Below are 144,179 nucleotides of genomic sequence, written 5' to 3' on the forward strand. Positions count from 1 at the left end.
CGGCTTACAATATATTGTTGGAGATTGTACACATTTTTTTTTTTTAGTTCAAATATATATTAAACTATCCCCAAAACTTCATTTGGCTAATTGTTTTTTTTCTCATCCTACAACGCTTCGCGAAAACTACTGAATTTAGGACATCTAATTGGCCCGCCGGCCTTAAGTGATGTCGTTTTTTTCCAGGTCCACTTCGTGAGATTGCTTTATATATTGCCATTTTTTGAGCTTTTGATAGCAATTGAGACTTGAATAATTTTAAGTGCGCAAAGAATGTTTTATTTGCCGCGCTTACTCGGTCATTTATTGCCACGGAAGTCCCAGAATTACTGCTGATGAAGAGACCTAAGTATCTAAATTTATCAATCTGAATGCATTCACCATGTGTGACAGATCACTCGGTTTATTTGCGAAGTGGATATTATTTCATTTTCTCCCTATTTACACATAGATCCGCTTCTAAAGCTGAACTTTTCAATCGCTTATATATTTTCTTAAGCTCTTGTTCATTTTGCACAATCACGGCGATGACATCGGCACAAGCCAAGACTTGCGAGCTGCACTGAAGAATTGAATTGCCACATTTTAGTTTGCATAAATTGATCATATATGAAAAATTGTCGTTGATACTGAGCCGCCTTGTTTTACGCCCAATGAAATGCTGAATTCGTTGGTAGCATCTTCATTTATCATAACCCTCGCATTGGTGTTTGATGGCGTCATCTGGCGGTATACCTTGTTTAACCATTATATCGTTCAAACGATTAGTATTCATGCTGTCGAAAGGGTTTAGGGGTAGTCAGAGGCCCGAAATAATTATGATTTTCAATAATTTTTTTCTTGCTAGTCAATTGGTTTATTTTACAAAAATAAAAACATTGCATTAATACATCATGTTTCGACTTGACTTTAGTAAAATTTCAAAGAACAAAAATTAATAATTGCAAAAGTTATCGCTGTTTGTGTGGAGCCCGTTTCTCCAGAAGTCCCTTGCGGTGATTATTACAAGTCCTTGGAGATTCATCTAAAATCAATCGGACAAGAGAAATTAGTTTTATTAATATATAATCTTGTGCCTGATCGAAGCTTTTTTTCAAAATTATCAACATGACGGCCACAGGAAATATTTTTTCAGATTTTCAAGAAAAAAGGGACAATTAATTGTTTAAAAAATAAGGATTAAAAAAAGAAATCCTTCGATCAGGCACGAGTTTTTTATGTTTTTCAAAAGCAGAATAAATTTTATTGAAATCTACCAAACGGTTTTTAAGTTACAGTGATCACTAGTTCAAAAAACATAGTTTCAGAAAAACGCATTTAAAGTTTTACTATCGATTTATGTAGAGCTATACGAATTATTTAATTACTTGAAATTTGAAAAGGTCGAGCCAAGGAGCACCAGGAGATTTGGTGGCTCCTAAAACACTCAACTACGCGGCCGCCGTAGCCGAATGGGTTGGTGCGTGACTACCATTCGAAATTCACAGAGAGAACGTAGGTTCGAGTCTCGGTGAAACACCAAAATTAAGAAAAACATTTTTCTAATAGCGATCGCCCCTCGGCAGGCAATGGCGAACCTCCAAGTGTATTTCTGCCATGAAAAAGCTCCTCATAAAAATATCTGCCGTTCGGAGTCGGCTTAAAACTGTAGGTCCCTCCATTTGTGGAACAACATCAAGACGCACGCCACAAATAGAAGGAGGAGCTCGGCCAAACACCTAAAAAGGGTGTACGCACCAATTATATATATATATATATATATAATACTCAGGCTAAAAAGCCCATTGCATTTAAAGCTCTGGAAAGAGGGTAGATAGTCAAGGAGGAAAGGAGAAAAATATCAGAGAAAGAGATAGGAAAGAATAGAGACAGAGATAGAGATAGTTGGTCCTGTGAGAATTTTTCAGATTCTTTGGGAAGTATCTTCCAGTTTTAGAGAACGAATATTACTCATTCTCACGACATCGGAACCCAAAACTCGTAGCCGTGCTCTAGCAAAGGTAGGGCACTTACAGAGAAAGTGCTCAGTGCTATCCGCCTCCTCCAAACACGACAGGCACATTGGGTCCTCAATGATTCCAATGGTGGTCGTCATATGCTGACCCCATGGGTTGTGTCCTGTAATGATACCGACCATCAACCGAACGTCTTTCCTTCCAAGTTTGAAAGTTTTGCTCTTTATGTAGATTGCCTACATAATCGCTGATCCAATTCATGATTCCTGCGGAACTGATTCCGATTATTGGCTCTGGCCCTTGTGGGGGAACCGCTGATCCACGGTTGGCCAATTTATCGGCAATTTCGTTTCCTTGAACACCGGAGTGTCCTGGAACCCATATTACTTACACTGTGTCATCTATTCCTGGGCCATATAATAGTTCTTTAGCCGTCATAGCAGCTTCCACAATATCGATTTGCTGTTGCCTATGTACCATTCTACCTTCTCGAGTGTCATCGAGCGCTTATCTGCTTGCTTGCAACTGCTGCTAGTCACTTGCTCTCGTACGCTCCGGACATTATACTTTCAAATGCAACAAAAAATCTAATTTTTTGAAAACTCTGACTACCCCTAGCCCCTTAAAATCAATGAACAGACAACGCAAATTCAGTTCGAACTTTCTGTGTTTCTCTAGTATTTGCATTAATGTGAAACATTGGTCTGTTGTGTATCTGCCCTGTCGAAAACCGCCAAAATTCCTCTGCATATCCGCTCAACCTTTTGTTAAGCATGTAACAAAGACAACACAAATTATTGTTTTACATTAAATATCCAGTTGTTTATTAATTTATATCTTTTTTGCTTAGAAATAATGCAGTAGGTTTTACAACTTCTTTGACATGCGTGCCCACATACAAATATACGCATGTATTTTCTAAACTACCCCTCATCATAGTAACCATATCATTTCATCCTCATTGCAACATGGTAAGGAAAACGATTTTTTCTTTCTTTTTTTATAAATTATAAACTATCTCTACCATCATAAAATCTACTAAATTTAATAATTATCTGCAATAAGTATGTATGCATGTGTATACGTATTTTGTGTGTGTTTTTTGTAGAAATGTGCATATAAAATTATTATGAAAACAATATCTATTTACGTGAATTTTTACGACATCTATTTGCATAGAATTACTACTTACAAATCCTGCAAACTGCTGATAACGAAACGAAATATGCTTTCTATTTGTATTAAGTGCTATACGTATGTAATATTCTGTGTGTAGCTAACATACTAGCTATGCAAATCGTCAATTATGGGTTATGGATACATCCACTACGAAGGGCTTCCCCCATTGCTAACGCATACTATTATATATTTATCGACGTATGTTGGTGTGTCCACAATTGTACAAGTTACAGCATGGAATTTTATTGCAATCAACAGTTTGCAGTGCATCTTTGTTATGGTTTAATATCTACTATAATGAAAATAACTATTGGCATGTACATTTTGCATAATATTATATAAAATATAATTATTAACTAACATTCAATTCATTGGGTTTTACTTCAATTAATTCTAATTCTATTTTTAGTATCTACATATGTATGATGGTCATAATAAACTAGACAATAGTTACATATGTATGTATATGCATAGGGGCATTAAAAAACAAAACACTATGCAAGGCATACAGATTCTTCACTTGCAACTAAAATACTATATTGTTTATTAAATACTTTTTCAACATGGTTGACCTGCTTTAACATAACTTGGTTAGTTGGGAAAATTTACCAAAAAAGTCTTATTTTTTAATTTGTCATATTTTAAATACTTGGTATGAGGAGTTACATATATACGATATACTAGAAAAAGTCTACGCTATGCTTTCTTTAATGCTTTATTATATACTATATATATAGTATATGATATATATATATATATATATATATATATATATATATATATATATATATGTAATTCGTACGTTTACATGACCGTAGTTAATTAATCCAATCATTAACTATTTATAGTTATAACGTGAGCACTTATACTTAAGCCTTCCAAGCTAAAGAAGAAGAAACGAATGCATTATTGCAAACCAGCAATTATAAAATGTATTTATGCTCTAAAGACTTTGATTTATTGGCCTTTTTTAAATTCACAAAAATTCCTTCAAAATTTCGCTGGTCTAATTTATATTATCACAAAGTTAGATTTGAATGCAAAGCTGCCAAGAGTGGGCGAGTAATTTTGGCCTCAGATATACGAGTGTACATATACGAGTATTAGTTCGAGGAAGAAGAAATCCATTATTTTTTCTGTACGTGAGCTCGTTGTCAAGGTGACATTTCACACTAAAAAAAATCTTTTGCAATTTTGTTTGTTCAGTCATTTGTGAGCCACAGGGTGTTAGCAATGGAAGTCAACAAAGAGAAAATACAATTCGGTACATTTCATTGTTTTTCTTTAATAAAGGCGAAAATGCAAGCCATTCCGCTGAAATTGTGAATGGTGTTGATGGTGCACTGTAACAGTTAATTGCGTGCAATTTTAGTGTCTTCTATTCCGTTCAGGCAGTTTTGATGTTAAAGAAAATGTCGATAAAATCGCATACGACCGAAGTTAACCGGCATGTTAGTAGTCGTAGCATCGTCCAGGCGCTAAGGATCGACCATATAACAGTTTTACACCATTGGCGCAAACATTTTTCCTTTCTTTTCCCCAGACTAAAAATTTAATACAAAAAATTATTGTGCAACAATGGCTGAAAATAGCTTTTAACTGAAAAAGATCTATTATTGTTGTTGTAGTAGCGTAAACATTCTGCATACATGTAAGGGGAATGTTGCTGGAGTGAAAGTCATCGGCCGGATATAAATCCTCCGGGTCGTTCGGTAAAGTAGAACCGACTGCCGTGGGAACTTGGGAAAACGGCAATTTTTTAGTCTGCTTGCCAGGTATATTATGTTAGTGATGCTAGTTAACTATGCAGCGCACAATCTTTGACCCTTTTGCATCATTCGACGGAATAGTCCGCGCGAACAAAAACGCTCTCTTATCCCCAAGAGCGGAATTGTGCGCGCAAACAAAAACTCTCTTTTATCAACAACGGAACGGAATAATTCGCAATAATTTTTCTTTTTGTTAAAGGAAAATAAATATGAGGAACATTTTTGAAAAAATTGAGGAAAATAAATAATTTTGGTAATCCTTTAGCATTCTTTTTCGTTAGAACAGAGAGTAAAAGTATTTTGGTATTTTGAGTACATCGCGCATTTCGAGCGGTGATGCAAAAGAGTTAAATAATTAGGCTCGGTTTGAAATTTTACTTGAAAGTGTGCTTCGGCATATATTTTATAAATATTGGGAAATTGCCATATTGCTGAACGTAATGTACGATGCTTGAGTTTGAGTATCGATTTTTTTTTTAGAAAATTGAGATTTTATTAGCAGCTTACTTTTATGCTTTGAAACTTATACACTTAGGTAGGGAATTTGCGTATCTTTCACAGCTGGCCAAAATTACAAATGCAATTGCCTAAAAAATCGCAAAACCGAACTTCGCTCATCAAAAGAAACACAAAATTTTTCGATTTATAAATTCGCCATATAAAGAATAATTTGGTAATGTGGTGTGTGTCTCAGCGTTAAAGAGTTGTCTTTTATAAAATTATCGCTTCATATAATCAAATATAATAACACAACAAATTTCAGTTATTTCTTCTTTGCTTGCTTCATTTTCGCATGTATTTTAGTAGTGGGAGTGATATTTTTTTTTTTTGTTTTCTTGATAGTTGTTTTATCCCAAGCGAAATATGTGCTTGTCCATATATTGGTTGGTATATTTTATACTTTTGATTTGTAAATCATTATTAATGATATAATGCATTATATTATTTACAAATGAGAATTTTTCTTTTCTATACAGTGAAAATACGTTTTCTTTTTTTATTTTGTTCTTTGCGCTCTTAAGATTATTTTGGTGCAGCTTTAGTTTAATTTTAGTGAGTGCAATTATTTTAATTTAATTTTTTTTTTATGTTTAATGATTACATGCTACTACTGTATTTTTATTTTGTAAGTTCAAAATGAGTCATCTCATTTTTCTTGCCTTTTAATACTCTAAATAAAGAACTTTACAACATATAGTTAATTTCGAAACGATGTCTTTCAAATAATGTCTATATTCTTATATTCATAGGAGTGTTCATTCATTTTCTAATCTTTACTCTTTGTTGTCATAGTGTGGGAAGCTTCTCAAAGTTACTTTAATTGAGTTTTTGAAGACAGTATAGCAAATCGCAGTAGTGCGCCCAACCCGTGCGGTGTAATTTCTTTTGTAAATTCGATGCCAATAAAATCTTTTAAATCAGTATTTTAAATGTTGTTGCGAGTAGATTCACCATTGAACACATTAAACTTTTCGTTAAAGAGTTTCAAAAAAAATATATGCATACATATAGTATATCTAAAACTCTGTAACTAGCACGTGCGCACGATTTGCAAATGTTTAAAATTTTTGTTATAAACAAAATTTATTAACTCTTTTGCGTCATTTTGCATTAAATTGTTTACCCATTGGTTGGGTATTAGAAAAGTAGGCTCGGCGGCTGAGTCTGTGGGGGACAGCATAGACTGAGCAAAGCGAGTGCTTCTTCGCTCTCATTGCCATTGTTGATTGTTGCTAGCATGGTGTTAAGTAGCTGATTAAATTTGTCCTATTCGGTTAGTTTACGTGATCTTTTCGGCGGATTGCATGAGTCATCGTCACCACTTAATGCTGCGCTGCAACTCTTCCTGCCATTCTCCATCGACGCAATGCTACCCGGCGAGCCTAGAGCACCAGTTGCTAGATTCATGAGACCTGGGGATGCTGCTGTCGACGTGGAAGCACTATTATTGCTGGTATTTGTAAGATTGTTGATATTAGTATTTGCAATACTGTTGGACTTGTTGGCGAAGTTTGGCAGCCATTTGGTCAATTGTTCTTCGAAAAAGTTCTCCAAATACTTAGCATTTGTGAATGTTTTTGAATCCTCCTTTAAATTGAAGAAAATAAATAAATATTGTAATAAATTAAGGTTGCGTAAAAAGAATGAAAATGAAAAGAAAAAATATGTTAAGTATGCACTGATTTTCTAACAATTGCCCAATACTTTATGCGCTACAAACTTATTTACCCTATTTCAAATGACAATTGGCTATGAGCCTGTGTGTGTCCCACTGTGGACAACCGCTTCAACCTAACCTAACCTAAGCCAAATCAAAGCAATCATGAAAATACTCCAAGCGAGTACACTAATTTCTTAACCCAATTTTTAAGAGCTTTTGAGAAAATGTCCTACCAATTTCAGTAAGAATAAGCTTTTAAACAGTTTGCACCGTGAGGATATTCGGCTAATAGCCGTCGGATTTACGGCCAGACCAAACGCTATCACCTCATTAGAATTCTTTAAAAACTGAAGAGGGCTTGTAGAATAGCAGAACAAGAGATGATTAAACCTGAATCAGAATTTGCTCCAAATTAATTGTGCAAAACTTATTTAGATATACTGCAGTGATCGGCAAAACTTACTCGTACAAGAAGTAAGCTCACCACAAGCTTTTCCAATCCCATTCGCCGTTCAAACAGCACTACGATGCAAAATAGGTAGTGGCAAGGTGAAAAACAAAATTGTGCGAGCAACTTCGGCTGCTACGTCATCGAGTACTCGGCCAAGTGAGCGATTAAAGGCAAGTGAATCTCACCAATTTATGCTCGTTCACTCAATAGTCGAAAGTGTTTATAATGTGAACCTTTAGCAATATTTAAAATAAATCAGAATAAAGTCTATGTGGATATAAGAATTCCTCTTAACGAACTATACCCTGCAATTTACTCGAGTGTAATCGCGGAAACCAATAAAAGATGATCTCTGACTACTAACTGCGGGGCTTCGAAAACACTCTGGCCAAAAGTGAATTTTAAAAGGACAAAATATCTGCTTGGATACAACAGATCAGCAGCGTCTTCAAAAGTGCTATAACGGGCACCCTAGCTAGTACAATGGGTGTACCTCACAATGACTTATGCAGGAACTGTGAAAATGAAGAAGAAATTGGGTCGATGCAACATCTCCTCTGTGAATCTTCCGCACTTCAAAGAAGCCGTGCCAAATATCTTGGCGATATTTCTTTGAAGGTCTAGGAAATTTGTAAAATCCCTCACTGGAGGACTGGTTACCTTCTTAAAAAGATTTAAGTGGTTTAAGTAACTTAGAGGATGGAAATCAAATGCAAGCAACCTGGCTAACTTAACCGAAGTCTATGTATAGTGTATGAATCACTTGGAAATCCAATAGCCTCTTCCTTAAATCCAATAATAAACTATCTAAATTCAATTTACTCTTTCTAAAATCCAACAGACTATTCTAAAATCCAATTGACGCTTAAAAGTTAATCCAGTAGGATTCTGAAAAACTTCGAGTCACTTACTTGATAGAAGAGATAAGTATTTTTAAATATTAGACGCACGTCCGATACAAAGCCAGCGATATCCTTGTAATGATTTGGGCTGGAAGGATCCAATCTTGTACGTATAACATCCAAAGACATGGGGCTGCAAAGAAGTGAAAAAGGAAAACATCAACATTTTTGTTTACTCAATTCATTTAATACGGCGCTGTAAAATCTTACTTGCAAATAATCTCATAATACGCAGTATTTGTAGGTGGTTCTGGTTCGCGGAAATGTAGACTCTGCTCATACTGGCAGTACAGCTCGAGACAAATCCTTTGCATGACCTGCAATTCTAGCCGGCTCAGCTCGCCGGGCACCTTCTGTATGTTATCCGCATTGTTAGCCAGCTCTTTGAGATTCACGCATAATAGGCACTGCCAACTTTCGCTCTCGTCTGGCAATGAACTGATGGCAGGTATATGACAATTCTGATGAAACACCTTCGGACACTTGTCGCAGCACATGAGCTCTCCACCGTCAAGGCAAACGGCACACCAATCTTCGTTCGGGTCGTCTTTTTGATCATTTTTATTATTAACTAATTAGTTTTCAGTTTATTCGAGTATTTGTATTCAAGGGTGTTTGTATTAAATATTTGGTATTTGTATGTGTAAAGATGTATTGGCATTAATGATTAGTATGCATTATTTAAAGAGACGAAAGTTTAATTCGATTACGATACAATACGATTTGATTCGATACGTTCGAAAAAGAAACAAACAAAGCAAAGTTACAAGTAATTGTAGATTAATTAGAGCAACTTACGAATGAAATATTCAAATATTGTAGTTTCTGTGCTAGTAATAGTGATATGAGAGACACTTAATAAACTGGAAAACTTTTTGAGAATTTTGAATTTTCTTTTTTTCCAAAACTTCAAATTAAAGCGCATTTATGCTAATAAAAAGCAAGTTTTCCAGCAGCGATTAATATTTTACAAATTAATGAAACGGCATGATGAGAAAGCAAAATAACACATGAGCCTATAATCGAACAAATGATAGGCAAATAGTCGATGCAACAAATATTTTGTTCCATTAAAATTGAGCCAGTCCTATGTTCGATGACAAACCGAATATAAACCTATACAACTGTACTAGAATGGAAATAGATTTTGTCATAACTCATGGCTTACCTTCTTGAGTATTGGATAGGTCGGTTGAGCTGTGAACTTGTGGCGACGTTGTCTTGGTGCGGCCCTCTGGCAACACTTGCACCCCATTGGAGTCCAATTTGGCAATGGTGGCCATCAGATCGTTTATAGAATCGTCACGAACCTTGTCAATCGGTTCGGTAAAATCTTTTGCGTTCTAAATATGTAAAAAGGAATAGATTTTTAATACGGCTCTTAGTAAAGCATTGGCGCAACTAAGTTGCGAGAATGCGTAAAAATACAAATGATCCTACTGCCCACCTCGTTAGTGCTCGGGCTCGGTGTCTTTGGATTCGTTGATGTAACATTGGGTAGTATGGAGACAGCTGGTCCGAGCCCAAGCGAAGCAGCATGCAAGCTAGCAGCACTATTGCCTTGCATACTGTGCGCCGACGAGCTGCCATTTGGAGGTGTAGTATTCTTCAGTGTATTAGGAGACTTTAGGGAAATCTTAAAGTTTTCCGTTTGACGGCCATTCGCAAATTGCATAAGCGGACCTTGTTGGGGACAAGCTAAGAGACAATGCAGAATAAATATTTTGAATTACAAACAACAACAAAAAACACGTCATACCATTTGTCTGCTGCGCCGACTGAGGTATGTGCCACTTGGCCATGCTATGCATGCTGCTTAAGCTGCTATTCATTTGTGGCGAAGTCTGTGGGGGACCGGGACTGAAGCCAGGCTGGCTCCCATGAAACCCCAGGTTCTAAAAAAAAACTCCAATTTAGCAAAGTTTCACAGTAAAATAAGTTTAAAATTTTTCTCTTACATTCTGCATAGGATTGGGTATAATTTGCGGGCGCTGCATGGCGTTTGGCGATGGTATTTGACTGCCGCACGGGCCACCAGGTCCGCCCCCGCTTGACATTGCTGCTACTGCGGCCTGCTGTTGCGCGTGACTCGACATGCGTTGATAATTCTGGAAACGAGCAGTATTGTTTATAAAGTTCGGGTTATTCGGTCCACCAGGCGCATTCTGCGGGTAATTCTGATGTTGTTGGCCTGGAGGACCGCCCATAAAATGCGGCCTCATTTGGGTGCCCATTTGTTGGTGTGGAGAAGCGGCGCCTTGCGGACCTCCCGGATAATTGGGTGGCCCATTGAAGGATATATGTGCTTGATTAGGACTCTGCGCTGCTTGATTATTCAATAGGCCACGTAAGCTCATATCTGAAAATCAATAAAGACACACACACATGTTTAAGTATGTTGGTAAGTGCGGAAGGTGCACATATACAATCAAACATACCCATATTCTGAGGGTGTGTTGAGGAACTAACATGTGGCTGACCTTGGCGTTGCATTCCCACCGGTGGCATGGCACCAAAACGAACTGCAAATCAAAAAAGAAACAAAGAAAGCACGCTAAATTAATATTTATTTAAATGTCGTGCGAACTGTGCGTCTAGCCGTGTAAATGTGATGGGTGTAATAACAAATTGTGAACGACATGCTGGCGTACCCTTACCTGCGCCCTCGGCAGCATAGTTGCGGTTCATTTGCATGTTGTTAAATTGTTGCTGTGCCGAAGAGCTGTTGTTGTAGATCGGTGGCCCATTCTGAGGTCCATATCCGCTTGGTGGACCAGTAGGAGACATGCCGGCGGGCATGCCAGGTGGTAGACCTGGCCGCAGCGGTGGTGCCATGTTGGGACTTGGTTGTTGGCGTGGCGGGCCATTTGGAGATGGCGTTGGGGGATAAGGTTTACCATCCACAATAACAGTGCCGAGCTGAGAAATAACTGTAATGGAAAGGAAATGAAAGTAAAATAAATCCAAACTTCGAATTGTATTTAGAAAACTTAGAAAGCGTAGGGTATTTATGTTCTTGAGCTTATCGCTCTAATTTGGTTTGAAACAAAACTGATCTAAAAATATTCTAAATTTAAGATAAACCTTAGAGTTAATCTAAGATCATATGATTCACTGAAAACAAAGCTAGCAACAGGTGTCTCGTTTTCAATTAATCGCTATTTGTATAAAACAGATGTGACCAACCTTTTTGACAACAACAAACAAGAAAAAACAGAAAAACACATTCACAAGAAATTTCGAATTTTAGAGAAATTTAGCATTGGTTTTTTGATGCACGCTGATCAACATCAACCAGAATTGATGAGGTAGTTACACGTACGCAGCTTTCTAATCGTGCATCACCCAGTCTTAATAGGTGGTCATTGTTGATTCATTTCATGGTTGAATAAAATTGTTCGCAAATAGAGACTTCATTTGCTTTGCATTTTTCGTCAAAAGCGAAAATTTCTCAGGTCTCACATAAGATTTATAAAAATGTTCGATGTTTACTTATGTTTTAAAATAAATTTTTTTAATCCGTATTATTATACAAACTTTTTCATGGAAACCGGTGTATTCTCAGCTTTGCTCATTTGAAATCGTAATTGAAAATTCGTAGTTTAAAATCTCTACATTTTTTTTAAATCCTTCTTCACTCCGCTCGGGAGCATAGAGCTTCGACAAGACTCTCCCATCGTACGCGGTTCTGGGCTACTGTTTTTGCGCCGTGCCATGTGATGTCAGCATCTGCTGGTTCGCGCAACATCGACCTTCGCCAAGTGATCTTTGGCCGACAGCAACCTCTGCTCCTTTTCGAGTTCCAGTCCAGTGCCATTCTCGTGATGCTATCTAGTGGCGACGTTTTTAAGCGTGTAATCTATCCATCGTCACTTTCTGCGTTTGATTTGCCAAAGAATGGGTTCCGCATTCGTTGATCTCCACAGCGCGTTGTTGCTGGTGGTGTTCGGCCAGTTGCAGCCTGCAGTTGACATCTTCACCTGCTCCGGCGTCTGTTGTGAGAGTTTTTAAGAAGTAACGCAATTTAAATTTGCGTTCAAAGGCCTGCACTTTATCATACAAATTGTGAATAAACTGTCCTTTGTTTTGAAGTTCCATATTAAGATCATTGAGATACTGAGTCATACCGAAAAGAAACACAAAATTGCACATCCATTCTTTATCACCAAAATGAGGAAGGGCATATCCCTTCATATCCAAGAACAATTGCAACATATTTCGATTACATATGCGGGGAATGGCGCCGAAGTAACGGTCCTTGGCCGGATATAAATCCGGGTCGTTCCGGTTACGTAGAACCGACTGTCGTGGGAACGATTTAAAAAAAAAACGCCTCCATATTCAGATGCTGAATGTTTCAAGAATTATTTAAATTCACGGTGATAGGTTTAATTATTGGTACTGTGGCATTTGGCAAACTTAATATTTTCGCACACAAATTTTCTCGCGGAATTATACAGTGGTTAGCGAATATTTCTTCCCGGGGCTTTCTTAATGTCTTGAAATAGCCTTCCCGTTACTCCTACCTTCATGCTTGACATTTCGTGCTCCATCTGTCGGTATCCCAATAATTTTTTCTAATAAAATTGAAAACATTTTCAACACAGACTTTAGTTCATCGCACAGCTCTTTGCCTGTTGCCTTTGCATTGGACTTAGTAAACAAATTCTTCAGTAATATTAAATTTGGTGTCAATACCATGTAAATAAATACCGAGTTGCACTGTATCGTAAATATCGCTACTTTCATCAAGTGCCGAAGCACAGTATTCGAATTGTACAGTGCGTTCACGAAGCTTTGGTGCCATTTCCTCGGACAAGAGAGAGAGAGAGAGGCTGCGGCTTCGCCTTTAATAGGACCCGAGCCTTTCCTTGCTATAGGACAACACACCATCAAGGAGAAGCCTAGGAGTGAAGAGCTAGGGCTAAAGAAGATTTGCTGGCACCAAACTATGGGGCTACACCAGGTGGAAACCCTACTGGGATGGTACAATCTAAGAGGTTTAAAAAACTCAATACCCTCCCCAAGGATAAACTGAGAATGCTCACGGGCACAAGGTGAGCTTTCGTAAATTCCATTCTGGCCCTTCTATTTTTTGTTGAAATGAATGCCTTCTTAGCTGGCCGCCTACTGAACAACCCTGCTCTTCAACTGCTCGGCTTCTAATTGTTCATTCACTAACTAACACAACATACACGTTTTTAATTCGGTTGGAAGTAACTGCTGGATCCTTTTGAATGTGACCTTTTATTAAGGAGTCATTCTGGCGAGAGTTTTTCGCGGTATTTCTCCACTATGCTCGGGTTTTAATGCCTAAAAGATGCGCAGCACTCATCCAAAATAAGGGATTTTCTGCAGAATATTAACATAGGGGGGTGGTGCTTTAGTTTTATCCATTGAATTTTTTAATAGTATCAACAATTTTATGTTAAACTTTTTACAATAAATAAATAAAAAGATTGGTTACAACTATGCTGTTTTATTAGAAGTGAAAATATTAATAATCAAAAATCTAATACAAAAAATTTGTAATTCTGATCCTATTGTTTTGAGAAAATCAGCAATCGCAAACAATATAAGAGGGAGGTGCTATAGTTTTGGCAAATACTGTATATATATATACATATATATATATTCTAGTCTATACAATTTTAGCACTTTTTTCTATTCTATTTTTCATAATTCTACTCTATTATTTCCCATTACATTCACTTCAATTCAATCCAATTCAATGTAAATCAATTCAATTCGATTCTATTATTTTCAATTCCATTCTATTTATTTAATCAATTCAATAAAAGAAATGGGCAATTCCACCTACCTTTCTGCAGTTCGGATACTTGATTCAACTGTACTTGAATCCGCACTGGAATTTCTGGATTCGGTATGTCTGCACGTTGACATTTCAGCTTCTGCAAATGTCGTACCAATGATTTCTTGCTAGACAGAATTGCATAGTCGCTGCCCTTCTCCATGGCATTCTCCATAAATTCAATGCAATGGTCAGTGTTGTCGGAGAGCAACTGCAATGCGTCCTTTTTTTCGATTAACACTTTCATTTTGGTATCGCACACCTCATTTAGACGCATCGCCAATTGTTTGCCACGCATATTTACTGTGTTTGTGATTTTTACTACCATTGCTGTGATCTCTTTAATGAGATCCTTTTTACGATCGGCAATTTGTTTTTGTCGGTCATCAATCACTTTTGTGGCGGACGAGAGTAGGAAGCGCTTATAGTTGATTTCTGAGACGAGCGTTTTTAACGCTTGCCGCGTTTCAGTGGCAATTTCGTGCGCAAACTTATATTTGTGATCACGATGATCGCTGAGTTGACAATCACGGCATGTCAACTTATCGCAAGTCTCACAAAATAGCGACAATTTCTCTTGCGGATGCAGATGACACATATGCAATTTATCGACACCAGCAGCTCCTGGTAATTGTTCATTATTGGCTTCTTCTTTTGGCTTAATTGTGTGATCCTTGGTGATTTTGAGACGTTGATGCGCCTGCACGCAACTGTCACAAATATATTCGGAACAATCTACACACCATGACGTCGCTATGGCATTATCAGAGCAACTACTGCAAGTTATATTAGCCGTAACGGTCGTTTTGGATGCATCTGTGGAGCCACCCTCAGTCAAACTGTTATCACCGGCGGCTGTGCATTGCTCGATCAGAAATTGATTATCGATGATAAACTCATTCTGTGAGGCCATATTACAAACAGGGCAATGTATGAGAGGCGGCATAGTACGATCTAATTCAGAAAACTTCGTATTTACACATTGTGAGCAGGAGACATGTAGACATTCCAATAGCTTGGGACGATCATTGATACCCAGCAGTTGGTTGCACCACACGCATTTAAGAAGAGCGAATTTAGTGGAAGCTGATGATGTGGATTCCGACTGAAAAGAGAAATAACAAAGGTTGTAATCAAATTAATAGATATTAAAATATATTTTATTTATAATGAAAAGAAATAAAAAACGATTTTTTTTTTGCGACCAAAACGTAACTGTAATCGCAAATTCAGGTATGAATTTCAAGACGAAAACTCGATTGCAAGGCTTCCAAACTGCTGCAGCTGGTCAAATAAATATAACTTTTAAAGGACTTTCACTTATTTTTATATATACAGGGTGCATGCGGTTTTTGATATAACTTCCGAAAATATATATATATAAATAATAAATCATTTTTTTTGTTCTTTTCCAGACATAAAGGACTACAACTTAACACAATAAATGAAGAGGCACGCAGCTATCGTCATTATATGTGCAAATCACACGGATTTAGAAATACCTAATTTTTTGCGAATTTGAGTTTTGCCATGAATTGGAAGCATCTAGCGGCAATCCAGACTTTGTTGAAAAATGCAAATAAAAACACAAGGAACGTTCTGACACTGTCCGATCGGCAAAATTTATTCAACGAGTGCAAGAGAACATTGACGAGGACCCTTCGAAAGTAATGTGGAGCCCTGCGAAAGAACTTATTGTTTCTGAGGGACTTATCTGTCGAGTTGTCCAAAAAGGTTTCCGGTATAAGACCTACGTTATGCGCAGACGACAGTTTATGTCGGAACAAACACGAGTTATCCGATCGGAACGCCTCCTAAACAAAATGAAACAACCTTAAGCGTCTGAAATGTTATGGTTTTTTTCTAACGAAACAAATTTTGCCCACGATCAAAATACCAGGATAACAGATGCGGCGATAGCGCGACAGAAAGTGGGTTAAAATCGCACACCACGGCCTGGGCCAAAGGTTTTTAGTGCTTCTCCTCCTCTACAAAAAAAAAAAAAAAAACCAAAAGAATAACAGATGACGACAGAACCCAACGACTACTGGCTGTAAGTAGACCTACAAAAAATGCTCGCCGGTAAGACATTTCGTACAAATGAAGAGCTTATCGCTGAAACTGAAGCCTACTTTGAGGCGAAAGATAAATAGTTCTACGAAAGTGGATGTGATGGAAATTACGTTGATGAATAAAGCTAATTTTGAACAAACAAAAAAAAGAAACACGTGTTTTCTTTGTTAGGCCCAGGACTTTTCAGCCCATGTATTATATGTGATCGGATTGTGATACCTTGCTTACCTTTATCTTATCGCAAGGACAATCAAGCAAACCAAGTGAGCGCAAACAATTTCTGATAACACCGCAATTTATCAATGCCAAAACCATCCCATAATATAAATGCGCCAAAGAAAGATTCCTTATCTTATCGAATCTCAATAAAACTTGAATACTATAATTATTGAATTGTGGCCCTAATGTAGTTTGAAAACAGCACTGTTTGCGTGACAAAATTACCGACCCAGTGTCACCATTGCCTGGTGAAACAATCTGCCGTGGGAGTCACACACCCCGTCACACACAGATGTTCTTAAATAATTTTTTGCATTTAGTTTTAATCAATTTTCAAAAAATAAATGGCTCATTCTTCAACAAAAACCGTACGAAATAAAGTTCCAAACATTGTAGGAGATTCACAGAAATTCATCAAATTTTCTTCGAAATTTTTACAAAACTGTTCACCCGGCTTATGAAAATAGCTGTTTTCGATTCACCCCTAACCACCTAGCGAATAGTGAAGAAAATATAAAATTTTTCTTGAATCCAATGTAGCATGCAATATGGCAACACTGCATTATTTTTGCTTTGACAGCACGCAAAGCAAACAAATTTTTGAAGCAATTTGTTGTGATCAAAGAAAAGTAAACGGGTCAAAAACAAAAAACAACTAAAAATATACAAAAGAATAATGAACGATTAAATTTAGTAAGAAAATAGGATAATCCGTAAAATATCACTACGTATGCTTGCAAGCACTGGCCTAAGCATGTCGCTTGTGAGCTAAGACCTTGAAAACAAAGTTGCTGAACATCTCTAAACTCTTGTTGCTTTCACATAAAAATTGTGGGAGGAAGAAACAGCTCAGAAGAAGGAATTTTCATGGGTTAATCACCTGGTCTATCAAAACTCAAACCAGCAATGATGAGAGCCTTCAATGAATTACAACTGCAAACAACGCGTATAAGTGAAATAAATGTATTCAAAAAGTTTAATTGATTCAATCGACTTAATAGCGTCATTTTAAATTATTTGTTTATTTGTATTGAATGTGAAAATGCCTTAAATGCATGAAAATTTTCACAGCTATTTAGTTTTAAAACGAAAAAGGTTTTACATTATTTAAATAAATTAAAGCACTTAATTGTGCTTGTTTTTACAATTTTTGCACAGTCTTCAGCAGAACAAAAACAAAAAGCATGCTGCTGCAGTGACAGTCTTTGGCCGAATATAAATCCGGGTCGTTCCAGTTATGTAGAACCGACTGTCGTTGGGACGGGTACGAAGGGCGTCGTAGCTATCAACTCCTTTTCGTTTCTTTTTCCTCACACGAGGCGTGCGTTTACAAATTCTAACTTTATTCCTGAGTCACTGTCCGCTTTATAATTCTCATTAGGTATATTAAATGATTAGGAAATGCTTAAAAGCATTCTTCCATGCCAGTATTTTATTTACTATTTGCCTATTAAGAAGTCTATTAATAATTGTTATTTATTCTACAATGTTTAAGTTTTTAAAATCTATTACTACAGGACTCTGCAATTGAACTTCCAGACGACGTAAACTTGGTGACGAAGAGCTTCAGTTGCCTCGTGAGACCTGCGTTATCTTGCCACAATTGTGTTCAGAATATTGCAGCAGATTAAAATTGATCACAACATACTCTACATATGTCCCGCATGTGAAAGTACGCCGCACAATACTACCCACCGACTGTCACTGCCCCCTTAAACCCACTCACCCAGCACCCTTCTCCCTTTGGACCCCACCGATGGAAACAGCATATTTCGTGGGTCTACCGTTGGATGAGTTAGCCGATGACGACACCCGTAATGTCAGGGCTTGATGAACTGCCACAACAACAACAACAAGCAAACTTTACTCCCACTACAGTTGAGTCTACATTACTGAATTGTTTATTTACCAACAATATTATGCAAAACTGTGTAGGCTGTATATAAGGTACAAAAGCAATACCAATAGGAAAACATTAATCAATTTCGGATTCAGAGGGTTTGGAACAACCATAACCAATGACAACAACAACAACATATTTGACATACCTACACATTTATTTAGTTTTTTGTACATATGCATTTGAATATGGTAATCCAAAAACATGTTTCTTGTTGACTTATTTTTTGCACCAAATTTTGGTAAATTCTCTCAGAGAAAAATCCTCAAAATATGGTATAAGCGCACTTAAAATGTATTTATCCTTGCGACTCCTGGGATGGAGGCAGCTATATTTGGAAGTCAGGGGAGCCAGCTAAGCGCCTGACCAAAGTCGTATTCATATTCGTATTTTTCATAACAACGACGTGATACGCGTGAAAGAAAAATGTGAACCAACTTTTATGCGAGTACATATTGAGATGTATACTTTTGAGTTCGATATTTTTAATTAGTGAACAAAAAAAATGATGTTCAATAAAATTCAAACTTTTCTTTATTGAATCTATCTTAAGACTGCCTTAAAATTACGGTTACGGTGTTATTTATTGTTTAAATTCTGTCTATGTTGCATATTAGCAGGGTGAATAATTCTTTGGAATTGTTGACCGTTTATTTGACAAGTGCCGGTAATGCAAATTCGGTAAAAAGGTGAATAAATGCATTATTGCACTTTTAATAAAGCAATTCTTTGGAATTGCGTAATTCTAGACGACACACGGCGGAAATTATGTATATAAGTAATGTATGTTAAGTGTGTATTATAGAAATGGAAGTTTGGTTTTATATTATATTAAGGGGCTTAACTGTAACAATGCATCTACATACTCTGTATATATGCACCAAGAAACGTAAGCGTAATACGAAATTATTGAAATATCACATTTTACTTCATGGATGTGAGTTTCAACTTTTGTAGTGTCTTTTATATGTATGAATGGAACTCGTTTCTCCCCGACGCAATATGGCCTAGGGAAATGCCTGTTACTAAATACTTTGGAATTTTGCCTTTACTATGCAAATTAAAATAACAGTTTAGGTGAACTCCTATGAGACCCGAATGTTAATTAAAATATTCAGAAATTAACATAGTCCGAATTTCAAATTGAATTACTCAATCAGTGAAATTTCAATTTTCAGCTTTGACTTCCACAATTGCCAATGAATGCGAATTATTTACAATAAAATTTGCATAGAAAAAAATTTAATGTGAAATTGTGAGACTCAAATGGAATAAAGTAAATTAGCACGAATATATTGTAAATAAAAAGGAAGGGAGTCGCTTGAAGATCTACGCGACATAACTTTTGACAAACGTTTGCTAAATGATTAATAGACCTCCCTTATTATTGATATAATTCAAATGAAACTTTGTAAATTTCGGCATCTGCAGTGTCATTACACTAATGGCTTGAGCCAAAGAAATAAAAATCATTAACGAATACATACGCACAGTATTGCGCACAATAAATGCAATTACATTGTAAAGAATTTTCCAATAAGAGGTGTTATTTTGATATTATTAATATATGTGAATGATCGGAGGTTTATTTCATTATAAAGAAGAAGGTATGCCGTTAATAGTGAAAAATAACATCAGGCAAATGACCACCACGACCACGCTTACAGGACAATATCCTTTTCATGAAAATTTCCATAACCGATTTGCAAAGTAGCTGCCCTATGTCCTCGATAGCCTCATGAATTCCATCTTTGAGGTCTTGAATCAACCCTGTGTTGTTGGCGTAGACCTTATCTTTCACGTGGCATCGAAGAAAAAGTTAGAAGGTGTTAAATCACAAGATCTCGGTGGCCAATTGTGATCACCTCTTCGAGAGATAACACGGGGCGGAAACTTTTCGCGTAAAAGATCAATGGTTTCGTTGCTTGTGCGGCACGTAGCGCCGTCTTCTTAAAAATAACGTTGTCCAGATCAGTACCATCCAATTCCGGCCATAAAAAATCGTTAATCATCTCTCGATAGTGCAATCCCGTTCAAAAAACACCTGTTATTGGAAAATTCTTTATAATAGTAATGAGTGACTGAATGAATGAAAATGAGGTTTGCACTTCGCCCTCATGGGGCCTCTACTCATCACAGTACCTCATCCAAACGCAGTTCCTTTAGTAGTCTAAGAGCTGGGGTGGGTTGAGCGCATGTGGATTTCTTCCGTCAGAATTGGCAGGAGCCAGTGGACCATAACCTAATCCTGTGAAGATGGGTACGCAATCTACAATGACATAAGAGAATGCCCGTAAGCATTGAGCAAGGTTGAGTTGCCTGAACCTCCTTTGATTATGCCCACAAATTTCGGGAGACTCAAAAAAAAAACATAAATCTAGTGGTAGTGGTTATTGATAAGAAGTGAAGTTTTAATTGCCTATACTATAGTATACCACATCTATAAGTTTCCACTCAGCAAAATTATGTTCCAGGGCAGTAACTTTTTTTTATAAATGGAGTTAGTCATATTTATCTTAATTTCAAGTGAACGCTTCAGGTTAGTGCCTGTCTAGCATTTGGAAGTGCACAGGTTCGACCAAGAAATATCAATTGCTAGAAAAAGTTTCTTCCAACGGCCGTCGCTTCTCGGCAAACAATCAGCCGTTCGGATGGGGCGTAAAACTGTAGGTCCTTCCATTTGTGGAAAACATCAAGACGCAAATAGTAGGCGAAGTTCGGCCAAACACTACAGACTTTTTGCAGAATAGCAACTGCTCTAAAAATTGGATTTGAGTTGAAAAAGCAAAATGTCGTCATCGCTTGAAGCATAGTACTAAGTTCGTGTTTCACGTAAAATGCGGTCAAAATCGATACAAATTGCATTGCCGTGATGTACGCGTGAAATTTCATCTGTATCTCACGGCAAAGTATTACTCAGTTCGCGCATTGGGAACACCGCGCATCATGCCTTTTTCACATCTCTTTAAAATGCACATGTCATTTAAAATTGAGCGAAAACTGAGAGTCCATTTGAGAGTGAAGTGCCTGGGTCCGAGTACTTCAAATACATGTGTAAGTAAATGTTTTTTGGGAAAATATATTTGTGTATTAATTTGAACATTATATAATTTGAACAGAATATTTTCAAGCATGGACAGTCTTGGAGGAGTTACCAGCTTCGAGGAAAGCTTTGATCACCCCGGCTATAATTTTTTAATATTTAGTACAAGCTTCGACATTTTTTAACATAAACAACTTTTTTTTCTTAGTCTATTCCGAACGTCGACATTTAGCAAAGCGCGCCAATAACTCTAATGCTGCTCTGCAAACTTCAGCAGAGAAAATTGGGGATCAAAATAGTATTTTGAAGTTAAGAAAATCAGAGCACTCAGTCCTTGAGGGTGACTTTTGGAGCAGTTGCCGCAAAGCACGCGAATATGTTGAGGGCGAAATTCACACACATGACTTACGAGAGGTTGAAAAGCTAAGGGTTGATCCCCATACATTTGCTTGTTTACATTTGTTCAATTTTCTTTTTCTGAGGTTTCTTTTAATTTGAAAATCACTGTGAAGTTAGTCTTAGCCTTTAAAGTATAGCCGTGGTTGAAATGCGCTCTGGGCTTTTTATTTTGAACATTGACGCGGTTTTCTATACCAAAAATAATGAAACTGCCGATCAATTTAAATACAAAGACATTGTGGAAACTACGGTGTTGGCGTATGAATGGATGGAATAAACAAAATCAGCAAACGAATTTTTTAGAGTGAAATATCACCTTGACAACGAGCATAAATTTTAAATTGGTTGATCGATACTTTACGAGATATCGATCACTACAGCCATCTGCCGAGAAAATAATGGATTTCCGACCGTCGTGGCAATGCTATCTTGTTACTATCCTCGCTGAAAAACTCCACAGGAAAGAGCACTTCAAGATTAAAATAAATAACATAAAATCAAGTAATATGAGGTCTTATCAAAAGCTTATTGGTATATCAGCAATGCTGGCAATCATCGTGACCTCAAGGTTGATATAATAGCCGAAAGCAGACACAGCAGACTTAGTAGATTTGCCAACTTAGAAACTAAAAAAATTTAAGTGATGTATTAATCGTTCTGTTCGCTGGCAATTAAAAAAAAATAAGACATTTATTTTTTGATTCTTACGGCTGTTGTTAATAACTTTTAACTCTTGGAAACTAATTGTAGCGGTAATAATCATTGTAAACTTTTATTGTTTGTAGTAAAAAATAAAAACAAAGCAGTTGTTAAAAGAAAAAAAAGTTAGAGGACACAAACACCCGACCCATTAGAGAATTTGTTTTTAAACCACATCTACACCTTCCATCATTCGCGTCGCAACATCTGTCATTTGCGAGTCTTAACTTTGTTCGATGTTATCATGTAGACACTTGCTGTCTAATATTTCTTTTGCAAAATGGCACCGAGCGTATCAGTTCGTTGAGTTTGTATGCAGAAATCGTTAAAGTGTTTTGTCACACTACGAAATGAAAGTTAAGTGTAGGCATCTATGTTACGATTCTCAATAAGACAGAAATGGCTTAACAGCGGACGTTTGCAGCAACTGATGTAACAGAGCTTTTTAACAGAATGCATGGAAGATGTTGATGTGGAGTAAGCAGCGCACAGGAGAACAAAGATTTGCTTCATCTGCAACTTTTTCGGCTTTAGTTTAGAAAGTTGCAATCCATATTCAGAATTTCCACTTTAAATTCATATTAAGAAAGTTGCAATTCTAATTCAGAATTTCCATTTCAAATTCAGAATTTTCCTTTCAAACGCAGAAATTTCCAAAAGTTTACATAATTTCATATTCTCTATACGATTTGGAGACTTTATGTTGCAGAAATGGTAGGGTTGGGCATACTAACTAATTAATGCAATAAGCGGATAGTTAAAACACTGAAAAACTGAAGTCTTAGTGAAAGTGCAACCCTTAAAAAATTAGCGATAGTGCAATTTAGTGGTAGTTCAAAATGTCCAACGTTGATAAATAGAAGCAATCAAGTCACAATTGTTGTATTGTTACTCTTTTCATAATATGAAAATAAATAATTGTATATAAATACATATAAAACTGACGACTAAGTGTTCAACTTGGATCAACTACAAATTTAATATACGAGAGTTGCCTTTGCAATACTTCTTATGATCAGCTGTAATTCGATATTTTAATCGAAAAGTTTGGTATTTAGCATAAACTTACATATAACAGTTTCACTTATAACCTTTTTTAACACACTTTTATTAGCTTGGGTTGTATGTATGTAACGGAATTTTTGAGCTTAATTTTCACTGGCTTCTAAAAATCTGATCGACTTGGAATTTTGCACACCTACCAAGGACCGATGACAATGCAATAATTTGATAAAAGTTTTCCATTATCCTTATTAGGATTGCCAGGATTAATATTTTCTTTTTTTACCGTGGGCAAAAAGTAAGGTGAATTTGGTTGTAAACTGAAAAATCTTTATTTATTCTTGTAATTCAATTTCATCCCCTTCAAAATAATCCCCTCTCGATGAAATACACTTATGCCAACGATTTTTCCAATCCCCGAAACATGCCAAATAGTCCATTTCCGGTATAGCCATCAGCACCTTCTTCGAGTCAGCTTCTATCTCCTCAATCGACTCGAAACGCGTTCCCCGGAGTGGTCTCTTAAGTTTTGGGAATAGCCAGAAGTCACACGGAGCCAAATCATGCGAATACGGTGGTTGCGGAACGATATGCGTGGAATTGTTGGCCAAGAGTTGTTGTCCCATAATTCTGGTCTTTTTAGACGTGCTTCACGTAAACGAAGCATAACGCTCAAATAATATTCCTTATTAACAGTTTGGCCAGGTGGAAGGAATTCATAGTGCACCACACCACGAAAATCGAAAAAAACTGTCATCATGACCTTTATTTTTGAACGACTTTGACGTGCTCTTTTCGGTCTGGCCTCGCCTTTAGCACGATATTCGCTTGATTGGTCGGTTGTTTCAGGGTCGTAAGCATAAATCCAAGTCTCATCTCCCGTAATGATGCATTTGAGCTTGTCCTGATAGTCTGAAAGCATTGTTTCACACACATCAACGCGACGACTTTTTTCCAAGAAATTGAGAGTTTTCGGTACCAAAGGAGATTTGACTTTTCGTAGGCCCAAATGCTCTTTCAAAATGGTTTTCACAGATCCTTCTGATATTCCGATCATATCAGTAAGGTCTTTAACAGTCAACCGACGATTTTTGAACACTAACTCCTTCACTTTATTGACGTGTTGGTCATCTGTTGACGTCGATGGTCGTCCGGAGCGCTCCAAGTCATCAACACGTTCTCGACCCTCTTTGAAGTCTTTGTATCACTTATAAACATTTTTCTGCGACATGGTCGAATCACCAAATACCTTCTGCAACATGCTAAACGTTTCCGCAGCCGAAATTTCATTCCGCTAACAAAATTTGATGGCACTTCTCTGCTCAATCAAATCAGACATTGTAGAAATCGAAAAATGCACTCTTGGTCGTTTGGTAAACACAAGCGTAAATATATTACTGATTATGACATTCACATGAAAGTTGGCCCAGATGTTATTAACAGTGCTGCCAACTCATGAAAAAAATAACTAGAGCGAAATTTTAATCCCGCGAACTTTGACAAATAAATTCACCTTACTTTTTGCCCACAGTAGTAGATCTTCTGTAGAAGAGTAAGGAAGGCAGAGTTAACGCGCGGTCTGCGCATGCCTGCACTCTCCGAGTTACTCTTACTGATTTCGGGAGTCTACGACTTACTCTTTCGAATTCGAGCTTGCTCGGGCACGCGGCACTGCAGTACGAATAGAAGGCTAAAACGTTTTCAGGGTAGTTGCATTCTCACTTTGTATAGTCTTTACACATGCGTAGATACTACAAGTCTCATACACGCAAATTTACTCTATTCAATGTTCATATACGATGAAATAACTTTCATATAAGATGTAATTTTGTTAATTACAATAAAATAATCAAAACATAAATTTTGAAATTATTTTACGGAACAAAATTTTGGCAAATAAAGAAGGAAATTATCATTACCTTAATTTCATTTATAAAATTTTATCGATTAAAGTAGAATTCACAACAAAAATGAACTAAAAAAACCAAACTGGAACTTTACATCTCGTTTTGATTGTGTCAATATAATCCACGGTCTCCTTTTTCTGTGCTGAGAGTATCTGTTCTGTGTCAAGGCCAATGCTGGCCTTTCTTTGGACATATAGTCGGTAAAGAAGAAATTAAATATAACACAATTAAATCGGACTATAAATCACTGACTAAATGAAAACAATAATTTTCATTCAGAAAAACAAGGCTCGACCTTCAATCAATGATCTATATGGGAAAAAGTATGTAAAATATTGATTATGTCAGTATATTTTGTTGGTACCTCTCCGTTTCAGGAGTGGGGTAGCCGTTTCTCAGGCTCCCTCCACGAAATAAGTTCTTCATCCCGATTACTTCTTTATCACGGCCGATAACTGCATAGCTTTAGACTCACAGCCGATAAGAAAGGAATTAAATATAACACGAATATATCGAATCAATAATTCACTGACTGCATTTTGCTTCACTTTCATAACCGTCTGTACATAGGTAGTTGCCAATAGAATAATTGTAATATTTACTATATCAAGCATCCCACGCTTTTAACTCTAATTTGAATTATTCTATTTGTATCTTAATTTTTGTTATAATTCTGTTCTGAGGTAGTTGACTATGACTGATCGTTCGATTTGCTATTACTTCATTATAGGTCTCTTCGTCATTAAAATTTATTTTCTACTTTTTAGTTCGATTAGCAATAAAAGCGTGTTTTTTAGTTTTTTTTAACTATTTTTTATTTCTCTTTGTTCAGAGAGTTGAAAAATTCATCTCGCCAAAAAGGTGGAATTCACTCGTGAAAATTTTCGTGTGATGATTTGTTACGATCTTCGACGTGAATTATCGAGACAGGAGTGCATTCATCAATTTACTTCGACTTTTGACGTTGTAGTAACACACTTAGCTACTGAGAAACGCCGATACTTAGAGCTCCAGGCTCAATGTGGCCGTTGATCCATGAAGGATGAATTTCGCCAAGATCATCCAAGAACGGTTGTTGTGCCAGAAACAACCGATGCTGTGCGTCACGAGTAACGTAAGATAGTCCTGAGATATAGAGACATCCTTGGGCATTAAAGGGGCCAGCTCATATTCAATAGTGCAGGAACATTTGGTCGTGAAGAATATTTGTGGATTTTGATTAATTTTGGATACCGCATTATTTGACAATTGCTCAAAAAAGAATTCGGAGTTGTGTCGATTAGTTGAAGAAATTCAGCGGCAGTAGGCCAGAGCACATTTATGACATCGTAACCTAGCAGGTGACGAATCTTGGATCTATATATGCATATGAGGTGGAAACAAAACATCAATCAAGTGTGTCAAAGCAGTCACTTGTTTTTTCGGAATATCTGGTCATGTCGTAGTTGTGCCACTAGAGAAACTTAAAACCGTCAATTCTGAGTAGTACACAACCATTTGTTTGGCAGAAGTTTTCGGGGAATTAAGGAAAACCAATCGCCAAAGACGAATTAGCTTTAACCAAGACAATGCGAGCTCTCACGTTTCGGCTCACACAAAAGAGTTTTTGAGCACTAAAAAGATGGAATTAATGCGCCATCCGCCTTACAGCACTGACTTGGCAGCTAATGATCTATTCTTGTTTGATTTGATTTTGATTTTCTTCGATTTCAAAAATTAAACGCGAGGTCAAGGTTTTTCAACGCCTGAAGAGCTATTGAAGGCAATAAAAAGCTCGTTTTGTAGGTATCCAGGTAAGACGCGAATGCAGAATATTTTGAATATCAATTAAGCCATTTTTATTATTATTTTACTGTGTTCGCATTATTGGGCGCAAACTACAAAAGGCAACCTTTGTATGTATATCCATTGAATGCAAAATATTAAGTTTTATGACGTAAATTAGAAATTTCTAAATGTAATTTGCAACTTTCTCAAATTAAAATAGAAATTCTGAATATGAAACGGAACCTGCAATTTGCTGCACTAGAACTGAAAAAGGTGTAAATAACTTTTTAATTAATCAAAATGATAATGGGAAAGTATACCTATAAAAATGTTTTACCGAAAATCTAATAAAGTTCTATGTCTATGCCTTACGCTTATTGGCAGACGGCCGCATTAATCCGGATTACCGAGGCGCTTAATCTGATTAAAATTGTAGTGTGACGATAGACGGTTGTTACGCGGATTAGTGAAAAGTTGATTTGTTTACTGAATATTTTTGTCAGTAAAAGGTGAACCGCAGACAACAAATACGGATTTAACTGCTCTGATTAATTATAATTAATATTTAATTTAAATTAATAATTTAATCTAAAAAATTATTTATTTATTTAAAAAAAAAAAGAAATTCTAAATTGTTATTTTTCAAACTGTCACAATAGCTATTAGGGGGCGTCCATAAATTACGTGAGATGTTTAAGGGGGGGAGGGGGTCGAGTCAAATCTCATCTAATCTTACGTTGGAGAGAGGGGGGGTCTCGGCAAATATCACGCAATTTTTTTTCTGATTGAAACAAAAAAATTGTACATGCTTAAGATTTAATCTCAAGCGTAATCGTAGTATGATTAAGATCATTCACTAGTTCGTTCGAAAGAAAATAATTTCATTCATACTTCGACGTTATACATTACTGCTGTCAAACCACCATATTTGTTTTATACCAAATAGCTCAATTTAATCTGAATTTGCGGTACAGTGTGGCCCGTCGGTTGTTTTCGCGCCACTATGAGCCGAACGCCCTATCACTCAGGTTGACGTTTGACAATTCCGGACTTTAAAGAACATGACGGAAAATCATTTGCTCCATTTCTAATACGCGTACCGATTCAACCGCTGAATGCCTTCATCAGCACGCCTATTGATCTCTATTGCCCAAGTATACGTGATGATTTAGAGAAAATATGCTGCAGTACATGCGGTATTTACTTCGCATCTATCACAAGAGCTGCAGAGCACAGGAGAGCAGCTCACATTGCACCAGCTAAGTAAGCGCGTATGTTCCGCAAAGCGCGACCCTCACGGATTATCACAAGACGAGCTAATGAGTTACTGTGCGCAAGCGTCAACGGCTTAGAGTGGCTAGATTAGAACGAAGTTGAAGGAGCACATGATTTTACTGAAAATCATATGAACATGTTGGTCCCAATAGTCTCTCTTGAAACCGCCCATGATTCTCCATGGACTGAATGAGAGTAGATATTCTTTTTTTAATCGCAGTAGTTACGATTTAAGTCTTCTATTGTTAAATTTTTATTACACTTATAACTCTTAGCAATATTGATTACTAGTCTTAACTAGTCGTAAATAAAAGCACGAAGCAAATTTTTTTTCTTTTTACAATAACAATCCAACGCGTTTACATAAGAAACCCACATTTTGAAAAATCTCACGTGAGATTGGGGGATGGGGGAGGGGGTTGAATAAAATCTCACGACATCTCACCAGGGGGGGAGGGAGGGTCAGAAAATTGAAAAAAACACCTCACGTAATTTATGGACGCCCCCTTAACTTAAAATTTCCCTAATCCGCTTGAATTATGGGAATTAAGTATAGTAGGTTATCCGGATTAGTTGCATTTAATCCCATAATTCGAAATTAGGTCGTTAATTCCGATTAACACCACCATCTGTCTAGGCTGAAAGAGATTAAATAATAATCGGAAAGGGTGTTTATGACAAAAACACTAAAAACCCAATTTCTGAGGAAAAGTTGCCTTTAACTGCTTACGTTTGCATGCATTAAGAGAAGTATTTCTTCAATATGAAATTAATTTTTGCATTACTTCCACATTTTGGCATCTTTTCATGTTGATGTGGATTTCATGTGCAAAAATTAAATAAAAAAAAATTCTTTCCAATTGCCAAAGCTTTGCACAATGCTATATGTGCAAAAATCCGTTATGTGCAACACAAATAAAATACGTTTTTGTGGCTTCTACAAAATGCAATGACGAAAACTTCAGCGACTGCTAGGATTACACAGCATTAATTCTAAAAATCTTCGAAAAAGCATTGGAGTTATTTTCCAGAATTAATAGCAACTATTCGATACGCAAATATATTTTCGCCAAATAAACAAATTAGGCAAAAAGAAAATTGTGCAACGTGAAATACAGCATTTTGCAGTAGTACGAATATCTCTTGAAATGTCCAATAACATTTTGAAAATTTTCATCATTCAACGTTTTCCTTGCCGTCACATGAAGATTGATTAGTTTTATCTCAAGTTGGAACGCATAAATCTTATTGATTGATTATGTTGTGAGAGTACATATGTACATACATATGTATGTATGCTGATGTTGGAGAATGTGTTCCTGTAAAAAGATATACTTATTTGTAGTATGTTGCACAAAACAAAGCATGAGAACACGCTCGCACAAAACATGGCGCTACAGTCGAGTGTACGCTCGAATGGTTAGCTGGTTGGCTAGCAGGTTCATTTGTTGGCTGACTGGCTGCTTGCTTGCTTGGATGGTTTGTGCATGACGACATTGATGAATACTCTCATCAGTTCCTGCAATTTAATTAAAGTCAAGTGCTTGTTATCAACATTACAAATCGAAAACGGATGTATAGGGTGCCATAGAAGAGAGATTGAATTAGATACGGCCAAAATATATTCGCAAACATTTTAATAACATTCCTTCGGCCTTTGTCATCGATAACATCAAACTTACAGCATTCTGTAAGGCTCTCAACAGGTTCGCTGTCCCCAAATAATAATGCCAGCGAAGAGCTCTACTCACAAGACTTTCAAGATTGTCTTTACAATTTCCTTATGATCCGTCAAAATATTTATATCAAACCGATTAAAATCGAGTCAGAGCCAATTGGATTTTTGCGTAGTGAATTCCCTCGGTTTCATTTTTCTCTGTCTTCTCTATTTACTAATTAATTATCCGTCTGGTAGCAGAGCAGTCCCTTTCGAGCCAAATAAGTCAATACGAAAAGCAGAGCCTGTTGTCCAACTTGTTTCAAATAATTTCCCCCTTTATTGACTCATATCCAAGCAAGTATTTGAAAAATTCTATTTTTTTCGTTCCACGTCCCATACAAATAACGGAAATACCTCACCAAGTTCAAGAAATTTTCATTAGGTAAAATATGTTGAGCGGCCGCCGTAGCCGAATGGGTTGGTGCGTGATTACCATTCGGAATTCATAGAGAGATCGTTGGTTCGAATCTCGGTGTAAGCAAAATTAATAAAAACATTTTTCTAATAGCGGTCGCCCCTCGGCAGGCAATGGCAAACCTCCGAGAGTATTTCTGCCATGAAAAAGCTCCTCATAAAAATATCTGTCGTTCGGAGTCGGCTTGAAACTGTAGGTCCCTCCATTTGTGGAGCAACATCAACACGCACACCACAAATAGGAACAGGAGCTCGGCCAAGCACCTAACAGAAGTGTACGCGCCAATTATTTATTTATTTTTAAAAATGTTCAGAAGTGCTCACATATTGTAAAATATTGTAAAATATGAGCTCATCAGACATGGTACAAAATTCGTGATATTATTCATATATGATTCATCAAACAGGTGGTGGCCAATACACTAGTCCGAGACGAGAGATAAATTGCTCACCGAAACGACGGCAAATGTATTGTTTCGCGGGCTGTATGGCAAGTACCGCCATCTTATTGCAACCAAATGTTGTAGGGTTGGGCTGCAATTTCCGATATTCGGTATCAAACAGTCGTTTATCTTGGCGCGAAAGCGTTCGTCATTCACTGTAACATTGGCGCCAGTCTCGTCTTTGAAGAAATATGGCCCCATGATTCCTCATCGCTGAACAACATAAATTGAAAATTTCGGTTGAATGTTATTAACATAAACTCCATTTTTGACATGGCCCCACGGTAAATAGTCCGAAGACATTAAATCGGGCAATCTTGGTGGCGAAATTGTTTTAGAATATCGTGGAATTATTCTCCTTGGGAACATCGTTTGTAATAAATTTATGGTTTCGCCGTTGGCTGTCTGGCACGCTGCATCGGTTTTTTTGTGAAAGCACACATCCTCATCAATATTCAATTCATCATACAAAAAAAATATTTCGATATCTATTCAATAAGCACATTCACATGTTTTCTCTACAGCAACAGCAGCGATATTTTCAAATAAATGGCCGGAGCGAGGAAGTAATTGTGTTTTCATGTGGTGTATCAACTAAGTTTTTTAATAATTTTTTTATTCCAGACTCTTTTGATGGTTAATAACGACCGTTTAAAAATATTATTTTGTGAAATATAGTTTCAAAGACCCACCTCTTTCGTAATGAATTTTAATTTAAATAATTTTTCGACGTTTCTCGATTTTCTAACTTAGATTTGTCTAACTCATTTTAGTATTTTGTTGATTTTTTACTTGACATTTGTCAAGAGAGACCTCTTAAAAATTTACAAGCTTTCATAACCGTCAAAACAAAACACCGCTAAACAAGAAACTCTTTTGAGTCTTTTTGTTCTTTCCTGTAGACAAAGCACTAAAGTTAGGCAACTATAATCAGGAAGTTGTAATGTGCAGTCATGGTAAGGGCGCAATCAAATGCATTATTAACATTAGATAAAAGACTCGGATGTATGGATGAATCAGTAGATGGATAGTCTGCCTTTTAGCTGTCATTAATGCAATTTAATTATTCTGTTTCACAGCATTACTTCGTATTTGTTTTCAAAAATCTTCGCAAATCAGCATAGAATGTTATAGCATAGACAGATGGTAGTGTTAATCGGGATTAACGACCTAATTCAGAATTCTCTCCGGAGACTTAATTAATCCTTAATTCCGGATTAAGGAAATTTTAGATGGGAACACTGCCAAATATCTATTGAAAGAAAGATAATCAAACATTTAAAAAGAACCAGAAAGACTGGATGCAATGCTAGTTTGCGCTTACGCGTTTGATATTACATTAATTGCAATTAAAATTGAAATAATTATTTATTTCCTGGTATCAGGGCGGCTAATAGCCATATTTATTGCCTGCGGTCCATCTTTTACTGACAAAACTATCCACTAAAGAAATCAGTTGTTCACTAATCCGTGTAAAAACCCATTGCCACACTACAATTTTAATCAGATTAACCGGATTAACGCCGCCGTCTGTCAATGCTATTACACAGGATGGCAAGCGATCTGCACAGGCTCGGAATATGGTTTAACGACTCTTTTCGGTGCTGCGACTCATGTTCAGAGACATTATCACACTTGCTGCTATAATGCGATGCCAGAAGTAACTATCTCGGACTGTTATGGTTGGAAGAGAAGCATATGCGTTCAGCACAGCCCAGTACAATCTTAGATTTCATAAGAGAACAGGTCTGGATGATGTGTTGCGAGAAGTAGAGGGCACAACGACCCTTCAAGTGCATACCTCTCTTTCTTATGTGCTTCTTAACAAAATAAGCCTCTCGAATTCATTCTCCGAATTGACGCGAATAATCTCACAGATGCCCTCTAAAACAGTTGATAAACAATTTAAGAATTTTCCACTACGATAAACGCTGTTTTCACGGAAAATTTTCAACCAGGCGCCGTACAGCACAGCCCAGTACAATCTTAGATTTTCATAAGAGAACAGGTCTGGATGATGTGTTGCGAGAAGTAGAGGGCACAACGACCCTTCAAGTGCATACCTCTCTTTCTTATGTGCTTCTTAACAAAATAAGCCTCTCCAATTCATTCTCCGAATTGACGCGAATAATCTCACAGATGCCCTCTAAAACAGTTGATGAACAATTTAAGAATTTTCCACTACGATAAACGCTGTTTTCACGGAAAATTTTCAACCAGGCGCCGTACTCGCTTAATATAACCACCATTGACATTTTTTTAGTTGCCGATTGAGCCCACAAAAAAAAATGCTAGCTGATGAAGATGAGAAAGGAATATACAAATTAAAAGATGTTTATCAAACTTTCATGGCAACCGGTGCCTATTAATGAAACGGTGTTGCAACTAAAATACCACCAAATACAAGGTAGCGCAAAATTAATCAACCTATCGAAAAGTTTGTAATTTTTGCAAATGCCGTCGTATATCAATCACATTTGGCACTTGTGAACTAGACAGCTGCAGTAAATTAGCACTAAAACATAGTAAAAAAGTTATTCAAAAACAAAATGGAGAAATAATTTTGCGTCACCTTGTACAATGGAAGAGAATACGCTGCATGTGTTTGTATACATACATATTTTAACGGTGTTTTGTTTGCAAATACAATGAGTAGTAATGTTTAGAATTTGTAAAATATCTCTACATGAGTAACAACTCGAAGATACACCCAAATAAGCTAATACATATTTATTTGCTTATGTATGTGTGGATGCAAGCGAGCAAATTAGTAGACTTTCAAACGTTTTTATAAATTACTGTTGCGGAAAGTAATGCCAGGATGTTATGCGCCCTATTCAAATATATTTTAAAATAATTGTATAAAATAAAGATGTAATTAATTAATATAGTTTAATTTCATTTCATTGCCAATAATTGAAGAAGGCAGCGTTTCACGGCACTTAATGAGCAAAGTTTTTAAGCTTTCGTTTCCTTTCCTTATAATGTAATTACATTAATTATTCATTAAAACGCAAAAGTGATAGCAAAAATACAGCTGTCCACAAAAAAATAGGAGTGCCGATATGAAAAATATAAGTGAGTGCACAATTTTTTTTATCGCGAACGCAAGTGACGCCGATTCATAATGGTACACCTAACGGGTCACTAGTATTGAAATGTGAATCGAAATTTATTATTGATTTCCCTATTTTAAAACTGTAATACATTTTGTTGTAAAAGGCTGTTATTGCGCTACACAAAATAATAGGAGTTCGAACTTTGTTTCTTAAAATATCGATAAACTAGCAAACATATTTTCAAAAATCGAAAAGTAAGAGGGTTACTAGTAATTTCGAAGAATTATTGTTAATATTTGGGTTGATTTATTTTGTCTTAGTGGGTAGAGGAAAGCATTGTACGGAAGAGAAGCGAGCTTTAATCAAAAGTCTCAAGAACAGCGGAAAAACGTACAAGGAAATTCAAAATATACTTGGATGTTCTGCACAAATGATAGCAAATGCCTTGTATTATAAAACAAAAGCTGAAAAACGCGGGCGAAAACAAAAACTTTTCTCTAAGGACGATCGCAACATCATACGCTCCTGGAAAGGTAACCCATTTGTTTCCGCAAGGAAAATACGCGACGATCTTTATTTACCAGTTAGTGCTGAAACTGTACGCAGACATTTGGTCAATCATAATTTATACGCAAGAAGTCCGCGGAAAGTGCCCCTTCTAAAAAAGAAGCATGTGCAAGCCCGTATAGAGTTTGCACAGGAGCATAAATCTTGGTCGGCTAGTAAATGGCGAAATATTTTGTGGTCAGATGAAAGTAAAATCGAGTTGTTTGGCAGTTCAGGCTCCAGAATGTATGTTCGACGCCCACCCAATATGGAATATAATCCTCGATTCACAACAAAAACAGTGAAGCATGGTGGCGCTAAGGTCATGGTATGGGGTAGCTTTTCGTATGGCGTCGTAGGCCCAATATATTTAATCGAAGGCATTATGGATCAAAAGGTTTATGTGAGGATATTAGAAGAAGTTATGCTACCATATGCCACTAAAATGGATATTTCAACAGGATAATGATCCTAAGCACACGAGTAAGTCAGCGAAAGAATGGTTCAGAGTCAATGGAATTGAGCTTATGCGCTGGCCTGCTCAGTCTCCCGACCTCAACCCAATAGAAAATCTATGGACCGATATTAAAAAATGTGTTGATCAACAAAAACCCACCAATTCGAAAGATTTATGGAAGGAGATAAAAGAGGCATGGGAAGGAATCCCAATTAAGCGTTGTCAGGATCTCATCGACTCAATGCCACGAAGGTGCGAAGCAGTGTTAAGAAATCGAGGATATACCACGAAGTATTAATGTCTTTAAATAGTTTTGAAGAGCTTTAAGACCATTTAGTGTTAAAAGTTTAGAGAAACTAAGTATTATACAAATCACTCCTATTTTTATGTGGAAGCAATTTTTTATATATCTTTACCTGAATTAAATTTTAAGTTTATGTATACGTTTAATTGAAATATTTTAACTACGAATAGATGTATATAGCTCATGTGATTAATGTTACGCTAAAAGTTTTGAATAAAAACCATTTTATTCTAAAAAAAATGAACTTTGAACATTTTTCATGTCGGCACTCCTATTATTTTGTGGACAGCTGTACTTTCAGTGGCGTGTACTGAAAGTCAGGCAGCAGCGAATGCCTTTTTTCTTACTGATTTTTCTCCACTTAAATTAATTTTTTTTTTATTTAAAATATTCTTTTTTTTTTGATGATTGCCTTAATAATGTCTAAATATTAATGCGCCAATATAAAATATAATTATTGAGGAGAAGAAATATAAAGAAATTTCTTTATATTATAGCCACATTGAGAGTCCGGTAAAGTAATTTTTTTACAGTATATCGGTTCGAAAGCGTTATTTTTCTTCTTATGATTTATTTTTCAGAAGTCACATAAAATTAAAAGATCGACTTTTGAAATGCGATAACTGCGATGAGCAAAGCTAAGCAAAAGAAAGGAAAATAAGTGAAAAAGCGGTCGGGGAGCTCAAGATATGAAAAATGTATAAAGCGTGAAATTAAAAATTAGTCCTTCCTGCGCCAAAACTAACACAGCTCTTCAAAAAAATATTTCAAGTTGATATTCAAGCCAAAATGATTCGAATAAACGAGTGGCTCGGATAACGCCTTTATTTGAAATCACATTTCGCATGCGCTCGTAAATACAAATGTTTCGTGCACATGCCTCAATCGAAGCTGGTCGATTCACAAAGCATCTAGACTTTACATACCCCCACAAATAAGTCCAAAGGTGGGTGTGATATCACTCAATCTTGGTGGTTAATACACTGGACCGAGACAAGAGATAAATTGATCACCGAAACGACGACGCAGTAAATCCATTGTTTCACGGGTTGTATGGCAAGTAGCGCCGCCTTGCTAATAATTTCTCCATACCCGAATATAATGGAAAATGAGCGGAGTGTCATTCGTCCTTATTTTCACTTACGGTACGTACTGTGGATGTTGTTGTTTGTTGTCTTCTCTTGAGCTTGGAACGCAACGGCTTATAGGACTTGGCTGCGGTCTCAGATTTCCAACATTAGGGAACAGCTTTGACAACTATTTTTTTTTTTTTTCATTTTAATTTAATTTTAACAATTCTTTTTATAAAATATAGCTAATTTTACAAAAAAATTATCAAATGCTTGAAAATGAAATGAAAAAAAAAAAATTGATATATTTAGCCGCTTAAAATTTGGAATTTATTATACTAGAATTGATTGGGGTATAAAAGTCTAAAAAGCCAACCAATTTTTTAAAATTCTAAAAAAAAAAATTCACAATTAATGAAATTTTTGGTTTCTTTATTTAAATTTTGTGGAAAATTTTAACTTTTGATCTGCATGATTTTAGTTGTAGAATGCATTGTATTTTCATAAAAAATTAGTTAAAATTAAGTAATAAAAAAGTTTATTGTCAAACTTCCCAATATATCACACTCCTATTATTTTGAGTACACATACATACATATACAGCACACATTTGCGTACCAGGGCAGTGATGGATCTTTTTTCAATTACTTTGTTATTTGCACTCACTTTTTGCCTCGACAAAGCACAAAATGGAAAATGATTTGTAATTAAAATTCGATTTGACTGCTTTAGTTATTACTTAGTTCAAGTTTTTTATATCTACATACACATTTATGTGTAATTATCGATATATGTGCATACATATGTAAGTTTACAATATGAACGCCTTGGTATATGTATATTGATGATGAACACACGGCAGAAATACTTAAAAGCCCCATTTAAGTCTGAAAAGTTTTCGACAACCAAATTGATGAACAAGTAATGCGCACTACTACTAATTGGACTCGCCTAATGGGCAAGTAGGTATGTACATAAATATGTGTTTTTGTATGTATGTAGTTAATATACTTAATGTTTCGGAAGGTGCAATCATACAATTAACTTTAATTAATGCTAATAACTTTTTATGAGCCAATTAATTAATCGACACAATTTTCCCACACACAATCACTTACACACATTCATACAGATGTGCATACATATATAACACGCACAAAATATGTACATATATAAATCCATTTTTATTTCAGTGCCAGAATCGAGTTTGAAAGTGCCACAGAGTATTGCCCTTGAAGCGCTAATTGCAACTATGAATCGCTGATGGTCCTTCCTAGTCGCCTATTCACCTTGGGAATGTTGGAATAGCAAAATTTTGCAAGTTGCTCCTAAGTAACTGTATGTATAAATGTAATAAATAAAAACATAAAAAACTCTAAAATCATATTTCATTTGTGCTTATATGCATACTAGCAAACCCGGCCCCCTTCGCTGGGCACACTAAAATAGAATAGATATGGTTTAGAACAGAAAATATATGATTTTCATATTATTTATTTCTTTATTCTTTATTCAAGCGCTTTGGCATAAACAATATTTTTTGTTTTTCTATTTGTTTTTGAGTAAATATAAAATATAAATTGAAAATCAGGAAAAAAGAAGATTGTTTTTAAATTTCAAATCAACGCATATGAATAAACAATCGTCTTTTTTCCTGATCATCCATGAATTTTTCGTTTCAATTTATACGTTTTATTAAGCATTGGAGCTTTTTTAACCATTATCCATTTATATTTTTCAAAAAAAAAAACGAAAAAAATTTTTTTTTCCACGAACACATAATTTCATTCGGATTTCACATCAAATTCTCAAATTTCGTAAGAAATTATTCACTGTTCCAAAATCCACTCCAAAAAAATTCACAAACAATTTTTACATGTTGCACTTACGTTTTTTCCTTATGGCATCCAAATCAGAAAGAAATATTGATACATTGTAACTCACACTGTCAATTTGACAGTTCAGTTCCGCCCCAAGCGTTAAGGGGTTATACGCAGTTATGACTTTCAAAAAAATCGATTTTTTTTATTGCATTTTTGTAATGTACATATATTCAAAAGTATACGCACGAAATTTGAAGTAGATCTAAGCAATACTTTCGGAGTTATACCTAAATATGTAAAGATGCCTCGGCACGTTTTAAGGTAGGTATTGAAACTTTAAACGTGTTTTTTTCAAAACGGCATTTTTCAAGTCGGTGTACACGATATCTCGAAAACGGCTTGTTTGATCGGTCAACCGTTTTAACTCAATCTTTAAAGATACATTTTCTAGTAATTAATCGTTCCTTTTGTAAATCTGATACTTATTTTCCATTTTATAATCAATTTACGGCCAAATTTTAACGTAAAAATCGAAATCATTTCTTTTAAAAGCTGCCATTTTGTGAAAATTCACTATTTTGATTAGCCGAACGATTAATTACTAGATAATCTAATATATTAACAAAATTTGTTTGGTTTTTTGATTTCAGATAATCCAATCCTGAGTTACGATGTACACCGTAAATCGTCTTTTTTTAAAGGAGGTTCCAGAAATCGCCTGCAGCGCGCTCTATAATCAACATTTTCATAAATACAAAATTTTGATATGTTCTTGAAGGATGCTTTTATAACCGCCAAAAATTTTCAAATTAAAATATTCTGAAGTTTCTTCAGGATAAATCCTTGACAACCCGTCTTTTATTTGCTTCATAACTGCGTATAACCCCTTAAAAAAGTAAGCGACATTATGGCTGGTTCAAAAGAACGCTGTACCCGTTGCCAGTGCTCCGAATTACAACCAAACTTTACGAAACCCACTTTCAATACTTACTTAACAATGTGCGTAAGTTCGGGTTAATTCGGTGCAAAGACACGGCGGGTCCACGTTTTGGCATATATTTCGAGACCCTAGTCATCAATAGGTATGAAAATTACCCCGTATTGAAGCACTTATCAACAGCTTTCATTTGATACCCATATTGTACATACACAACCAAAGGTTACCCGGGTCCACGTTTTGACCTATATCTCGAGCCCTATTTCCAAAATAAAATATAATCCATGTTACTCGTGGATGATGTAGCTTTCGAATGGTGAAAGATTTTTTAAAATCGGTCAAGTAGTTTATGAGCCTATTCATTACAAACAAACAAAGTTTTCCTCTTTATAATACAGTGCACTCGCGGTAACTCGAATAGCCGCTAAGTCGAACGACGTGCTAACTCGAACACATTTTTTCCCCTATTGACTTCTTTGTAACTCGAACAATAAAAAAGCGCTATAACTCGAACAAAAAAACAAATTTATTTGTACACACATTCTTTTCAAACATGTATATTTTGTACATAGATACATATGTAATAGTATATGTATATAAATTATATGTATACTAGTGTATTGTCCATATGAATATTTCGGCGTTAATATCCCGTTAGTTTTCTGGAAACAACATATTGCATTGACCAAATTGCTTTAAATTTGTCATTTGTAGTGTATCAGTGCACGTGAGTAATGGATCGTAAAAGGTTGAAGTGTTTAACATTAAAAGAGAGGGCTGAAGTCCTTAACAAAATTAAACGTGGACGTAGTGTTACTTCTCTAGCGAAGGAATATGGGGTAGCCAAGTCCACCATAAGTCTTATAAAAAAGAAAGATAAGGCAATTTATGGCTTGCACTAACGCTACCGGCAACCATAAGCTTAAACTTCTCGTTATTGACAAAGCAAGAAATCATCGTGTTTTCAAAAATTTTAACTGTCCGGTGGAGTACAAAAATTTCAAATCAGCCTGGATGACTTCGGCGATTTTCAAAGACTGGTTTCATAATTCGTTCGTGCCGCAGGTAAAATCCAGATTCATTAAAACAATTTTTTTAACCAAATTAAATGACTTTAATATTTAGGTAAGAAAATATTTGAAAGATGGGGGACTACCTGAGAAGGCTCTTCTTCTAATTGATAATGCCCCATCACATCCCAACGAAATCGAATTAAAGTCCGAGGATGGTTTAATTTTAACTATGTTTATGCCGCCGAATGTGACACCATTGATCCAGCCAATGGACCAAAATGTAATTCGTATAACGAAACTATACTACAGAAATTTTCTACTGGCTTTCATTTTCAACAATCGATCGAAAAATCGATATCGATGACTGTTTTTTTAACATAGCACACTCAATTGATAAGTCGAACAAATTCGATAAATCGAACAGCGCCTGTTTTAATTAGTTCGAGTTATCGCGAGTGCACTGTATTAGTATAGAGATGTACTCGTATGTATGTATGTATGTAGGTATGGCACATAAAACACATTTAGTAAGGAATATATAAATTATCGTTTGGCAATGCAGGCGGTGTACGGCTTACATACTTAGATATGTGTGTATGTATAAGATATATACACATTTATAAACATACTTTTATACTCGTACGTAGGTATGTGTGTGTATATCTGTTTGTTATGTACGCCCGCAGACATCGTTCAACACGCTGAGCTAAATATATTTGCGCAGAGAAAGTTTCCAAAACATTTGCACTGCACATAAATCATTTTGCAACATCCATTTCGAGCATGAATCTAGTCGATATACACGATGACGTTGCCTCATACGGTGTTCACGGTTTGATAAAACCGTTCACAATATATGTATATATGTACATATGTATGTATTGTGCGTTCGCCTCCTGCGTTCGCTCTTTTGATAAGTCGAGAACATCGACTTTACTCAGCGCTCACTTCTTCCTAGTCTTTTCCTTTCGAGGTTTTGGTTTTATAAGTCCCAATTTACACACAGAAATCTGGAAATTCTTTTTTGATGTTTCATTCGTGTCACACGGGTACAATTGTTTTCGGCAACACTCGTGTCTTTTGTCGTTTACTTCTTTGAATTGTTTCCCCTTCCAAATGTTTCTCCGTTGTAAATCAGGACAAACACCAACCGATCTCACTGCCCCGTCCGTCCTTCTCCCACGATAAAATGTTAAATGTTTCCCTTTGTGAATCGGGACTAATGAGTATCATTTTTAAAGAAAATTTATTATCAAAATAAATTTTCTCTTTTCTCTATTCGCCGTTTTGTTTTCATGATGTTTCGTTTTTTCATTATTCTTCACATTGAACAGTCTTCATCATCCGAGGGTTGCATAGAAAATCTGGCACAAATTTAGTAATAATTGGTAATTAGTCATTTTAATTTTTTTATCGTAAATCGGGCTACGATTAACTCTCCGTTGGACCCCTTTCTCAAACTTTCGGTTGGGCACCCGGGTCTGGCCTTTTTTGTCCTGTTCGAGGATCCTGCTTAAAAGGTTATATCCATAAATCTGTACAAAATTTAAATTTAGGAAATTGCCTGGAAGCTCAAGTCGTTAGCTATAAAACAAATATGTTAAATTCACATCTGAAGTCGAAGAAGCCTGGTCACGCCCTGGTGCCCAACGTAAGGTTAGTTGCTGACATAGGTATTACATTCTTAATTGCCAATAAGGTGTCTGGTCTTAATTGCGTAATTGGGGTGCATGTCAAAATAACTTAATTTCCATTTGTGTTCTTATTAGCGCCGCCTTCGATTTGCCGAATAAATGAAGCAACTGGCATAAATAAACATATGTCGGCAGGCAGCAGTGGAGGAGTCGGTTCTACATTGCCGGAACGACCCAAATTTATATCCGGCCAAGGACTGTCACTTCAGCAGCATTCCCCGTATATGAATAGTGAGCGTTTATGCTGTTACAACAACAACAATAACAAGCTGCCAAAATATACACTTGTTTAGAAGCACTTAATGAGTATTAGTAAGACAGCGTTCATAGAGAGAAATTTTTCTTGCTTCAATTTTGTGAATTCGCTTTTGGTGTTGCCCGTCGTGTCCACAGTTGTTTGCAATTATTTTAGCTTTTAGTCTACAGCCAACAACAACATTGAGAGGAACGAGAACACGAAACGCCTTGGCCGAGCATGAGTAACACAATACCCCTCTTCTTTCCTCGTGCCCCTCTCTTCCACAAATTTTGACCTGTATGAATTCGGTCTAATGAAACTTGCCTAATATCAGAAAGGATAGTTGGCAGCATTGAATACACTCGCTTGTAGCGAATCTTGCTCAATAACTTTGTTGTTGCTTTCGCATGCAAATTCTTCGTCAAGCGAGCAGAGCCCCAAGTATAGCGAGTGACGAATCGAAGACGCCTACAATTACAACTACAGGTACGTATGTCCAGTGGCACAGTAAAGTCTACATACCCCATTGAAAAGCGAGGTTTGGAGATTTCTGTGAACATTGTAGCATTAGAATATATTCCAAACAAATCCAATCTAGCAACAAACAATAAATTTTAACAAAAAAATTTTAATCCAAAAATATTTATTAACAAAAACGAACAAAATTCATTTTCCAAACACAGAAAAGTCTGCATACGGCTTTGTAGTGGAGTACACAAAATGCAGTTCTATACTCAAACAGTGCTACCAATCACTTCAGGCGTCTTTACTAGATACCGTTAGTTAGAAAGAAGTTTAGTTCTTCGATATTAATATTGTAGCTGTGTTAATTTAACCAAAATGGGTAAAGAAATCTGTGTTAAAGTACGTGAGCTAATTGTGAAATATTATAAGGAAAAAAATCTTTAAGAGAGATTGGAGAACTGGTCGGACATCCAAAATCAAGCATTCAAACAATTATTCGGAAATATAATCACACTAATAGTGTAGAAAACAAACCAAGAACTGGTCGCCCACCTAAGCTGACTCCTCGTGTTAAGCGAAAAATATTGTTAGACGTGCAAGAAAATCCAAGAATAACAGCAATAGAAATTGCTAAAACCCTGAAAAATCAGGATATTGCTTCACTGCATCCAGAAACGGTGAGACATTTATTGAGAAGCAATGGATTCCACAACCGTGTGCCTCGAAAGAAGCCATTCATCAGCAAAATAAATATGGAGAAACGAGTCGAATTTGCTAAGAAATATATTGATGCATTCGAAGATTTTTGGGCTAATGTTTTATTTAGTGACGAAAGCAAGTTCAACTTGTTTGGCTATGATGGCAAACAAAAAGTATGGCCTCGAAATAATGAAGCATTGTTGCCCAAAAACTTGCTTCCTACGTTGAAGCACGGTGGTGGCTCCATAATGGTTTGGGGCTGCATGCCAGCGGCTGGGGTGGGTAAATTAACATTTATTGATATTAATATGGATCGCATGGTATATTTGGACATTCTCAAAGATAATTTGAAGCAATCCGCGAGTAAACTGGGTCTTACGGCGGGTTGGTACTTTCAGCAAGATAACGACAAAAACATACCGCTGGTGTTGTCAAAGAATGGCTACTATATAATGTGCCCCATCAACTTCATTCCCCACCCCAGTCACCGGATTTGAACCCCATAGAGAATTTATGGGATGAATTGGATCGTCGCATTAGGAAAAGGACAATTAAAAATAAACAGGACCTCAAAAATGCTTTACTTGAAGAGTGGAATTTAATTTCGAATAATTACACAAAAGTATTGGTAAATTCCATGCAAAATAGATTAAATGCTGTTCTAGAAAGTCGTGGCGGACCCACCAATTATTAATTCCGTTGTCTTTTTATTTCCTTTTAAGTGAAACACATTCTTTTTACAAAGTATGCAGACTTTTCTGTGTTTGGAAAATGAATTTTGTTTGTTTTTGTTAATAAATATTTTTGGATTAAAATTTTTTTGTTAAAATTTATTGTTTGTTGTTAGATTGGATTTGTTTGGAAAACATTCTAATGCTACAATGTTCACAGAAATCTCCAAACCTTGCTTTTCAATGGGGTATGTAGACTTTACTGTGCCACTGTATATGATAGTTCCAGTATCCGTAATTAAATTCGTAGAGTTTTTACACGAAGCAAATATAGAAAAAAAAAACACTTATAACTGGAATGCATTAACGACACTTTTTGAGCCGTAAGAGAATCACATTAAAGTTTTAAATTATGTAAGATAAAAATAATAGGGGACGCAAAATTAATCATCCAAGTTTGTTTTTAAATAGTTTTTTTTACTAAATTAAAACACAAGAAAGAAATGATTTTGTGTGAGGGTAATCTTTATTTTGAGCTTTACGCGATCCATTGCTTGTCTGCTAGTTTACTGCAGCTGTCTAGTTCACAAGTGTCAAATATGACTGACGTACGTCCTTATTTGCAAAAATCATAAATCTTCCGATAGGATAACTAATTTTACGCCGCATTGTATTTTCTATATTAATATACCTTGTGGATTTATCACGAAATATCGACTTAAAATACTGAAAGGTTATAGAGAGTCACCTAATAAACAAAAAGAAAACAAATTACTAACCCTTCAAAATACATGCGGCCGGCCATCCGAAATTGAGTCTCCGCCTTATAATAATTACGAGTATGTAACCCCCGAAAATCAGGTGGGCTTTTTTCCCATCTAAAGTAAACATCATATGTGACACTTTTATATATTAAAAGTTATGATGATTAGAAAAGTGAATATTTTTATTCATATGTAATATGTAAGAAGTTATGCATATAACATTTTTAAAATTTTTTTCAGTTAAATCAGTCATTTTTTTTTTTTAATTACTTCATTATAAACTACATTCAACGTCAAGTTTTCGTTATTGCCCATTTGAACTCGTATATTTTCCCAGGATCTAACCTGGCTTAACGCAACATAAAGTTGGCCGTGAGCAAAGCAATCCTCCTTTAAATGAAGCCCCACCCTTGATAATGTTTGCCCCTGGGCCTTATTTATTACTATGGCGAAGGCTATTTTAATGGGAAATTGGCGGCGCTTCAAAAGGAAGTGTGGTTTCGCTCGGCTGCAAATTTATACGAGGCAATAGAAATCGCCTTCCCTGAGCCTCTCCGCATAACACTTCCGCGTGCAAAAAATTCGGATGCATTTGTTTTATGATAAGTCGTGTGCCATTCACCAATCCTTCTGCTGGGCTTAAATTGCGAATCAACATTATCACTGTTCCAATTTTCAATTCAAGCTTATGGGGCGGAGTTTGACAAAAATTGAGGGAGTGTAAAAATTCCACAGGGAATCTTACCTGATCTTGTGAATCTAGTGAAACAATCGTATCAGCGCTGAGATATGTGCGCTCTTGACCAGGTAGCATATTGACTATACTCGAGTTTATGATGGCACATTGATCATTTTTTGGACATAATATGGCTCGGTCTTTTAAATTAATGATTTCTATTATTCCATTATTTGGTTGGAAAATCCAGTCAATGAGGTTTCCGTTTTTTTAAAGAATTTGATCAGGAATTTTTACTCTTGATGCATTGTCTTGCCCTTCGCCGTGTCCTATGCGCAAAAGAAAATTACAATAGTCGGGTTCTTGACTATGCATATTGATTGTGAGCTTAAATTATTTAAAAAATTTCCACAAAGAGCAACGCTTTAAGCAATTACCAACTATGCCAGTTCGCGTACTTCTCGGTACCACAGGCAAAACTTGCCTAAAGTCTCCACCCAGAATAATGATTTTCCCACCAAAAGGCGTCTCATTTGGTGAATATCGCGCAAAAGATTAAAGAGTTCTTTGCCCATACAATGCTGAAAGAGAGCTAAACAAAGCAAACGTACTCATATAGGTATATACGTAGGGGAGGGGGCCCAGTTGTGACGCGGGTTTTGAAAAAAATTAAATTTTTTTCCTCAGTTACGCAAATTGAAAAATGAAGAAGTTTAACATTTAACTATTAACCAAACGCAACTTTTCTCCAAAGAAAGTATGTTTATTTGAGTTACTCAAAAAATTTTGGAACAAATTTTTTCAGGATAACTTTTTTTAGGACAAAAAAAAAGTGGCCCAGTTGTGACGCACCTCAAGAAATTTACTGGAAATGAGAAAATATGAAAGGAATGTCACACCAATTGTTGTGATTTAATGATTTATTTATTTTGAAGGCTTTCAATGGCAAAAATAATGAAAAATACAAAATAAATGTCCTTCAATGGCCATAAATGACAACGATTTTTATTCATCATCGTCATCTAAATATTCCTAGTAGTCGTCCACGTCACTTTCGCAGTGTTTGCAAGTGAAATAACTTGCCTGCATGTTGGCGCACTTCAAATGAACTGGACGCTTGCATACGTTGCAATTGATCGAGTTGGCAGTTGGTTTTTTTTAAACAACAAAAATGTAGGAATTCGGCAGTTCTATATGATCGTAGTGCAAAAAAAAGGTGCGTCATAACTGGGCCACCCGCTGAGTCACAACCGGGTCACGATGCTATTTTGTGTATGACAAGCAAGTTTTTTATAGACACCACATAATCACATAAATCCATATAGAATCACAAAATATACGGCAAATACAATATTTTGATGCATTACACTCGCCTTTTCACTGTTAATTTCACAAAATTTTGGTACTTTGAAAAAAATAAAAATAACTTTTTCGCACGATTTTCAACACGATGTTTGGTGCGTGTATACACAATGCGACTACTAACGTTGGTGTCTGCATAAAAACTGCTGAACGTCAAACGAACATGATTGGCAGGGCTCAAACTGTCATTTTCATACCGCATGTCAAAAATATTTAGCTGCGTCACAACTGGGCCTGCGTCACAACTGGGCCCCCTCCCCTATATTTGTGTGTCATCCCGCTTTGCATAGACATCGCTGTTATCAATATGAAAATTTTGATAACTTTACACGCAAATATTTCATGAACAAATTAACCAATTTTCATTTTTATAATTTTCCGGAAATATGCTCATCAAAACCTTTCTTTTGATATATATTTCATATCTGTACATATTGTAGTTTAGTCAGAATAAGCGCCATGTTTTAAAATAATACTATAGATTTAAGAAGATTTATTATAATTTATGCCTTATAATTTAATACAATATAACGCTTTTATCTACAAATTGTATGATATTTAATACTTTTTAACCCATAGTGGCCGCCATCATTAGCACTCCCACCATTAAAGTTCCCGCCCCCACAGCTTCTGCCGATGCCACAATCATAGTTGCTTCGTTACAAAAGTGTGCAGTTGAAATAGCCGCTCTGAAACATCGTTGCAAACGTCATCCTACATGAAAAATCATTCATCATAATATTCAGCCGCAAACTGCACACCCACAAAAACATATACCTACATATGTATGTATGTAAGTCACGACGAGTATTCTGACAAGTTGAATGGCTTATTTGAAAACGGCCGAAGACCGAGCGAGCAGTGCCCAAAAATAGTAGAAGGTTCAATGGTGAGAATCGGGGCTTCATTTCCACCACACTCACCGGTGCATAGGAGCAACGAAATGGTGGTCTAGGTAAGTAACTATGTATTCAAGAGATTACATACAAACATTCACTTGTTTATATAAGTCGATATTGGTATGCACGTATAAATATTACAACTCCTCGCAGATGCTGTTGGACGGACGGTTAGGCGTATGCAGTTGTATGGCTATTGGCGAACAAATTGTAAAACGTGGTAAGAATTTCGCAAGTAATTCAAATTAATATCAATACGCAGTAGCACATAACATATAGGTACATACACATGTAAATGAATGTTTGTAATCATACATTCCCCGTAGGCCCGTAGGGAAAAGAGTGAATTAGTGTGAAAATAGTTCGTTTTCAAACTGGTGCCATTTTTGCAAAATCAAATGCAGCCGAAAGAAGATGAATCTTGTTCTGCTAAATCTTTATATAAATGACATATTTTGAAAATTAGCTTAGACAAATTATGCGGAAATTTTAAACAGCAAAGCCTAAGTTAAACAACAAATAAAAATAAACAACTAAATGCTCTCAAATATTCTTTGTTTGAAAATACGAAAATTAAAAGTTAAGAAAATGCAAACTCCATAGATTTTTTTTAATTTTCTCTAACTTTAATATTACTGTTCTCAATATTTCTACAAACATATATGGGTTCTTTGTTTTTTTAATAGTGCCTGGAAGAAGTATTAGCAGAAAGAAATTTGCAAAAGAATAAATTATTGTTAAAAAAAAATACTACTGACATTAAAACCCCAAATAATGCAAATTTTTTAAATACTTGTTGTATCGGGTGTCATTTGAAGACCTTGAGAACTGGAAATGATAATACAAAACAGAAATATTGTTGGAATGAATTTTTTATTACAATTTCATTACATTTATTATTGAATATGACAACCGGCATTTGTCCGTCGCATCTACGAGTTACATGGTCTAGTCGATCAACCCAATTTTTGACAACTTTTTTTAATTAATCTGCCGTATGGCGTCAATGGTGGCGTGAATATTGCAATAAATCGATTGTTAAGCGCGCTGTATGGCAAGTTCCGCCGTCTTTTTGGAACCAAATGTCGTCAATGTTTAGCTGATTCATTTTAGAAAACAAAAATTCAGTCAACATGGCGCGATGGCGCTCGCTATTCACCGTAATGGCAGCTCCTTCCTCATTTCGAAAGACGATGAAGCCGCCAGTGCTTTATGCTCTATGAACTTTGCGAGCAGATTTTTTTTTTTCAAAGTAAAACTTAACCTTAACTTAACTCAAACCTTACTGAATAGAAATGTACACCCTGTTTGCCATTCTCAGACCATAGTTATCGATATCGATAGTTCTCATACAAATGAAAAAAACACCCAATACAAAGACTTGAAATACACTTAAACAGATAAGATATGATAGACTAAGATTCTGTGCACCAAAAAATGGTCAATACTACGAATAATTTCAGTAATACAAGTAAGGTCTTGGACCTTCTCTTAAATATAAAAATCAAATGAAATCTTCTCTCACCTCTAATAATTTTAAAAACTCTAAAAAAAAATTCTCAAAACTAAAGGTTTTGTTCGTTCTTTCTTTTTAATCAGTTTTAATGACGATATACTAATACCTACCAGTAAATTGAAATAATTGAATCCAGCTTCAACTTCGAATCAAGAACTGGTCTTGAGACACCGGCAACTTCCTACAACATCTCAGAACAGAAATCGATTGCAAACTCACTAGTACAGCTCAATTTCAAAACCAATGGCAGTCCTGCAGGGTATTTACTGGCATACTCATACACTCAAAAGCTTGAAAAACTTCATTATCCCATATCCATTTTAAGTCCTGTATGGAAAAGCAACTGTAAAACATTTCAATGGTTTCATTATGGTTGTTTTGTACTTACATGTTTTCCATTCGAATTTTCAATTTTAATTAAATTAAATTATTCCCTTCAAAATCCAGCTCAATTGCAAGTGTATTGTTCTTTGAAGAATAATGCAAGGAATATTGATTTTTCTAAAGAAATTCTCATTAAGGCAAGTAAACAAGTTCAGCTAATTACCATTACCTTGGCCCCACCAACATTACATTTTAAAGCTGTTCATACTTTTAAAGCAGAATGGCGCTATGGAAGAGAGGAGCAATCAAAGCTTTACCTTCTGCACAAAGGAATGATTTACTCTAGTCAAAAAAATAAAGGTTCATTTAATATGTGATATTGAACTCAATACACACATACACACATATCGTGAACAAAGGCTCTAACCAACATTTTTGATATTTTACAGCAGCAATAAACCACATAAAATTTGGGAAAAACGCAATTTTGTGTTTATTTCCCATTTTATTTTGTTTTGTGGTAGTCGCAAAATTAATCAGCCTATCGGAAGATTTATAATTTGGCGTCGTAGGTAAATCATTTTTGACACTTGGGAAATAGAGACAGCTGCAGTACGCGAACAGACAAGCTATGGAGCGCGTAAAGGTCAAAGTAAACATTTCCATCACTCAAAATTATGATTTTTGTTTTAGTAAAAAAGATATTCGAAAACCAATTTGGATGACTAATTTGATATATTTTAGAATAGACAAATAATTTCGAAAAAGAATGCTGGCTCATCTTAAGATCAGATGGATGTTTTTTTGTTTTTGTTTTAGCATACATATTTTCAATACCCGTATGAGGCATGCTACTGGGGTAACAGTTCTTGACGAGATATAAATTCTTGTTGTTTCGGAAGCAAAAAACTAACTGTCGCAGGAACGAAGCGATGCATATCATTTTTGTCTCAGATAATTTACTTCTTTAGCGAAGGAAGCATCTCGCTCTCAGATTCTCGAAACACCAATACATTTTGAAAATCAATGCTAGGCCAAAGATGGAACCTACGATACCGTCAACGGTAAGCGATTTTTGGTTTTTACACGCCAATGTGACCCAAATGATAAATGGTTTCAGCAAGACGGTGCAGTAAGAGCGTATTGCGTGTAAAGTCAGTACTTTATTGAAACGGAATTTTGATTACTGAATCATTTGATGAAATTAGTTACTTAATTGGTCGCCTCGGACAAGTGACTTCACTTTTTGTTTAGCCATTTTTGTAGGAGCACCATAAATCAGTGGTCTCTGGATTTCGAAGTGAGTTAAATGTGGTTATGCGGTAAAGAAATGCGACCAACGGAGGAGGATGGCACAGTTGAAGTAGCCAAGAATGATAGATAACAAGATTTTCCCATGGTGAAAAAAATTCAGAAGGTGTGGCTAATATCATACAGTTAACCGGCTCTCGCCGTATTTGAAGGTAAAGCTGAAGAAAAAAGGATAAAAGCAAAGATGAAAATAAAAATAAATATATATAAACATAAAAACAAAGATGCAGGTCAATTGAAATACTTAATATAAGGGCAAAGAAAAGATGAATATGTAAATAAGGAAATGGATAAAGATTAGGTAAATAATATTGCCGGTGATAAAGATGAAAATAAAGCAAAAAGGATACAAGATAAAGAACAGCATAGAAATTGAAAAAGAGTGAAGGGTAGGAATAAAGCTAAGGTGACAACGATAAAGATTAAACTGGTTGAATTTCAACCACTTCGCGAATCCCAGTTCCACTAAATTTACAAAGTAATAAAACCAAACTATTAATTAATATTAATTTTTGGCAGCTCTGAGTTTTTGACTGTTTCTTGAGAAAAAGTCACCATACCTATAAAATAAACTCCACAGCATAAATTGAATGATTTATAGCTTTTATCAGGAGCCTACCATTTATTTCAATAGTTGGTATAAATAAATAAAATAAGAATAAAGGAACAATCTACTGAATGCACCTTATTGCAAAGACTTATTTATTTTTTTATTTCTTATTTTATTTTTTCAAATTCAAAATGCCACGTAGAAGGTTGCATAAATTTTGCAGATGTTAGGCCCAAATTACGATCTCCCACAGGCAACGCTGTTGTATTTTTGACTCGATCTAGCCACCTGCTGTGTAGCATCCCGCAGCGCACAGCAATTACAACAAAGTGGTATTTTTGTTCGTAATTGTTTCCTTTATGGAAACACATATACACATATACATACATATGACATAAGTACATACCCACAAAATTGAACTGCATCATACATATGTGGCTATACCCTGCAGGGAGAACCTGCACTAATGAAAAAAAATAAATTCTGATTCAGCAAACTACTTGGCGGATGCAATTAGTTGCTGTATTCAATAAAATAAAGCCTACGAAATATGAAACAAGAAAAATGTAAAAGTTAAAAATTTATTTAACTTTCAGAAGCATCGTATATGGTATATTCCGAATGGTACGTCAATACGATAACTTATCGTTAGTTGCGACAGCCGTAGCTCGGTTACAGTTTTGTTACTCGTAAATATAATCTATTGAATTGATCGATAGTTCCATTCCGTTCCGAGTTGGCATTGGCACGCCATATAAATCAGTTGCCTATATGGAAAAGCTGAGAATTTCAAACTAGTCCTGGAGGTCTACTGTGTAATGCGGTTCGAAAATCAACGGCTATCGAAAGTTGAATGTGATTCTTATATAACGTATTCGAGTTAGCTTCGAAATATTTGCTAAAAAGAAGCAACACAGTTTTCAGCTCTGAATAAAACTGAATGCACAGCAATAGACGAGCAAGGCGAACTGAGTACTGAAGGTGGCGCCATTAAAAAATAGACTTTACTCTGATGTCAGTTCCCTTCGCAATACAAAACCAACAAAACTAGGCGAAATTACATGTTTAAACTAATGCAAACGAAAAGTCGCGTGTTAAATTGTTAAAAACACAAATGAATATAAAGCCTTCAAATGCAGTTTCTTGCGTTTTTATGCGGAAGACGCCGTGGCTAGAAAGTATGTGCGTGCGCATATAATTTCTTGTGTTTGGTTGTTTCCATTGCTTTCGCTTACTCTTATTTTTCACAAACAAATAATTCCTCTTCCTGCTGTTTGTTTATAGATGGACTCTTACGACACGCTGAATTCGGAAGTCGCAATCTCTTTTTAACACACTTTTATTAGGTCGGGTTGTATGTATGTATGTAACGGAATCTTTGAGCTTAATTTTCACTGGCTTCTAAACATCTGATCGACTTGAAATTTTGCACACCTATCAAGGACCGATGACAATGCAATAATTTGATAAAAGTTTTCCATTATCCTTATTGGGATTGCCAGGATTAATATTTTCTTTTTTTACCTGTGGGCAAAAAGTAAGGTGAATTTGGTTGTAAAATGAGAAATCTTTATTTATTCTTGTAAATCAATTTCATCCCCTTCAAAATGCATTTTGCTTCACTTTCATAACCTTCTGTAGGTAGTTGCCAATAGAATGATTGTAATATTTACTATATCAAGCATCCCACGCTTTTAACTCTAATTTGAATTACTCTATTTGTATCTTAATTTTTGTTATAATTCTGTTCTGAGGTAGTTGACTATGACTGATCCTTCGATTTGCTATTACTTCATTATAGGTCCCTTTGTCATTAAAATTTATTTTCTACTTTTTAGTTCGATTAGCAATAAAAGCGTGTTTTTTAGTTTTTTTAAACTATTTTTTATTCTATCATTCTTGATAGACGAGTACCAGGCCTTAGCGACAAAAGGCGAATAAACTGTTTGTGTAAATCATAGCTTCTGCCGAGTTCTGCACGATGCACATGTATTCACACACTCGACCACTCAGTCGTTGTTCAGACGGCAACGAAATGTCCTTGGTTTATTTTTGTGTCGATATCATCAACTTTTTTTGTAAACACATCCCAAGTGGGATCAGCTGACGGGCTGGATCCTGTCAAATTCTTTCAGAGCCGAATAACGGTATGCTAAAGAGCAGTAATATTTTCACCGTGGGTACTCGGCAGCCGAATGCTGTCCGCTCATTTCATACATATTTACACACTCGTTCAATCAGTCGTTGTTCAGACGGCAGCAAAGTGACATGAGCGAGGGCTGCATTGATTTTTTACGTATATCACCAACACAAGCTCAGGTTTATCGTAAACAAAAAGGGTAAAAAAGAAATCCAAAAATGGCAATACAGAGTGTCAAGTGTTCAATGCAGGGCAGACTCCCGGATTCTATACTCGCTTGAGTGCACCAGTTGGGTGCTAGTGAAATTCCCTGCAGGGTATTTTCGCTTGCTGTTCAAAGCGGGAGAATATATAGAAGCAAAGTAATTAAGAAAACAATCTATTTTTTTGTAAATCTTAAAGCTTAAAATTAAAATTGAAAAAAGTATGTGCATATTTATTTCTTTTCACATTTTTTATTGCTATTATAATTCCCCAAGCGTCTTTTATATTTAAACATATGCCTTTTACGCCTTTCTTTGTTAGGTGTTTAACCGAGTGGAAGAACAGATTTGTGCTGCCGCCGAAAAGCAGTTGGTTTTTATGATAAGCTTCTCCTTGGCAAAAATGCTTGCCAATACCCTCCGAGGGCAACCAACCGCACTCTTTCTATCATTTTATCTTCCATATTCGCAATGGACATCGAACGCGGAACCGGCCGAATGATAAACGAGCGCAACCCAGTCGGCGGCTACGGCGACACAAAAATTAAAAAAGCGTAAAATTTTTCAAAATGAAACGGTCCTCAGGCGGTTAACGTAATGTATTTAGTCACTGTGTGGCTATCACCCCCTATCCAAAGTGCCTACTTCTTTCTTCCTCCTGTTCGGTTTCCCCCGCCACCTAAGTTTTTTCTCTGTATGGCATCATCAATGGACGAATTTGATTATTTGCCACGCTTGAGCAGCCATTTATCCTAAACTAACTTCGATCGATCAATTTATTCCTTCTCCTGTTCTGTCGTTAAAAACACAGTCGTATCCTACTGAACTAATCGTTTATCTACTACTCAAATGAATTAAACCAAGAAGTGAAAATGTTGCATATTTCCCTTCCTTCCGCTCTCCACACCACCATCTATTTTAAATGGTTTTCTTGTAAGTATGAAGAATATAAAATGTTTTTGTTTTTCGAAGCTTTATCAAAGCTAGAGCTTGAAATCCTCTGTGGCTGACTCTTCACTGTTATGAAAATAAAACTTCTGCACTTCTTCACAGTTTTATGATCGCGTACAAACAATGAGAAGTAAAAAACAACAAGCATATTAAAACATTTATAGCTAATTTATGGCCATTAAAAATTTTGCACTCTTTCAAGGAAGTATTGAAGCATTACAGATAAATGGTGGGATAGCAATGAAATGAGGAGTAACTACGACCATAAATACTATGTAGACGAATTATGACTGGAAAAAACAAAATGTGCTTACGTGCAGTTGCGGACACTAAAATATGGACAGGAAGCTGGTATTGCATCCGGCTCTCATAAAATCTGGTAGAAAGGCGCTTATTTTATATACAAAAATCATTTTTGATTAATCTTTTTCTTGACAACAGCAAAGTCCTCTGAATTTAAGGAATATCAATTTGAACATTTGCGATGACTAAATAAATTGTATATTACATCTATCTTCTTCAATTTGTACTGTATTCAGTGGTTTTCTTATCCTGATCTTGGACTACCGTTTATGCAACGGCATACGCAGTTAAGTGCCAACAAATACTTGAAAAACAAAAAAATTATTTCTTCCTGCTACTTAAGCACTTTTCGCAAGTAATCCTAATTTTCCAACACGATTTTAGCTGGTATTGAAGTTATTTAAGTTTTCTGTTTTCTTTTTTAATGTAGGAAGATAACAAAAGTTAGCGATCTTCGAGGAAGTGTGGAGAAGTTACAGTAGAAATATTGCAGATTTCGGAAAATTTAGTGCAAATAAAACATTATATATATGTATTTTAATAATATAAATATACGACGCACTTTTTTTATTTCAATTTTTTTGTATTATATTTTTATTTTAAATATTATTTTTTTATTCTATATTTTTTTTATTATAGTATTTTTTTTGTTTTTTTTTATTATTTTTACTTTTTTTATTTCATTATTATTTTTTATTTTATTAAAAAAAAATGTATATATTATTTTTTTTACAATAATTTTATTACTATTTTTTTTTCTCTGAAAAATACTAAATTCCATAATTTCGTAATGCTTCCAGATTTCAATGTTCGCAACTGTGCGTGCGATGCAAATTGGAAAGAAAAAACGTATTTGCTACTCAAACCCAATAACTCGTTTGAGACGCCACCGAAGAAGACGGGGCTAGTGTGAAACCATCGTCTATCCGACGACCGCTATCAACCAGCTGCATTCATTAGTGTCGTTTGACAGCCCATCAATTCGTTCGTAAATCGTACGTTTTGGCTTCAATCCATCAATTAGTGTCCGTCAATACTTTGCTTTCCAATTTAAAGAACGTCCCGCAAGCCCTCCACAGTCCACTGACTGCCTTCCAGACAACCGACCTTGAGTGAGATTTGTAAATACTATTTCGTAGTTTCTACAAGCGAATATTTTACACAACCATGAGTATGAATGTACACATCGTACAAATACATTTGCATATCTATGTATTTATGTATGTATGCATTTCAATTAGATGAATTCGCATTGTTATTATGAATGTGAAGGCATGTACATGATGGCTATATATGTACATATAAGCATGTGGATTTGTCACGTTCATATGTTGGTACGATAAGATTTTGTTGCTTAATTAGCAAAATTGAAGAACGTGCCAATACAATCAACCCTATCGATGGCTCCATCTCAAGTTCGATTCTCGTTTAAAATACAAAAACTTCAATTAAATTTAGTAACACATTTTTCGACTTCACATGAATTCACAAGCCCTTTCTATGGGACTTGTCTGAGTAGTCGAAACCGTTTGGTGAAGATGAAAAAACAGGATTTTACCTGATTGTTTATAAAAAAAAACACTTGGGTTTTAGTTTGGTTGAGTTCATAACTGATAACTAAACTTTGTATCTTTAAACTTTCTTATTTATACTTAATTTATTTTGTTTACAATAAATATTTGGTTACTTTACAATATATTGGTTCTTTGGAAATTTAGTTTACAATTCTTGGGAAAAATGGTTCATTGGTCTTTTAAATAATTGCTTAATAGTTCGTTAATCTTTTATTAATTTTGTTTACAGCAAAATTATGATTACTTGACATTAATATATTGTTGGAAATTTAATTATTTCAATTTACAATTCTTGGAAAATGGTTCATTGGTCTTTTTAATAATTAATTGCAATTGCTTATAAAGCAGTAAAGTTTAAATAAAGAAAGTGTGAAAAATACTTATGTACATATGTATGTTTGTTCATATTTTTATGAATAAACATTTTAGTTTTTTTTTATATTTCGAATAGAGTGGAGGCTATAACTCTGAAACCCCGAATCCAGTGAAATATGTATTAACCAAATACACGCGAGGTATAAGACTCTCTGAACCCACGTAGCTTCACACTTCCTTCTAACAAAAGGTGGCTTAAAATTAATCACCAATCATAGCGAGATTTATGACTTCCCTAAACCTCTTTTGATTATATCCTTTTTGATTTTAATTCAAATTTTATATATGTAGCAGTATAAAAAAGTTTGCTAATTTAAAAAAACAAGCATTTATTCCAAATATACTGAATTTAGCGTACCTTCAGCTTCAAAAGTATAATACATTTTTTAACAAATCGGAATGTTTGTTTAGACAAATATAAAAATGATGAAAAAATATTTACAGTCAATGTCAAAAGAAAGTGTACAAACGTGAAATGTAATAATAAGGGCTTTCTTTATATGTTTGCTGGGTAATTTTAAAAAACATTTTATATTTTTTTTAAATGATATTTCATACCATAAGAATTTATGGAAAAACAAAAACAAAATTCTTACAACAAAAAAAGTTGTGAACTAAAAATCGAAAATACTTCATATATTAGGTGCCAAAAGAAAGTGTACAAATCATCGACCACGTGTTTGCCAGATAACGGACTTGGAAAAGAACCGTTACATAGTTGAAAACATAGAAAAGACAAACGTCTTTGGATATTCGGGAGCTTGTGATAAAATATCACAAGGAAAGCAAAACCTTGCGCGAAATCGGTGGTATTATTAACAGAAGCCATAATACTGTAAAAAAAATTATTGACAAGAAACAAAAGTATGGCAAGCTGGAAAATCGTCCAAAATCCGGCAGACCAAGGCGACTAAATGTTGCTGAAATAAGGTCGGTTGTGAGGAGTGTGAAAGTAAATCCGTCATAAAGTGCTATAAAATTGTCCAAAAATATTTCACAAACGTCTGGAAAGCCGGTTAGTGCTAGCACAATTCGTCGAGCATTGTATGCGAACGGTCTCTATGGGCGAGTTCCGCGGAAAAACCTCTTATCTCGAAAACCAATCAAATAAAGCGATTAAACTTTGCTAAAAAGTACCAGTATAACGGCGTTTCATTTTGGAATAACGTACTATTTAGCGACGAAAGCAAATTTGAGGTGTTCGGCAAGAAAAAAGCAACAAAAATTTGGCGAACCAGAAATACGGCACTTGCAGAAGGTAATGTAGTATCCACTGTGAAGCATCGGGGTGGCTCGGTGATGGTGTGGGGGTGTATGGCCGCTGGCGGGGTAGGTAATTTGACATTCATAGAAAACACTATGAATAAAATAGACTATCTCAACATATTGAAGAATAACCTGCGCCCTAGTGTCGAAAAATTGAGCTTGGATCGGTCTTGGGTATTTCAACAAGACAACGAACACTGCGAAAGTTGTCCAAGAATGGATGCTATATCACGTACCCAAGCAATTAGATCACCCCCCCCCCCCAGTCACCGGACCTCAACCCCATTGAGCATCTGTGGGAGCACCTAGACAGACAAATCCGAAAAAAAACCATTACTAGTAAGGATATGCTCAAAGCCGCGATTTCTGAAGAATGGCAGAAAATTGCACCAGAAGTGACTGCAAACCTTGTTAATTCTATGCCACGACGTTTGCAAGCAGTGATAAAGCCAAATGGAAAGCATACAAAATACTGAATATGCATCCTGCTCTTCTGTACACTTTCATTTGACGCCTAAACTATGAAGTATATAAGATTTTTCGTTCATAACTTTTTTCGTTGTAATAATTTTGTTTATGTTTTTGTATAAACTCGAATAGTATTAAATATGAATTAAAAAAATATAATATTTATGTTTCTTTGTATCACCCATCAAAGTATTGAATAAAGCAAATATTAATACATTCCAAGTTTGTACACTTTCTTTTGACATTGGCTGTACATGTTCATTTGATGCTTAAAGTTTTACAATGATAATCTTCCCTGACGAAAATACATTAAAATTTCAATGCTGTCGCTATTGGGAGAGGGGCAATGGTGTTCTAGACATTTTTTGGTGAATTTCCATCAAACAATGACTAATCATATTTGCAGCAACAAATTAGTTTCCTAGCTGTTGTACGCCTGTAAGTTAATTGTAGTCAATTACATCAAAAACAGCAACAAAGTAATTTGATCTAGTAATTCATATGAAAGAAAAAATTCATTTCACACCAATTTGAAGCCCCTGATTTTTCTGCGAATCCATTTATTTGCTATTATTTTAAGGTATGGTTTTGATTAACTTTTTGGACTTCTGCAAATTTCTACTTAAATTTTATATTTTCATTCCAATACCGTTAGTTTGGTATTACTTTTCCTTCCTGTAAATTTCCATTTCATTTCGCTATAAAACTCAATCCGTGTATATGATTTGAAAGTAATAAACATAAATTGCAAACTCATCAACGTAAAATTATAGGAAAAAACTGGTTTCTTGAGAACCGGACTGGATACTGCCTAATGGTGAAAATGTGTTCGGTTCACATACAAAATAAACAAATCTTACGAATTGGCATTGCCAACAAGCACACACACGTGCGCACACACAAAAACATGCTGTATTATTGCTGGTGGAATACATAAAGATTTGATTAATCACCTGAGGTAATGATAAACTAAATACATTTTATAAAAACTGGTTAATAATTATTTTCCAATTAAATACAGACAAAAGGTGAAATCATAAATATTTCTCAGAGAACCCATTAGTTTGGTTTTTTTCAAATCACCTGTGGTTCGTGGGCAGCCAATGGGGTCGGCTCAACAAGGAGAGTGGCCGGGATACCATATTTCTGAACGCAAATAGAGCTGAATTTGTTATTGTATTATCCTTTTAGAATAATTTTCCGTGGTTTGGACCAGATACATTTTCCCTCGCAGTATAATTGGGTTAAAAATTGTAGTAAAATGTTAAAAGTAATTGAAAGTTCCATACATCCTCGAAAGATGTTTAGGATAAGGTTTTCTTCCAGTTAATAGTGCTTGTCTTGCTTTAGTCGTAACCGAAAAGAGCTTGGTTTTAAGGAGAAGATTCTTCATGGTAGAAATGCACCTAAAGGTCTATCGTTGGCCATACCTAACGATAGGATTCTATAGCGTGAAGTAAATATCAGATTTATTCCTTTTGTTTGCATTTGAAATGCAGCATCTGGAAATGACAGATTATTGATCAGTTATTTTGAGATGCAGTTATATAAAAAACTGAAATTGATGATAATGAAAAGCCACAATTATTGTCTTCCTTTGATGAAAGAACCCAAATAGTAAAGAGCACAATTTACGCACATCTGAATTTTAGTTTTATTGAGAGAGCTGGGTTTGGATGAGATACTGCGATGATTAGAGGGTGCAAAAGACTGTGAAATTCTTAAGGATTTGTGTGCTGAAACAAGTATCTGCTTAAGGGAGGTGTGTTCTGGAGAAACGGGCTTCACACAAACAGCGATAACTTTTGCAATTATTAATTTTTTGTTTTTGAAATTTTGGTGAAGTCAAGTTAAAACATGATGTTTTTATGCTATGTTTTTATTTTTGTTAAATAAATTAATTAAGTAGCAAAAAAAAATTCGTGAAAATCATCATTTTTTCGGGCCTTTGACTACCCCTAACCCCTTAAACCAAGCTTATACATATGGTAAACAAACTGCTTCGACACATTAGTGATTTTGTTTTGGTATCATATACTTTTGTTTTTGTGAAAATGTCTGATTTTGTGTCAAATAATCGTCATTTGCGGGAAGTGTTGATTTTCCTCTTTCATTCGAAAAAAAACGGCGGTTGAAGCACATCGAGAGCTACAAAAAGTTTATGGAGATGCTGCTTTAAGTGAAACAACGTGGTGAGATTGGTTCCGTCGCCTCAAAGACGGTGATTTTAATGTTGACGACCGTCCGCGTGAAGGAAGGCCAAAAACCTTTGAAGACGCTGAATTGGAGGTATTGTTCAATGAGGATCCGTGTCAAACACAAGAAGAGCTTTCTTCAATATTAGGAGTTACCCGCCACTCCATTTCCAAGCGATTGCATGCTTTGGGAATGATTCAGAAACAGGGAACTTGGGTTCCTTATGAGTTAAAACCAAGGGATGTTGAACGTCGTTTTTTCGCCTGTGAACAACTGCTCCAGCGGCAAAAAAGCAAAAAAGGAAGGGTTTTGAAAAATGGATTCATTACAGCAATCCAAAGAAAATAAAGTTTTGGGGACTGCTCGGTCATGCTTCTACGTCGTCGCCTCTGCCGAATATTCACGCTGCGAAGGTTATGCTATGTATTTGGTGGGACCAAGTTGGTGTTATTTATTATCAGCTGTTAAAACTAAGCGAAACCATCACTGGGCATCGGTATCGACTTCAATCGAGAAGCGGCCGCAACGCTCGGTCTCACGTCGCCAAACCCGTTAAACCTACATACATGGAAACACTGAAATGAGAAATCCTACCCCACCAGCCATATTCTCCAGATATTGAGCCGTCCGATTATCACCTGTTCCGATAGATGGCAAATGGTCTAGCTGACCAGCAGTTAAATTCATATGAAGACATCAAAAAATGGCTTACTCCGTGAGCAGCCTCAAAAGATTAACAGTTTTACCGCGACAGTATACGAAATCTACTAGAAAGATTGGAAAAAGTAGTGGCCAGCGATGGGTAATACTTTCAATGATTCACTTGTAACCATTTTTTCAGATTAAAGTTGTATTTTCATAAAAAAAACAGCGATAACTTAGTTGCACACCTAATAGAGAGATTTCCAAGTTTTATATCCAGCCAAGGACTGTCACTTCAGCAGCATTCCCTGTACATGTATTGGGAATGTTTATTCTGCTACAACAACATACCCAATTATAACAAGAGCAACAAAAACAACATAGTTGTTCCCCTCTCTCTATTTGTCTTGAAAAGCTCCCCAGAACTGGGAAATCTATGACTCTCAAGCTTTTAATACTTAAGCACAGTTTTTATCTTCTTATTTCTTATGTGACAGAAGTGGCATGAGTCTTTTGCCTCTTTTCGAGGTTTGAGTGCCTAGCTCGTCCATAATTTCAAAAATCGGAACTAGATGTGTTCGTCCAACATGCATATATACACAATTTTTCCATTAATTGCTGCTTGGCAGCGAATGAATTTCAGACTAGTCTTAAACTTTTGTCCAAGCCTGTACATTTATGATGCAGCTCAAGCTTTATAGGACAATAAAAAAACAATCTCCATAACTATGTCTAAATTATATGTGCAGAATAAAAATTAATGGTGGCGCCAAAAGTTGGGGGCAGTAAATTTAACGCGGCAATAAGTTTGAAAATTATTCTCTTAAATGCCTCGAAACAGAAATTAAAATTTAATTTGAACACTTTAGCATTTTGATATGTTGGTATTACCAAAAGAATAAACTTGAATGTCAAAATAGTGCAATACAATGTCACACTTGTTAAAAATAAAAAAGAAAACAGAAAAACCAAACAGCTTCCCAATTCCTTCGTAACTTGCACAATTTTTATGGCGCGAAACATTTGCACAAAAACTCATTAATGCGACTCATTGAATATCCTTTAATGGCGCACGAACATACATTTATGTACATATGTAATTATGAAAATGAGTTTTCACGGCAACAATTTATTTTTGTATGGATGCTCGTATATTGGGGTGCCCATCAAAAAAAAAGGATGAAATTTTAAAAATCTTTCCAGTTAATTTTTTATTTCTTTTCAGAATCACTAATATTTTCTATTGATATAGGTTTCAATAAATTTTTTATTTAATTTAATTGAATTCTTTTTTTAAATAATTTTTGTAGAGCTAATACAGTACCAGAAATGTAAGAATGTGCCAATTTCATGGCCACAAACTAGAAAAATAGGCTGACCTAAAATAACTTGTCTTGTACTCTAAATAATTTTGAGCAAATCTATAAAAGTTGGACTCATTATTTCTTATAAAAGTAAAAACAAAAAAATAAAAAAAGTAAAAAATAAAATTTAAATTTTGGCTGGGCACTCTAATGTATATTTATACATGCTTAAAAATGTATTGCCGAGACTGCATTTATCCAACTGTTATCTATAAATTGCATGGCTGGCCCCATGAATGAGCAGCCAACAAACAAATCCATTTGCAATGCCATGCCATGCCATCCTATGCCATACGAATGACTTTTGTATAGATGAAACGAAATGATTTCGCAAATGTAAATAGATAAATAAATTCGACTGCAAAATGAAATTTGCTGCAATGAAAGGCATAATTTATGCAAGGCACTTTTGTATGCCCTCCTGCACCAGCATTTGTTGCTGCGAACTATAGAGGCGAGCAGGCAAAGGCGCACAGGTCGCTTGGTCGGTACGTAACAGCTGACAAACATTAATTTTCTGTACATTCATTACACTACCAAATAGCGTTGCTGAGATAGCAGCACAATGCGTGGCAGTGTTGGCGTGTGTTTCATACAAAAGCAGTCCAGCACAAGAGTCGAAAACCAGTACTTTACTTTCCACTCTTCGTTCACATACCTCAACACAATTTCCATTTCAAACAAAGAAGAACGCAATAAATTGTATGTACTTTCTTCTCAACTAATGCAATTGTATTCCTGTCGCCCGTATGCCCAGCCCTGCACTCGCTTTGTCCTTCTCTTCGCCGTGTATGTACTTTACTTTAATCTTCTTGAGATGCATGATAAGGATTATGTGATACAGTTCGTCTAGAAGGAAGTCTTTCGAAAGCTTTCTTTCAAGTTGTCCATTGGTGAATATGTACGAATAATTATAATTTGCAAGTATGACAAAGGCCAGCAACAGCAGAAGCAAATATTGGATTTGGAAGCACATCACTGACAGTAGATATGGTGCGGATTACAGCAGATGCTTCTATAGAGCTGGCAATGTATTTTAAAACATGTATAAGTAAAGGGTATTTCAAATGTAAGCTACTTAATAATTGGCACATATGTATGTACATCCTTTGTCAGGTTTTTGGACGAACTTCTCTCCCATTTGCGCTGTTGTTAGAAAATATTTCTTCAGTCATTTGTTGACTTCCGGGTGGCGCATTCTGTCTACCAAATGTTTCGAGACCGTATTGTTTTTGTTTTTGTAGCAGTTTACAACACTATGCCCAGTGCAGTGAAGTCATCGGCCGTCGCCATAAGGCAAGAGGGCAAAGAGTGTTAGATGAATGGGCATTTAGGAGATGTCATGCGTGGTTCTTTCACAAACCAGACATAAATATATTAAGTATTTTGGGGAAATAGGAGCCTAATTCACTATAATATAAAGAACGTAATTGTATCAAAATAACGCTAAAGCTCTTCGTCTGCCCCCAAGACTTCGTCGATGAATTTTAGCTCTATCTCACCTTATGCGACGTAGAATAGAGTGAATTTAATCTGAAGTTTACACTTCGTCCTTATGGACTTTTATGCCTTCTACTCATCACAGTACCTCATCCAAACCCAGTTACCTTAAATTAAGGTAGAGCTGGGTTGGCTTGAGCGTATATGCCTTTCTTTTGAATGCAATTGGCCGAGTTGTCTCAATCTTCTCCACGCTATAGAAAGTTATGCCACTTAAAGAACTGAATCACTTCTGATTTACCCACATAAAATTTAACTTTAACCACACTGCACAAGAGACGGCATCGCCAAGACGGCTAATAAAATGAATGTCGAACTCAACGCGCAAAACATCGATTGTTTGATGAGCTATGTGATAACTTTAAAGACCGGCCAAGGACGTGACTTCAATTGCAACGCCCACTAAAATAGCGTTCAGAGCAGTATTTTTGAAAGAGAGAATATTTGTGAATGCATTCTGCGCTGATTTTCTGACTCCCACATCCGAAAATTGTATTGTAAAATTCATCAGACAATATATTTTTGGTAAAATCGGACGTCCCAATTAGGCGGTTGATTGCTGTTTTTATAGCAGTTCACTAGGCACTGCCAGGGCGGTGGTCAGCGATCTTCATCGTCTAATTCATCTAACGGTAGACCGAGGAAATGTGCTGTTTCGACAGATTGGGGTCAGAGAGCGAGAGAGGGGGGTTAGTTGAGTGGGTTTAAGAGCGCATATGAATAGGTGATTAGTATCGTGCGGGAAACCTTCCCATGATGGACATATATTGAGTATGTCGGGGTCGATTATGGATAAGTAGGCGTTGAACCGGCTACAATATTTAGACCGTAATTGAACCAAAGTTACGCAAGTCTGACGAGGCAGCCGAAGCTCTTGTTGCTGTTGTAGTAGCATAAACATTCCCCATACATGTACGAGGAATGCTGTTGAAGTGATAGACCTTGGCCGGATATAAATCCGTGTCGTACCGGTTACGGAGAACCGATTGTCGTGGGAACGTGGAATGAGCTGAAGTTCTTCGTCTATGTAATGAGTGGTGGTTGTACTCCGGTAACAGCATTCGGGGAACAGGTGTTTGGGAAGGTGGTGAGAGTTTGATCGCTTCATTTGCCTTCAATTTCTGCTTCAACTGAAGGCTTTAAGCAAATAATTGAAGATATATATATATAAATATTGAAGAAGAATTGCACAATTCCCAGCAGGCTCGTATTTTGGACTGAGTTGCACACTCTAGCACAGCAGCTACAATCTTGTATATTAACACGCCAATCTCATGAGTTTTTTGCACAAAATTACGTGCAACAGTCACTCATTGAGCGATTAATTTTCTCAATAAACTCTCCAAATCTTTTTCAGTTCATTTGACTGATGGTCAAGCTTACGTGCGGATACCAGCTGCAAGTGTCAAAACAACCAGTAATTTAAAAATTAGATCATACTTGGGCCACCCTTTTTGCAGTTCTTAAGTACACCAACAACAAATTTCTAGAATCAGTATTAGAGCTCTCAAAATAAAACAGACGCTTCTAAGCGAGGGGATTATTTTTCGGAATGTTACTTGTTCATTTTGAATTTCATCCAGTCTAATGATTAAAGTTTGTGGATGGCATTGGGCAGATGTATCTACAAAGTATACATTCATAAATTCACATTTACACAAGCTCGTGCACATACATACGCACACATCTATATAGATGTATGGATGTTTGGGAGAATATATTCCTTCTGTACATATTCATTTTACTTTATTATAATGATTATGCACATTGTCGTTTTCCTTTTTCTACGCCATCTTTTTAATGTTGGGTTATTAAAAGTGAACTACAATTTATTGAAAGCCATAAACTTGTCTTTCAGGCTATATTATTCATGCAACCTCACAAAATATTCAACAACAACCACAAAAGTATACTTTTGACTACAATACAACAACAATAATGACTTACAACTCTTCAAGAAGCAAAAAAATAAAAGTAAAATAAAAAACAGAAGAATGTATAACACACATACACAAACATAACACAGTCACAAAAACAAAACCATCGAGAGGCGAGTAGTACTCGTATAAAACTTGAATGATACTTATACGAAAATTTTAAGTGCAGTTGGAAACATAATAAAACATTTTATTTTTGCTCAATAAAAGCGAAAACCTGTAGATTTACAAGCTGCTGAATCGGCGCGTCGACACTATCGACCTGCTGTCTGGCAGCTGTGTAGCACAGTACTCGTAAGAACACAGAGCTTCCATCCATCGAAAATTCGCATGGCAGTCTGCTGTAACGAACGAATGGCTGCATGAATGTCGCTAAAAAATACTCTGTATTGCTTTGCGCTAAATTCGTTATTTAGTTTGTTATGTTTCGTGGAGAGATGCTTGAAGATAAAAATGAAATCTCGATGTTAAGTACTTGAGAATTTTTTAATATGCAGCTACAGTACAGGTAGGCAGATGACTATCGCTAAGAGCAGGTGTACTTCAATTTGTTGATTTCAAAGAAATATTTATATCTGACAGACATTTGTGAATTCCAGTCAAGATAGAAAGGTTATAGTTATAGGCTCGTTAATGGCGCTGTATAATAAGATGTTTTTTTTTCGGGAAATCAACAAGGCTTCGCCAACGGAATATGGTAAAAGGATCTACGAAATAGTAGCCGTCAGGCACCATTTTAAACTTTTACGACATTTTTGGTTTGGATAATAATCGAGGGTCATGCAGCGGAATATGTTGATGGTTTCTGCTACCCCGCATGCAGAATAACAACAGATGGCGAAGCCGATGAAGATGCCAATAATAGGTTGAGTAAAGCCAGAGCAGCGTTCGAACGACTTAATCCTGTATGATCAAGCTCACAAATCTTGGCTTGCAAGTCCTTAAGATTCTTATATTTGAGTCAATTTTATGCTGAACACTTTTATGTGAAATATTGCGAGAATAATTTTTTCCAATGCAGGAAAAATAGAGGAAAAGCACATAAGCGATATTTTTCTTTACTAGCCTGATTTTTTTCTAAAAGAAAATTCGTTATTTTTTCAATATTTCCCCTGATAAAATTTTATATTAATTTTTTCACTTTTTCATAAAAAAAAAAATTGGAATGATTAATCAGTTTCTCGAAGCTATAGCGCGGTTTTTTAAGAGTTTGAGAATTTAAAATGATAACACGAAACATAAATATTGTTGGAATGTACTTTTTTATTATAATCTGGTAGATCATTTCATGGCATTTCTTTTTTGAATATGATGTCCGGCATATTATAGTATGTCAGCCGCTATGAGTTACATGGTCCATTCGATCAGTCCAATTTTTTACTACTTTTTCCAATAAAACTGAAACATATATCTAAATGAGCCCAATCAGTTAAGTATAGATATGAAATAAAAATACTTTTTTAACGAAGTTAGTTTTGTTTAATCCTCTAAATATTATACACCCCTTTTTTGGCTGTTTAACTGAGCCCCTTAACCTCTTTTTCGCAGAAATGACATCTCACGCCTTTACAAGACACTCCCACGCTGAACCATTGGAACAACATTTTTTGCGTCTTTAAAAGGTTTAACATAGATTTTGTCGTTTTGCTTATTAAAAACTTGTCTCAACAGTGAAAATTTTGCAATTTTTGAAAACAATATTTTGATGGCCATTGGCCGTGTGCCACCGCAGAAGCTGCTTGCATCTGTCGAGTCAAATTGTCTTCAAGCGCGTTGTCAAAAGATGGCCAGTTGAACGACGGAAGACTTTCGTGTGAACATCATCTCTAATTAGTCTTGACATGGATCTGGCGAATACATTTAATTCCCTGGATATGATTTTCTGCTTTCTAAGGGAATTTTACGAATTATTTCTCAAACGGCTTTTATGACCTGTCTGGTCCGAACGACGCGAGGACGACCACTTTTTTCTGTCTGTTACTTCAGACGTTTGGGGAAAAACGATTGTTCGTGCGGTAAACAAACAATCTGGAAATACTAAGTGTTTTCAGCAATTCGTAAATCTCACTTGCAGTTTCCTTTCCTTAGCTCCCCACTCCATTGTTAACGAGCGAAATTTACCACGAAACTGGATTGTCCACACTGAGTATAGTTTAAGAGCTGGCAATCCATACGAACAAAAGCAAAAATAACGGAACTGTTTTCCGCCACCTTTGTTCTCGCTGTATGCATTGTAAAATTTGTCATTAAGTAGATAAATAGATATTTCTTTTCGAAATACAATTTTTAGGAGATCACGTTCGCATCCTGAATAAAATCTGATGAATTAAGCCATTTTTGTGTAATTCAAAAGACAGCTTTTGCTGAGTATGTTTGATATGTACAATATCTCACTTTTTACAATAATTTCAATTTCCCCTTTCATTCGTAATCCTAAATTCGCCTCTGATCCGCCTCTGCTTTAACCCCAATATCCATCCATTAAATCAGCTTGAGCATTTAGTAAATCCTAATTATGTCTTCTACAAAGCCGAAGTAGTTGCCAGAAACGATTTTTTTAACGACAAGAAATGTAATAACAATGAATTTGTAGTAAATGGCCGCGATTAAATTCGGGAAAATAAACTTCGTACTCACTCACGCCTGCCTTGGCCTTACTCGATATTGCAATTCATTATTGTTGTTTTAACAGTATAATCGTTTCGCTACCACTTTGTTGGCATAGTCTACTTTAGCATGGTTGTCGTCGCCGTCTCCCCATCTATGGCGTCTTTCTGTGTCCTCTGCGTATGAGATTGGCATTTTAAGATTTACAAAGATCAACAACATTGAAGACAACTTACAGCATCTTTTATCTCTTTTCACCCTTCGCAAAATATTTATGCATTTGCATAGGTCACCTTGAGGGAATGCAATAAATATTAATGTTACACGCGCTTCGACAACTTTCTCTACGTTTTCGCAAACCTTGTTTTGCGTAATATAGAGCACACGCACATGCCTTTTTACTCTCCTTTTGCGCTCGTCATAAACTCGCGTTCATGCATCCCTGCACGCATCGTCACAGTAGCGGCAATAGAATTAGAAACGTGACTGGCCGTCGTACACGAGTTCACTGAGGCACTGGCACGAAATTCGTGCTGCACTGTGAGAAATTCGAAATACACACATACACTTATGTATGTATGTAGGTATAATAAGCATGTACTATGTACTCGTATGTATGTGGATATAAAGAATATATGGCACGGGTAACATGAAAGCAACACTTACAAGCTGTAAGGCAGCGGCGGATAGGCATCAGTTGGATGACTAGCATTGTGAAACATTTCAGTTTAATGATCGTGTCTTAAAAGTGAGAAGCTGATGTAGTCAAAAGCACGAAACCTTTCAGACACACTTGAAACGTTCGGATCTGTTGTTTCTTACAAATGCAGATATTCACATATACATATCTGTGTGCTGTTTGGTGTACACATATAAACATAATTGCTTTAGATTTCAAGAACAACTTTCAAGTGTTTTGAAAGCCACTTCATGCGCTGCAGAATATTAATAAATATGTACAAGCAATATATTTATTAGAGATGGGCCAATTGGGAAGAAAATAAAAATCGATACGTTAAGCTACATATGTATGTGTGATACTCTTTATTGCATACCATTAAATAGCATGAACATTACCCATTAATATTTAGGAAATGCTACTGGAGTGACAGTCGACGACGGAATCGAATGTTACAGTATCGGCACCATAAACACCATTTACAATTTCATAATTGTGACTTTTTGCAGTTCTCTCCATCCTCTTATTTTTGCGCAATGCAGTATGCTTTTGGGAAATAAAGCTAAATGGTAAGTTTCAGTCTTTCTAGTGTTAATTCTACCAGTTGCTGCCCTGAACTAAAAATATTTCAGTGTTTTTTCGCTTTATTTCGACGCCGAAATTAATATTATTATTAATTATCTTATCATAAACTGTTCCAAACAGTTTTCTGACTAATCTTCAATTCCATTTTCGAAAAAGTGCTCACATGCCGGTGCGACCCCCGATGATTTCCAAGATTTCATTTTCGACGATTGGCCTACCAGAAGGAAATCGTTATTTTGAATGCTGTCCTGTACAACTGGCTTAACGAAACGTGAGACATGGCTCACTAAAGCCATCTGCTGGGAAACATTCAAAACTGTTTACTTCACTCACCTAATATAATTTAAGCGCACGAGTAAATTACGTTGTAGTTAAGTTAATTAATGATTGCATTATAAATCCTCGTGTATCCACGCTAGGTATATTTAAAAGCTTCGCATCCTAAATTGAGTAATTGGTTGAATGTAAAGGAAATAAATGTATTGTGCGTCATAGTCTCCTTGTTGTTGGGCAAAAACATCCATTTTTCAAAATAACTAATACCCATAAATTAACATAGTAGTGCGCTCGCCAGTTCGAACGGCTGGGCGTTCGTTTGTTCGTTCGTTTTTTTATTGTTGTTATTCTCATTTGTTGAATCGTATAGATGGACGTATACTCTATGTGCACTCGTCTATTCCTTGCTCGACGATAGTCATCTCTTGAGCCGCACTGTATAAATTCGATTGTTTAAAAACCATGGAAAATGGAAAATACATGCACATACGAGTGTATGTATGTATGTATATACACTAGCGTATAGTTGTACAAACTGGATTGAAAACAAAAGGCTAAAACTTGGTACCTAATTTATTCGTTTTAACGGCCAACCGCAGAAAATATGGCACATTGTGAGGGAAAACCACAATAGATGCTGGAACAGGAAGGGCTAATACGAATTTAGTGGAAAATTTTTGCGGTCAATTTGGTACGTTTTGCGGTTTATTTATCTTCAGGCTGTGTATTTTTTTTTTCTCTGTAAAGTTGTATGGCGTAATTTTTTTCTTGCGTACAGCAATAAATATTAACAAATTTCTTAAACTATGTCCATACATATTTATTGTAGGTAAGTATGTATGCATGTGGTGTAAGTTGAAACCGCAAAGTCTGATCAAGTAAGTCCCATAAATAATTTTACAGGTCTGCGGTTACTCATTGTAACCATATAAATGCATAAACGAACTTCTAAGAAATTACTGTTTTCGTTTTCTCAGAATACACAACCAGAGAAACAATAAACAGATAATTAAAAAAATATCCAAAAGTCAAACTTGAAAGCAATCATTGCCATACACAAAAAAATAACACAGAAACCAGCTGGCTCAACTTTTGAGCTAATATATACATAAATATACATGCAACGCCCCGTTTTTCCTTATGTATACCACCACACGTTACTTTTGCGTTGGTTTTAACCTTAATAAGATTTAAGCGTCATACCTCACTCTTTCCGCCCTACCCTTGCCTCCAAGTGCTTTAACTTCAAATCCGACCTGCCTACCGCCGCACCCATGTCAAATGCGGCAAGCCCCAACCAACAACGTGCGCCTCCATTCACTCGTCCAGTACCTGATAATAATTCGCATCTCTGATCGGATTAACTAAGTATTTCGTGGCGTAGTGGTGATGGTGTACCTAATCCAATGTGTACGGGCGTAGTGTGTGGTGTGCGCGGAGTGTGGTACATGTCGGTTCTCTGATTACATTTTTTCGCCTCATGTCTGCACCTATCTTCTTATCTACTCCATAATAACCGCGTTCCATCTCCCATTCCGAGTGTATCTGTATCTTACCATCTGCGGGCACGTCTCGCTGTTGATCTCCAACGTTTTTGAAGCTCCACTACCTCATTACAAAAATATTGCAACGAGTAATCAAGAACAGGACATTTTGTTGGCAGTTTCATCCTCTTTTGTAATTTTCAGAGTATTCTATTTCTTGTGTTGCCTTTGTGCAAAGAAAATAATTATAGCATTTGTATGTATTCGTAGCTTGGAATTAAGGAGTGGTGTTCGCGTTGTCGGTGCAGGTAAGTGGAAAGGCTCAGTTATATTCGAATAGTGTACGATTTCACTGATTAATCAATTTAAATTTTTAATACCCAAGAATTCATCACGTAAGAACGTGGCATTGATCACCAGCATACGTAGAACATTATACAAAACCATTGAAAATGTTATCTCCTAGTCGCAGAATGTTTCTTATTTTTCTCTTTGGTCAAGTACATATTTGAATTAGCATTTCGTGCATTAAATTTTGTCAGTATTAAAATTTTATAGTGGTCTGTTTTGTTTAATACCCTTTTTTTAAACGATTAGGAATATATTTTAAATATATGTACTTTAGCAGCCGTGCTTTCGTCTCTGATGCTCACAGAAAAATCAATTGAATGAGAGAAATAACAGATAAAAGACAAACAAGGATGATAGATTACCAGGCTTAGCCAACCGAAGCAAAATTATGAGAGTAACTTCGGCTGCCACGTCACCGGGGACTCGGCAACAGAATTCTGCTCGCTCATTTCATACACGAGTCGAACCAGTCGTTGTTTTATACGGCAATGAAGCATCATGAACGGAAGGTGTGTGGATTTTTTTTTGTATATCACCAACACAATCTCGGTTTTTTCGTATGCCATGTGTCGTCAGCAAATCAGCAAATTCTTTCAAATACGGTGAGAGCCGTCGGTTAACAGTCTGATAATAACCACATCTCTGAAATATTTTCACCATGAAAGAAAAAGGAATTGAAAAGGAAAGAGAAGTGTGGTGGGTAGGGTTGTCACCACATCACATAGTTGCATTAGGGAAAACAAATAAGGAAAATGGTGAAAATTTTAAGCTTATTTACGGACATTTTTCTCTAATAGTTATAAAGAAGGAAACAGCAAAAGCATTTGTAAGAAATATTAATTTGGGGAAAAGGAATACATTATTTTCTTGGTAGATGGCAGTATTGATCGATATCTCGTAAAGCATCGATGAAACAATTTGAAGTTAATGCTCTTTGTCAAGGTGACATTTCACACTAAAAAAAATCGTTTGCTGTTTTTTGTTCACAGAAATAATCGAAGTTGAGCGGCATCGCCCAAAAGCTAAAGATTGACCATGAAACAGTTTTAAATCATTTGCAGAGCAGTAACTATACAAACAAAAGACGTATAGGAATCATTATTTAAGCTATTCAATTTTCAAAAACCTAAAAGGGATATTAACTGCATTCAGGCTTTTGGTGAAAATAGGCTACGAAAACCAGAAAAATAACTGTTTCTGTTAGAAATATCTACAAAAAAATATAGTCATGATTATGAAAATATATACATTTTTTTCCTACTTTTTACAGAAAACAACTCGAGAAGTAAGGACAATCCTCAAATATTCGTGTACAGTGCAACTAATTTTTTCTGTTATTGGACAAACAAGTGCTGCCAATGCTTTACGGGGTATGTATTGAACCACTTGCGGCCGCCGTAGCCAAATGGGTTGGTGCGTGACTACCATTCGGAATTCACAGAGAGAACTTTGGTTCGAATCGCCGCTCGGCAGGCAATGGCAAACCTCCGAGTGTATTTCTGCCATGAAATCTGCCGTTCGGAGTCGGCTTGAAACTGTAGGTCCCTCCATTTGTGGAACAAAATCAAGACGCACACCACAAATAGGAGGAGGAGCTCGGCCAAACACCCAAAAAGGGTGTACGCGCCAATTATATATATATATATATATATATATTGAACCACTAATCCCTTGTCAGTGTAAAAAATCTGTTAACAACGACCAGCTGTCATTGAAATATTTGAGCCATAACGAGATAAATTTGAGTCTGCGTCAGTTGAAATAACATCTTGACACATGCATTTGTAGGATAAAGTTAAAAAGTATGAACATAATTGCATAAATATGTATGTATGTACGTGCATATGTACAATATATTCGCTATAATACGGAGCAAGGTGAATTTGTACAAGGTGCTATCCAAGGCGTATCTATAGAAGGTGGTGTGATTAGTGTACAGTAGGTTCTTTTTATATGCGGTTTTTTTTTATGCGGTTTTGAAATAGTGCGGTTTTTTTTTAAATTACAAAATGCATGTCGACCTATCGCGAATTGTACATATAAACAAGATTCTAAACTAGCTAAGCAAAAACTCATCACAGATTACATCAGAAATGCTAACCCTACAAGTATGGAACCGCCTGCATAACTATCTAGATCAGACGTGTACATTTCCTCAAGTGACGAAAGTGGTTTTACGCCAAATCCTAAACGAACGCGCAACATGTGGGTATTGTCTGATTCTATTTCTGACTTAAATTTATTTTTCGATTCTGACGTTTCTTAAATAAAGATATAATTTTCAAAAATACAATATTTTGTTTATGCGATTTTATTTAATTATTTCAGATTCATGCGGTCTATGGAACGTATCTATAGTTATAATATGGGAGTAGTGCCCTTTTTTATGCGATTTTATTACATTATTTCAGATTTATGCGGTTTTAGCACTTTTGAAACGTATCTATAGTTTTACTATAGAGCTAGTAGCTTTTTTTATGCTGTTTCTTGCGGAACGTATCTACCGCATAAAAACAGAACCTACTGTAGTTGATTGCCTGTTCTTTAACTCGCCTTTAATTTTGAAATGTCTGTAAAACGGAATGACGAGAAGTTGTTGTTGTATTGTGAATGTGCAAAAAACTAATTTTATCTATTTGTCATTCATCCCATTCTTCTATTCAGTTCCAAATTAAAAATTATGTTGCTCGAATGATATCACTAAAGCAGCCTTCAACATGAGGATGTCACCACAAAATGAAATAACGAAAAGCTTCTCAAATTTACTACTACTGTACCTTCCTTTGCCGTGAGAAAAAAGAAAAGAAAAAAACTTTACAAGGAAAATAAAAACGTGTCAAACAGAATAAAGTAAAGAAAATCGCTGTCAAACCAACGGTTATTCATGCCAGTTCTTAGTTTTATTAATATAAAGAATGACTTTTTAAGAGATGATGGATTACGAATTTTTGTTGAGCTGCTGCATGACTATCATTCGGAATTGCACAGGTTAGAATCTCTGTAATGAAACACCAAATCATAGAAAAAGTTTTCGCCCCTCGGCAGGCAACGGAAAAACTTCCGAGTGCATTTTTGCTATGAAAAAAATTTCCCATAAAAAACCATCCGCCGTTCGGAGGCTATTTGTGGAAAAATATCTAGACGCAAACCACAAATAGGAGGAGGAGCTCAGCCAAACATCCAGTAAAGGGTACAAGCGCATTTTTAACTTTTACTTGAGTAAGAAAATTTATTTGTTTTCCTTTGCAGTCATCAATTTTTTTTTCTCTGTCAGATTACCACTACACCTACAAGTTTTTCTATCGGAATTGATTGAAGAGTTCTCCGAACAAGTTTTTGGGTGTTCACGCAAAATAGTAAACAGTTTTGACAAGAAAATGAGATAAGAAAATACTTCCTAGCCATGCTTCACAGAATGTTCATTCCCACATACATATGTACATCATAAAACTTATATATATTTTTTATATAAAACATACATATATTTATATTGTGTTTATATATATATATATATATGTTTTATTTATATACATACGTACATACCATACATGACATTTGAGGGATGAGTAGTTTGAAACCACTATCTACAGTATTGAAGCGCACGGGGCATTATAATTTAGTTTGAGTGCAACAAGAAAATAACAGAATGCGGTGAATGGCGCTCTAATGAGCTCCTGGCTGTATTGTTTCATGAACCAAATCACGCATGAACGAGGCCGTGTATTTGTAACTGGTTTTGAGAAAAAAGTAGTAGGTACAAAAGCGGGTTCGGGTTCTTTGTTTTCATGTCTTTGTTTACGTTTTGCGATTAGTTGGTGCTTTACTCGTACAAAGGGGTTTATTTCCGATTGATTCTGGAATCTTTCAAAAATCATAATGAAATGATGTGTGCCGTGTTGGAATGCGAAAATTATTATTTTTTTATGTAGATTTCAATTTTATGCAGCAGTAGCAACTCCACATGCTGGGGTTTTACATTAACAGTCCCTTTTGGCCTCTTCACAGACTTCCTTAAAACCCAATGGTTCAATGAATGAAAAGGACGTTTGCACTTCGACCTCATGGTGAGGTATGAGGTTCGACGCTCTAGACAGTACTAGTTTCCTGGGGCGGCAACCCTAAAACTGCAAAATCCCGAGTCATTCCGGTGGGTGGAACCGACTACAATGGAAATGGCAATCTGTCACCTCTCAGTTGTAAAGATTAGTCACATCCCTCAATTGTGGCAAATAAACTATGAACATAAGCCTACTATTAAGAAAGTTATTTCCTCACAGTACCTCATCCACACACAGTTCCCTTAATAAACCTATACTAGAGCTGGGTTGGGCTCATCATATGTGTCTTTCTTTCGGCCGCGATGTCTCATCCTTCTTCGCACCATAGTGCTGTTGTCTCCGGGGGCTGGTCGCAGAAACGACAGAATTCAGTTGGCAATATCCCAATCCGCCAATGTATCCGTTATTTCGTTCCTACTTATACACCTATGTCCCTAGACCCACATGAACCGGATGCGATTGTTCATTTCTAGCAAATTTAATTTACCGACACACTCAAGGTCTAATAAGGACTTAACCTTAAAGGATGACAACGTCTTGAGTGCCACCTAACTGTCACTCAGAACGGCAATCCGCTCATTTCGGCTCAGACGGCGTACACTTCCACTTGGAAGATTCTGGGAAAACTACCCAACAGCATATATCGCTTTGTTTTGGGGCCATATATTCCAACGCCTATGCCTTCTGGTGCCTTCGAGCCATTTGTGTACCAATGCAGGCTAAACTCTTGGAGTTACCTTTCAAGTGCAGGTGTACTCCCATTATTTTAACATCCTTTTTCTTTAGGTTCGACATTCCACACATCGACAGAAGAATACACATTTTGGCAAACTTTTCGAATGCGTCGTGTTCTTGTCAAATAGAAACTCCAGGAAGTTTAGCGAATTACGCGGAAAGCTGAAGCACAAAATAAAACGTAGCAAAATGGAGAAAATGTAAAAAAAAGGAACGATTTCGTGGGTTCTTTTTTAGATACAGCCCAAAGCCTATACCTCTTTTTTTTTGGTTTTGCAAAAATCGCATTCATTTTTCAAAATTATCATTTTCTAAAATAATAGGTCGCCTATACTCACCAAAAATTTTTATTGATTTACAAAAACAAGGTGACCACAGATGCTGTTTAGGGCGGGCAGGTAATAAGTCTTATAGTTTTTAAAGCGTTGCAGAATTCTAGGTAATGTATATGCTGTGAGCGTCAAAATAAAGCGTACAAAGCATTTTGTTATAATATGGATTTTATTTCAGTCTTTTATAACAAAACAATATATTTTAATTTCATGTTTTTTAAATTAGTATATTATTTGTTATCTACTAATTACTAGAAAACAACAAAAAAATAAATCACAACAACAAAAGTTATAAGACAAAAACAAAATTTAGTGCATATTTTACGCGTCAAAATAAAGTGTACAGCGTACATCAGTAGCATTTTAGCGATGTTGTACGGTAAAAAATACCGTTATATTTGGTTGTTTACTTCCTCTTTCGATGCATTGCAACTTTTTTCGTATTGTATTTTAATTGGTTGTAAATTAAATTCTATTATTTATTTTTTTTAATAATGGATAAACAAACTTCGACTGATGTTAGAGAACTGGTACTAAAGCTTCGCAATGAAGGTAAAACCTTTCGCGAAATTGGCTCTATTGTCAACAGAAGCCATAATACTGTGAAAAAAATAATTGAAAAATACAAAAAGTTCGGCAAAGTAGAAAATCGCCCAGGTGCAGGCCGTCCAAAAATTTTGAATGAGACTAAAGTAAGGTCTATAGTGCGTGACGTCAAGAAAAATCCCCTTAAAAGTGCGGTCAAAATATCACAAGAAGTTTCAACTGCATCAGATACTAGCGTAAGTTTTTTTTTTTTGTCCCCATTTATTTTATACATCTGTCCTTTGAGGTTACCGTACACTTTTCCCAATCCATTTTTCCCAAAAGTCATTTTTCCCAAAACTTTTGTTCCCAATAAAATAACTCCCAAACCAATTTTCCCAAAACCATTTTCCCAATTCAATTAAAATCCTATTTTTCCCAAACCTGTTTTATGGAACACGTACGAAGCTACGCTTAACAATCAACACCGTACTAACAATATAAGCGAGGGGTGGCATAACAGATTTCAACTTATGGTTGGAAAAAACCATCCATCATTGTACTATCTTCTTCAAGAGTTTCTGAAAGAGCAGTGTGACACAGAAACAATTTTAAGACCATTAGACCTGGGACAAAAAGTAAAAGCAGCTCCAAAAAAGAAATGGTTACAATCAAAGATGAGAATGAGAAGTATAGTGGCTCAATATGAAGATTACAAAGGGAGCGAAATTTCTGAGTAACTTCGACTCCTTGGACACAATATCAGCCTCTAAAGAATTTTTACACATTTTATAATTTTTATATCATTAATAAATCATTTTTTGCTCTTTGGAAAAAAATGTATTTGGGAAAAAAGTCTTGGGAAAAACAGTTTGGATGAAAAAATTTGGGAACATTTGCCTTTGGGAAAAGTAAACATTGGGAAAAAAGTTTTGGGAAGAATGGATTGGGAAAACTGGTCGGCAACAGTCCTTTGACATTAAGTATGTTGTTTAACAATTTGGTCAGGATTTATATACATCGCTTAATGGCCAGTGTCAAAAGCGATAAAATTAAAATAAACGAAATAATAGCAATTAAATAATATATAATACAATAATACAATACAAGTTTCACTTTACATGATTACATTTTACAACTATTTTTAATTATTTTTTTTACATATATGGTTTTTTAGCATTTATCATACTAGGTCGCTTGGTCGGGTTCTCTTTAAACGCATTTTCCCGTTTCTTTCCCTTTCAAGAAGTTTGTTAATTTCTGCATTACTGTGTGTGCGTATTTTTTCAAAGTGCCTTGTTGTTATCTTTTTGATTTCTTCGTCTACTCTTGCTATATTAAAAGTCCTGTGGATGTCATCATTTTTTGTGTACCTGTCAGACATGGTCAAAATTCGAAGAATCTTTGATTGCTGTCGTTGGATTTTTTCTATATGAGTTTTTTTAGCCGTTCCCCACACCTGTAATCCATATAGCCAGATTGGTTTAATCATAGTTTTGTACACTAATAGCTTGTTTTGTGTAGTGAGCCGGATTTAGAGCAGACTAACCAATGAAGTTGTCGAAGTTTTTCTTTTATTTGTTTGACCTTTTGCTTTATGTGTTGATTCCAATTTAGTTTGGAGTCCAAGTGAATTCCCAGATATTTAGTAGATGATTCTATTGTAATTGCTTTATCATTTATTTTAATTGGAACTGCGGTAAATTTTGTTTTGTTAGTAAATATAACCTGTACGGTTTTGTCTTCATTTATTTTTAGGCACCAGTTATCAAACCATTCCTTAACTGCGTTTGTGTATCGCTGCAGTTTTTCAGTAGCGATAATTAAGCTTTTGTCTGACGCTAATAGTATTGTATCGTCTGCGAACGTAGCAATTGAAGAATTAGTTTCGTCAGGAGGTGGTATATCTGCGGTGAATAAAACATATAGTAGAGGGCCAAGAACGCTTCCTTGCGGAACTCCAGCAGTTATTTGATGAATACCTGAACATTGATTGTCAAATTTAATATAGAAGTTTCGGTCGGTTAGATAGCTTTTTATGATGAGATAGTAGTCAAAAGGTAGCATTCTTTTTATTTTGTGGAGTAAGCTTTCATGCCACACTTTGTCAAACGCTTTAGCTACGTCCAAAAATACTGCGGCACAGTATCGATTGTTTTCAAGGACTGATTGGATTTTATTTGTAATTCTATAGATCTGTTGAATAGTCGAATGTTTTTTTCTAAATCCAAATTGATGATCCGGTATTATACGTTTTTCGTCTAGAAGTTGGCTTATCCGATCATGCAGTAATTTTTCAGCAATTTTAGATATTGTCGGTAATAAACTTATTGGTCTATATGATGACACGGTAGTTGGATCTTTACCCGGTTTTGGCAATGCAATAATCTCTGCCACTTTCCAGAGCTTCGGAAAGTATTGTAAGCGAAACATTGCATTAAAAACGTTTCGCAAGTATATATATGCCTCGTAAGTGCCAGTACAATACGTCGAGCGTTGCACGCAAATGGGTTACATGGTCGTCTCCCACGAAAAAACCCGCTAATATCGACAGTTAATCAAAAAAATACGAAAATCGGGATGTTTCTTTCTGCAATAATGTCCTGTTTAGCGATGAAAGTAAGTTCGAGGTATTTGGGCAGAAAAAACCTGTAAAGTCTGGAGAACCAAAAATAAAGAGTATGCCGACCAAAATTTGATAACCACAGTTAAGCACGGTGGGAGTTCGGTCATGGTGTGGGGATGTGTGGCGGCAAGCGGAGTTGGCAATGTGGCTTTTATTGAAAGTACCATGAACAAAACAGATTATCTGAATATTTTACAAAATAATTTACTTACCAGGGTGCAGAAATTAGACTTGCAGGGATCTTGGATCTTTCAACAAGATAATGATCCCAAGCACACAGCAAAAATAGTAAAAGAATGGCTCTTTTATCGTACTCCTAAGACCTTGGATCATCCTCCACAGTCACCGGACTTAAACCCTTTTGAACATTTGTGGGAGCATTTAGACCACCAAATCCGGAAAAGGACAATCACCAATATGGATTATGCTGAAACTCGCTATAAAGGAAGAGTGGGATAAAATTTCATCTGACGTGACAAAAAAACTAGTGGAGTCGATACCTCGAAGACTGTCTTCCGTTATCAAAGCAAAAGGGAAGTCAACAAAATACTAAATCGATATCATCTTTGTAAAATATATCTCTGTACACTTTATTTTGACGCGTAAAATATGCACTAAATTTTGTTTTTGTCTTACAATATTTGTTGCTGTCATTTATTTTTTTATTGTTTTCTAGTAATTAGTAGAGAATCAAATACTAATTTAAAAAACATGAAATTAAAATATATTGTTTTGTTATAAAAGACTGAAATAAAATCCATATTATAACAAAATGCTTTGTACGCTTTATTTTGACGCTCACAGTATGTATTTTTCAAGAGGTTTGCTGCGCTAAGCTGTCGTTCTTCCTCAGATAAAACCACAGTATATTCATAGGAGTAACAAGTAAGAATGGCTAAATTCGATCCGGATGTTTTGAACAATCACAGGACAAATCGACTCTTCTTATCATTATTAGAATTTTGGTATGTACAGTCTGTCATACAAAAACATAACCGTAGAGTTCCTTTATAAAAATTTAAATGCAGTTAAATAAGCCTATCCATTCAGCAATATGCGTTGTGCAATTTGTTAGTTTTGTGAGTTCAAAAGGAGTCCCGCGTATGAAAAATGATTTGTTCCAAAAATTTAACGTGTATCTGCAGCAAAATATTTAAATAAATCAAAGACGCTCATAAAGAAATGAGTGCAACGGTATACCGAAGTTAAAAACGTTGATGATTTCCCCGGACGAAGTCTAAAAATATACCTCTCCAAAGCGAGATCAGAAGATCCTCGATATGTTTGTGACAAAGTCGAACTTATTATGTATCCAAATACACGGTTCGAGGGCGTTTACCAACAGACCACCGTAATTTCCGGAGCACATTGAAAAAAGACTTCCATGGGCTAAGGCAAATTCAGAACAGAATTGGACAAACATATTGTTCACAGGTAAATCTTTCTTTTGGGCGAATAGCTGCTGATAATCGACAACATCCACGAACTGTGAAACATCCAGTTAAGACTCATGCTTAAGGCGGTTTCTTCGAAAAAGGATTTGAACGTTTATTTGTTTACCGCTAATTTGAATGCAGTTTTGATGAATAAAATTTACCAAAAAGCAACATTGCTATCAGCTGCGAAGATAATTGGAAGAACTAACCAACCTTGGATTTTACAAGAGGACAACAATCCCAAATATCGAAGCCGAAGGTGTATAGAGTGAAAATAGCGAAATGGGTTTGGCTTATGGGATTGCCCCTCACAGTCGGCTGATGAAAATGTTTGGGCAATAGTTAAGCAAAAACTCAAAAGGAAAACAAATATGGATGGTGAAACAGTTATCAAGGCAAATTCGGCTGATTTAGTTCCACAATTTGCGCAGAAATTAACACAAATTATGACTCAAAGAATTGCAGTCATTATAACATTTTCTGGAATATATTGCGTATTTTATTATTATAAGCCCATGCAATGCAGTTTGTTTTCTATGGCGGTCACGCTTTTGTTAGACAGACATTATATGCAAACATCCATGATGCAAAGAATAATGAGATGGCGCCCATCGTGGTCCCGTTACTTTGCGCTCAGCGAATTTGACAACTAGTTACGTGATTTTAGCTCCAGTATGGCCAGATTAGCATTTTCGTAACTTGATTTAGCATTTTTTTTTGTTATTTCTATTATTTTTTGTCTCGGAGTTTTAGTTCTTTCTTCATGACATTTTTCTAGCTGTTCTAATTAAAATGTCATGTTTATAATTTTGTAAAATATACATTTTTTAATAATTATTTAAATAATTCACTCAGTTTTATTTAGCTTTACTTTTTTTTAACATCTGGTGGCATTGCCCGCGATTGCCGGTATTGTTGGTGTTCTTCTGCTTTCGGCAGTCAAATCTCTCTCTCGCTACTGCAGAGTTGCCTAGCTTTGGATATAAAAACGCACTAAATGCCCATTTAAAGAAAATAAAACACGAAAGTTTATTGTGTTAAGTAAGAACTTTGTATGCGTCATGATATTGAGCGTGACAAATTGTCTGTAGAATGTGCGTTTTTTTTTAAATAAATGTGTTATGCTTATGTACAATTTAATTTATGAGTTTTTTTTTGTTAAGCGAAATTCTTTTGTTAAGGGAACGACTTTTTTGCTATATTTGAAGTTATGTAACTAATATAGATAAGATACTCTTTTTGTAAAAATGTCAGTATGGTTTCTTTAGTATTTTCTGGTATTTTGTTGCTTATTTTTACTATGAATACACCTCTTGATGCTCTATGTCTCACTAAGGATTGATGACCGGAAGAAACGATTACACCTCTATGGTTTCAATTCGCATTCAATAAATTCAAAGGCTTTTTAAAATGTGTAAAAAGGTTTTCAATCTTAAGAAGAGTTGAGAGAGGGGCATTTAATATTTTTGCATAGCCTTAAATGGAGCCAAAAATTAAATTTGCACTTTCAAATTATCAAATTTTATAAGAGTAAAAAAATTTTCATTAGCACTAAAATCTTCTCAGAGTGGCCTTTTTTAAACTTATTTTGTATAATAATACAGTTTTTTTTCAACCTAAAGTCTCGGTAGCCTTAAATTAAAAACAAAAAGAAACAAACACCAAATTTAGAAATTGTGGCATTTTCGGTATAAAAAAGCACTAAATTTATTGCGAAGAGCAAATGGTTGGCAATACTGCACAACTCTGCAAACGTGACGTCACGTACGCTCTGATGGGCGCAATCTTCTTTCTATCATTCTTGGCAAACATCTACCTCGATTCCTTTATGCTGTTGCTTACAACCGTTATGTGAACAATATTGTAACACCCTTAGGCACCAATGACACTTCGTTGCCATCTGAATAACGATTGATTGGACGAGTGTGTGAATACTTGTGAAATGATCGTGCGGAATTCGGCTGCCGAATCCCCAAGTGACGAGGCAGCCAAAGTTCCCCTCACAAATTTCTTTTTAACCATAGCTAAATAGCAAAGCTGGTCATCCTTGAACGCGGGTAATTTCGGTGGCAATCAATGAAACCTCTTTTAGTATGTCGAAATATTGTAAAGATATGGAGAGTTATAAACTTGATTAATGTTATAGTTAGTTTGATTATTTTAAATTATGAGCATGATTGTTTAAAATTGGAAATAGAAAACATTTATGTAAGGGCTCAAGTCTTTCATTTGGCCTTACAACCTTTTTAAAAGACTCGTTGCCAAATACTTGCAAAATATTTTAACAAAATTATATTCCAAATTCTAAAAACATCTGCATACTTTAATGCAGCGAACTTCATTTTAACGAAGTTGTCGAATTGAATAAATTTATTCAGTCGCAAGTTGTTTGGGTGAAATACCTAGCAAGAAAGTAATTGAAGCCTGAATCATGTTTATGTACATATGTACCTAAAAATCGAGCTGTCGTCCTTCGTGTAGGCTTCCTTTTAACTTGTTGAGTTTTTATAAGTTAATCATCATCATTTGCATGCAACCTACATATATATCTATGTATGTATGTGTATTACACTGTAATCAAAAACAACCGATCTTAGTCTCCCTACACGCTTGACTAATCAGCCAGAAGCAACTACCCATTTTTAGTCGCGTGTGTTTTGTTTTATATACTTTCTGACTCACAACCTGCATGATTTCCTAACAAATGGGGAAGGGGGAGAATAGGAAAATATTGAAAACACATTGTTCGAGCAATGCAATATTTCCGAGGTGCACAGCAATGTAGTAAGTACAAAGTATATTTATGGCTGAAGGTACCCGCAGATGTAATGCTAAGTCATGGCTTAAAGGCAACCGACCAACTAAAGTCAGCCGAGCGCCGAGTGAGCGACCGATACACCACTTTTGCCAACAATCAACAATTTGGTTGTTGCGACCTGTGCTTGCTTGCATTTGCACAGGCGCACCAAACATAACATTTACGAATAGTGGTGTGAAATAAGCACGATTGTTGTTCGGTTGTGTTTTGCCTTTTAACAAAGCAGTTGCTCGCTTGGCTGATAAGTTTACTGGTTCGGCGTTTCTCTTGCTTTGCTATGCGATTAATTTTTATTTATTTTTTATTTTGCCGTTTCGGTGTGTCGGTGTTGCTGATGCGATCAATTCGTTTAGCTGTTAGCTTGAATGCATAGTAGACAACGCGTCGTTTGTTTCTTGGATACTTCTACCCCATTCACGGCATTGCCGGTCGGCTTAAACCATTTATATCTCTGCCTTTTATTTTTCTCCCTTTTACTCCGTCACTTACTTTCGCCTCATCAGGCAATTCTCTTTTTTCAAAGATAACGTTTCCATGGAGAGAAATGTGCTTAGACATGCAAGTAAAATCACATTGCACCCCAAAGCAGCTGACGGAATACTCACTGTGTGGTTTGGATATGTTGGCAATCGTCATTTTGTAATATTCGAGCAGTGTGCCAGGTGTGAATGCAATGCAAACGATGCGTTTTGTAAATTTGCTGTGAAGTCATTTTTTTATATTACTAACGTAAATTTAAAATTAAATGAAAGAATGTCATTTCCTTTTACTATATATTTATAGACCTTGTTTGTGGGGTTACCGGGAAAGACATCCTAGATACTTAAGGACATTATTATCTAGGCAATTTCCGATTGATGAATATGACGTTATGTCCGTTTTCGGGATAATCGATCTCAAAGATTGCCTTCAATAGCGATACCAAACACCACCTGTTTAGTACTTGACAAAATTTACACAATCGAAAATGGGCGTATAAACATATTTTTGCGGTCGGGAGATCCTCTTGGTATTAATACCTCATTTTGTTTTATTCATTTCTTTTTTTCTTAACTCTGCCTTAAAAAAAATAAGAGGAAAAAAACAAAACAAAAAAATCGGACCATTGAACTAACCTTTGAAGAAGACACTTACAAAAAAAGAAATTTTTTTTTGAAATAATACTTAGAAACGATTGTCAGTTTTGAACGTACTGAAAAACTACCTAATTAATAATGTCCTTAAGTGTCTAGGACGACTTTTCCGACAACCTTGCAAACATCACTGAAGCCGATTCTAATCAGTTTAGCATGCAACCATAGCAGTAAGAGATACGATATCGTTTGGCCGTATATACAACTCTTGGTGAGCTCTGACACGCAGGACATAATCCATATATAGGCAGGCATTTATCAAAGCACAAGATTTTTAATTTTGGTGTTAATATTAAAGCGGCAGTTGTAATCAGCATTGTCATTTTTGTTGTTGCACAAATTTAGGACAGTTCAAAATATCAAATATATATATACATATGTATGTTTATACATGCAGTTAGTTTTTGATTTGTATCGGTACTTTGCAAATGCTTTGACGTCAAGCCATTTGCACTTAATTATGGCCTACCCTTATGTATTTATAATCCAGACTATTATGAGCTTAAATAATAAAAATCATCAATGTTTGTGGTGATCGATACAGACCTTTTTGCCAAATAATAAACTACTCGCACCACAAAAATTACAAACCTCTCTGACTCTGAACCTTATTATGAATATTTTGTACATATTTCCGTCAAAGGGCGATTTATAGTTATATGTATTTGAATAACCAAAATTCGGATCATGTTTTAGAACAAATACTATTGTACAAATGTATTCCGTTTTTTAGGGAATAACATTCATTAGCGCTGAACTGTAACAAAATTGCCAACAATTATCGATTTCCGGCCGCATGCGGAAGCACAACCGGATGCGCCGCATTGAGCTGCTCTGTAAGTTGTACCGCCTTAAAGCACGCACACGAGTATATATGCTTAGCGGCGTTTCGTTTGCACATGATAGCAAATTTACTTACCCGCTTCTCGGCACTATCGCAGGGATTCCCAAATGACGAAGCTGAAAATGAGGACGTAGTCGCTGTAGCAGCATTGCCGATGCCGGCGAGCTGTTCCGGTGCTGCTGTCTCGGGCATTGCCGTATCCATTTGTTCTTGTTTTATAAGCGGCATGAGCGGAACAAAGTCCGTTTTGGCGATGCCTTCTAGCTCCTCGAACTCCATGTCCGTTAATATTAGGCAAGAGTTGGAGTGGGACACAAATAATTTTTGTATGATGAGAGTTTACAAGCAGGAAAAATTAATTACGCGTTTAGATACCCACTCGATACAATCTTCACTACGCTTTGCATAAGTCCAATTTAATTTAGGAGTAGGCTGTTCAGCTGCAGCTGTTTCTGTGATTATACGCGTGTACTAACATTTTTTCTTGTGTAGTTTCAGTAGAAAAAAAAACTTCGCCAAAAACTTTTTGTTTCTTTGCTTGCCCACTTCACAATTTTTGCATATAACTTTTCAGTGCACGTTACGTTCTCTTGTCTGCTTTCACTTTTTTCTTTTCCTTTTTACTGCAGACCTTAGTTTTCTCGAACTCACTTCGTTCCTTCCTTTGCTCCGCACAAATATAATTGAAACGAAAATTTTCGCCTAGAAAATTTGCTCACCACTCATTCTTTTATTTAGATCGTTTTTATAAACTCATCTTTCAATATTTTTTACACTAAAATGAGCTTATGCAGATTTCACTCTTTTTTGTAAATGAGTTCTCTTATTTAATTAAGAAAGCAAAAATATTAAAAGCTACACACCGTATATTGAACTTTTCTCGGACGCTTCTTCACTGTACAGAAATTTTGCTTTTTTGTTGGGGACGGCCATTTTGAATTTGTACTGCAGGGTTGCACCTGCTTTCCCGAAGAATTAAAACAGTAGAAAAATTCCTTCGAAAATATTATATTATAGGTATTTCGCCAAACTCACACAAATAGAAACAAATATACGTACATTTAATAATACCATTATGCACTTATTTATGAATTTCATAATTATTTCATTCAATGGGATAAAAAGATGCAACTCTTTCCTAGCAACTCTGATTTATGTTTTTTGTTTTGTGCTACCGTTCAGTATTCTTGCGCAGTTCTTTTTCGTTCAAAGTGTTGCCGAGAAAATCATTAAAGGAAGAGTTGCATTGCATTTTTTGAAACCTTTGTAAATACATATGTGTACGGCATATCAATTTGGGGAGCAATTTGGTCACCAATATGACGTCTTCAAGGAACAAGAACAATGCAGAGCAAACTCTCTTAAAAAAAATTTAAGTTAGCTGCATAATCTATATAATAAAAAATAGTTTAAAAAACTAAAAAACACTCTTTTATTGCTAATCGAACTAAAAAGTAGAAAATAAATTTTAATGACAAAGAGACCTATAATGAAGTAATAGCAAATCGAACGATTAGTCATATTCAACTACCTCAGAACAGAATTATAACAAAAATTAAGATACAAATAGAGTAATTCAAATTAGAGTTAAAAGCGTGGGATGCTTGATATAGTAAATATTACAATCATTCTATTGGCAATTACCTATGTACAGAGGGTTATGAAAGTGAAGCAAAATGCATCCCACGCTTTTAACTCTAATTTGAATTGCTCTATTTGTATCTTAATTTTTGTTATAATTCTGTTCTGAGGTAATATAGTTGACTATGACTGATCGTTCGATTTGCTATTACTTCATTATAGGTCTCTTTGTCATTAAAATTTATTTTCTACTTTTTAGTTCGATTAGCAATAAAAGCGTGTTTTTTAGTTTTTTAAACTATTTTTTATTTTCTACTTTTTAGTTCGATTAGCAAAAAAGCGTGTTTTTTAGTTTTTTTTTTAACTTTTTTTTATTTTGAATGAAAATTATTATTATCATTGCAGTCAGTGAATAAATGATTCGATATATTCGTGTTATATTTAATTTCTTTCTTATCGACTGTGAGTCTAAAACTATGATAAAGAAGTAATCGGGATGAAGAGCTTATTTCGTAGAGGGAGCCTGAGAAACTGATTTACAAGAATAAATAAAGATTTTTAATTTTACAACCAAATTCACCTTACTTTTTGCCCACAGGTAAAAAAAGAAAATATTAATCCTGGCAATCCTACTAAGGATAATGGAAAACTTTTATCAAATTATTGCATTGTCGTCGATCCTTGATAGGTGTGCAAAATTCCAAGTCGATCCTATTTTTAGAAGCCACAGAAAATTAAGCTCAAAGATTCCGTTACATACATACATACAACCCAAGCTAATAAAAGTGTGTTAAAAATAGGAATCATCATTGAGAAAAGTACAAATAAATAAAAATACGAGTGAGTATTAGTATATTGGAAATCTAAGGGGAACGATTTTTGCTTATCCTCCGAATAAGGTAGTAGCAATAGAGCAAGAATAGCAATATAATACATACATAAAAAATATTTACTTGTTGTTGGAATCTCTATACATTATTCAAAACAAAAAAAAATTGTGCAGTTCATTATTTGACGCTGAAACTAATAAAACTATTGTTTTATTTTTTTTCTATGCTGACATTTTCTGCATTTGAAAAATTCTGATTAATTTACACAACTCAAATATTTCTTAGTATTCTTAGTAAAAATGATTTGATTTTCCTTAATTTTTGATCGACATTTTTGAGGATTTTGATTGAACATTTTTGAGGAAATTGCTAAACCGCGTAAACATTTTTTTAAATCGACTGAATTTATTGTCATAGATATGAACACCTTAATCGGACTGATTAATCGACCTCGGCCGTTTTTTACCACTTTTTTCGCACACTATTTGTAACCTTTTTGGATACTAAATAAGCATACTCGGTTTGGATTAATTTGTACAATAGTTTCCACACAAAATTTTCTTCAATGATATGAAATAAGAACCACTTTATGATAAATTTTAAACTCAAAATTTATCAAGAAGCCATTTTTAATTTTAGGGCTTGGTTAAAATTTGTAATAATGATTTTTATTAATTGGCATACGCTTTAACTTAAAACAGAAAAAATCGGACCTTTAACTAACACTTATAAAAAGGTGAACGTACAGGCAAAATAATTTTTTTAAGTAACCTTTAAAATCGAATATCTCAAAAACGAACGTTTCGAAAGCCATCTGGTGGCATTAGTAAAATTGTATTTTCAATCATCTTCCAAGAAGAGTTGTGTTTTGTGCGGGATGCCCGTTTTGGTTGCTTGTTCCCCGATAAACCGCGCTGAGTCTGCAGGCATCCTTTCGAAATACTTGCGAGTATAAAAATGGATTTTAAAGCTGAGAAAACGTCATATTTTATACAAATTTCGAAAGAAAATATATGTCGGCCTACCAAAAAATCCCACAAAAACGACTATATTTGCCTAGAATGGCTACAAACCTTGTTGTAGGTGCGGGTCAAATCTGTTTTTAGCGCGAAAATATATACAATAACCACCTCCGACTCTAGTAAATGTCAGTAATGGCAAAAAAATTGGGCTGTCCCCATAGGTCCGCTGATTTTAAGATAAAATTTAAATTTACTGAAGAATTAAAAAGAAAAATATTCTAATGGCGAAAAACATTTAGATTTTTTCAAATTTCATTAAGTTTATCCTGTTTTTATACGCAGAGTGCATTTGAATTGACTGAATTATAGTCATGTTCGTTGCCAAAACGGAGGGAGCTAACCCATACTGACAGGCCTGATATTGCCTTCGTACTGTAAGAACACAGTGAATGGAATTCAGAAGGTGTGGCCAACATCATATCCGTAACCGACGCTCAGTGATTTTGAAGGAATCAGTTGATTTGCTGTCGTCGCAAGGGATATGACAGCGATTTGTTTACAACAAAATTGAGAATGTGTTGATGATATTAGACAAAATCAACGCTGCCATTGTTCATAACATAGGAAGTAAGATATCGTAAGCTCGTAATTTGTGATATCGTAAAAATTCAGTTCAGTTCGAGAATCTACGAGTTATAATACAGTGGCATCACTAGTAATATGTGATTTATAAACGAAATAAACACTACTGCTTTGTATTGACAGCCGCATTTTCTTATTTTATGCTCTTTTAGGATAATTGGTATTATTATATCTTATATTAAAAGAGTGTACATTTGTGAAATTTAAGAATAATTTGGTATTATTTGTGACCTAGAAAAGCAGCTAGCAATTTGTATTGATGGAGACCCTTCTGGAGCAGCAGCGTCGATACCACGAGGAGCGCGAGCGTTTAGTAAAGCTTATGGTAGATGAGTATGCGACGAAGAAGAATGGTGAAAAGGAGCGTATACACTCTGAGCAGAGATTGAAATGCTTGCTGGATTTGCACAACAGCTCCACAACTAAGCTAAAAGAACTTTATGAAGATAAAGATAATGAGCGGAAAGCAGAAATTCAGGCCCTCTCTGGTCCAAATGAGTTCAATGAATTTTACGCACGCTTGAAGCAAATAAAAGAGTTCTATAAAAAGCACCCGTCCGAGATTAGCATTCCATTATCGGTGGAATTTGAAGAACTAACCAAAACATATAATAATTTAGATGAAATGTCGGCCTTGGTCGAATTTACCGACGAAGAAGGAGGTGGCCGATATTTAGACTTGAACGAATGTTACGAGCAATATCTGAATCTTCGTGGTGTAGAAAAGGTAGACTACATCACTTATCTGATGACTTTCGATCATGTCTTTGACATACCCCGGGAGCGAAAGAATAGAGAGTATCGAAAGTATGTAGAAAACGTGAATGGATATTTGCACAATTTCGTTACGCGTATACACCCTTTGCTGGATATAGAAGCTGAACTAGTCAAAGTGGAGCTAGAGTTCCAACGTCAATGGCTACAAGGCAGTTTCCCAGGTAAAGTAACAATAGTTATGGACATTCATATGTTTTCAATGAAGTCATTTATTTTAAGGTTGGGCCTCGAAGGAGACAGAGTCGGCTTTGGCCAACACTGGGGCACATTTAGATTTATCAGCATTTTCAAGCTGGGAGGAATTGGCTTCACTTGGTCTAGATCGACTTAAGTCTGCGCTAATGGCGTTAGGTTTGAAATGTGGTGGTACTCTTGAAGAACGAGCTCAAAGACTTTTCTCAACCAAGGGAAAGAAGACACTTGATCCATCTTTAATAGCAAAGAAACCGGCTAATAAAAATTCTAACTTGCAATCACGTGATAATGAACGTCACAAGGAAATCGCTCAATTGGAAGCGTTGTTGTACAAGTATGCAGACTTATTATCCGAACAAAGAGCTGCAACCAAAGAGAATGTGCAGCGCAAACAAGCGCGAACAGGCGGAGAGCGTGACGATAGCGATGTTGAAGCCAGCGAAAGTGACAATGACGATTTGGACGATGCAGATGATGTGCCGTACAATCCAAAAAATTTGCCACTTGGTTGGGATGGCAAACCAATACCTTATTGGTTGTATAAGTTGCACGGATTAAATATTAGCTATAATTGCGAAATATGTGGCAATTATACATATAAGGGTCCCAAAGCATTCCAGCGTCACTTTGCCGAGTGGCGACATGCGCACGGAATGCGTTGTCTCGGTATTCCAAATACGGCCCATTTTGCCAATGTCACGCAAATCGAGGATGCAATTACACTGTGGGAGAAACTCAAGTCCCAAAAGCAAAGTGAACGCTGGATAGCAGATCAGGAGGAAGAATTCGAAGATTCACTAGGCAATGTGGTAAATCGCAAGACGTATGAGGATTTAAAACGACAGGGGTTGCTTTAAATGTAACTTGTGGAATTTCTTTTTTAATTCATGTATGAAAACTGAAGTGTCTAACCAAATAAAATACTGCTATAATATAACTCCCTAAAAGTAGAATATGCAATCGTTTGCTTAAAATAGTTAAATGTATTTATATATATATATAATTGGCGCGTACACCCTCTTTGGGTGTTTGGCCGAGCTCCTCCTCCTATTTGTGGTGTGCGTCTTGATGTTGTTCCACAAATGGAGGGACCTACAGTTTTAAGCCGACTCCGAACGGCAGATATTTTTTATGAGAAGCTTTTTAATGGCAGAAATACACTCGGAAGTTTGCCATTGCCTGCCGAGGGGCGACCGCCATTAGAAAAAAACTTTTTCTTAATTTTGATATTTCAGCGAGATTCGAACCGACGTTCTCTTTCTGAATTCCGAATGGTAGTCACGCACAAACTCATTCGGCCACGGCGGCCGTTAAGTAGTTAAATGTGTTTAAGATAATTCCACATTAAGCTTTAATCCAATGCTGTCCAAACGGGTAAGAGGTAGCAGGGATATTACACGCTTTCCTGCTTCCTGTTTTAAGCCATCGCAAAGCCAAGGAAAACCCTTAAATATGAACGCTTTTTAATTAATTGTCCTAACACATAGATATCGACTTTCTCACCTGGTTTGCTGAACTATGGCTGAACTTTACAAAAGCCTCCTGCGTCGTATTAAGCGCAACTTTAAATTTTGCACCCTTTGGCAGCTTTGCTAATAGGTTTAAGCGCTCAACTAATTTATAAAGTGAATTACGCAGTTGCTGTTCGAAATCGATGAAGAATTTATCATCCCATAACAATGTTGACTGCGCTTCCTCTATCCCTTGAGCCTCTGCAGGGGGCTGAAATTTTTTGATTTCGAACGTGAAACACTCGTTCAGTGGCAATTCGTCATGGTAGAACTGTAGCAGGACACTTTGCAACTCTCCCCGTTGCTGTAGTTCACGCGCTGCACGGAGGACGCCATGAATGTAGGCATTAAGTGGCGGAAAGATGGAAACATAAACGGGTGCATTGTATACGCGTCGTTTTTTGAAAATTTGCTCCGGATATAGATTACGGACATAAAGAATGTGATTCAGAAACACCTCAAGTGCTTCAATGACGATGTCTGTTAGGTCTGTAAAAACGGGAAAGTTTTATTTTTCTGTGTTCATAATTTATCATTTACCTTCGCTGCTCATTTTGCCGTGTTTTAAAATTACGTTGCTCCTCGAGCACTCCGTCTACATTTGTTTAAATGCGTTAACGAAATTGTTTGACACATCTTCAATAATATTGACGTACAGTGAAATCAGCTGCTTAGATATGTTTGATAATCACAAGTGAGTGTGGAAGAGTGCCTTAACTATTGTACAAATTCGTAAGTGCAAATACTCGTAAGTCGTCAAAAAATGCCAACAGCTGAGATCAACTGATTCCAAAGCGCTCTTTTTTGTAAGATGGTTGCATGGTATAGCTAAAATATAGATTAATAATATTTGCCATTGTAAATTTTGCAAGTCGAAGACATTATTTTGTACTTTTTGCGTCGTTATTCTATTGTTTTTAATGTTACAATAAAAATTCTAATTTTGGCTTAGCAACTCCGCCAATACGTTCAAGCAAAAATACCAAGCACTCACACTATTATACAAATTCGCACTTTGAGTGTCTGTCACTAAAATAGGAAGAAGAAGAATATTTCTACTTAAATATGATTTTTCGATCAGGTAACACGGATTTTTTTAGTACTTGGGAAGTTCAAATTAAAGTTATGAGAGGGCTCTTTGTCAGAATCGGTTAAGCGTCGGGAGTTGGTGTTAAATAAATAATGTTGCTATTTGTGCTTCGGCTATAGGAAAGATCAATAGTTTGTTTGTTGATGACAGAATCCGCAGACAAAGACGTCGACGATGCTATTAAGGGGTCCGGTGGTTTAGAGATCGATAATTTTGGGTATATTTCAGCGCCATATTTAAAATTATTAAAATAAAAAAAAAAATTGTTTTTAATATTTGTATGTAAAAGAAGTTAAATAAAAAGCCTAAACAACTTAAATAACGTTTTTCATTTTTTATATTGTAAAAAATAATACAATACAATACAATAAAAAAAATGAAATGAAAATTTATTTTAATAATTTTAAATATGGCGCTGAAATATACCCTCCCGAAAAATTCAATCTGGACGGTGTTGTCCATTTTGGCTCTTCTATTTTTGTAAGCAGTTTTATTAAACTTTTTGGTTTATACAACTAATATTCTTCAAAATAGGACCCTTGAGCGTCAATACACGGTCCTTCCACTGCAGGAAACATATTTTAAACTCATCCGCCGGAATCGCGTTCTATTTGGCTGTCACAGTTTTTTGGATCGCCTCGATGGAGTCGAAACGCCTCCTCTTCAGCTTTCTTTTCAGGCGCGGGAACAAGGAGAAGTCCGGAGGGGACAGGTCTGGGCTGTAGGGAGGGTGGGAACCCCCATCTTGGCCAATGCAGAGGTGCAGAAGAAGGCGGTGTGCGCCGGCGCATTGTCGTGATGAAGGGTCCAATTGTTGACGAGGTCGGGCCGAACCCAGGCAACGCGGTTTTTCAGCCGAAGGAGCACTTCTTTGTAAAATGCCGCGTTGACAGTGCTTCCTGGAGGTACAAACTCCTTGTGGACTATGCCTCGAGAGTCGAAAAAGATGATCAGCATGGTTTTGAACTTGGATTTCAACAAACGCGCCTTCTTGGGTCGTGGCGTCTGGGTCGTGTGCCACTCTCTCTCTTGCCCCCAGGATCGTACTCAAAGCCTCCTTGAGTAGCCCAATGGTTTCGGTACTCGTTTTGTTTAGCTTTACGCAAAATTTGATCGAGTAACGTTGCTCCAACGATCGCTGCATTTTCGCCACTGCAAAATCCTAACACACTTTTAAAACAGCTTTCACGCGCGGAGCGATGTTGACTGCACCACTGTTACCAGCGAACTGGGACCGGTTTCTAGTGGAAGGGGAAGGTCCAACGATCATTTTCCCCCACCAGCCGATTCGGTTGATCGCTTGGCAGACGCTCCGCGTGGGAAGGCTCATTACGTTTCAATCAAACCCAAAAAAATTATTAATCAGTACAACAAGTATTAGAATAATAAAAAAAATTTCACAAAATGGCGCGGTTTTGAATTTGAAGCTCTAAATATCGGGTTTTTGTTTTTCAGTTTTTTATTGTAATAAAAAAAAAACGAAATAATTGAAATAATGATATGATTCTAATACGAGACGATTCGGTTGAATAGTTTTTTTGACAACACCAGGCCGAAAGAAGTCGTTTCGAGGTAAATGAGTTTAAAGTTTGAGGGCCGCTCTCTACCTAAATAATGGGTTGTGGAAGCCATAATATTGGGAACTTTCTCATGAAAATTTCACAGTATATTCTTAAGATACTATACTTTCGAAATATCGAAAAAACAAGAAATTGATTTTTTGAAATTTTAGATGACTGGGTCCCCTTAAGATCATCGAAATGAAAGCAACCGTAGCCGGATGTGCGAAGCGCTTATGGTCAAGGAAAAGAAATTTCCATTGCATATTATGTTTTGATGTGCACCCGTTGCAGGTCGGATCGATCGCATCAACTGTGGCGTTTGTATACGACCAGTGCCAACAAATATGAAAGACTTGCGGCAATGATAAAATATTCTCTGTTACTATGCTGTCTAGATTTCCTCGTTTCCTGCAATATTCAGATACAAGAAAATTATTTACTAAAATCTATACTAATATATAAACGACAAACCCAAATGACGTAAGAATTTTTATAAATTCATATTTTCACCCAATGAAGGTTATAGGCATGTTTTTATGATGGAACTTCCAACCCACAGCCCCTAGGCCGCGCCACCACTCTCATTCGTCACTAATAATCGAATATTTGCTTAAATTTAATCTAAAAAGTCTTAGTTTTTCCTATTTCCCACTATTTATAGCACACTCTAGACTTCATAATCCGCATAAGCTGTTGAACTATGACTCAAATGCAAAGTTCAAAAACGGGTTGAGATAGAAAATTAATAAAAATAATTTTGCTTGATATTTTTCTGATTGGTTGTTTTGATTTTATTCAACGAGGCATACCAACGGATGCCGGGTATTGTAATATTATGGTTATTAATAAAAAATTATTTTCTATGAAATTATTGTTTGTGATTCTTTTATATACATATCCCAAATCCCTCAAAACTACTCCTACGCGAGCGGTGCCGCGGGTTAAAGCTAGTAACCAATAAATTTGACTAACTCGTCTTAAATGAAAATAGAAAGTGATTTGATAACTTGAGTTGATGTCAGTCTGAAGAGGTTCGATAATCGAATTGGGGTTTAAAATGTATCAAGCAGACTTTCATGGACCTTTTCGTAGGTTATATAGCTTTATATAGACACTTCATATATCTAAGTGGAAATATTCCAGCAAGCCTGCTGAATTAATCAATTAATTGATGATGTTTTTAGCGATGCTCTTGAAGGCGAAAAACTTAACTCTTGGGACAGCCAACGAGTAGATAATTGAATGAATGAATGAGACTTGAGATTTGCGCTTTGACGTTGTGGTCCTTTGTGTCCTCTACTTATCATAGTATCTCATCCAAACCCAGTTCCCGTAATAAACTTAAGATAGAGCTGGGTTGGGCTGAGCATATATGCCTTTTTGTGACCGCGCCAGACCGTGTTCTTTACTCTTCTCTCAATATGGCATCGGATTCGAAAACGAGGTGTGTTGGAGTTTGTGGAGATTGGTTGTAGAAATTACAAGAAACAGTGGACCACACTACTAGCTTATGCAATCTGCAATGACCTGTAAGAATGCCGCTGAACTTTTCAGTCCGTCCTTAAGCAGCGTTATGAGATGCTTAAATCTCTTTTGTTTGCACATTCCTAATAAGGACTAAACTGTCGTAGCCCCACAGTTGTTAGATAGCGTACATCCTGTAGCCTTAACTCTTCGTCTTTAAGCTTTTTTCATGGTATTTTAGTTTCTCTATGCACTCAAGGACTTAACGAATTTGTTACTCAAGAATCACATTGAATAATATAAGCCGGCATTAAACTTCCGCTCGAGTTCCATTGATGAATCATCCCGAAAAAAAATCAAGATATCGCAAAGAAATTTAATAGGAATGTCAGACTTGGTATCAGGATAGGCAGCTTTGTCTAAAAGTTCATTGGTTCCATATATTCTTTATATGAATACGCCGACGGCACCTTGTTAAACATATCCCCCTGTGCTTATATTGTATAATATAAAGTCTGGTTTCACTTCAACTACACTATTTTGCATGTGTATTTTTTTGCTGCTTTTAATTTCATTTTTATTACTAATAATTGCGTACTCCTCAAATTTCCGTTTACTGTCAGAAATATCGCATACCGTAAGTTTGAGTGTAATGAGATGTAAAAAGTGAATTGGAAACATATTCGAATTGATTTGCAAACATATTTACGGGCGCATTTTAGCCGAATGGTTACATTTTTGCTTTTGTTCTCGGCGCAACAGACAACTCTTGTAAACACGTACACATATCCTTTCACGCAGCCATGCCATGAAGTGAAATCCACTAACCCTGAACTAGTCCGTTTCTAGTGAATTTAGGACCATGACTAGTTCGCTTTATTTTTGGTAAATTTTACTAAGTGATGCCATTATAAGTGCCAACTGTACATTTTTCGTTGACAAGCTTGCTTCATTGGACAATCAAGTACAATATTAAGTATTTTATATTTTTCGCAAATGAGGGCTTTGCGTTTTAGGAATCTACTTTTAACCCTTTACTACATGAATTTATAGTGCGTTGAAAAAGAAATTGTTTCACGGTAGAAAAAGCTTTATTTAATTAGGAATGACATATTGATTGAAAAAATAATGAACATTTTTTAATAATTTTTTTCACGGAACCATATATAAAAACTAGTTTTAAGGCATAGAAAGCGGAGAAATTGTTATCTGTAAATAAAGATGAGTATATTGACGCCATCCAAACAATTTTTTTTTGTCAAAAAGTACTTACGTTTTACTCTGATATTGTTTTTTGAAAATGTATCACTCGCACTTCTGTTCTGCTTTTTCACCCACTTGCACAAAAGTGTGGTTATTTCGAAGTGTCATAAAATCAAACAAAATTTTTTTGCGTTATTATTCCCAAATATATATTTGATGGCGTAAAATATTTTTAATTATTTTAAAATACTTAATTTAGAAATAAAATTGAATAAAATCTGCAAGACCATAAATGGGCCCATATGCGGTAAAGGGTTAAGCCCGCAATGTAGAAAAGTGAGCGAAACACGACGATTAAGGCGTGATTATGCTGATTTGAATTTGTTTGGCGATTATGATCGCTGTTTGCTCAGTTAGTTTAAGTTGGTTATAATGAGTTTGTAGCAGGGTTGCATTCTTTGAAATTAGAGATGGGTTTAGTTTTTGAACGTGTCTCCGGAGTTATAACTGCTAAAAAAATTTTGCAAATAGCTGTTTTTATGGAATTAAATAAATTATCTACAATTTTTACCAATCACAATTTTTGTAAAAATTATAATTAAGAAGATAAAATCAGATATATACAATACTTATAAAGGGTGGTTAAATATCAAGGGCCAATGTTGAATGTGAACCACACCTAAACGTCAACGACACCGTTGGACTTCTTTCTTTGGGGTTATTTGAAAGAAAAGCTGTACGTCGATAAGCCAGCAACAATTCAAGAGCTAAAGGATGAGACAATTCGCACATTAACGACATAAAACCTCAATTATGACAATAATGACAATAATTTCTTAAAAAAATTGTGTTTTATTTTAAATCAACATCGGCCCTTGAAACTTAACCACCCTTCAGATAAGGAACTATTTGCATTTGGTGGTCGCGGCGGCTATTTGACCGATATTTTGTTCCATGCGTAATTGAGCTATACCAATATTATCATAATAAAGAGAAATGACAATAATTTCCTAAAAAAATTGTATTTTATTCAAAATTAAGACCAGACCTTGAAACTTAACCATCCTTTTAAAGCATATTACTTTTTTCATTCATAAAAAAAGTTCCTACCGAAATTAATTTTTTTCTGTGTTTACTAAGTAAAAATATATGTAGGTAGGTAGGGTGGCTGTCGTAATTTTATTTTTTTTATTACAAAAATGTTTGTTGACACTACAACTAATATAGTTGAAAGGAAACTAACAAACAGTACGATTTTAACAATTTTGTGGGCGGAGTTTTAAAATCTCTTTTTTACATTACCTACCAATAGGTAGGTAGGTGGGGTGGCTGTCACAATGACACACTTAGACCTTTCATAGGTCCATTGTGGTACCACTGGAACTTATCCTTACCCTATGGGTTGCTTTACAAACCATCCGGTAGCTTTAATAAACGAGCAAAGCTTCGTTAGTTTTAGATGTGCCATGTCCGCTACATCAATTGAAAATGCCATGTCAAGAGTGCGGAGCCTCCTTGTCGCTAAGCGTTCACACTCACATAAAAGGTGCCTGACCGTCTTCTTCTGTATTTAGACAGCTAACCTTCTAGCGTGGCTCCCTATCAGACAGTGACCAGTTAATACCAATAAGATCATATGGTTTGTTTCGCTGGATTCGCCGGGTTAGGCCTGCGGTGTTCAGAAGTTTGCTGGCTTCCTCGTTTACGTGCCCCTTAGAGTGGACTTCTGCTTGCATTTCAATAACTTCAGCGACCGTAGGTACCTTCACAATGTTTTTGCGAAGTTTATTTTGAAATCGCTGGATTATGTTAATATGTACTATTTTGACTGGCACAGTCCCAAATTTGTGCGCCATAAGGCCACACTGGTTTGATAATTTGATTGTATATCATTATTTTGTTATTGTATGGAAAGTTCTGAATTCCGTGAGCCCAGTTCATTTTTAATATTTTCAAATTAAGTTCGCTTCGTTTTATTTTTATATACTCCTTCCAACGGAGCTTAGAATCGAGGGTTATATCAAGATATTTGGCAGTGTTTGCGTATGGAATTGGAGCACCTAGTAGCATTATTGGGTGATGGCTTGCTTTTTGATTTGTTACTGTTTAATTTTATTCGCCAAATTTTCGTCCATATTTCTACAGCGTCTATAGCGGTTTCTAACCTTCAAACCGCTTCTGCCACTACATCGGCGGTTTTTCCTGTTGCAAGAATTGCTGTGTCGTCAGCAACGTTGGCAATCATAGTGCTTGGAGGTAATGGTATATCTTTCGTATACAGAAGGTAAATAAGGGGTCCAAGGATGCTCCCTTGCGGCACGCCAGCATATATTTCCTGCAATTTGGAATACTCATTCCCTTGTTTTACGCGAAATGAGCGTTCAGTTATATACGATTTCATAAATGCACTGTATTGAAGTGGAAGGCATGAATTCAATTTGCTGATAAGGCCTTCATGCCAAACCTTGTCGCATGCTTGCGCGACGTCCAGGAAGACTGCTGAGCATATGTTTTTCTCTTCGAACGATTTTTCTATTTCAGCTGTAATTCTGTGCACCTGGTCTATGGTGGAGTGCTTACAACGGAATCCAAACTGGTGTGAAGGTATCAGATTGCGAGTTTCAACCATTGGTTTTAGAATGAGTTTTTCTAGTAGTTTTGAAATTTGTGGCAACAAGGAGATTGACCGGAGATTGGCTGTCGTAATGACACATTTAGATCTGTCGTATATTCATTGTGACACCACTGCAACTTTTCCTACATTATTGGTTTCTTTTTAAACCACTCTGTAGCTTTTAGAAACGAACAAAGCTTTATTAGTTTTATATGCGCTATATCCACTACATCTGTTAAGAATGCACTACCAAGAGTGCAAAGTCTCTTTCTGGCTAAGCCGCCATACTCACATAGGAGGCATCTAATTGTTTCCTCTTCTTCCGTGTTAATGCCATTTGGACATATGGCAACGGCATACTCGTATAAATGACATGCAAAACAGGAGCGACATTCCAAATACAGATACATACATATAGAAGTACATAAGGAAATATGTGGAATATATAAAAATGTGTTTTATATGGAAGAAAATGAAAAAAATTTACTTTAAAATGTATGCTTCTTCTTCTCGTTTGACGCGATTTTGGCCCAGTTTAACAAAGCGCGTCAGTCGATTCTTAATCAAAATTTTATATACGAGTACATTTTGAAAACGTTGCTTATATGATATTTTTTGCACAATGAACTACAATATATTTTTATCAAAAAAAGTTAAAGAAAGCGGCAGGCAAATCACCTACCCCGTCCGAAATCAAAATAGATTAACGAAACCAAGGCAAGACTGTATTGGGTATAACTTCTTCAATTTTCAAGATTTAAGTTAAAATTGTTTTGTTTTGAAAAATCACAGTGGTGTTCGCCCTTACCTCCTATGTTGTAACTTCTCTATTAAATATCGCCTTTTGAGCGATCGCGGTTCCATTTTGGGGGTATAAAAAATAGAAAGATTATTTTGGCACATATTTTTTTGTTTTTTACTTATTCAAAAACCAATCCTCAAATGAAAATATAAATTAATCAGTACACAACAAATAATAAGCAAATTACGAGAATTGATTAAGCACAAGCTCCCTGTGTTTGTGACAGCCAGATAAGAATTTGTACAGAGCTTTATAATCTCTGCCATTCAAAATTATTTTCATATTTAAGAGATCCAATATCTTTTGACCAAAATGTGCACAACAAAGACTTGTGTAGACAGGACAGGTACCAATGAGGTGTGAATATTTTCTGGGACATCCAACGTACAAACTGGACAAGCGGTAGAATGTGCAGTGGTCACACAATTTATTCGTACACTTACAGTTTATAAACAGATACATCTGATACTTAGCACGATTTATACAAACGAACAAAATTTTGATATATTCGTAAAGAATAACATATTTATTCAACATTTAAGGAACAAAAACTTTCAATTTCATTTCTGGAATTAGAGAACTTATGACAATAACGAAATAAGGCACAAATTTATGCAAAAATATTATTCGTACAAAGCCATATAAGGGATATTTTATTAAAAAAATAGTGAAAAAAAGAGGTTGTCTGTAAAGTCGGTTTACTGACGATAGTTTAACGTGACAACGTCATAAGAAAATATTGATGGAATGGTTGCAATTTTCAAAACAAAATTTGAATTCTATTTGTTTGATAGATATTTTGTATGGATATAGAGGAGGAGGTAAATGGAATTGCAATGGAATAGGTCAAGTTACATTTACACAAACGTGAAAAATGACGAAACGACACATTTTTTCGTGCGTGCAGCCTGTTAAATCGAATTATAAGACGTTATCACGTAAAAAAACGAGTATTTAGTACTTTAGCCTTTAGCTTTAATAACTGCTTCCAAGCGGCGTTACATACTTTTTACCAACAGCTTGGTTTCATTAGCTACCTGTAATTTTCTCCCACTCAACACTTAAAGCTGTCTTTAATGACGTCTTTGATGTTATTTTGTGCTTTCTGATTCTCCTTTCTAAGAGCTCCTAGACATGCTCAATTGGGTTCAGATCCGGTGATTGAGGTGAATATTAAAGCTGCTTACAGGGGTAAAGAAGCCGTTCTTACAAGAGATAAGATGAGTGTTTTGGGTCATTGTTGCCTCTAGCATTCAGTCCAAGTTTAACGACATTATAATGCAAATTATTCTTCAAAATGTTTAAATACAGATGTTTGTCCATTTTATCATCAATAAAAACCATTTTCCTGACTCCAGATGCAACTATGCACCGCCAAACCATTGCATTTCCTCCTCCAGGCTTAACGATAGGAATACGATTTTTTTCATTATGTTCTGTATTTTCTTTTCGCCAAACTTTTGGAGGCCCATCTGATCGGGAAACATTAAATTTCGACTCAACACTGAATATGACGTTTTCCCAAAAAAGATTCTGGCTCATATATATAGCATTTTGCGAACTTCAATCTCAGACAATTACGGTCTGGTTATGTGCTTACTTGTTTATGCAAAGACTCTAGAATATTTCGGCAGAGTATCGTGGAGGTTATTTTCGGATTTTGAGGGACTGATGCTACTATGTTACGCTCTGCACGTGAAGTCACAATTGTTCGCCTTCCGGCTTGGTGGTGATTAACTTCCAATTTACCAGTATTATCGTAATTAGCAATAACACTTTACACCGTATAATGCGATTTGCCAATTTTTTGTCGATTTCGCTCAGAGACTTGTTTTCCATGTACAATTTAATAACAATTTTACGCATTTCTAATGGTAAATCCGCACCTCGTCCCATTTTCCCACTTTCAATCGAGATATTACGCGCAACTGAAACAGAATCAGCGAGAAAAAACTAAAAAAAAAACTATATTATTTCGATTTCAGCAATATTAGTAAAAACACAAACGATTTTTACTGTTACTTTTGCAGCAACAATATCATGAACTGAAAGTGTACGAATAAGTGTTTTGCTTTTCTTGGAATCCCTCTGTGTGAGTTGAAATAACGGGAGTTTTGTTTGCGGCAATTAATCAGGAATGTAACATTCTTACACTGACCCAAAAAAAATATATTGTCACAGCAAATATTTTGGGCAAATAAAAAATTTCTTACGTACTACGCAGGGTGTACGAAAATAATGTGTGGCCACTGTATATGAAAACTTCTTAGTTTTTTGATTCAGGATTTTTCGCTAGAATATTGTTATAATCTATATCTAAACTCCCCAATTGTTATCTTATAAATCAATTAGAACTTTAATACCTAATTCTTTGCCACAAATTTACTTTCTATTGTTGCCCTATTTAGACCAGTTGTTGTCTATTTTCATTTTGTTTGCCTAATATTTCTATTTTGTACATTGGAATTGCTGCTAATAGAGTATTTAAAATGAAGGAAAACTAGCTTCTGAAACTTTTTATCGCTGTTTAGGTCATTGTCGACAGAAATATTCGCGCCCGAAAGCTTGCGAATGTTCTTGAAAACCTCTCGCACTGCTTTTTCTGACGAGAACTCCACTTTGACCGCTAGCTTCGCAGCCTTCTCATAAAGCATCTTCACATCAGAGATAACTGCTGCTCCAATGTCAAATTTTTCTGAGCACCATTTCATGATTGAAGTTAGGGGTGAAGAGTTCTTCTCCACTCCTCCGAAGATCAACTGTTTCCGCTTACACTCGCCGATAAATCTTTCGAATTCAGCCCGTTCACTCTCCTTCTCCTTTTTAATTTGGCAAATTTCTTTTTTTGTTTTCTTCAACTAACTGAGTTACTCGTTCTGCTACGTCCTCCACCTTCGTAGTAAACGCATAGAGATCCCTTTTTGTGGTAATTTTATGCAGCTTCTCGTCCAACAAGCAATACATTAGTCGCATAAGTTCAGTCACATTCAAACTACCAAGTGATTTTTTTGAAAGAACTGTTTGCTTAGTTCGCACGTACTCAGGCTTTGCCAAATTGCATCTACTCTGTTGATGGTTTCCGTATGCATTAATAATTTACAATTGGTTATGGACATTGGTATTAACGTTTCATACAATTGGATGTCAAGAGTTTTACCTATTCTAGCAAGTTCATCTGCTTGCAGTTTTCTGCTATGTTCCTATGCGCCAGATAAGGTTTACTTTGTTGATTGAGATGCGTAATTTAGAAGTGTAAAACATTCTATGACTCTTTTTGACGAGTGTGTTCCGGATTCTAGCACTTTTATAGCTGTTTGGCCGTCTGAGTAAATGAAGTCTTCATTTGTGGATAATATCTCGTTTTTATCGCTGTAAGTCCCTTCTTTAAAGCCCTGACTTTGGCTTCAAATACACTGATATGATCTGGTGGGCGAAACGAAACATGTTTTAGCCCAAGTATCTATGACTTTTAGAGTATAATGCATTAGACTACAGGGAGTATCTGGAAACTTCCCTCTTCGTAATAAAGCAACATCGTTCGCGTAAGCCCCAACTTGGATTCCCCCTGCCATTCGAGATCTAACAACAACTTGTACATTTTCAGATTCCACAGTAGAGGGGAAAGCACACCACCTTGAGCAAAACTCTCTACAGACTGATTTAGGTATCGTATCGAATTCACGAGCCACAATAACTTAATATTTTTGAATGAAAAAAAAAAAAAACCTGCGTCATCGTTTGGCCCAACTCGAACCCCCATCACTGGAGTAGTTCGCAATTGGTGAAATCGTACTAGTTTTGAACGAGCAATTTATTTATTGATACAAGTCTTCCCTGTAGCGCAATGCAAGCAACGAACCGTTCAAGCATCCGTCCAACCTTGTATCCAATCATTCAGCGCATGGCGCCTATGCGAATTTCAAATCCTTTCGGCCAAATTTTTGTGTAAACAAAATACATCTCGTCTCCGTCGGCTAGGCGAGGGTAGCCGCGGTTGCAGAGACGTTATTCGTGTTAAAAGTACGGACAGGCGGATTGATGCTGTTTTTGCTGTTGTTGTTGCATATACATTTTGTAATTGATAGGCACGCAAATTTCATTCCATTCAATCCAACTTAGCTCATTGCCAAGCTGTGCCGAGTGGAATGTAGGAATGTGGCCATTTGAGCATACCAGTGCGTATGTAGATGTGTGCATATAAACATATATATGTAAGTATTTATGTACGAGTGTGCGTGCATATCTGTTGAATATACACATATATGTGTTTGTTTGTATGTAAGCACATATGCATGCTTATGTATGCGGTTGTATGAAGTTTTTTGTATTCGTATGCGCGCCTCGTCTGTTTTTGGATGGTTGCGTTTGTATCCTTGAAATCCTCTCCGAAAAGGTTCACACGCAAATTGAGTGCCACAATCAAAGCAATATGTTTAAGCAAATATGTACTTCCCCTCCTGTTTCTTTTGCCTTTGCTGACTGCATATTGGCCAAAGCTGTTTTTTCCCGCTAGATATTCCTGTTAGCAACACCTTAACAACTTTGCTTTGAACTGCAATGAAATGCTTTTATGTTGTCCTTCATACCTTTTAAGCTCCGCACATCCGGGCAGCACTTAATGGCAGGCGTTTTTTTAGCTATCAGTGGGTGCAATAATCCAATCGTCAAAGTGTTTTTATGGTCCTTTGTAAAATCGTACACAATTTTCTTTATTTTTTTCGTATTCACCATCCTCAGGCTTATTGGATGTTTTTTTCTCCATTTTAGCTGTTAACCGAGCTTTGAAATAATTCCCGTGAGACACATTTTTTGTTTGTTTTTTTTTGCCACTACCGTTGGCTGCCGGATGGCCGAGGCCGTGACTTTCACCCACAAATACATTCGAGTGTGTTTTTATTGCTGCTGTTGTTGTTGTTGCCGTTGGCTTTCAGTCGTAGTTGTATTCTATGCACGTTGTTCACTGACAGTGTCGTATTTGTTTTAAATTATTTGGTATGCATGCAGTGTAGATTGGATTTTAACAAATATTTATTACATATTTTTAGGCCCACTGAAATATTGAAAATATCAGTCGTTTGAAAGTGGTTTCTGCTGTTCGGTTGTGCTATTGCGTGTGCTCGCAATCGAAATATTAAATGAATTGGTTTCACCACTCGGCATCATTTTGTCAGCTGCTTCGAATGATCTGAATAGTAATTTCGATTTTGTATGTTCGCATATGTGTGAGTGTGTATTTGTGTGTGTGAAATCGTTATTTAGGAAATTGCCTGAGTTTTAATTTTTTTTTACACATTCATGCGCGCTTGTTAATCTCCTGGGTGGGCATTAAGAAATTTGATCAATCAGCAGCTGCGCCCTTTCTGTGGCATTTTTGATGTATGTAACGGGTGTCTAATTTTTCATGATACAACACTTTCGCTTTGAATCAAATATAAATAGTCTGCGGCTTGTTGGCGTAAACCTTACTTTTCAGATAACCCCACAAAAAGAAGTCCGGGGGGTTAAGTCAGGTGATCTGGGGGGCCAGCCGATGTCGCCTCTTTTTGACACTAGACGTCCCGGGAATATTCGTTGCAGAAATTCAATTGTGTGTAGCATGACGCACCCTAGCACCAGTAACCGCCTAAATCTTTCTCACGCATTTGCGGGCAGACATAATGAGTCAACATCCATCGATATCGGTTTCCATCGACCGTTTCGTTTTCTCGGTAAAAATATGACTCAATGATGGTTTTGGCGCAAATGCCGGCCCAAACAGTTACTTTCCTGTCATGCAATGGCGTTTCATAGATCTTGTGTAATTCTCAGAGAGGTTAAAATGTGCCTTGTCAGTCATTAAAATTTGCTTCCAAAAATTGGGTTCAGTGTCAACCATTCGAGCGACTGTTTGGCCGTATTCCAAGCGACGTGAATGGTCTGTCGGCAATATTATTTGTGTCAATTGTCATCCTTTAAAATGCGCCGCATTGTGGTTTTGCTGATGCCAAAATGCTGAGTGCGACGATGATACGACACTGTTGGCTCCTGGGCAACGCTCCCTCACTGCTTCAACCAGTGTATTGGATTTGATCTTCTACTATCCCGTGCTCAAAAAAATTCGCCACCAAACGACGAATAGTATTGTTAGACAGTGCCTGTTTGCCGCGATACTTTTTGCGATATGCGCGTTGAGTTAGAACAATAGAACGACTATTTGCGATGTATAGCGTCACTACTTCAGCGCGTTGTTGGGTGTAAAGCAATCCATGGTTGAAATTGTACTGAATTGACGCATCGAAAACATGTATGTTGAAGTCGAACGGTTGGTAAGTGACAAAGTTATTCAGCGTTTACATACCGACATAATAGATGGCGTATCCTGTATAATACCCTCTAACTTCGAGTGGAGCGTAGGGCAAACACAAAGTTGTTAAAGTCGTTTCGATTGTTCACGAGTTGCTTGAGATTACTCCAGTTGGTATTGAAATTCCTTAGGTCGGCATCTATCATACGCCGCCAGGAGGTCTTTGGTCTACCACAGCTTTTTGCGCCTAGCGGACTCCAAGAAAGGCCCTGCAGACTTCGCTGGCATCTTTGGGCAGTGCATGGCCTATTCAACTAAACCGTCTGCGTTCGATTCTGAGCTCGATGGGGAGTTCATTGGTTGATTCCAATAGAAATGATGTGCGGCCAGGCAGGAGTTGATAAAAGCGGTTTCCAAATTAGCACAGATGTTAGCGCCCAGGATTCGCAACCATATCGCAGTACGGATTTTACATTGGAACTGAAGATTTGAAACTTGGTCTCGACTGATAAGGATTTCGAAGACTTTATTTATTCGACTTGCAATCACTTTGGACGTTTCGCCTGTAGGTGTTATTTTGCTTCCTTGATAACAAAAATCCTTCTCCTTTCTCTCTCTTTTACGGTGAAATGCAGGACATCATTTCCTAAGCCGTTGGAGGTGAATTCGGTTTTATTTACATTTATTTTAAGGCTAACTTCGCTTGCATGTGATCTGAGGTCCGAGCTTTAGTGGAAGTTCCAGGTTACACCCCGCATACTCGCTAGCGTTTTGTTCAGCACATCATCGAGAACTATAAGGTACAGGAATGGAGACATGAGACAACCTTGTTTTAGGCCAACCTTGTTTGTTGTAAACATTTTGCATTGAAAACCTCTGCAGTGTGCCTTTGTGATGTTCATTAACTTTTCCGAAATACCTCTAGCCCAAAGCGACTTTCAAATAGAGTTCCTGTCTTTGCTGAAGCCAACAAAGAAGACGTAGATATTTGATTGCCATTCGTTAATTTGCTCCAGCGTGAGCAATGGAGCAATACAGAATGCATTCAGGGAGGTTTGACCGATATTTTCTTTACCGATGGGTCCAAGAATGAAATAGGGTCTGGAGCCGGATGGTACCTAAACGATAGTAATAAGCATCACTATGCTATGGGGGAAATGGCAACTGTTTTCCAAACGGAAATTTTTGCCATCCTGAAAGTAGCCGAATGGATAATCGAGAGGAGAACTGGAGCGGGAAACAGATTGGAGTTTTCAGTGACGGTCAGGCTGCACCGAGGGCCCTGAAGAACGCGAAGCGAACCTCAAAGATTGTCCAAGAATATAAGAAGAAGCTTAATTCTGTTGCAAGATAGAACAGGCTTGTACTTATATGGGTTCCAGGACACTCCGGTGTTCAAGGAAACGAAATTGCCGATGAATTGGTCAACCGTAGATCAGCGGTTCCCCACAAGGACCAGAGCCAATAATCGGAATCACTTCCGCAGGAATCATGAATTGGATCAGCGATTATGTAGACAATCTACATAAAGAGCGATAGTCTGGTCTAGAAGGCTGCAGAACTGTAAAGTGTTTTGTGACAAGTCCAAACAGAAAACTGTTAAACTTTCTACTAAAACTTGGAAGGAAAGACGTTCGGTTGATGGTCGGCATTATTACAGGACACAACCCACGTGGTCAGTATATGACCCCCATTGGAATCATTGAGAAACCGATGTGCCTGTCTTGCCTAGAGGAGTTGGATAGCGCTGAGCATTTCCTCTGTGAGTGCTCTGCCTTTGCTAGAGCAAGGTTACGAGTTTTGGGTTCCGATGTCGTGAGAATGAGTAATACTCGTTCTCTAAAACTGGAGGATATTTACAGACTTGCCAAATAATCTGGAAAATTGTCATAGGACTAACTACCTTTATCTCTGTCTCTATTCTTTTCTAACTCTTTCTCTGATACTTTTCTCCTTCCCTCCTTGACTATCTACCTTCTTTCCAGAGCTTCAAATGCAATGGGCTTCTTAGCCTGAGTGTTTTAGGAACCATCAAATCTCTTGGTCCTCCTTGGCTCGACCTATTTAAATTTCAATTTCAAGTTTCAATACGAAGCGTGCCAATATGGTCAAAGCACGAACTATTTGAGTGAAAACCGGCTTGTTGTTTATGCAAAGAACGTTCGAGGTATGTTTGTATTTTGTTTTGTAGGAGTTTTGACAAAATTTTTGATGGAATGCTGATTAGGGTGATGCCTCTGTAGTTTTTATGCAGAGAAAGGTCGCCTTTTTTTTTAGGTTATCCTCGCCATCCACAAATATGGTAATTTTTAATGGCGCCAAATCGCTTTGAGTAGAGGGAAAAAATAGAGAGCCTTTGAGGATTTCATATTGCTGCCGATGCTTTCGTGCCACTTCTTCCAGACTGGGTGGGGACGATGGTAGTGATGAGCGATTTCTGGTGGGAGAAGCCGAAGAAAAGCGGTTCGATGGTATGCTAGCCTCTGCAGGATTGAGAACTTCAGAGAAATGCTTGAACCATCTACAAAGTTGGGCAAGTCCAGATGTGATTAAGGCTACATTTTTGTCTTTGATGTGTTTGAATTTCCATAACTCCCGGTCAACCCGTGACTTAGTTTATACAGCTCACGCATGTTGGTACTCCAGGCGACATTTTCTATGCTTTTACTTCAGGCTATGCTGGATGTCGGCGGCCGCCGTAACGGAATGGGTTGGTGCGTGACTACAATACGTAGCTTTCATAGCACGTGTGCGTACACTGTCTCTTAATGCTTTAAGCTTGCGTTGGCTCTTAATGGTGGAGGTAGTTGAGTCGCTTATCCAGAAGTTTCTCTTCTTACTTTTGGGCTTCAGAATATCATTGCACAAGTCAAGGAAGGAGTGACTGACATTCTGCCAAGGGTTGTTGACTTCGTAAAATTTTAGAGGAATAATTTTGTGGAATATCTTAACCCATTAGATCTCTTACGATAGTCCAAATAAGATGTAATTTTGAGCACAGCTAGAGGGTTAAAATGTTCTAGAAAATTATTTGCTATACAATTTCACTAGGGGTTTTCTCAGACAAAATCTTTTTAAAAAGAATCTCTAAGTCGATAAGTCGATATTTCGTATTATTATTAAAGTAAATTATTATACATTTTATTAACTTGGGTGTACTAAGCCAAAACTGAGCATCATTGCTAAAACTGATTTCATTTCAGTCGAGTTTAACTTCAGTCCTTCCAGCGAAAGTATGATGAAAACGCTGGCCAACGAGTTTCAACTGGATTTTGTAAGATTATGAGATAATCTCTCTGCCCAAAGCTTTTCACCTTTGGTGGGTAGAGGCGAATTGTTATCAACGGGATGAAATCGACAAATTAGGGTCTCGTTCACTTCTATAGGGGCGATGACCCCACAAAACACTCTTTATGAGCTCGTAGTAAGTGAAAATTATTCCAAGGATTAAACGTAGATATACTCGTTTTGTATCGTATTGCGAGTAATTTTTTGATTATGTGCACTCACATGGAAAAAACACATACTGAACAAGAGGAACGATATAAAAAACAAATTCCGACAACTTTACTGGCTACTAGGAAAACAATCAACCCTAAGCTTACTTAATAAACAAATGATATACAAATCAATAATCAGACCGACATGGATCTACGGACTAGAAATTTGTGGGACTGCCAGTAAATCAAACCTACAAATTATTCAGAGAAGTCAATCTAAGATGCTAAGGACAATCACAAACGCAAAATAAAAAATGACCACATTCACCGCGACCTCGGCATAGACACTGTCACTGAAGCAGTAAAAAGAAGCAGCAGTAAACACATCTTGCGACTATTAGAGCACAAAAACCATGAGATGAGACTGATACCGGAAATGGAACTTAAACCAAGAAGACTAAAGCGCAAAACACCCATAGATCTTGCTCGTACTGTAATATAAAATAAAATATAATAATATAAAATTATACAATAGAAAACTAAGTATTAGTAAAATTGTAACTAAATACCACCAAAGACAATAATGTTCTCTTTCAAAGGGAAGGGACATTTTAATTCCAAATCCTAACACCAATTACTAATTGTTAATATTAACAGATCGTAATTTATAACAAAAAAAAAAAATGTGCACTGCAATGTGAGGGAAGTACTCTTTAATTGAATTTTGGAAGCTATTATTATTATTTTTAAAATTTTTGTATGATGTTCGGGTGTGATGTTCCTGTCGTTTCTATATTAGGTCAGTGTTTTTTATTTTGTGTGCCTCAAAATAAAAAAAAAAATAAATTAGATAAAATTAAAAAATGAAAAGTTTTATGAGATATGAAAACAGTCAAAAAACTTTAGCGACAGACTTTGCATTTAGTACTTTAAACATGTTGAAATCATCCCAAAAGTTTTTGGTATTTAATTAACTCCAAAAAAACAAACCAATGAGTTTCCAACCAGTTTGGAGTCTGATAACATGTCTTCTAACAATACCCAGGACTCTTGTGACTTATTCGCAAGTTCTTTCAGTATGACACAGTATGAAAAATATGACTCTATGCCAATTTTAGCCTTATCCTCTCTCTAGCTTCTTTAGAAGCTATAAGAAGTTTTGAAATTTTCCATAAATGATGTGCAACTTGCAATTATGAAGCTTAAGCCTAGCATTAAAACAGACAGTGAAGATTTGCTGTGATCCTGTTTCTTATCCTTTTATTCTGTTATTTCGGAAATTTGTAAATAATGTTTTTTTTTTATTCGTGGAAACTCTACTTGATTGAGCCTATCTACAAAACGTCTAACCGGGCAATGGTGCTATTTTTGACGTTAAGTTATCATTCTCCAATCATATCGATTTTATTGTCTCCAAAGCATTCGAAAAATCCTCAGACGTTGAAGTCATTTTATATTGCCTTAGTGAGAAGCCACCTAGAATATTGCTCGTTAATATGGCATCCATACTATGAAATCCATTCTAAAGAAATCGAAAACGCACAACAAATTTTTAACAAATTCGTTTCAAATAATATTGACTAGCCAAATGGTCTTCTTCATTATAGCAGCAGACAGAAATTGTTAGACCTACACATTGTCTGTTAAAATAATCTATTTCTTATTAATTTTTGTTTATAATGTTAACTGCAAAGAGTGACCAATCTCTTCCAAGCTCATATCTCGCCTTATAGTCTAAGAAATAACCGCTTGTTTGTTCATTCAATCAACAAAGCCAATTATTCAAGGAGTGAGCCTATTATACGTTGTGTCCGATTATGTAAAAATTACAGCAATATCATAGATTTTAAGGGGCTACATACGTTCAGAATTTTCAAAAAATCGATTTTATTTACAGATTATTATTCTTAATATTGTAGTTTTAGGCGTCTTTCCGTGGAAGTCGATTGTAAAAATTGCAAAATATGAAAAAATGCGGGCAAAAAACCTCAGCATTTTCATTGTGCATCTGGAGAAGAAAGTTGGTGTGATTGACAGAGAACAAAAACCGAAGGTACGATTAAAGAATACAGGCACAAAGCCCCTTTACCTACAATTATACTGCAGGCAATAAAACCCATCTATGAATCATTAAGTGACGAACAATTACTTGAAAAGCTTAGGTGGATTCACACAAAATGTTAATGATAGTCTTAATTTGAAAATTTGGAAGATTGTACCCAAATGTAGTCCAGGTAGTCGGATAGTACATAGTTGCAATAGCTACCAATGTTGCTGTATCTACTTTTAATGACGGAGCAGATAGTTTATTAAGAATGGTAAGATTACTTGGAATAACAATTGGCTAGAGTGTGCTAAAAAAAATGTTAAAAATATGGCGATTAATCCTTTATAAAGTTTTGTACATCTAAAAAAACACCCGTTACGTATTTATTTTATTTTATCTCCCATAGGGTATTTAAAAAAGTATAAAATTTCGTGTAATATTTGATTCATAAACGACAAATTTTCCTAATGGGTTGTAGGTGAAGCATTCAATATGCGTCCGTATGTAAATATATATGCACGTACATATAATGGGCAAACCAAAAATATGGGATTCGTGAGTTCAATACAAAAGTTTACTAGTTGTTTAATAATTTCCACATGACCAAGGATAATACTATGGCACACACTGTAGTCGGTTAGTTCGCGGCTGATGAAATGCGCTACTTTTTTTCTGAGTAAGAGATAAATGTTTGGGGCATCTAACGCATGTTAAGCTGGAGTCGGCAATAAATTGAATTTCAGGAAATTTCGACGGTGCTTCCTTGAATAGGTAGACCAAAATGAAACTAGCATTTGTCGAGCGTGGAATAGTTGCTCGAATGCATTTCTATTGCATATCTACAGTTCGAACGCTGGGGGCAATTTTTGCTATACCTGCTGCTATACAGGTTACTCCAGACGCAGACAACCGTGGTCTAATCGATAAGTCCAATTTTTCACCACTTTTTTCTAAATAAATAAATCTACATGAGCCAAATTAGCAAAACTGCGACGCAAACGATGCTCATTTGATTTCAATTCTGGCTAATTTTAGCTTCAATTCAATGGAAAGGTCATTGCGTAAAATTTTCGATGTAGTCGAAGGACAAAGGCCACTAAGTTGGGAAGGACAAAGAATCGATATTTCGGCGTCTTCTTCAACACTTCGCTCTAATAATTTCTCGAACAGTTTTTGTTTTTCAAAGTAACTTACCACAATTTGGTAGCGTTGTTCTGGCGTTAAACGATTCATGATGACTTGCCAAATCTTACTGAACGGAACTGTCGACACAGTTTGCCATTCTCAGCTGTAAAACTATAGTTTTAACTATCGATAGTCCTCACGCAGCTTAAAAAGTACCAGCTATTTGTTCGAAATATCCCTGCAAGTCACTGCTGAGCACTTCAGACAGTGAGGTGTTTGTGATGGCAACAATGAGCAGTTTTTAGTCAGCAGTAATTAGATTTTAAGCAAAAAATTTATTAGTTGCTTTGTCTTTTTAGAGCTACGTGCACATGTTTTTTCACTTACATTTGTGTTCACAATAAGAGCAGCGCAGATGTATTGCAAGTTGTGACTTTTAATTTTATTTAATTTAATTTTTAAAATTTAATTTTCTTATAAAAATATAGTTCGTACTACAACAAAAGTTATAGAACTCAAAGTTTAAAAATGTGTACAAAATTTTAAGAAATTCCAAAAATGTCCATCAAAATTTCAAACCTTTTAGTCAGAATTTTCAGTAAAATTCCGTGCATGCAGTTTTGTAGCTCATTTAATTTTGTATTATATTGTTTAAAGTGGGCAATAACTCGCCTTAATTTTTGATCAATTTTTCGCTGACTGTATTATGAACTTTCTTCCAAATAACAAATGCTCGCAATTTTTTCTATTGAGAAAATGCACAAAAACGCCAGCAAAAAAACAGAGGTCAATAACCCATGCAATTTTCAAGCCACTTCAAGATTCAGTGGGCTATAAAGACACATATTAGAAAATTTTCTAAAAATACTGTTTAAAACGTTTGAAATTTGATGAACATTTGTTGAATTTTTTTAAATTTCGTGTAAAGCTTGAAACTTTAAGTTATATGGTTTTTTTGTTGTTGTAAAAACTATGAGCCAGTGTGAAAAACTATACTTAACTCTTAGTAATATTGCTTCTTAGTATTTAGTTGGTCCTCTATTAGCATCAATCACAGCTTGAAGCCGTCGTGGCATCGAGGTAACTAAATTTGTTAACTCTGCAGAAGTTATATTGTTCCAAGCTTCTATTAGGCTTTCTTTGAGTACTGAAGCGTTTGAAATCGGATTTTTTCAAATTTTTCGATCTAAAATTTCCCAGACATGTTCAATAATATTCAAATCTGGGCTTTGCGGTGGTGTATTTAATTGCCTTGGAGCATGGTAAAGCAGCCAATCCTTCACAATGTGTGCTGAGTGCTTTAATTCGTTATCCTGTTGAAAGACCCAACCTGGACCACGCTCCAAATCATCCACCGAAGATTTCAGATTGACTTCCAATAGTGATTTGTATTTATAACGTTCCATATTACCTTCAATAAATACTAATCTTCCAACTCCAGATGCAGCAACAGCTCCCCAAACCATTACTTTGCTGCCAAGATGCTTCACTGTTGATACCAAATTCTTCGGACACAGTGCAGAATTTTTTTCCTCCACACTTTTGCTCTTCCATCGCTACCGAATATATTAATCTTCGACTCTTCTGTAAACAAAACTTTTTGCCAAAAATCCATCCCCTTTTCCCTGTGTGCTTTGGCGAACTTCAGGCGAAGTATACGGGGTTTTTTCAGAAATAAGAGCCTTTTTCGTGGTGTTCTACTAAGAAAGCCGTTTTTGTTCAGAGTTCTTGCTTGCTATATCCTCGGCCAATTTCGGAGCAGAAACTTTTGGATCAAGCTGACGTCTCTGCAAGATAGATTAGAAAAATATTTCAAATGAAATTGCATAAACACATTTTTAAGCAAAGTGTTTGTACTTTGTAAACAACGAAAGGGAGTCGTGTATGTAGACTTCTGTCGACCACGTATATAATACCACAAGCAGAAAGCACTCAGTTTTCTCCGACGCTACAACAAAAATGAGCAACTTGCAAAGCACTTTTCTAATGAGGGGTAATAATAATACATATAAGCACTTATTTGATACTCAGCTGCACTACAGGGATGACAGTGAAATAAACAAAACTGCTTATATTTGTAAATTTGCTAGAAAGAAGAACAGATATCGTTTTTTGCTAAGCATATCCACACACACACCTATAAATGTACGCCTATTTGTACAAATGTGCGTGCACGCAAATAAATCATTTAAATTAACAACTTTTTGTTTAGTAACGCAATTTGTGAGTGGGGAGAAAATACTGAATAAACAAAGCGCGGAAATGTTAATTCAAAACGAAGGTGATTTAGTGGCATTTTCTTAGATTTGATACAAGTCATTTGGTAGCTGAGACAAAAGCTGCGCTATTGGAAGCAAATTAATTAAATTACGAATATAAGGTTGCGATTTGGTTTTTCTGCGAAAAAAAAAAAAATTGACATTTTGGAAAATTTTTCAATTTGAGCTTTTCCAGCTTTGCTCTACTGTGAAATATAATATGTATTTATGGTATTTGGATGTGAACGACTCAAATCTGCATACAGCAGCAGATTTTCTTATTTCCCAGAAGATGCATATTAATTAAAAAAAAATCTGTTAATGTATCGGGCGAGTCCATAAGTTCGTGCGTTTTTTAAAGGTGGTTTTAAAATTAACAAAAAAGATGTTTAAAGTATTTATTAATCAATAATATATTTTCCTTCATTATTTACAATGGCTGCCCAAAGTTTAGACACATTTTTAATTCCCTGCTCAAAAAATTGTTTGTCCTTGGAGCCAAAATACGCTTCGATATCCCTTTTTATAGCTTCTTTTGAGGAGAAGTTCTTGTTGCTCATATGGGATTGAAGTCTACGGAAATGGTGATAATCACAAGGTGCAATATCCGGAGAGTATGGTGGATACGGCATTAGCTCCCATCCGACCTCGCTCAGCTTGCCTAATGTCTGCTTTGCGGTATGAGGTCTTGCGTTGTCGTGGTGAAACAAAACTTTGCGTATATTCACTAAATACGTTCGATTTTTGTTAAGTGCCGCATTCAGGTTTGATAGCTGATGGGAATAATAATCAGCAGTTGTCTTCTGTTTTGGTTCCAGAAGTTCATAATAAACATTACCGGCCATATCCCACAATCTTCTTGGGGTGAAGGCCATCTCTAGGGGTCGGTTCTGGTGTTTCATCTTTATCTAACCATTGGCGTTTGCGAACAGAATTGTTGTAAAGGACCCATTTGTTATCACCAGTAACGATACGGTTCAAAAAACTTTCATTTTCGAGCCGTTGGAGCAGCTGAGAACACACATTCACTCTCTGCTGAAGGTTGGCAACGGAAAGTCTATGCGGAACCCATTTTCCCAGCTTTGAAACCTTTCCCAACTGAACCAGGTGCCTGTGAACTGTTCCATGCGATAAATTTAACCTCTGAGCTATCATATCGACTGTCAAATTTGGCTCAGCTTGCACGAGTTCGAGCAAGGCGTTGGAGTTAAAGACTTCAGGACGACCAGCGCGCGGGGCATCCTCCACGTCGCAGTTAGCACTTCGGAATTTCGAAAACCACTTTTGCGCAGTCCTTACACTCACGGTATCCTCTCCGTGAACAGTGTTTATTTCTGCAGCAGCAGTTGTTGCATTTTTACCACTTTTATAAAAAAAATACAAAATATGCCTCTCATACGCGTTCGAAGATTCCATTTTATTTTTAAACAACACGTGCTTCTATCCGCGATTAAAATCACCTGTTGAATGTACAATATATCAAAGAAAATATAATTAGTTCCGTTATATTCTGCAAGTAATTTTTTGTATGCAAAAATTGTACAAAAGTGAAATGATGGGTAAAATACGCACGAACTTATGGACGGACCTGATACTTTTTCTTCGGAATTTATATTTATAAATAAATTTAGAAAAATGAAATCATTCCACTTGCTTTACATACAAAAAATTAACAAAAGAATAAAACAGAGGGATGCCACAAGTTTGCATACATTGCATGCATTTGCTTCGGTTTATTAAAGCAGACATTGAAAAAGTAGCTGGAAAGTACCGTCGAATCGGCCGCCCAAAGAAGCTGTGCAGAAGAAATGAAACCTTCGTTTTCAGGGAGATCGACCAAAATCCGAGAATTAGTAGTGTTCATCCAAGAACTAGTAAGAGATATTTTAATGATAGCGGCTATTTCAGCAGGACATCACGTAAAAGCCTCTGATTTCAGAAAAAACCGTCGCCTTCGGCTTTAGTTTGTACGGGCACATATTGGCAATGGAATGGATTTCTGGTCTAAAGTTTAATTTACTGACAAATCAAAGTTCAATATATTTGGGAGTGATGGCCGGGTTAAATTTGGAGGAGAAGAAATGCGGATATGGAAATGAAAAATTTGAAATCTACTCTCAAGTCAGTCAAATACCTGCCCCATGAATTGAAATGCATTCTTGGTAGAATATCTGTGGTATGTATCAGATTTCGCTTTAGCACCAAATTCGCTATCACTTTTCAACTACTTTAAAGCATAAATGTAAATAGTCTGTGTTGTTAGTTTTTCGAACTTTCTTTACAAATTTGCAAATACCAGATTTGAAGCATCTTGGCCGACATTTATTTTTGTAGTGAGTTAGATATGGACACATGTAAATCAAAATGCTCAGAAAGATGAGAGAAGTCGATTTAGGCATGTCAATCCTCCTGTCCGTCCGTATGTGCGCACGATATCTCGAAGATACATTAGTATATTTCGATGAAAGCTCGTACGCTTATCACTCTTCTGAGTGGCGAAAGTGCTTTGAAAATTTATTCAAGCGAAGAAGAATACAGAAAGAAGTGTATTGACTTCCAAGGAGAATATTTTGAAAGACGATAAAACACTCCTCATTATTATTTTACTGTGTTTTCTTTATTTGGCGAAAAATATTAAAGGCAACCTTTGTATGTATATAAGAGAAGTACTCAAAATCACTTGGTATACATAGAGATGCCCCCGCGGCTTCATATAAAACTTAGAGCCTAAGTGCGTCTCTTTAGGGATGACCCACCAACTTAACCCTCCGTTGGACTCCCGGGTCTGGCCAGGCTGGCTTTTCAACTTTTTCTATTTCTACTATAGATAACGACTTGAGCTTCCAGGCAGCTTCCTAAAATTTAATTCTCTATCGATTTATGGTTATAATCTATTAAAAAGGATTCTCGAAAGGGTGAAAAAAGGCCAGACCCGGGTACCCAACCGAAGTAGGGTTAACCTAACCTAACCTACAAGGTGGCGCAAAATTAATCATCCAAATTTGATTGTGAATCACTTTTTTACTCAATACAAAAAATGACTTTAAGTGATGAATATCTTTATTTTGACATTTATGCGCTTCTTTGCTTGACTGTTTGTATTCCGCAGCTGTCTACTTCACAAGTGTCAAATATGATTTGCAAAAATCATAAATCTTCCGATGCGAATGATTAATTTTGCGCCACCTTATACTTGTGCAGTGGAGCCACCCGTTTGCTCGCTATTGCATTGACCTTCTACTGCACTTAATCTCCATTTTGCTTTTCGCCTCATTTAACCAGGCGAATAATTTATGTATTATTGCTTTGTAATGAAAATAAATTTATTTGCCTTATCGAAATTTCTCAAACATGCTACTTTGTGGGCCACAGCCAATAATAAGAAACAACTAACTAACTGACAGTTTGTAATATTCTCTTCTCTCTCTCACCCGTAATTCTTTTTGGCCGTCTGTTTGCTTGCTTTCGTTCCGTGTTTCTCAACCTTTGTGCCACTCTTCACGCACCGTTAATGATTGTCTAACGATTTAATTTTAAAATTCATTTATTCATTTCCGAGCCATTATTTCATTGATTGCCTTGACTGCTTATGTCGCGACCTTGTACGATGCGGGGCGACTACTCTGCCGGTGGCCCAGCGTGGCGTATGCGTTACATAAGCAAATCTGTCGTGTGCCCAGTAGGCTAGCGGTACTCCATGCTGTTCGAGTTGTTCGGTGTCATCTACAGTCTTTTCTCAGGCAATCTGCCGATTCTGCTGCGCTCATCGATGTCGTAATGGTTTCTGTTTTTGCTGTAGTTGCTGCTTCAACCACTGGCCACTGTCACCATCAACGCTGTTGTTGTTACACCACAGTTTCATTGTTATTGCCAACAATTGTGCGCATTGTAATTCATATGATTGTTGTTTCCTCTTTTATTGCTGCTGACGTTAAGCCCATGTACGAGTATTTTGCTTTGTACACATAATAAATTTGTTTCCATTTAAATTATTTGCAAATATTTTATGCGTCACTGACACTGCCACTGCCACTGTCACTGTCACTGTCGCATTGTCCGCTCTTGACTTTCCGCACGAGTTCGTTGTTCGCTCTATTACATCTGTGGTTTGTCTACAAATTTGCTTTTACTACACAAAAGCTGCTTGAATTAAGTTTCTGATTTTCATTTCAGTTCTTGCCCTAGTTTTAATTTACTTAGATTTATTATAACTGAATATAGTTGTTGGGCAGGAATGAATTCAATTATAATTAACAAAAATGTCAAATTTGTTGGTGTGAAGATGCCAAAGAGTATTCTTAGTTAGCCGGCTGCTATAGTCATGCGACATTGTGTGACTAACATTCGGCTGATTGCGAATTCGATGCTCGCTATGGATGTGAAGTATCAAATCATTGGAAAACTGATTTCCAAAAGCGGTGGTTTCTCGGAGGGCAATGCCAAAGCGCCCAGAGCATTTCTGCCACGACCATCATAGGAAACCATCTGCTTTTCAAAATCGGCATAAAACTGTAAGACCCTCTATTTGTGAGCCAACAATAAGAAGTTCATCACAAATGTGAGCAGAAGTTTGGCCAAACACCAAACAATGGTTGCACAACGCATACACACGCATGCATGTATGTGTGTATTTGCTTTCTGATTCTTACTTACTTGTTTTTTAATGTACGTAATGCCACAATTTCACTACAAAAACAAAAATTTACTTTTTTCAAGTGCGACATAACTAAATACTTGGAGAAATAAAACAATTAAAGTGAATTGCGTATGGCTTAAGGGCTGCTAAGTCTATGCATGTGTATGTGCGTGTGTGTATGACTTAAATGGGACAATTTAGTATATTTTATATGAAAAGCATATTTAATTATATTACAAAGATTCCCATCAATGTAACTATTAAGTTTTCTTGACAGCCTACCAAAGTTATTTAAATTAATTTTAGGAATTCCATGAAATTTAATTACTACAGTGAAAGGGTGATCACAAAACTAAATTTTCGCTGTTATTCCCTTCATTCGAAAACTGTTAATTACTCATTCGAGAGTAGGCTATAGCGGATATGGGTGCAGAAGTCTACATTCGGGGACGGTTTTTGGAAACTTTGTAAGATGAAGTACAAACATAGTTGGCAATATCTCTATGTGCTACTATTTAATGAGTAGAACGCATATTTTTATATAAAAAATGGTTTCTTCAATAATAAACACAACGATTGTCTAACGCATGAAATGAGCTTTAAAATTTCAAAAAATCTATCCACTCAAATCTGAATTTAAACACAAAAAACAGTTTTCATATCTGGAGGTCACTAAAATAGTTTAAATCATTAAACGAATCGGAATATCTTAACCCCACTATGCAAATTTACGTTTCTAACCGATCTCAGATTAGTTGGTTTGGGCAGAATCTTATACGCCAGCTTCGAATTCGGACTCAGAAATATTATATCAATCACAATTTGAGGCAAATTTTGATAAAAAAGGCATTTTCATCATTTTTAGTTGATAGTTTGTAAAAAAAGTAGCGCTATTGGAAATTGAAGTTAGGCTCTTTCTTAGTTGCTTACATTTCCTTCAAATCTGTTCAAACGTTAAAGCGCCGTAAGCGTTCAACAGCGAGAGTTAACATAAAGCTGTAAACTTACATCGACAGAAACTTCATAAGTCGGCTATGGTGGCTAAAACTTAAAACAGTGTTGTTGTTGTAGCAGCATAATAATTTTCCATATGTGTACGCGAGTAAGACATTTTATTTTTGTTTAAGACACTTCTCTCAGATTTTGTTTAGTTTTTCCAACAGCAATGTCTATTATCAGTAATTTCTGCAAGTTTTATAATTGCATTTCAATTAGTATTAGAGTTATACTCAAATACGTACGAATCAGTGAAAAATATCGCTTTAGCGAACCGCTACCATACCTTCTCGTACTATAAACAGCCGCTCATAAATCCACCGAAGCGTTGCTATGCATATGATTTTTTCGTTGACAAACGACTTTACTGCTAATTGCTTACTCACTTCAAAATAGTACTTCTTCATAAATTAAACACTGCGTTGGATTTCAGGCTGATATTGTGAACGGTTCTAAAGTGGTTTCCAAGTAAACAAAACTCTCTAATACTACTTAGTTCCCTGCAACAGGGATGTGGGTGCCGAGCTTGGAGTGTTCTGAAATACTTTGCTTTCTAAGCTCTACAAATATTTTTCCATGAATATTTTTCATAAGTTTAGTAAGGGAAAGTTTTTTAATTTGATAGTTAATATTATCTTTTTTGTTTTGAATTCGTTGATAATATATATAAACAATAAAGAACTGCTATGAAAAACATCACTCAACACGTATCATCACTCCTAGTCGTCGCATAAGGCGGACCCAAAGGTGGTGGTAGAAGTGCTCTCATTAGGGATTGTGCGTATCTAAGTTTGTCGTGGGCGTCCTTTGTGTAACATTGTCGCCTTTTCAACGGAGAGTATCTTCAATCCAGTTCCATTTTCGTTTTTTCATTTCAATATGGATTAAGCAATTAGTAAGCGAAAGACGGTCTGTATTGGAGACTGTTCTTGGCCAAAAAATGCGGCATATAACTCTAAGGCATTTGTTGATAAACATTTGAAGGCGTCTGCTTATGTGCTAGAGATGAGCCAGGTCTCCTATCGAGATTGGATGACCGATTTTACGCTGGTATTGAAAATTATAAGTTTTGTTCTTAGTGATAGGATGCGAGAATGCCACAGTCGGATTAGCTTTTGGAACGCAGTACGGGGGTAGGTTATAAGTAGTATTTTAGCTTATAACTCATAAAATATTATTTGGGACATGTGGTCGCACCGCAGTCGTATCTACGTCATTGGGACGATGCAGATTTATATCCTGTCAACGAAAGTCGCGCACGTACCCTTCCTCGTAAACATATGAAAAATTAGTGATGATTTTACAAATAATCACGATAGCTTCTGATGGTCTCCAACCTGCTATTCTGATTTTAGCAATAGTGTTGGAAAACTTCCTTCTTTTTCACTTTAAAATCCAGTATTTTTAAGTCCAAAATACGCCTTCTTCAGTTAACTGCATTTGTCGACCATAAAATTAATGTGAATTTCGAAGTGTTTCCAAAAAAAGGCAAATAGCGAATGAATTAAACCGGATGAAATGTTTATCGTAATTTAATTTATCACAAAATTTTGGGATGCACGTGGTTACAAACAAGTATATACACATTTCGTTACCGTTATATAGTATCTAGATTTAAGAGCACTAGATTCACAGATATAGAGGGATTCCCATATTCCTCATTCACACATCTAACCTTGAATTTGAATATTATATACTCCCACTACTACAATAGTCATTCACTTTGCTCACACTCCGCTAAATGTATTGCAGTTAATTAAACTTGAATTCAATAAAACGCCATGTGGCTGCTTCAAAAGATAAAAATTAAATAGCCAACATTTTGGAAGCATAATAACTCAGTATAATGATACCAAAAACAGTAAGCTCAAACCGGCAAACACATGCCACATGCTACACAGTCAAACCTTCACACGCTTACCTACCTTGTAGGAAAAATAGATAGTTCTACAAAATTGAGGATCCGATAAAGTAAGAAAAACGTAATAGAAGAAAAAGTAGTAAAGTAATATACTAAAAGTTATTAAAAACGCAGCTGTTCAGAAATTTATTATAAAAGGTGATTTTTTAAGAGCTATAGGAAAGTTTTTCAAAAAACACACGTAAAATTCAGAAAAATGCATGCAATTTTTATTTAAAGCGATAGTACAGTCCATATAATTTAATGTTTGAAGACTATTTCATGCAAATGTTGACCGTGACTGCTTCAAATGGTCCATCCGCTTAGTCAAATTTTGGCATACTCTTTCCAATGTTTCGGCCGGTATCTCAAATATAAATGCTTTAATGTTGTCTTCCAATACGTTAATTGAAGCAGGCTTGTCTGAATAGACATGAGCTTTAACATAGCCCCACAAAAAATAATCTAAAGGCGTTATATCGCACGATCTGGGTGGCCAATTGACAGGTCCCGAAGTGAAATAAAATGTTCATTGAACTCGCCTCTCAGCAAGTCCATTGTTACGCGTGCTGTGTGGCAAGTCAAGCTCTTGCATTTTGGGCAAAAACAAGTTGGATATCATTTCACGGTAGCGCTCACCATTCACAGTTACGTTACGATACGCAGCATCTTTGAAGAAGTACGGTGCAATGATACCTCCAGGCCATAAACCGCACCAAACTGTGACCTTTTCTGACTACATTGGTAGCTCTTGCAATTCTTCTGGCTGATCTTCACTCCAAAATCGACAATTCTGCTTATTTACGTACCCATTGATCCAAAAATGAGCTTCGTCGCTGAACACAATACTTCGATAAAAAATTGGATATTCGGCCAACTTTCGAAGAGCCCATTCACCAAAAATTCTGCGTTGTGGTAGGTCGTTTGGCTTCAATTCTTGCACCAGCTATATTTTGAAAGGCTTCACACCTAAATCCTTTCGCAAAATTTTCCACGTTGTTGAGTAACAGAGGCCCAATTGCTGCGAACAGCGACGAATGGATAATTGATGGTCATCATTAACATTGGCCGATACAGCTGCGATATGTTCTTCAGTTCACACTCTACGTAAGCGTGTTGGTGGTTTGATGTCCAATAATGTAAATTTGGTTCTAAATTTAGTCACAATAGCTCGACCATAAAATGGAAGAAGCGCGCGATAAGCTTTCTGAATAGAACACGCATTTTTATAATAAAATTCAATGATTTGCAAGCGTTGTTCGATTCATGGTTAAATTATACACCAAACTGAAGATGTTTGACAGTGAAACAAAACACGAAACGTGCGTCAGCTGTTTAAACCAACTGTTTAAAAAGATAAAAGCTAAAGAATCACCCGTTACAAAATAATTCAAGCTGGCACGAAATTAATCACCCTATCGGAAGATTTATAATTTTTTGGCGTCGTACGTTAATCGTATTTTGACAGACAGCTGAAATATACAAACATATAAATAAAGGAGCGCGTAAAGGTCTGAACAAAGATTTTCATCACTCAAAATCATTTTTCTTATTTTGAATAACTTAAGAACTAAATTGGATAATTCATTTTGCGCCATCTTTGATAGTTGCAGTTTAAAATTTTCCTGCAAACCTTTTTCGAGCAATTTTAAACTTCGACGATTGAGTGTTCGTCTCCATTTTCACAAACCTCCGTTGACTCCAGTGTAGTATTATTAAGACATTTTTTAAAATACTGGGAAGAGTTATAATCGCTTGGTACCACGTCTGGACTGTGAGGTGGATGTGATAGAACCCCACATCTAAGTTCTCAGAGCGTCTGACGTATCGCTAAAAATATTTGTGGTCTGGCGGTGCCTTGATGGAATACATACAATAAGCTTCCTATGACCACATCTGGTCAAGCGCCTGCTGCAATCTGTTAAGCTGCTGGCTCCGGCAGAGTTGCGTGTTTGGCCCGATGGGAGAAACTTGTAGTGGATGATGCTCTTCTTGGAAAACCATTCTTGGCCTTAATCGGGGCTAATCTTCAGTTTCTGGGTATGGTTCTGGTATGACTGCTTATATACAGGTCGACGATTTGCACGATTTTATCAACATTTTCGTCAATTGGTCTACTTAATCCTCGCCGTCCATATCATTCGAACGGAGTGCTTAGAAACACCTCTTTGCTGGTTTAATTCCATACACTTTTGGATCAGTAAAGAGTTTGTCGTACTGAATAACGCAACGAATTTTCAATATGAAATACTTCCTTTTCGGAACTCTGTAAGCTTCACCACACACACAATTTTCGATGAACGTTTTTTTGAAATTTTCATGAAAATTTTTAATCAGAATTTAAACGAAAATTTGGGTGCACAGTTTTAAAGCCCATTAAGTTTTAGTATAACAAAGTGCAATTTGAAGTCGATCAAAATTTTAATTGAATTTTGATAATTTTTATCCCTGGATGTTTCGCATTTTCTCACTATAAAAATATGTAATAAAGAACACTATTCGCCAAGCACTTAATTATTTTCAGAAATTTCAATGAGATGATGTATGCTTAGGTCCACTAGGTTCAGAAATTTGAAACCTATCCTTCGTAGTGCAAGGCATTCGCACAGGAGGGATTGAAAGGATTCTATATGTTTTCGTCACAATAACTGCTGCAGAACTCGTGAACCTATCGAACCTCACTGCTCTAGGTTCAATAGTTCAGTGCATCGTTAATATAATATAAAAGGATGCTAATAAGTAATTTGCATTTGATAATTTAACTTGTTTTATGAAGCATTTTACCTATAGCACATCGCTATTCGCTCTCCAAAATTTCTGCTACCGTTGTGCGTTTGAAACGTCTTCGAGAACAATTCAGTTGAAGTAAATTGGATGCTGCAACGTTGACATGACTTTTTAGTCCCTGCTTTATTACTTCAGCCACAGTTGGCCAAAATCACAATGATGGTCGCTATTCCTTGTCCCTGCGTTTACTATGCAGACGTTTGTTTTGCAGACGTTAGATAGAGGTAATGTACTTTTGGCTGGCTTATCCCCAAAATTGTATACCGGACTTAGTGTTTGTTTGTAAATAAGCTTGAGTGCCTACCAGTGAGATAATACTCGTATAGCTTATTTAATTTTAAGTCAATCTCTTTTCGTGTTTTCTTGACATACGTTTTCTAGCGCAGTTTGGCATCAAGAAATTTGGCCTCGTCAACTAAAAAAGGCCACCCTGTGGAACGCCGACGCTTATAATAGGACTATGAATAAGTTCGTGCGGTTTTTTCGAAATTTGAAACTTTATTGACGTAAAATGGTTACAAATTTAATATTCAAAATATTGTCCATCGCTTACTACTACTTTTTCCCATCTTTCTGGCAATTCACGGATTCCCTTTGTGAAAAATTCGGTCGGTTTTGCCGCAATCCACGAATCGATCCATTTTTTGACTTCATCGTAATTACGGAAGTGCTGGTCAGCCAGGCCATGTTGCATCGATCGGAAGAGATAGTAATCGGATGGCGCAAGGTCTGGACTATACGGCGGGTGGGGTAGGACATCCCATTTGAGCGTTTCTAAGTATGTTTTGACCACTTGTGCAACATGTGGCCGAGCATTGTCATGTTGCAAAATAACTTTGTCGTGTCTATCGGCATATTGCGGCCGTTTTTCTCGCAGTGCTCGGCTCAAACGCATCAATTGTCGTCGGTAGACATCCCCCGTAATCGTTTCATTCGGTTTCAGTAGCTCATAATACACAACACCCAGCTGGTCCCACCAGATACACAGCATAACCTTCAGGCCATGAATATTCTGCGCCGACGTCGATGTTGAAGCATGGCCAGGGTATCCATACGTTGCCCGACGTTTTGGATTGTCGTAATGGACCCACTTTTCATCGCCAGTCACAATTCGATGCAAAAAACCCTTTCTTTTGTGCCGTTGAAGCAGTTGTTCGCATGCCATAAAACGGCGTTCAACGTCTCTTGGCTTCAATTCATACGGCACCCAATGGCCTACCTTTCGGATCATTCCCATGGCTTTTAAACGTTTGGAAATGGTTGATTGATCAACTCCCAAAGTTTTTGCAACCTCTTCTTGCGTTTGAGCCGGATCTTGATAGAGCAATTCCTCCAATTCGGTATCCATGAACTTTGGCGGCGCACCCTCGCGTTCTTCGTCTTCCAAGCCAAAATCACCACTTTTAAAGCGTGCAAACCACTTCTGGCACGTTCGCTCAGATAGAGCATGCTCACCATAAACTTCCACCAAGATACGATGACTTTCGGCTGCTTTTTTCTTCATATTAAAATAATGAAGAAGAATTCCCCGCAAAAACACATTATTTGGCACGAAATTCGACATTTTCAAGTGTGGTAAAAATATTGTTGTTTACGCTTCAAATAAAAAACTTATACTGACGTTTGTGCCTTACGACAGTAGCTCTCCAATGAATGTTTGGAAATGTGGATCGATGGAATAATAACCAAGTTACGCCATCTGTTGTAAAACCGCACGAACTTATTCATAGTCCTATTATTTTTTAGAGACGAAAATGAATTTTCTTATTTTACGCAAAATCACCTATCAATAAGATATGACGAGAGCACCTCATAGAGTATTTGGAGGACCTCTTCGTGCCATACCATATAGGAACTTGCGATATGTCAAGAAAAACCGTTTGAACACACTTTTTTCCTTTCCATAGCGCTTAACTGAATGTTTACTGAACTAAACTGAAAATTTACCTTTTACAAAGCTAAAGAAAAGCTATTATATTAAGTGACGCTCATAATTGGGAACCCTGCAGGGTCCGCAAAATTGCATGCGTAAATACCTACACGCAGCATCGGTATCAGCAAAATATTACGCCAGTAATAAAAAGGCAACAACGTCGAGATTGAAAATTCGCGCGGTAAGTATGCAACAGATGAGTTGTTGTTGTTATTTCGTGTTCTTCTTATTGCCATTACTATTATTATTCATTATTGCTGTTGTTGTTCTTATATTGTTACGTTGCTTTGTTGCTTGCTTGTCGAGAGCTCTTCAAGTTGTCTTATGAAAAATTGCGCGAATGGCAAAAGTATGCGCATATTGAAAAATTACCGTAAGAATGAGTGGTGGGTAGGTAGAGTGCAGAGCGGAGAGCGGAAGTTGATGAATATGTAACGAGTTCAAGTATACGCACAAGTACGGCACAGGTGCTTGTGATATTCATATGAAGTAGATGCATACACCTATACACGCATACATATACATATATTTACGTACGTGTATGTATACATAGGTACGCAATGTAAAAAGGTACGAAGCAGTAGCAAAAGTGTCGTTGGCGAATTTCTCCAAATTGCTAGTGAAAAGCTTTGAAGTAAGTAATTTTAATGCAATTTAGACATGTGGCAACAGCATACAAATGACAAGGAAAACAGGAGCGATATTCCAAATACAGATACATACATACAGAAGTACATAAGGAAATATGCGGAATATATAAAAATGTGTTTTATATGGAAGAAAATGCACAATACCATCAAAAAAATTTTAACTTAAAACTTTCTTCTTCTTCTTCTTGATTGGCGATTTTGGCCCAGTTTGACAAAGCGCGCCAGTCGTTTCTTAATCAAAATTTTATATACGAGTGCATTTTGAAAATGTTGCTAATATTAAAAGTTTTGCACAATGAACTATATTTTTATAAAAAAAAAAAAAAATTTAAGAAAGCGGCAGGCTAATCACCTATCCTGTCAGAAATCAAAATAGATTAACGAAACCAATGCAAGACTGAGTCTTGTCGAGGCCCTATGCTCCCGAGAGGAGTAAACAAGGAAAAGAAAGAACCAAAGAAAGGTAGTTAAAACTGGAAGAAAGACCACATTTAGCACAAGTTGTCAACGTGTGCGTGTATACCTTGCGAGTTCTCTCATGTATGTGTTCATAAATTTATACCACTTTCTCTTCCTAAATTTGAGATTATATGCGCAATACTATTTTTGTGGTTTAAGACAATTCGGGTATTCAGTAAATTACAGTCGCAAAAAGTTCAACAAATTTGGTGGAGAAAAGCCACGGTGGAAAGATTTTTAGAGATGTGGCCTGGTTGGTTGAGGCTACCGGAGTCATGAAAACGGTTGTTTTTACAAAAAAACTGAGATTGTATTAATGATATGTATATGAAAAAAAAAATCAAAACAGCCCTCGCTTATATCTGAACAGCGACTGATTGGACGAGTGTGTGAATACGCGTGAAATGAGCGGACAGAATTCTGCAGGTGAGTCCCCGGTGAATATCTGGTCTCTCACTTTTTCGCTCCACCAGCGGATATTACGGCCTTAATAATCACACATCTTGTGAAATTCATCAGCAGCTTGAAGAGGTTAACACAAGCGTAAATCGCCACTCGTTGGTCGTCAAATCCTCTAATCCAAGCCCTGGATTCTGTCTGGTTCCTCCGCCTTTCCTGTTCCCCTCTCCTCCCCTGTATGACATCACAACAGACAAATTTTAATTTTTTGTCCAAGTGGGCCCCTCTCAAGGGCAGCCATTTAACCTAACCGAACCTAACCCCGGTAAAGTAGTAGCCAAAGCTATTCACTCAAATTCGTTTTCACAAAACTTAAAATGTTTTTGTTCTGATAAATGTACCCTTTGCATAGCATTTACATCCTACTCTCCCTTAATGGGATTGTAATGATCAGCAGCCTTCGAAAGGCTAATTTAATTTTTTCATTAGATTTTATTTAAGTCTATGATTACAAGAACCTACAGACTAGATACATATATTGTATATGTACTTTAAAGTACTTATTTAAGGCTAGAACAAATTGCTATGATTATGCCCGACCTCTAACTTGCAATGCAAGGTTGACTCATTGCAGAGAAATGATCATTTCCTATGCAGATTTGGTGTGAGCCATTTGAAAGGAAGTATAGGGTTGAAATAAGCTAAAATGATAGAAATATTTAGTGATGTGTATGAAAAAATAACTAATCTGAAGTTCAATGGGAATCCTAGATTTCAGCGTGTTGTTGTTAGGCTTCCTCTTTTCCCCAAACGTTAGCTTCGCTCCCTTCAGAAGAGCATCAAATAGTTACTAAACCTTGATTGAGTGAGCTCTCGAACTCTCACAAGATTTCCACACCTGTTTTGATCACAAGTAGAAAAAAGTTGAGAAGATCCGAAGAACCGCATTTGAAATACTTGGGAGTCATAATTGATGCACGCTTAAACTTCACAGCGAAAAAGTTTGTGAGAAAGCAGCACGGCTTTATTTCGAATAATGGCTAACATAGGCGGGCCAAGTCAGAACAGAAGGCTACTACTGGCAAAAGTTACCCAGTCCATTGTGATGTATGCTGCACCTGTGCACTGTATTCCATGAAGCTACCGGGGTAATTTCTGGCAAAATGCCCCGAGCTTTACTGGCTCTGGAAGGTAAAAGGATATATGACAAAAGCCGAAGCCTTGGCACGTGGTTAACAGCTTAGAAGCGCAATGAAATAAGATACGAGAGTCTATCTAAATGGCAAAGACTACCCCTACGTCTTACGTAACAACCAAAGGGAGATGGGCACATCGACCCATTACAAATGTGCAGGTATGGGTCGATAGAAAACATGGCAATGCCGACTTTTATATGACGCATTTTTTGACAGGACATGGTTGTTTCAGAGAATATCTCCACAAGTATGGTCATGATGATGCAGTTATATCTTGTGCCAAGACAAATGAAAATGCGGAGCATATATTCTTCTACTGCTAAAGATATAGTAAAGAACGAAAGTTTTTGGAAAACAAAATAGCAGAACCAATCTAAATGAGTATGGGATTGTATGAAAAAAATGTCAGCGTTCGTACTCAATGATTTGAGACAAATGAAGAGAAGTCGAAAAAGCGAAAGTATAGCATTAAAAAGCTGAAGTGCTGTAGTCTAATAGTCTACACTTTTCCTGCGATGTTTGATTTATTTGGATGCAGGCAAACTTAAGACACCGGACATATAATCTTACCTTTCTATGGTATGGACAGAGATGAGAGTTATGACAAGGGTGGCTCTCTCATTAAATGACCTAAACAGTGGGTTGTAACAAGCAGATATTACTTTCGACGTATTGCATCAGGACAATAACGGACGTTGAGTTTAATTTTTTATTTATTATTAACATTGCAACTAGTTTGCATATTTTTATTAACGAGCAATGTGTGTTGAGTTTTGTCTAATACACATAATTGTATGGGTATTCTGCAGAACTGCACAGATCTTGTTTATTCCAGCAGATTACACTAGTCTACAAGGAAAAATATCCGAAATAATTTAAACTAATATCTGCTTCTCTGTCCATGCAAAATTCGGATTGATAACTAAAATTAATTTATTAGTTTGAGTTTTCGAGATATCCTAACCTAAAAGTGCAAAAAACCCCATTTTTGCCCATATTTGAGGTTATGCAGCCTTGCAGATGTTTTCTTTCACCAAAATTAAAGGATGTCATCTTTAAATACAATCCTTCTTTTTTCAAATGGCGTTTTGTTTGCTCAAATATCATTTTTTTTCGCAGAGATATCGCATTTTGAAATTTTCATGTTTCGAAATTTTCCTACACCTGAAAATCGATTAAGATAACATAGACATGATATATTCGATTACTAATTTTCTTGAATTGAGTCTTATTTTTCTTAAAATTTTGTCTCACACCATAAGTGTGCTGACTCACCACATCCCTACACTATCTAACCTTTGGGTACCGAGTCACACACAGCCCTAACCCCTAGAAACCACCCCTATCATACCGCGAGCAGGCTAACCCACATAACCGCAAGCAGGCTTTCCCACAAACTCCAAATTTACATACTATTAATCCATATATTTCAGGCCCTCAAACCCAAGAAAATTAGTAAGCGACTATATCATGTCTATGTTATGTTAATCGATTTTCAGGTGTAGGAAAATTTCGAAACATGAAAATTTCAAAATGCGATATCTCTGCGAAAAAAAATGATATTTGAGCAAACAAAACGCCATTTGAAAAAAGAAGGATTGTATTTAAAGATGCCATCCTTTAATTTTGGTGAAAGAAAACATCTGCAAGGCTACATAACCTCAAATATGGGCAAAAATGGTGTTTTTTGCACTTTTAGGTTAGGATATCTCGAAAACTCAAACTAATAGAGCAATTCTGAGGCCAGATTTGGATTCAGCGCATCATAAACCTTCGGAAATATATAGTCTGGTTTCTGGGTCTGAATGTTGGTTAAATTTTGTCGGCCTGTGTTATGGGGCTTACCACTAATCATAATGCTAGCTTTGAAATCCAACAGACAATCTCTTTTTTCAACAAATGCCTCGTTAAACCTAGGAGGTAAATGTATAGCAAAGTTTACCTTCGTGGAAAAAACGACTTATTCTTGTGCAAAGTTTCTAAAAACTACTTCAGTGCAAAGTTTCTACGAAATATTAATAACCTTTGCTCGTACAGATTGGCAAATGAATTGATGAGCAATATGAACCGTCCGAAAAAATCCATATGGTTCAGCGAATTAAGATCCAGAGGTGCAATAGATTAGGCTATTTCGTTGGAAAGCACACAATTTTATCGGACATGAAAGCACTCGATGCGGTTCCTGCTGATGGTCGGAAGCCTCCTCTTCATGGGATGCACTACGCGTACGTATAAGGTTATGCTCTCACTCTGTAGTTATGATTACCGTAAGATAATATAGGTTAATTTAGGTTGAAGCGGTTTTCCACTGTAGGATACACTCAGGCTCATGGCCCTTTGTGATGCCGCGTGGGGAACTATCCCTTATCTCTCCTAAAACCAATGTGTACTTTTCAAAAATTTGGTAAGATCCCTTTAATTTCGATAGAGCCGAGATCTTCTAATTAATTATAGAATTGTCTGCCCAAAATGGCGAGTCTACGTCTGGATAGACCAGGACAGTTACACAGAAGGAGTGGGATCGTTTCTTCCTCTTCCTCGTCTACACAACTTCTGTAGAAGTCATGTGTTTGCACACCCATTCTCTGGGCATGCCTACCTATTAGGCAGTGCCCCGTAATAACTGAAATCAGTGTGTTAAGACTGTGCTTATCTCTTCTTAGAAGAAGTTCCGTGCGTTTAGCATTGAGAGTCAGCCACAGCTGTCGTTCGATTTAGCAAATGGTATTACGCCATCTTTCATTCGCTACTCTTACAATTTCCTCGCGGATACGTAGTTTACATGTTCGCAAAGGTATACCGGTATCATTGTCTATATACTCGTCAGTCAATTTGGTACCGATTTTCGCTAGTGCATCGACTCTGCAGTTCCCCTCAATGTCACAATGGCTAGGCACTCATCTTATCATTAGGTGAAATGACTCAGCCATATCGTTAAGAGCTGCGCGGCATTTCATCGCTACCTTGGAGGTTGTCGACTGTTTTGAGAGGGATTTTATCGCCGCCTGACTATCAGTGAAAGCGTAGATATCATCTCCAGGTTACGCCTCACACTGTACCAGTGTCACGGCATTCATTATTGCCATCAGTTTAGCCTGAAAGGCACTACAGTAGTCGGGAAGCCGAAAAGTGAAGGAGATCCCCAGATGCTCGGAATATACTCCACCGCCCACCCTGTCATCGAGCTTCTAGCCATCCGTGTATACATGGATGTACTTGCCCTGTCTTACCACGTTCCGCTCCCACTTTTCCCTCGAGGGTAGGAGGGTCACGAATGTTGTAGTGACAAGTATGGGTGGGGCTGTATAGTCCACCTGTCCGGGAAGCTCAAACGTTTGACCACTTACTTAAAGTACTCAGCCTTATTGCTGCACTGCGCGCAATGTACTTTGCCTGCAGGTCTACCGGAAGGAAGTTTAATATCGTATACAGTGCTTTGGATGATGTGGTTGACATTGCACCGGTTATAAGAACAGATGCAAGTTTTTGGACCCTGCCAACTCTTTTAATGTTCACGCTCTTTTCCAGTGCATTCCACCATATTACAATACCGTAGTAGAGAATTGGTCTAATTCATATCTTTCTGGGTTTCAAACCCCATTTTTCCCATTGAGCCTTCCGTAGGAGTATAGCGCCGGCGTAGTTTTGCGTACTATATTAGCTTCCTATCCAGTACAAGTCCTAGATATTTAGCGCTTTCTGTTACCTTAAGAGGTTTTCCCGTTACCGATTTGGTAATTGCTTCCGGGTGTATAGTAGTATAAATCAGAAGGTACGATTTGCGCACTTTATTGAGCTCATCAAGCAATAGAAGCAAATAAGCTGCAGTCCCCTAATAGGTTGACCGCTTTCAAAAGTTAAGCTGCTTTTTCCTTCATCTACTTGCCGTCTGTTACTGAGCAGATAAGTCACTGTATCTTATGATTTGACAAATACTACTGATTTGGAACACAAAACTTAAAAAAAAAAGTTCCAAGCAAAATTTTGAAAAATGAGCTGTGTCACGCCCCATTTTACATTATTCAGATCGGCTAAAAACAACGCCTACTTTTTATATGTTAATACTAAATATCCGTCCGTTGCCGCGTTGTTCTAAGCTCTAACTCTCGTTGTCAAAAAGTTTGTTTGATTTCAAAAGTTAACAGCCATTCCAAATTCAATTTTATTATAAAGTACGCGCTTATATCAGAAATGGCAAATAACAGATAATGTTTTTTGGAGCATTGATTCATTCATTAATATTCTCTGTTTATATAAAGTTCAGTGCGGACCGAATTCAACCTTCCCTACTCAATCTTTTAGGTGATGATATCAACAGCTCATGTTAATGAATGAGTGAATGTTCATTAACATTCTCTGTTATCAGCATTGCGATAAATATCAGAGAACCAATATAACTTCGCTTTGCTAATGGGGACTACGGCATGTTAGAAAATATAACAGTCGTGTTAAAATGCCCTTGCCGAGATCACGTTTCAGCCACGTTTGTTGTTCTCATATACAGCAATCTACGCCTGGCAACGTGTTTGTGCTAAAAACACATTTGTTGTTGTACAAGTAGTTAATGTTAATACTGTTGTTTTGTTGTGCTCCCTGCTGGTTGACATTTTTTCCACTTGAAATTCGGTGTTCAGCGACAGATCATCAAAATTGATTTACGCTCTCAATGTTTACACTACAAAGTCTCCACAATGTCAAGAAAATAGTGGGTTGACATTCTCCTTTAACGCTGATGACCTGCCATTGTGTGTGTCTTCACGTAATCAGTGAGTGTGTTGTGGCCATTTTTTGTTTAAATTTCTGCCAAGCGATATAAATGGTGGTCATCAGAAGTTTTTGGGATGCTGTTGACTTGTCCGTCACACGAACACTTACACACTTTTACACACTTACATTCAATGTCAAAGCCATAAGAACTTAGTTATCAATAAAAGACGAGATAAAAAATTATTGTTTTGTTGTGCAAAACACATTAAATAGACAAAAACAAAAACAAGCATCAGGCAGAGAGCAGGGAGTGAAAGAGGCCACAAATAGTTTTTTCAATAGCCCAAAAAGTTACAGTGTGGATAAATTTAAGCTTAACATAGGGTTGTGCAAAAAGTTTCAGCCAAAGCAAAAGTGATTGCGACATTCATTTAAGTGGACAGTGAGTATTTTTCGCACGAAAAACTTATCCAAACGCCATTTACACATCGGAATTATCATAACTAATGGCTACTGAAACTTTGTGAAAAATACTAAAATTTAATGCGAAGCAGTAATGCGTGAAGTTTTCCTATTTGAAAGCGCATACTAGCATCCATGTATATATGTGTATATGTATATGTATTATATATAGGTGTATGTAAATATGTATGTATATATATGTATATATATATATATAAATACACATCCATGCATACGACTACTAGTGGCATCATTTCCAAGTATTCTGAGACAAATTCTCGCACTCTTGAATTTTTCTTTTGCTTTTTTTATTTTTGCTTCCTTATTTCCTAACGATTACTTACTCACACACACACACATGCCGTCTTATGAATCTGTGTTAAATCCATGTTGCACTATAAATTCTATTCGCAGTAGCTCCATTTCGTAGCTTTGGCCACCTCTTCCAACGGCGCCAATGTACAGCGTTGAATTTGTGAATTGCTAGTAACGCATACACACACACATATGCACACATTTTCTGGGAGTTGCATAAAAAATCGTCTAAATTTGTATTTGTATGGGTGTTCCCGCAAGATTGCAGCTAAAAGTGATGTGACACACAAAAAGTTTTCACTGGCATTGTGGGTGGTGTTGGAGTGTGTATTGTCGAATATTTGAACCGAAAAATATAAAATGCAAGATTTGGTGGTTTAAAATATTTTGAAATGCAGCTCAAAAAACTCAAGCACATGTGTGCAAATATTTGGTCCATTATTCAAACAGACTCGTGCATGCGGCCATGTGAGCTTCAGCGTCTTACAAGCTCACCGTCGCGATTACACAGACATAAGTATGTAAATGTGTTGTTGTGCAACACCACAAGACAAAAAAAACCCGGAATAGAAATATAAAATGTGCAGAGTGTCTGGTAGATGCTGGAAACCTGCGTAGCTTGCGAGCTGGTTTGACTACTTATTATAAAATGCACTGTCGGTTAAAAAAGTGTAGCGCAGGAGTTTATGGAAAAATTTCGACAATTAATTTGTTTCCAATTTAAATTTAATAATTGTTATATGGAAGTGCAGTTAACTCTCCTGCAAAAGCATATAAATCCAAGTTTCAAACTTTGTGCAAATTAAAAAAAATCGTAACATTTTCATGGAGATTTCATGATCCTTGACCAGAATTTTTAGAAAAAATTCAGTCATGCAGTTCTGTAGCGCATTGAAATTTGTTTAGTAAAGTGCAAATTTCAAATAGCTAAGAAATCAGATGGATTTTTAAATTTTTTCTTGCTGATGGTGTTAAGTAATATATTTTCTTTCAAACCCGACAGATTGCAATAATTCGAGAGGAATTATGATCCCATAAATGTAGTTGCGGGTGGTAGGTAGGATGCATGCCTCCCCTTTTGCCTTTGCGCTGCTTAAAAATGTATGGTTCTCCAAACACCTTACCGAAAAAAATAAAATTCGCATTTTTAACTCAAATGTTAAATCGGTTTTACGAGTATTGTACGGCTTCGAGTCCTTGCCAACGTCACGCCTACAATAATAAGTACTATTATTTTAGCTGTAACTGTATGTTTTCAGCAACAGTAAACAACGAAGGGAATGCACAGTTATGCACAATAGCTCCGTATTTATGTAAGTAAATTTACATGTCTGTATGAAAAATTTTATGTAAATACCCAAATAATACCCGTATCAAAAACCGACTACTTCTGCAGTGTTCAAGCTTAAAAAATATTGGAAAATTTTGTAAATTTGTTAGCACCCACTAGGTGATGCTGGGGTTAATATATCTAAATAAGTCGTGTATATAAGACCATTTGTCTCATACTCGGGTATTATAAAGTGAATCCACGAGGTAACACTGTGGTCGAAATATTCAAATGAGTCGAGTTTATGAAAGTAGACACATTTGTGGTGGCGGTTTTATGGTTTGATTTAGTATTTAGCTCATTGAGGAGAAATACAGAGATGCTGCTCTTCTTTGAGCTTTGAAAAATATGAGAAAAAGAGAATACGACAACCGAGAATAAATGCTCCTATCTGATTGGGAGGAACCTCGGAGTAATACTGGGCAGTAAATTGCTGTGGAAGCACAATGTTGAGAAAGGATGAAAAAGGCCAGTAATGCGCTGTACGCATGTAAAAGAATGCTGGGCGTTACCTGGGGTCTATCACCCTCTCTGATGCATTGGTGCTACACGGTAGTTAGTAGTTAGACCGATATTGCTGTATGGGGCCTTAGTATGGTGGACTGCGACAAGAAAACTGACATACTTAATGCCACTGGAAAGGATTCAACGACTCGCTGCTCTGTGCATAACAGGAGCGATGAAAACCACTCCAACGGCGGCGCTGGAAAGCATGCCACCTATTGATCTTATGGCGGAAAACCTGGCAGCGAAATCCGCGAGGAAATTAGTAGCTGCTGGAGTATTCACGTGTAGAACCTTTGGAGCAGCTCAATAGGAAAGTGGAGTTCAGGTTGCACAGACTACATGAATCCGTACTTTAAATGGGAGAGAAGGTTTCGTACGACAATTAAAGAGGAGGAATGGCACAAAGGCACGAAGCCTGGCCATAGGACTTTTCACATCTACACAGACGGCTCTAAAACTTTAGATGGAGTGGGAGCGAGCATTTACTGCTCAAAACTAGGGATAAGTATTTTCCAAGCGGTTATCAGGTTGTTGACATCTAAGCCAGGCAGCTGTTCAAGACTCTCGAACAGCGGTTTGCCCTGGGTTAACATTCTGCCCCTCCATAGGGTAGGGCATTCGTAGAGGAAATGGAAGATTGTTTCCTTTTTCTACGGTTGTTTACAACTATGACAGTATGTGTTGTGAGGGATGCCCATTTTGGCTGCTTGTTCTCCGACAGACCAAAAGCCAGTTATGACTGCCGTTAGTCTCCAAACGTCCCGTTGTTTCATGTTTATCAATATTGGCGATTGCTTAAGGTTGTAGGTGGGCCATAATGTTCTGCTGATTTTGCATTTCGTTGGTCTTTCCATCTAACATCCGCTATTCGGAGGTGATTTAGGAAAATTGCACTCTTGACTGCACCTAATGGTGTGAATACCGGTACTGCAAGAGCGTTATTCATGGCAGATCCCCCCCCCCCCCCCCAGATACCCGTTAGAAGGGGTTGGGCTTCTAATGCTTCGAAAAAACTAATCTATAGTTCGATTTGAAAACTTTTCAGAATATATATCAAGACTAAATATTTATTGAGAGAGGCTAGTATTATTTTCTTAACGGCGAAAAGCGCATTCGATATAAAAAAAGTGTTGGAATGATAGTTCGAATCTTGGGATCAGGATCAAAATGGGTTAATGAAGTTGTAATTCGTTTTACTTGTTTTTAAGAAATGGCCGTAAGTGTATTCATACTTGAGAAAAATTTAAAGGTTGACCTTCGCCAGCAGAAATGTGCTACAAATTGATCCTGTGAGCAATTTAAGGTAGAAAAGGCTTTTTCTAATAGCGGTCGTACCTCGGCAGGCAATGGAAAACCTCCATGTGTATTTCGGCCATGAACAGATTTTTCATAAAACAATATCTGATGTTCTCTGCCATCAAAAGGCTTATCCAAAAATCCATTTGCCGTTCTCTGCCATGAAGAGGTTTTTCATAAAAGCCATCTGCAGACCCCTCTATTGTGGAATATCAAGACGAACATTTAAAATTAGAGCAGAAGTTCCGACAGAGGTACAAATTGTACAATATAAGCATTAAGATGGTTCTTTTAAGAGTTTCACTGCGTTTAAATATACCTGAGAAAACCAAGATGGTAAATTCTTATGCAGTCGTATTGTTTAGGGATATAAGAATCATTTTTTTTTGAGACAAAAAATTACTAACTGTGGGTGGGTTAAGATAAATCAAAAACTATTCGCGGGTTCCACTGGCTGGAGAACTGATCTTAAATCAGTCCACCAAGAACAGTTAAACTAAGGGATCCCAGAAACATACCAGCCGGTGTATGCCCTTATTAAAGTTGTAAAATATTTTATATAACCGGTTACTATTAATGCCTATCTACCTACAAGTTAAAATCAAGTCCAAAACAGTGTCAAATAAAAGCATAGATGTTAAATTCCGTAATGAATATCGACAGATTGTGATGAAACTACTTTGTATCTAATAAACAGATTCTAATCCTATCAGATATTCAAAGAAGTAAGTGATGGGACACGGGACATCGTTTTTTCAACAGGTACTGCAGCAGAAAGAGTATTCAACACTCTGAACGTCCTTCACAGTTCTGTAGCTGCGACAGAAGCCATTACAGGGAAACCACATACGTTTGCCGTGTATTTCTATTAGACAGTACCCAGTGATAGAGGACCTAGATCTGTTTTCATAACTTCTATCTAGGACAGAACTGCCTATTTATCTCATAAGTATGCCCCGTGGTACATCTGGTCTTGGCTCTGTGACTGTGTCTGGATTGAGTTCACTGATATTAGTTCTCTTTTTAGGCAGCTCATTTATAATGAAATTTTCAAGAATGTCTCTATGTCCAGGGACCCAGACAACATTCGTGGTGCACCGCCAAACTCAGCCCAGAATAGATTTACGTTCATTTGTTGCTACTTTATCTATATATCTATATATACACCTTTTACTATTTGGCCGAGCTCCTCCTCCTCTGTGTGTTGCGCGTTTTGATGTTTTCCACAAATGGAGAAACCTACAGTTTTATGCCCCCTCCGAAAGACAGTTGGTTTTTTAAGAAGAGATTTGGCAGAGATACAATCAGAGATTTGCCATTGTCCACCGAGGGGTGATCTCTATTAGAAGGAACTTTTTCTATCATTTATTGTTTCATTTTCATGCTTTAAACAAAAGAAATAATAAAGAAATCGAAAACTATTTGAAGAACCTGACTCCCTACAAAGATACAAACTACTCTCTTTGGAAATGTACCAAAACATTAAAAACCCAAATAAAACATCAACCACCATTAAAGAAAGATGACAATTCATGGGCCGTTACAAAAGAGGAAAAAGCGAAAACTTTAGCAAAATACTTTGAAGAGGTTCTATCAAATGACGAAGAAAAGAAAATTGACAACCAAAACAACTATCATTATGACTTTACAAAAATAAAAAGGACGAATACACACGAAATAATAGGTTGCATCAAAAAAGGACTAAAACATAAAAAAGCACCCGGATATGACTTGATAACAGGAAAAGCATTAGTGGAGCTACCAACCAAGGCATATATATTTTTGCGAAACGTTTTCAATGCCATGTTTCGCTTGCAATATTTTCCGAAACTCTGGAAAGTGGCAGAGATTATTGCATTGCCAAAACCGGGTAAAGATCCAACTACCGTATCATCTTATAGACCAATAAGCTTACTACCGACAATATCTAAAATTGCTGAAAAATTACTGCATGATCGACTAACCCAATTTCTGGAGAAAAAACGTATAATACCGGATCATCAATTTGGATTTAGAAAAAAACATTCGACTATCCAACAGATCCACAGAATTACAAATAAAATCCAATCAGACTTTGAAAACAATCGTTATTGTGCGGCAGTATTCTTAGACGTAGCTAAAGCGTTTGACAAAGTGTGGCACAAAGGCTTACTCCACAAAATAAAAATAATGATTCCTTTTGACTACTATCTTATCATAAAAAGCTACCTAACTAACCGAAGTTTCTATATTAAATATGACAATCAATGTTCAGATATTCATCAAATAACTGCTGGAGTTCCGCAAGGAAGCGTTCTTGGACCTCTACTATATGTTTTATTCACCGCAGACATACCACCTCCTGACATTTGGACTCGAAACTAAATTGGAATCACCACATAAAGCAAAAGGTCAAACAAATAAAGGAAAAACTTCGACAACTTCATTGGTTAGTCAGCACAAAATCCAGACTTACTATACAGAACAAGCTATTATTGTACAAAGCCATGATTAAACCAATCTGGCTATATGGACTACAGGTGTGGGGAACGGCTAAAAAGTCTCACCTAGTAAAAATTCAACGACAGCAATCGAAGATTCTTCGAATTTTGACCATGTCTGACAGGTACACGAAAAATGATGACATCCACAGGACTTTTAATATAGCAACAGTAGAAGAAGAGACCAAAAAAATAGCAAGAAGCCACTTTGAAAAAATACAGGAACACAATAATGCAGAAATCAACAAACTTCTGGAAAGGGAAAAAAACACTGAAAGACGCTTAAAGAGAACTCGACCAAGCGACTTAATGAATGCTAGAAAATAATAAATGTGCAAAGGGGTTAAATTGCTGTTAAAGTTTTGTAAAATTGTAATTATGTAGAGTAAAACTTGTATTGAATATTATTTAATTGTATATAGTATTATTTCGTTTATTTTAATTTTTATCGCTTTGGCACTGGTCATTAAGCGATGTATGTAAATCCTGGCCAAATTGTTAAACAACGTACTTAATGTCAATGGACAGATGTATAAAATAAAGGGAGAAAAAAAAAAAAAAAAAAAAAAAAAATTTTCATGCCGTGGTTTTTTACCCGGTAACTACCAAATGCTAGTCTGGCCACAATGAACGGCGGCAGTCTCAATTGCTACTTTAGAGGAAGCATTATTACACTCTGGAGCTGTTGACTGTTTGAGTAGATAGTGATAATTTGTGCATGAGCGAGCCCCTGTGCTTCAGCTTCCAGCTTCAGCTTAAAAGGCACTGCAGTGATCAAGCGGCTTAGGCTGAGCTGCAAAATTGGAGTGAATGCCGCTGCCGATCTTGTTATTTAGCTTTGAGCCATCAGTGAAGATTTCTATT

The 144,179-nt window shown here is 36.3% G+C and overlaps 3 protein-coding genes across 6 annotated transcripts; 1 reads left to right on the forward strand and 2 right to left on the reverse strand.

Moving 5' to 3' along the window:
* Positions 1 to 2,747: 2,747 nt before the first annotated feature.
* Positions 2,748 to 88,028, reverse strand: LOC128862514 (E3 ubiquitin-protein ligase TRIM33). Of its 3 annotated transcripts, none has more exons than XM_054101192.1 (11): positions 86,952 to 88,028; positions 14,239 to 15,334; positions 11,075 to 11,347; positions 10,856 to 10,939; positions 10,376 to 10,776; positions 10,177 to 10,312; positions 9,865 to 10,115; positions 9,586 to 9,760; positions 8,628 to 8,988; positions 8,427 to 8,550; positions 2,748 to 6,991 (listed from the first exon to the last, which is right to left on the reverse strand). In XM_054101192.1, the coding sequence occupies exons 1-11, from the start codon at positions 87,153 to 87,155 to the stop codon at positions 6,671 to 6,673; spliced, it is 3,426 nt and encodes a 1,141-aa protein (XP_053957167.1). In that variant the 5' UTR covers positions 87,156 to 88,028; the 3' UTR covers positions 2,748 to 6,670. The 3 variants fall into 3 exon arrangements, with proteins under 3 accessions (XP_053957167.1, XP_053957157.1, XP_053957174.1); XM_054101182.1 differs by having other exon boundaries at positions 2,749 to 6,991; positions 11,069 to 11,347; XM_054101199.1 differs by having other exon boundaries at positions 2,749 to 6,991; positions 8,628 to 8,964; positions 11,069 to 11,347; positions 86,952 to 88,027.
* A 2,915-nt stretch (positions 88,029 to 90,943) lies between these two features.
* LOC128862528 (splicing factor 3A subunit 3) lies at positions 90,944 to 92,816 on the forward strand. 2 transcript variants are annotated; one of them, XM_054101210.1, is made up of 3 exons: positions 90,944 to 91,051; positions 91,127 to 91,829; positions 91,888 to 92,816. In XM_054101210.1, exons 2-3 carry the CDS (start codon positions 91,151 to 91,153, stop codon positions 92,718 to 92,720), a joined length of 1,512 nt encoding a protein of 503 aa, XP_053957185.1. In that variant the 5' UTR covers positions 90,944 to 91,051; positions 91,127 to 91,150; the 3' UTR covers positions 92,721 to 92,816. The 2 variants fall into 2 exon arrangements, with proteins under 2 accessions (XP_053957185.1, XP_053957192.1); XM_054101217.1 differs by having other exon boundaries at positions 90,952 to 91,051; positions 91,132 to 91,829.
* Positions 92,768 to 94,332, reverse strand: LOC128862537 (DNA polymerase zeta subunit 2). The gene is made up of 3 exons (XM_054101230.1): positions 93,915 to 94,332; positions 93,367 to 93,863; positions 92,768 to 93,308 (listed from the first exon to the last, which is right to left on the reverse strand). Exons 1-3 carry the CDS (start codon positions 93,925 to 93,927, stop codon positions 93,192 to 93,194), a joined length of 627 nt encoding a protein of 208 aa, XP_053957205.1. The 5' UTR covers positions 93,928 to 94,332; the 3' UTR covers positions 92,768 to 93,191.
* Between the last annotated feature and the right edge of the window lie 49,847 nt (positions 94,333 to 144,179).

The sequence above is a fragment of the Anastrepha ludens genome, chromosome 2 (genome assembly GCF_028408465.1).
Source record: "Anastrepha ludens isolate Willacy chromosome 2, idAnaLude1.1, whole genome shotgun sequence".
In the NCBI taxonomy this organism is placed as follows: Eukaryota; Metazoa; Arthropoda; class Insecta; order Diptera; family Tephritidae; genus Anastrepha; species Anastrepha ludens.

Bases quoted from the DNA above. Each gene is read 5' to 3' on its own strand.
- LOC128862514 (XM_054101182.1), bottom strand. From the start codon at position 87,155: ATGGAGTTCGAGGAGCTAGAAGGCATCGCCAAAACGGACTTTGTTCCG. The intron at 11,348-14,238 runs GTAGGTGGAATT...TTTCCATTACAG, and splicing joins AGTATCCGAACTGCAGAAAG to TTATTTCTCAGCTCGGCACT. The intron at 9,761-9,864 runs GTGGGCAGTAGG...TTACATATTTAG, and splicing joins CGAGCCCGAGCACTAACGAG to AACGCAAAAGATTTTACCGA.
- LOC128862528 (XM_054101210.1), top strand. From the start codon at position 91,151: ATGGAGACCCTTCTGGAGCAGCAGCGTCGATACCACGAGGAGCGCGAG. The intron at 91,830-91,887 runs GTAAAGTAACAA...ATTTATTTTAAG, and splicing joins GCTACAAGGCAGTTTCCCAG to GTTGGGCCTCGAAGGAGACA.
- LOC128862537 (XM_054101230.1), bottom strand. The intron at 93,309-93,366 runs GTGAGAAAGTCG...TTCATATTTAAG, and splicing joins GCCATAGTTCAGCAAACCAG to GGTTTTCCTTGGCTTTGCGA.